Raw genomic sequence first — 144,179 nt, 5'->3', positions numbered from 1 at the left:
AACAACTCTGTCCCAAAATGTACAAATGTGCAATCACAAACATAGTAAAATTCAAAATGGTGTAGAGCAATAGCAACATACCGGTAATGTTGCTCGAACGTTAATGTCACAACACACAACACACAAAATAAACATAGCGCTCACTTTCTGAAGTTATTCTTCATTCGTACCGGTAAATCCTTCGAATTCTTCGTCTTCGGTGTCCGAATTGAAAAGTTGCGCTAGCGTGGCTTCCAAAATGGCGGGCTCCGTCTCTTCGAAATCATCGGATTCAGTGTCGCTGTTGTTGTGCAGCAGTTCTGTGAATCCTGCCTTCCGGAAAGCTCGGACCACAGTTGTGACAGAAATATCTGCCCAGGCATTTACAATCCACTGGCAGATGTTGGCGTATGTTGTCCGGCGTTGTCTGCCCGTCTTAGTGAAGGTGTGTTCGCCTTCGGTCATCCATTTTTCCCACGCAGTTCGCAGTCGTGATTTGAATGCCCTGTTGACACCAATATCCAGCGGTTGGAGTTCTTTGGTTAATCCACCCGGAATGACGGCGAGTGTTGTATTTGTGTGCTTCACTTGTTTTTTGACACCATCTGTGATGTGGGCGCGCATAGAGTCATATATCAACATGGACGGAGCAGCGTGAAAAAAGCCACCCGGCCGCTTCGCGTAAACTTCCCTTAACCACTCGCTCATCTTTTCTTCATCCATCCATCCCTTCGAGTTAGCTTTTATGATGACGCCGGCTGGAAAGGTCTCTTTTGGCAAGGTCTTCCTTTTGAATATCACCATGAGTGGAAGTTAGCATGGCAAGCTAGAACCACAGTGAAGGATGACTTCTCATTCCCTGTGGAGCGAATATTCACCGTACGTGCTCCCGTTCCACAGTGCGGTTCAGTTGCTGTGAAATACGGTAGTAATCCGTGTGCGGATGGAGAGATTGCGTCTTTTTATGACCCGGATCGTTTAGTAGGAGCCATTTTGTGGTCTTTACAGATGTAAACAGGAAATGAAACGTACGGTGATATCCGCGCGTTTTTTCTTCTTCTTCCGGGGGCGGGTGAAGCGCTTCCTGTTCTATGGGGGCGGGTGAAGCGCTTCCTGTTCTATGGGGGCGGGTGCTTTCCTTGGCGGTTGCTTGCGTAGAAGAAGAAGCGCTTCCTGTTCTACCGGGAAAAAAGATGGCGGCTGTTTACCGAAGTTGCGAGACCGAAACTTTATGAAAATTAATCGTAATAAAGCGCACCGGGTTATTAGGCGCACTGTCAGCTTTTGAGAAAAATTGTGGTTTTTAGGTGCGCCTTATAGTGCGGAAAATACGGTATTATATATATATATATATAAATATAAGTGTATACATATATATATATATGTGTGTATATATATATATATATATATATATATACACAGTATATATATATGTGTGTGTATATATATATACAGTGTATATGTGTGTGTGTGTATATATATATATATACACAAAAATATATGCACATACACACATATATACACACACACACACACACATATACCGGTATATATATATATATATATATATATGTGTGTGTGTGTGTGTGTAATGTTAGCTAGTGACTAGTGTTAGCTAGTGACTATGACTAGTGTTAGCTAGTGAGAAGGGTTAGCTAGTGACTAATGTTAACTAGTGAGTACCGTATTTTCCGCACTATTAGCCGCACCTAAAAACCACAAATTTACTCAAAAGCTGACAGTGCGGCTTTTAACCCGGTGCGCTTTATATATGGATTAATATTACGATTCATTTTCATAAAGTTTCGATCTCGCAACTTCGGTAAACAGCCGCCATCTTTTTTCCCGGTAGAACAGGAAGCGCTTCTTCTTCTACGCAAGCAACCGCCAAGGTAAGCACCCGCCCCCATAGAACAGGAAGCGCTTCTTCTTCTACTGTAAGCAACCACCCGCCCGCGTAGAAGGAGAAAAAGCGCGCGGATATCACCGTACGTTTCATTTCCTTTGTGTGTTTACATCTGTAAAGACCACAAAATGGCTCCTACTAAGCGTCAGGGATCCGGTTCATGAAAAGACACAATCTCTCCATCCACACACGGATTACTATTTCACAGCAACTGATATTCCTGTGAAATGCACTGTGGATACAACGGGAGCACGTACGGTGAATATTCGCACCACAGGGAATGAGAAGTCATCCTTCACTGTGGTTCTAGCTTGCCATGCTAATGGCCAGAAACTTCCACCCATGGTGATATTCAAAAGGAAGACCTTGCCAAAAGAGACCTTTCCAGCCGGCGTCATCATAAAAAGCTAACTCGAAGGGATGGATGAAGAAAAGATGAGCGAGTGGTTAAGGTAAGTTTAAGTTTACGCGAAGAGGCCGGGTGGCTTTTTTCACGCAGCTCTGTCCATGTTGATATATGTATGTTTGTGATTGCACATTTGCGTACATTTTGGGAGTGAACAGAGTTGTTAGAACGCTGGTTTTTAATATATTATTAAAGTTTGACTGACCTATCTGACTGTTTTTTTGACATTCCTTTAGCGCAGTTAGATGCGGCTTACAACACCGGGCGGCTTATAGGTGGACAAAGTTTTGAAATATGCCGTTCATTGAAGGCGCGGCTTTTAACCCAGGGCGCCTTATGGTGCGGAAAATACGGTAGTGTTAGCTCTATTAGCTAGATTCCCGGGCGCGGCCACCGCTGCTGCCCACTGCTCCCCTCACCTCCCAGGGGGTGATCAAGGGTGATGGGTCAAATGCAGAGAATAATCTCGCCACACCTAGTGTGTGTGTGACAATCATTGGTACTTTAACTTTAACTTTAGTGAGTAATGTTAGCTAGGGACTAGTGTTAGGTAGTGACTAGAGTTAGCTCATACCTGCCAACTTTTGAAATAAAAAAAACCTAGTAGCCAGGGTCCAGGGGCCGCAGGCCCCGGTAGGTCCAGGACAAAGTCCTGGTGGGGGGTTCAGGCTTCGCCCCCCCGACGCAAAATGATTATTAGCATTCAGACAGGTTAAAATGTTGCTAAAACCATCACTTTTCTATCAGTCACAGTGACTTTTCAAAACAAAAATATTACAGCAAAAATCATATGGGTTGATTGACATGTTTATTCTGTAAGCTAACTTCAATAGTTTGAAATTATTTTGACAGTTAATGCCAGTTATCCTGTCAACCTTTCACAAGACTTCAATTTGTTCATTGAAAGTATAAACAGTATAAACACTTTTTACAGTAAACAAATGGTAAAACAGTACTAAACAATTCCATTAAAAAAAGAATTGGTGTCATTATTAACTTTCTGTCCAAGCTTGTATAATCTACTGCCTTGTTCAATTGTACAAAATATTCTGTGCCTAAAATTCACATTTCTATCACAATTATCATACTGTAAACATGGTAAGCTAACTTCATTAAAATTAATAGTCCTGTCAATAGCATGGAATTACAATTCAAATGTAGTTTTTTTGTAAGCCTTTCAAAAGAATTCAAAATATGAAAAATTAATGAAAATGAATTGAAGCCATCAGACACTTGAAAAGTGGCACATCACATCTCTAATGTAATCATTTGAACTTTTCAACAGAAATAGCACTGCAAAAATATTAAGGACATACTTCTGTATTTTGGTAGTTATGCTGTCAACATTTAACAAGATTTCTTCAACTTGGACTTGAAAGCATAAATAGTATAAACACTTTTAACAGTATAACAGTACTAAACAATTCCAATAGATAACATTGGTGTCATTACCTTTTTGTGGCTAAAATCCAAATTTAGCAACGGCATTAGACTTGTGTTTTTTTGTCCCAACGTGGTCTTTTACATCGCTAATTCCTCCGTGTCCGATCGAAAAATCTTGTCTGCACAAGGTGCAATTCGCGTAGTTTTCACCCTTTTTGGAACGGATAATTATTCCCGGATAGGCTTTTGAATATTCTTCACGGAATGACTGCAGTTTTCTTTTCGGTTTAAGACTCGTTTGCGATTTTTCTCCGGCTGATTCCATGATCGTCCGCTCGTTTGGAAACAATGGCAACTGGTGCCTCGTGCTTGGCAGCGGTGCTATAAATAGCCTCGCGCATTTAAAAAAAAATAAAAAATTTTAATTAATGAAAAAACTTATTTTTTATCACTGCAACCGTAACCCGGAATAGGTTGATGAAAACCGTACTAATTACGGGAAAACCGGAGTAGTTGGCAGGTATGTTAGCTAGTGAGTAATGTTAACTAGTGGCTAATTGTAGCGAGTGACTAATTTTAGCTCGTGAGTAGTGTTAGCTCTATTAGCTAGTGAGTAATGTTAGCTAGTGAGAAGTGTTATATAGTGACTAATGTTAGCTAGTGAGTAGTGTTAGCTATTAGCTAGTGAGTATTGTTAGCTTGAGACAAGTGTTAGCTGGTGACAAGTTAGCTAGTGACCAATGTTAACTAGTGAGTAGTGTTATCTATTAGCTAGTGAGTATTGTTAGCTAGAGACTAGTGTTAGCTAGTACGTAATGTTAACTAGTGAGTGATAGCTATTAGCTAGTGAGTAATGTTAGCTAGTGAGTGTTAGCTATTAGCTAGTGAGTAATGTAAGCTAGAGACTAGAGTTAGCTAGTGAGTAATGTTAACTAGTGAGTGTTAGCTATTGGCTAGTGAGTAATGTTAGCTAGTGAGTAATGTTAATTATTGAGTGTTAGCTATTAGCTAGTGAGTAATGTTAGCTAATGACTAGAGTTAGCTAGTGAGTAATGTTAGCTAGTGAGTGTTAGCTATTAGCTAGTGAGTAATGTAAGCTAGAGACTAGAGTTAGCTAGTGAGTAATGTTAACTAGTGAGTGTTAGCTATTGGCTAGTGAGTAATGTTAGCTAGTGAGTAATGTTAATTATTGAGTGTTAGCTATTAGCTAGTGAGTATTGTTAGCTAGAGACTAGTGTTAGCTAGTGACAAGTTAGCTAGTGACCAATGTTAACTAGTGAGTAGTGTTAGCTATTAGCTAGTGAGTATTGTTAGCTAGAGACTAGCGTTAGCTAGTGACTAGTGTTAGCTAGTAAGTAATGTTAACTAGTGAGTGATAGCTATTAGCTAGTGAGTAATGTTAGCTAGTGAGTAATGTAAGCTAGAGACTAGAGTTAGCTAGTGAGTAATGTTAACTAGTGAGTGTTAGCTATTGGCTAGTGAGTAATGTTAGCTAGTGAGTAATGTTAATTATTGAGTGTTAGCTATTAGCTAGTGAGTAATGTTAGCTAATGACTAGAGTTAGCCAGTGAGTAATGTTAACTAGTGAGTGATAGCTATTAGCTAGTGAGTGTTAGCTATTAGCTAGTGAGTAATGTAAGCTAGATACTAGAGTTAGCTAGTGAGTAATGTTAACTAGTGAGTGTTAGCTATTGGCTAGTGAGTAATGTTAGCTAGTGAGTAATGTTAATTATTGAGTGTTAGCTATTAGCTAGTGAGTAATGTTAGCTAATGACTAGAGTTAGCCAGTGAGTAATGTTAACTAGTGAGTGATAGCTATTAGCTAGTGAGTGTTAGCTATTAGCTAGTGAGTAATGTAAGCTAGATACTAGAGTTAGCTAGTGAGTAATGTTAACTAGTGAGTGTTAGCTATTGGCTAGTGAGTAATGTTAGCTAGTGAGTAATGTTAATTATTGAGTGTTAGCTATTAGCTAGTGAGTAATGTTAGCTAATGACTAGAGTTAGCCAGTGAGTAATGTTAACTAGTGAGTGTTAGCTATTAGCTAGTGAGTAATGTAAGCTAGAGACTAGAGTTAGCTAGTGAGTAATGTTAACCAGTGAGTGCTAGCTATTGGCTAGTGAGTAATGTTAGCTAGTGACTAGAGTTAGCTAGTGAGTAATGTTAATTATTGAGTGTTAGCTATTAGCTAGTGAGTAATGCTAGCTAATGACTAGAGTTAGCCAGTGAGTAATGTTAACTAGTGAGTGTTAGCTATTGGCTAGTGAGTAATGTTAGCTAGTGACTAGAGTTAGCTAGTAAGTAATGTTAATTATTGAGTGTTAGCTATTAGCTAGTGAGTGTTAGCTATTAGCTAGTGAGTAATGTAAGCTAGATACTAGAGTTAGCTAGTGAGTAATGTTAACTAGTGAGTGTTAGCTATTGGCTAGTGAGTAATGTTAGCTAGTGAGTAATGTTAATTATTGAGTGTTAGCTATTAGCTAGTGAGTAATGTTAGCTAATGACTAGAGTTAGCCAGTGAGTAATGTTAACTAGTGAGTGCTAGCTATTGGCTAGTGAGTAATGTTAGCTAGTGACTAGAGTTAGCTAGTGAGTAATGTTAACTAGTGAGTGCTAGCTATTGGCTAGTGAGTAATGTTAGCTAGTGACTAGAGTTAGCTAGTGAGTAATGTTAATTATTGAGTGTTAGCTATTAGCTAGTGAGTAATGTTAGCTAATGACTAGAGTTAGCTGGTGAGTAATGTTAACTAGTGAGTGTTAGCTATTGGCTAGTGAGTAATGTTAGCTAGTGACTAGAGTTAGCTAGTAAGTAATGTTAATTATTGAGTGTTAGCTATTAGCTAGTGAGTAATGTTAGCTAATGACTAGAGTTAGCTAGTGAGTAATGTTAACTAGTGAGTGTTAGCTATTAGCTAGTGAGTAATTTTAGCTAATGACTACAGTTAGCCAGTGAGTAATGTTAACTAGCGAGTGCTAGCTATTAGCTACAGAGTAATGTTAGCTAATGACTATAGTTAGCTAGTGAGTAATGTTAGCTAGTGAGTGTTAGCTATAGGCTAGTGAGTAACGTTAGCTATTAGCTAGTGGCTAATGTCCGCAGACAAAGGCGCGTAGTTGTTGTTGGCAGATTAGCCGACTACGTGGTGAAAGCAGCACAAAGCCAGCGTCGGTTAACTTCTTCAACACGACGGCCGTGGATGTGAAAATGATTTGGGAGTACTCACAGCGCGTATTCGTCGCATCGGAGCCCGGCTGGCGTCAGTCTACGCGGCCCAGCTTGGAGTGCGCTCCGCTCCCCGAGCTTAGCCGATCCGATGCGGTCGCCATTGAGGATGGGCGGAGCTTGGAAAGGCGCAGTGACGTCACTCAGCTGCATTCAGGGACGGTAGAACAACTCACTATCACTCAGCTTCTCTCCTGACACTGACGTTATTATATACTGACTGTAAGTCGGTGACACTTACAGTTATACTCTTAATTCACCTTATCAGTGTAGTCACGAGAGCCGAGTCGAGAGCTGGTGTGGACCTTTATTTACACACACTGAGAACAGAAGTACAAGCCACCTGGGTCTCCCCCTGGTGGTCACTGGGTGTAACACAGTGCAGACAAAACCTAAAGCTCAATACACAACATCCATCCATCCAGGGCCGGCCCGCGGCATAGGCCGTATAGGCAAATGCTAAGGGCGCCGTCCATCAGGGGGCGCCACGCCAGTGCCACAAATGTTGGAGGAAAAAAAAAAAAAAAGTTGGTACTATTATTTCTAAATACAAAAAATAATCCCACGTTAATTAAAATGCAAAGTAAAGCCTATATAATAGAAATATTATTTGTTACAACATTACGCACTGTGTGCCCCCTCCCTTCCCGTATCATGACTCTTTTTGGACGTCACCACATCAAAAAATCAACACAAGATGTCAAAACGGCCAAAACTGTCAGGTGCCCAGGGAAGAAATAAGAGAGAAAAGAAGAGGAGGAGAAACGAGAAAAGACAGAGGTAGCAGGTAGGTAACGTTAGCCTACATGAAATTATTTGTCTGTTACAGAATGTGATAGTAACCTGGCTTTTTAGCATTAAGCTAATGTTACATGAGTCGGCAATTGCTAATCAATAAATAGCTAGTGTAACAAACAGTTCAGGGTGTCCCAAGTTACCGGAGTGTTAGGTAAGGAGAAGGAGTTTTATCCCTCCAGAGTTGCCGTAGGGCTGTGATGTAAGAGGTCTATAAGTGTGGAGTTGACATTAAAGAAGTGGTGGAGAACGGACCTGCTCTCATGACTCCCATTTATTATTTTATTATTATATTGTATCAGTACATGGAATATGCGAACCCAGAACACTCGGTTACATTGGTGGCAGCGGTGGGATTTTAACCGCTGTGTTAAAAAAAAAAAAAAAGATGAAAGTGTTACACGGGACTCGTGAGTTTCCAGTTAGCTGCTAAGCTTCCTGGCTATTTTGCGGACACGTGGTGTGGTGACGAGGACCCTTTTAAGCCCGGCGGGGCGCTGTTTGACGGACACTCACACGGCGTGAGTGTCGGGAATGGACTTGGCCGCTCCCTTCACCGGCGACAGGAGCCAGAGTTTCTCAGCTGGACAGAGACAATTGATAGACCGCTTTGGGGCCAGCCTATCGGCGCGTGTGCGTTCTCCGGGGGAGAACTTGGGGATGTTTGCTATGGACGTTAGCCGGCTGGTTACGGAGGCGTTCTTGGCAATCTTACTACTGGCCCTTCATGCTGAAGGACATCCGATTGTGGTGTGAGCAGTGCGGAGCGTGTCGGGCCCGCCGGTCCCTTGGGGTCCCCGTGGGTGGGTCCCAGATTTGTCGCCCCTCCAGAGGGTGGCCATGGATATTCTGGAGTTGCCCATAAGTCCCCGTGGGCGGGTCCCAGAATTGTTGCCGTCCTTCCAGAGGGTAACCATGGACATTTTGGAGTGGCCCAGAAGTTCCCATGGGGTGGTCCCAGGTTTGTCGGCCCCTCAGGAGGGTGGTCATGGACATTCTGGAGTGGCCCGTAAGTCCCATGGGGGGGGGTCCCAGGGTGGTTGCCCCCTTCCAGAGACTCTGCCGGCACCACTAGATTGTACTTTATTGATTCCTTCACTGCCTATAACCCCAAGTCTGAGGGCATGATGGCGCGTCACAATCGGACTATCTCGCAGGGGTTGACTGGGGCGACCTCCTGCGCACAATTGAACTATCTCGCAGGGGGCGATTGGAGCGACCTCCTTCGCATCTGCAAGTTTTTGCATGTTTTGAGGGGCCAGTGTGCTAGCCTATGTAATACTGTGTGGATCAGTTAAAATATTGTTGATTTGTTGTGTGCATTAAGATTGTGAAGTTTTTTCTTCTTCTCTGCTCTATTTCCCCTTGTTTGTTACCTATTTTGTTTGTGACGAAACGGGGACGTTTCTAATTGAGGGGGGGACGTATGTAACAAACAGTTCAGGGTGTCCCAAGTTACCGGAGTGTTAGGTAAGGAGAAGGAGTTTTATCCCTCCAGAGTTGCCGTAGGGCTGTGACGTAAGAGGTCTATAAGTGTGGAGTTGACATTAAAGAAGTGGTGGAGACCGGACCTGCTCTCATGACTCCCATTTATTATTTTATTATTATATTGTATCAGTACATGGAATATGCGAACCCAGAACGCTCGGTTACACCAGTTCTGTTTTAACGTCGGGTTAATATTGTGGAGGGGGCTAAATTGTTGTGGAAAATAATAATGTAACGTTAGGTAATTACAGTACTCCCACCTTACATTCCTCAGGGACATTTGTATTAGATCTTTTAAGCAGGTGTTTTTTGTTTACATTGTTATTGCCTTCTGGTTAGCTAATGTTTGCCCTGCAGGTAATAGTCACTTTTCCACCCCTTTATATATTAGGTATAGTTGTAAGCCTAGTTGTTAAAGTGCACATCATTAATGTTAATTAAGCAATATGTATGTAAAAAATATTGTATTTCATATATTAATTTTTTATTTTTTGCATTCATTTATGTATTCATATTTTTGTTTATCTTGTTAACTATTCTGATTGTTAATTTGCTTTCTTTAAGTAAAAAAAAAAGTCAAAGACAAAGCTATTCGGTTTCTTGTGAGTATATACACTTCACTGCCGATGTGGGGGGGCACCACCTAAAATCTTGCCTAGGGCGCCAGATTGGTTAGGGCCGGGCCTGCATCCATCCATCCATTTTCTACCGCTTGTCCCCCTTGGGGTTGCGGGGGGTGCTGGAGCCTATCTCAGCTGCCTCAAGCAAGCCCCCCCCCCCCCAGTGAGAAAAACTGTTAAAGTGTGGAATGAAGACACCGAACTAGTGCTTCAGGACTGCTTTGTGAGTACAGACTGGGACATGTTCAAAACTGCTGCTCAGAGGGTTGAAGGTACTCTGGACATAGAGGAATATGCTCTACATCAGCACATGTGTGGAAAACATTGTGCCCACAAAACAATACAAAATATACCCAAACCAAAAAACCTTGGATTAACTGTGATGTTCGGTCCAAGCTACATGCCCGCTCCACTGCATTTGTCTCAGGCCACGCTGAGGACTACAAGAAGGCCAGATATGACCTGCGTAAATCCATCAGCGAGGCCAAGGGACAATACAGACTAAACCTTACCGTCAAGTTCGCCGACGATACCACAGTGGTCGGGCTCATCTCCAGGGGTGACGAGGCTGCCTACAGAGAGGAGGTCCTGAAGCTGACGGCCTGGTCTTCGGAGAACAACCTCGCTCTCAACACCAGCAAGACCAGAGAGATTATCGTCGACTTCAGGAGGAGCAGCACCGACCCTGCCCCCCTCTACATCAACGGCGAGCGTGTAGAGAGGGTCCACACCTTCAGGTACCTTGGAGTCCACATCTCTAATGACTTCTCCTGGACAGTCAACACCACATCAATCATCAAGAAGGCTCAGCAGCGGCTACACTTCCTTAGAGTCCTCGGGAAGTACAACCTGAAGCCTGACCTGCTGCTGACCTTCTACCGCTCGTCCATCGAGAGCCTGCTGACCTACTGTATTACGGTATGGTACGGCAGCTGCACTGCAGCAGACAGGGAGAGGCTGCAAAGAGTGGTCAAGACGGCTCAGAAGATCATCGGCCGCCCTCTCCCCTCTCTGACGGACATCTACACCTCCCGCTGCCTCAACAGAGCCAGTGCCATCATCAAGGACAGCACCCACCCTGGCTCTGACCTGTTCCACCTGCTGCCCTCTGGGAAGCGCTACAGGTGCATTAAAACCAAAACAAACAGGCTAAAGAACAGCTTCTTCCCCAGGGCCATAACCATCCTGAACGGACTGCCCCATTGTCCCTCATAACTGCCTTCTCTTCGGTGCAATAACCCATTCCACCAACCACCCTGTTTTTGTTTTTCTTTTTTTTTTTCATGTATGTATTCATTTCACACCATATTCATTGCACTTCTACATTTTTTATATTTTTATATATTTGCACATTGTTTTTCTAGCATGCACACATCGCACTGTATGGAATGGCCTCAATCTCGTTACCTTGCGTAATGACAATAAAGCTGATTCTGATTCTGATAAAGCTGGAGGGGTTCTACTCCACCACAGATTCCCGGCGCATGTGGCAAGGCCTGCAACACATCACAGACTACAAGCAGGGGAGCAGGGGGGGTCACAAACAGCCAACGCTCACTGCCAGATGAACTGAATGAGTTCTACGCCCGCTTCAAGGTCCTCAACACCAACCAACAGAGAGGGGGTTCTGACCACGGAGCGCACGCAGGACCCACCACTCACTGTGACAACAGCAGAGGTACGTACAGATCTGAGGAGAACAAACCCACGGAAGGCAGCCGGCCCAGACAACATCCCTGGCCAGGCCCTCAGGGTGTGTTCATCAGAGCTGGCTGACGTACTTGCTGACATATACAACTTGTAACTAGCACAATCTGTTGTGCCCACCTGCTTCAAGACCACCACCATCGTGCCCCTGCCAAAGAAAAACACTGTGACCTGTCTGAATGACTATCGCCCTGTTGCACTCACCCCAATAGTGATGAAGTGCTTCGAGAGGATAGTCATGTCACACATCAAGAAGACCATCCCAGACACACTGGACCCTCTACAGTTTGCCTACCGGCAGAAGCGGTCCACTGAGGATGCAGTCAACACCGTCATCCACACCACCCTCACCCACTTAGACGGCAAGGACACCTATGCCAGGCTATTATTCATCGACTACAGCTCTGCTTTCAACCTGATAGTCACCCAGGTCATCTTCTTCTTCTTCTCCTGACACTGACCTGATAGTCACCCAGGTCATCTTCCTCTTCCCCTGACACTGACCTGATAGTCACCCAGGTCATCTTCTTCTTCTTCTCCTGACACTGACCTGGTAGTCACCCAGGTCATCTTCTTCTTCTCCTGACACTGACCTGATAGTCACCCAGGTCATCTTCTTCTTCCCCTGACACTGACCTGATAGTCACCCAGGTCATCTTCTTCTTCCCCTGACACTGACCTGATAGTCACCCAGGTCATCTTCTTCTTCTCCTGACACTGACCTGATAGTCACCCAGGTCATCTTCTTCTTCTCCTGACACTGACCTGATAGTCACCCAGGTCATCTTCTTCTTCTCCTGACACTGACCTGATAGTCACCCAGGTCATCTTCTTCTTCTCCTGACACTGACCTGATAGTCACCCAGGTCATCTTCTTCTTCTCCTGACACTGACCTGATAGTCACCCAGGTCATCTTCTTCTTCTCCTGACACTGACCTGATAGTCACCCAGGTCATCTTCTTCTTCCCCTGACACTGACCTGATAGTCACCCAGGTCATCTTCTTCTTCTCCTGACACTGACCTGATAGTCACCCAGGTCATCTTCTTCTTCTCCTGACACTGACCTGATAGTCACCCAGGTCATCTTCTTCTTCTCCTGACACTGACCTGATAGTCACCCAGGTCATCTTCTTCTTCTTCTCCTGACACTGACCTGATAGTCACCCAGGTCATCTTCTTCTTCTCCTGACACTGACCTGATAGTCACCCAGGTCATCTTCTTCTTCCCCTGACACTGACCTGATAGTCACCCAGGTCATCTTCTTCTTCTCCTGACACTGACCTGATAGTCACCCAGGTCATCTTCTTCTTCTCCTGACACTGACCTGATAGTCACCCAGGTCATCTTCTTCTTCTCCTGACACTGACCTGATAGTCACCCAGGTCATCTTCTTCTTCTCCTGACACTGACCTGATAGTCACCCAGGTCATCTTCTTCTTCCCCTGACACTGACCTGATAGTCACCCAGGTCATCTTCTTCTTCTCCTGACACTGACCTGATAGTCACCCAGGTCATCTTCTTCTTCCCCTGACACTGACCTGATAGTCACCCAGGTCATCTTCTTCTTCTCCTGACACTGACCTGATAGTCACCCAGGTCATCTTCTTCTTCTCCTGACACTGACCTGATAGTCACCCAGGTCATCTTCTTCTTCTCCTGACACTGACCTGATAGTCACCCAGGTCATCTTCTTCTTCTCCTGACACTGACCTGATAGTCACCCAGGTCATCTTCTTCTTCCCCTGGCACTGACCTGATAGTCACCCAGGTCATCTTCTTCTTCTCCTGACACTGACCTGATAGTCACCCATGTGTGCCCATGAAGAGCATGAGTTGTTGGAACAAAGAAGACATGATGTTACTTACTCTCCTGTTGCAACATGATCCTCCAGTCCAAAGGAGACATCCAGCAGTGCTATCAGACAGGTAGACAGGTGTGCAGACAGGTCGACGGGTGTGCAGACAGGGCGACGGGTGTGCAGACAGGTCGACGGGTGTGCAGACAGGTAGAAAGGTGTGCAGCTCTCAAATATAGTCCAGTAAATGTTCTGTATGAAAGTGTTTTGGCGAAGGCTTCTCCTAGTCCATGGTCCAAGTGCCGGGCGGGGCTTGTGAGGTGGAGCTCAGTAGAGACTTCATAGGAGGCGGGCCAGAGAGGGGAGGAGCTACTTTGTGATTGGCTGGCATGGTCTGGCCCACCTACTGCTCCACTCTCATCGTACCTTTGACGTCTGGCCTTGTTCCCATGGTGATAGCACTACTAGTAGTGATAGTACTGTCAGTAGTGATAGTACTGTTAGTACTGATAGTAATGATAGTACTAATGATTACCGGGCGCGGCCACCGCTGCTGCCCACTGCTCCCCTCACTTCCCAGGGGGTGAACAAGGGGCTGGGTCAAATGCAGAGGACACATTTCACCAAACCTAGAGTGTGTGTGTGACTATCATTGGTACTTTAACTTTAAAAGTAATGCTAGTATTGATAGTAGTGATAGTACTGTTAGTTGTGATAGTACTGTTAGTAGTGATAGTACTGTTAGTACTGTTAGTAGTGATACTACTGATAGGTGTGATAGTAGTGATAGTACTGTTAGTAGTGATAGTACTGTTAGTACTGTTAGTAGTGATACTACTGATAGGTGTGATAGTAGTGATAGTACTGTTAGTAGTGATAGTACTGATAGTTGTGATAGTAGTGATAGTACTGTTAGTAGTGATAGTAGTGATAGTACTGTTAGTAGTGATAGTACTGATAGTTGTGATAGTAGTGATAGTACTGTTAGTAGTGATAGTAGTGATAGTACTGTTAGTAGTGATAGTACTGATAGTTGTGATAGTAGTGATAGTACTGTTAGTAGTGATAGTACTGTTAGTAGTGATAGTACTGATAGTTGTGATAGTACTGTTAGTAGTGATAGTAGTGATAGTACTGTTAGTAGTGATAGTACTGATAGTTGTGATAGTACTGTTAGTAGTGATAGTACTGATAGTTGTGATAGTAGTGATAGTACTGTTAGTAGTGATAGTACTGTTAGTAGTGATAGTTGTGATAGTACTGTTAGTAGTGATAGTACTGTTAGTGGTGATAATACTGTTAGTAGTGATAGTACTGATAGTTGTGATAGTAGTGATAGTACTGTTAGTAGTGATAGTAGTGATAGTACTGTTAGTAGTGATAGTACTGATAGTTGTGATAGTACTGTTAGTAGTGATAGTACTGTTAGTACTGATAGTACTGATAGTACTGTTAGTACTGATAGTTGTGATAGTACTGTTAGTACTGTTATTAGTGATAGTAGTGATAGTACTGTTAGTAGTGATAGTTGTGATAGTACTGTTATTAGTGATAGTACTGTTAGTGGTGATAATACTGATTGTAGTGATAGTACTGTTAGTAGTGATAGTACTGATATTAGTGCTAGTACTGTTAGTAGTGATAGTACTGATAGTAGTGCTACTACTGTTAGTAGTGCTAGTACTGTTAGTAGTGATTGTACTGATAGTAGTGATAGTACTGATAGTTGTGATAGTACTGTTAGTAGTGATAGTACTGTTAGTACTGATAGTACTGTTAGTAGTGATAGTTGTGATAGTACTGTTAGTACTGTTATTAGTGATAGTACTGATAGTACTGTTAGTAGTGATAGTACTGTTAGTGGTGATAATACTGATATTAGTGCTAGTACTGTTAGTAGTGATAGTACTGATAGTAGTGCTACTACTGTTAGTAGTGCTAGTAGTGCTAGTACTGTTAGTAGTGATAGTACTGATAGTAGTGATAGTACTGATAGTTGTGATAGTACTGTTAGTAGTGATAGTACTGTTAGTACTGATAGTACTGTTAGTAGTGATAGTTGTGATAGTACTGTTAGTACTGATAGTTGTGATAGTAGTGATAGTACTGTTAGTAGTGATAGTACTGTTAGTAGTGATAGTACTGTTAGTAGTGATAGTACTGTTAGTGGTGATAATACTGATAGTAGTGATAGTACTGTTAGTAGTGATAGTACTGATATTAGTGCTAGTATTGTTAGTAGTGATAGTACTGATAGTAGTGCTACTACTGTTAGTAGTGATAGTAGTGCTAGTACTGTTAGTAGTGATAGTACTGATAGTAGTGCTAGTACTGTTAGTAGTGATATTACTGAAAGTAATGTTAATAGTAATAGTACTGATAGTAGTGATAGTACGGTTAGTAGTGATAGTACTGTTAGTAGTGATAGTATTGATAGTGCTGATAATAATGTTAATAGTAATAGTACTGATAGTAGTGATAGTACTGTTAGTAGTGACAGTACTGTTAGTAGTGATAGTAGTGATAGTACTGATAGTTGTGATAGTACTGTTAGTAGTGATAGTACTGTTAGTACTGATAGTACTGTTAGTAGTGATAGTTGTGATAGTACTGTTAGTACTGATAGTTGTGATAGTAGTGATAGTACTGTTAGTAGTGATAGTACTGTTAGTAGTGATAGTACTGTTAGTAGTGATAGTACTGTTAGTGGTGATAATACTGATAGTAGTGATAGTACTGTTAGTAGTGATAGTACTGATATTAGTGCTAGTATTGTTAGTAGTGATAGTACTGATAGTAGTGCTACTACTGTTAGTAGTGATAGTAGTGCTAGTACTGTTAGTAGTGATAGTACTGATAGTAGTGCTAGTACTGTTAGTAGTGCTAGTACTGTTAGTAGTGATATTACTGAAAGTAATGTTAATAGTAATAGTACTGATAGTAGTGATAGTACGGTTAGTAGTGATAGTACTGTTAGTAGTGATAGTATTGATAGTGCTGATAATAATGTTAATAGTAATAGTACTGATAGTAGTGATAGTACTGTTAGTAGTGACAGTACTGTTAGTAGTGATAGTACTGATAGTTGTGATAGTACTGTTAGTAATGATAGTACTGTTAGTAGTGATAGTTGTGATAGTACTGTTAGTAGTGATAGTACTGTTAGTGGTGATAATACTGATAGTAGTGATAGTACTGTTAGTAGTGATAGTACTGATATTAGTGCTAGTACTGTTAGTAGTGATAGTACTGATAGTAGTGCTACTACTGTTAGTAGTGATAGTAGTGCTAGTACTGTTAGTAGTGATAGTACTGATAGTAGTGCTAGTACTGTTAGTAGTGCTAGTACTGTTAGTAGTGATAGTACTGAAAGTAATGTTAATAGTAATAGTACTGATAGTAGTGATAGTACGGTTAGTAGTGATAGTACTGTTAGTAGTGATAGTACTGAAAGTAATGTTAATAGTAATAGTACTGATAGTAGTGATAGTACGGTTCGTAGTGATAGTACTGTTAGTAGTGATAGTACTGAAAGTAATGTTAATAGTAATAGTACTGATAGTAGTGATAGTACGGTTAGTAGTGATAGTACTGTTAGTAGTGATAGTACTGTTAGTAGTGATAGTATTGATAGTGCTGATAATAATGTTAATAGTAATAGTACTGATAGTAGTGATAGTACTGTTAGTAGTGATAGTATTGATAGTGCTGATAATAATGTTAATAGTAATAGTACTGATAGTAGTGATAGTACTGTTAGTAGTGACAGTACTGTTAGTAGTGATAGTAGTGATAGTAGTATTACTGATAATAGTGATAATAGTGATAGTACTGATAGTAGTGACAGTCATGTACCCAATAGGGGACCATGAGGATGATCTGTCAATGAGCTGGGGACATCCTACAACTAACTACCTCTAAGGGTCCCCATACCCCACTCTATGTATTTATTTAGTTTGCCTTTTCTTTGGCCCACCCCTACAATGTTATTCATGTTCTCTACCGAAAGTAAAACAACAACAACATCTATCTACATGTTGTGTAGGAAAGTGATGTAAGTTGCAGTATCACAGTCAGAAAGTCCCAGGGAGGATGAAGGTATCTGAGAGTACTTCATGAGTACTAGTACTAGTAGTGAGACACACTTATGTAAGTGATCTGGGACAACATGTGACTTACATAAGAGGACCAAAGGTGCAGATCAGAGAAAGTTAGTCAGATATCACAACAGTCAGACATTTAACAGACTTGTGACAAAGTCCTGATCACAACTTCTTGTTCTCAACACCCAGGTCAGGCTTTTGGCCTGCTTGTGCTGTATTCTTCTTACTTAAGTGTGTATCTGAGTAGTATTCGTCTTACTTAAGTGTGTATCTGAGTAGTATTCTTACTTAAGTGTGTATCTGAGTAGTATTCTTACTTAAGTGTGTATCTGAGTAGTATTCTTACTTAAGTGTGTATCTGAGTATTATTCTTACTTAAGTGTGTATCTGAGTAGTATTCTTACTTAAGTGTGTATCGGAGCAGTATTCTTACTAAAGTGTGTATCTGAGTATTATTCTTACTTAAGTGTGTATCTGAGTAGTATTCTTACTTAAGTGTGTATCTGAGTAGTATTCTTACTTAAGTGTGTATCTGAGTATTATTCTTACTTAAGTGTGTATCTGAGTATTATTCTTACTTAAGTGTGTATCTGAGTAGTATTCTTACTTAAGTGTGTATCTGAGTAGTATTCTTACTTAAGTGTGTATCTGAGTATTCTTCTTACTTAAGTGTGTATCTGAGTATTATTCTTACTTAAGTGTGTATCTGAGTATTATTCTTACTTAAGTGTGTATCTGAGTATTATTCTTACTTAAGTGTGTATCTGAGTAGTATTCTTACTTAAGTGTGTATCTGAGTATTATTCTTACTTAAGTGTGTATCTGAGTATTATTCTTACTTAATGTGTATCTGAGTATTATTCTTACTTAAGTGTGTATTTGAGTATTATTCTTACTTAAGTGTGTATCTGAGTAGTATTCTTACTTAAGTGTGTATCTGAGTAGTATTCTTACTTAAGTGTGTATCTGAGTAGTATTCTTACTTAAGTGTGTATCTGAGTATTATTCTTACTTAAGTGTGTATCTGAGTAGTATTCTTACTTAAGTGTGTATCTGAGTAGTATTCTTACTTAAGTGTGTATCTGAGTAGTATTCTTACTTAAGTGTGTATCTGAGTAGTATTCTTACTTAAGTGTGTATCTGAGTAGTATTCTTACTTAAGTGTGTATCTGAGTAGTATTCTTACTTAAGTGTGTATCTGAGTAGTATTCTTACTTAAGTGTGTATCTGAGTAGTATTCTTACTTAATGTGTAGCTGAGTAGTATTCTTACTTAAGTGTGTAGCTGAGTAGTATTCTTACTTAAGTGTGTATCTGAGTAGTATTCTTACTTAAGTGTGTATCTGAGTAGTATTCTTACTTAAGTGTGTATCTGAGTAGTATTCTTACTTAAGTGTGTATCTGAGTAGTATTCTTACTTAAGTGTGTATCTGAGTAGTATTCTTACTTAAGTGTGTATCTGAGTAGTATTCTTACTTAAGTGTGTATCTGAGTAGTATTCTTACTTAAGTGTGTATCTGAGTAGTATTCTTACTTAAGTGTGTATCTGAGTAGTATTCTTACTTAAGTGTGTATCTGAGTATTCTTCTTACTTAAGTGTGTATCTGAGTAGTATTCTTACTTAAGTGTGTATCTGAGTAGTATTCTTACTTAAGTGTGTATCTGAGTAGTATTCTTACTTAAGTGTGTATCTGAGTAGTATTCTTACTTAAGTGTGTATCTGAGTAGTATTCTTACTTAAGTGTGTATCTGAGTAGTATTCTTACTTAAGTGTGTATCTGAGTAGTATTCTTACTTAAGTGTGTATCTGAGTAGTATTCTTACTTAAGTGTGTATCTGAGTAGTATTCTTACTTAAGTGTGTATCTGAGTAGTATTCTTACTTAAGTGTGTATCTGAGTAGTATTCTTACTTAATGTGTAGCTGAGTAGTATTCTTACTTAAGTGTGTAGCTGAGTAGTATTCTTACTTAAGTGTGTATCTGAGTATTCTTCTTACTTAAGTGTGTATCTGAGTAGTATTCTTACTTAAGTGTGTATCTGAGTAGTATTCTTACTTAAGTGTGTATCTGAGTAGTATTCTTACTTAAGTGTGTATCTGAGTAGTATTCTTACTTAAGTGTGTATCTGAGTAGTATTCTTACTTAAGTGTGTATCTGAGTAGTATTCTTACTTAAGTGTGTATCTGAGTAGTATTCTTACTTAAGTGTGTATCTGAGTAGTATTCTTACTTAAGTGTGTATCTGAGTAGTATTCTTACTTAAGTGTGTATCTGAGTAGTATTCTTACTTAAGTGTGTATCTGAGTAGTATTCTTACTTAAGTGTGTATCTGAGTATTATTCTTACTTAAGTGTGTATCTGAGTAGTATTCTTACTTAAGTGTGTATCTGAGTAGTATTCTTACTTAAGTGTGTATCTGAGTAGTATTCTTACTTAAGTGTGTATCTGAGTAGTATTCTTACTTAAGTGTGTATCTGAGTAGTATTCTTACTTAAGTGTGTATCTGAGTAGTATTCTTACTTAAGTGTGTATCTGAGTATTATTCTTACTTAAGTGTGTATCTGAGTAGTATTCTTACTTAAGTGTGTATCTGAGTAGTATTCTTACTTAAGTGTGTATCTGAGTAGTATTCTTACTTAAGTGTGTATCTGAGTAGTATTCTTACTTAAATGTGTAACTGAGTAGTATTCTTACTTAAGTGTGTATCTGAGTATTCTTCTTACTTAAGTGTGTATCTGAGTAGTATTCTTACTTAAGTGTGTATCTGAGTATTATTCTTACTTAAGTGTGTATCTGAGTATTCTTCTTACTTAAGTGTGTATCTGAGTAGTATTCTTACTTAAGTGTGTATCTGAGTAGTATTCTTACTTAAGTGTGTATCTGAGTAGTATTCTTACTTAAGTGTGTATCTGAGTATTATTCTTACTTAATGTGTATCTGAGTAGTATTCTTACTTAAGTGTGTATCTGAGTATTATTCTTACTTAATGTGTATCTGAGTAGTATTCTTACTTAAGTGTGTATCTGAGTAGTATTCTTACTTAAGTGTGTTAAGTGTTTTGTTCCACCATCAGACCAAGGTCATAAAGATGTTCCACCATCAGACCAAGGTCATAAAGATGTTCCACCATCAGACCAAGGTCATAAAGATGTTCCACCATCAGACCAAGGTCATAAAGATGTTCCACCATCAGACCAAGGTCATAAAGATGTTCCACCATCAGACCAAGGTCATAAAGATGTTCCACTATCAGACCAAGGTCATAAAGATGTTCCACCATCAGACCAAGGTCATAAAGATGTTCCACCATCAGACCAAGGTCATAAAGATGTTCCAACATCAGACCAAGGTCATAAAGATGTTCCACCATCAGACCAAGGTCATAAAGATGTTCCACCATCAGACCAAGGTCATAAAGATGTTCCACCATCAGACCAAGGTCATAAAGATGTTCCACCATCAGACCAAGGTCATAAAGATGTTCCACCATCAGACCAAGGTCATAAAGATGTTCCAACATCAGACCAAGGTCATAAAGATGTTCCACCATCAGACCAAGGTCATAAAGATGTTCCACCATCAGACCAAGGTCATAAAGATGTTCCACCATCAGACCAAGGTCATAAAGATGTTCCACCATCAGACCAAGGTCATAAAGATGTTCCACCATCAGACCAAGGTCATAAAGATGTTCCACCATCAGACCAAGGTCATAAAGATGTTCCACCATCAGACCAAGGTCATAAAGATGTTCCACCATCAGACCAAGGTCATAAAGATGTTCCACTATCAGACCAATCTATCTTTATGACCTTGGTCTGATAGTGGAACATCTTTATGACCTTGGTCTGATGGTGGAACATCTTCATGACCTTGGTCTGATGGTGGAACATCTTTATGACCTTGGTCTGATGGTGGAACATCACACTTAACACACTTAAGTAAGAATACTACTCAGATACACACTTAAGTAAGAATACTACTCAGATACACACTTAAGAATAATACTCAGATACACGCTTAAGTAAGAATAATACTCAGATACACATTAAGTAAGAATAATACTCAGATACACACTTAAGTAAGAATACTACTCAGATACACACTTAAGTAAGAATACTACTTAGATACACACTTAAGTAAGAATAATACTCAGATACACACTTAAGTAAGAATAATACTCAGATACACACTTAAGTAAGAATAATACTCAGATACACACTTAAGTAAGAATACTACTCAGATACACACTTAAGTAAGAATAATACTCAGATACACACTTAAGAATAATACTCAGATACACACTTAAGTAAGAATAATACTCAGATACACACTTAAGTAAGAATAATACTCAGATACACACTTAAGTAAGAATAATACTCAGATACACACTTAAGTAAGAATAATACTCAGATACACATTAAGTAAGAATAATACTCAGATACAAACTTAAGTAAGAATAATACTCAGATACACACTTAAGTAAGAATACTACTCAGATACACACTTAAGTAAGAATACTACTCAGATACACACTTAAGTAAGAATAATACTCAGATACACACTTAAGTAAGAATAATACTCAGATACACACTTAAGTAAGAATAATACTCAGATACACATTAAGTAAGAATAATACTCAGATACAAACTTAAGTAAGAATAATACTCAGATACACACTTAAGTAAGAATACTACTCAGATACACAATTAAGTAAGAATAATACTCAGATACACACTTAAGTAAGAATACTACTCAGATACACACTTAAGTAAGAATAATACTCAGATACACACTTAAGAATAATACTCAGATACACACTTAAGTAAGAATAATACTCAGATACACACTTAAGTAAGAATAATACTCAGATACACACTTAAGTAAGAATACTATCTTGAGATGCTACCTCAGTAGAAGCATTTAAGTCCCATCTTAAAACTCATTTGTATACTCTAGCCTTTAAATAGCCCCCCTGTTAGACCAGTTGATCTGCCGTTTCTTTTCTTTTCTCCTCTGCTCCCCTTTTCCTTGAGGGGGGGGGGGGGGCACAGGTCCGGTGGCCATGGATGAAGTGCTGGCTGTCCAGAGTCGGGACCCGGGGTGGACCGCTCGCCTGTGCATCGGCTGGGAACATCTCTACGCTGCTGACCCGTCTCCGCTCGGGATGGTGTCCTGCTGGCCCCACTATGGACTGGACTCTTACTATTATGTTGGATCCACTATGGACTGGACTCTCACAATATTATGTCAGACCCACTCGACATCCATTGCTTTCGGTCTCCCCTAGAGGGGGGGGGTTACCCACATATGCGGTCCTCTCCAAGGTTTCTCATAGTCATTCACATCGACGTCCCACTGGGGTGAGTTTTTCCTTGCCCGTATGTGGGCTTTGTACCGAGGATGTCGTTGTGGCTTGTGCAGCCCTTTGAGACACTTGTGATTTAGGGCTATATAAATAAAGATTGATTGATTGATTGATATATATATATTGTATCTAGCTCCATCCTATCTGATTGCATTGTACCATATGTCCCGGCAAGAAATCTGCCTTCAAAGAACTCCGGCTTATTAGTGAATCCCAGAGCCCAAAAAAAGTCTGCGGGCTATAGAGTGTTTTCTATTGGGGCTCCAGTACTATGGAATGCCCTCCCGGTAACAATTAGAGATGCTACCTCAGTAGAAGCATTTAAGTCCCATCTTAAAACTCATTTGCATACTCTAGCCTTTAAATAGACACCCCTTTTAGACCAGTTGATCTGCCGTTTCTTTTCTGCTCTGTGCCCCCCCTCTCCACGAAGGAGAGGGGGGGCATCTGCGGTCCCCTCCAAAGTTTCTCATTGTGGATGTCGTTGTGGCGTGTGCAGCCCTTTGAGACACTTGTGATTTAGGGCTATATAAGTAAACATTGATTGATGCCTTCACCAAGGGCCACACCGTCCTCATCCCTTCCTGCATGGCTCCAACATCCGGTATGTTCAGGACTGTTGCTCCCTTAAGGGATGAGCCTCCAGATACCTGGTAGCATAAGCCACTGTACCCAGAATGTACTGGTGACCCCTGGAACGTCTTGTGAGTGGACCTACAATATCCATCACCATTCTTTCAAATGGTCTTTGAAAATGGGAAGTAAACGGGTTCTTATAGTGAGGTTTAGGAGCAGTCAGGGCAGTTGCGTTTATTTCTTTTGTACTCCAGGCCAGAAATATCTTTGTAGCACCCTTTCCTTGTTTATTTCTACACCCAATACATGTGCCTGGGCCAACTGTAAGACCTCTGACATACAGTCTCCAACAGTTCTACCTCAGCTCCATCATGCTTGATATAGCAGGGCATTCTTAACAGCAGAATGAGGGTAGGATAGCCTTAGTCTGGATCTCGCTAATCTTCCCTAGAACACTTGGACATTCTTTAAAGCATTTACTCAAGTAGGGTCTTGTAGCTAGGCTGCCCTGCTCTGACTTGTAAGAGCAGCAGGGGTCTACCACTTCAACCTCAGAGTCCTCCAGGGCATGTAGGACCGGCTCTGCGTCCTGCGGGAGAGAGGCTTGGTCACTTACATCATCTGCCTCTGCTTGTGCCACAAAAAAGTCAAGTATGGCCTCCAGCACCAAGGTTCTTGCACTTCCAGAGTCACTTAGTGCCGCAGTGTTTACCTTGTTGACAGCGATGGGACAGGTTGGTCTTAGATAACCACTCTCTCCCCATAGGGCAGCAGAATGACACATGTAGCCACTGGCCGATTTCACTGTGGGCAGGGGCTGCTCGTGGTTCCTGCACTTCATTGGCTGGTCGTGGTTCCTGCACTTCATTGGCTAGTCGTGGTTCCTGCACTTCTTTGGCTTGTCGTGGTTCCTGCACTTCATTGGCTGGTCGCGGTTCCTGCACTTCATTGGCTGGTCGCGGTTCCTGCACTTCATTGGCTGGTCGTGGTACCTGCACTTCATTGGCTGGTCGTGGTTCCTGCACTTCATTGGCTGGTCGTGGTTCCTGCACTTCATTGGCTGGTCGTGGTTCCTGCACTTCATTGGCTGGTCGTGGTTCCTGCACTTCATTGGCTAGTCGTGGTTCCTGCACTTCATTGGCTAGTCGTGGTTCCTGCACTTCATTGGCTGGTCGTGGTTCCTGCACTTCATTGGCTGGTCGTGGTTCCTGCACTTCATTGGCTGGTCGTGGTTCCTGCACTTCATTGGCTCTCAGTTTTCAACCCCCCCCCCCCCTCCGTGCGTCGATTGAGGTGGGCGGGGTTTGGTGGTAGCGGGGGTGTATATTGCAGCCCGGAAGAGTTAGGGCTGCATGGGATTCTGGGTATTTGTTTTGTTGTGTTTATGTTGTGTTACTGTGCGGATGTTCTCCCGAAATGTGTTTGTCATTGTTGTTTGGTGTGGATTCACAGTGTGGCGTATATTTCTAACAATGTTAAAGTTTTTTTATACTGGCACTCTCAGTGTAACCTGTATCGCTGAAGATCAAGTATGCGTTGCATTCACTTCTGGGTGCGTGCCAAAGCCGCACATATTATGTAACTGAGCCACCACTCGTTGGACTGGACGAAAAGGGGACGTTACAATTCTCGGGAAGGGCACTGAAATTTGGGAGTCTCCCGGGAGGTTTGGCAAGTATGAGAATTAGCGGTGTACCGCGGCACCGCCGCTGTATATGATCGGTAGGCCAGCTCTAGTGTTAATTTGATATCACCTCACGGGCCAAGTGAAATTATACGCCGGGCCAAATTTGGCCCGCGGGCCAGAGTTTGACACCCATGATCTACATCAACTATATGATCATCTACATCAACACTATGATCATCTACATCAACTATATGATCATCTACATCAACACTATGATCATCTACATCAACTATATGATCATCTACATCAACTATATGATCATCTACATCAACTACATGATCATCTACATCAACTATATGATCATCTACATCAACTATATGATCATCTACATCAACTATATGATCATCTACATCAACTATATGATCATCTACATCAACTATATGATCATCTACATCAACTATATGATCACCTACATCAACTATATGATCACCTACATCAACTATATGATCATCTACATCAACTATATGATCATCTACATCAACTATATGATCATCTACATCAACTATATGCTCATCTACATCAACACTATGATCATCTACATCAACTATATGATCATCTACATCAACACTATGATCATCTACATCAACACTATGATCATCTACATCAACACTATGATGTGTGAGTGACTGGACAGGACATAAACAAAAGTAGGGTCCATGACATGACTAGGTTATATAGAACATTGCTTCATATCACACCAACTTCACCTGGATATATGTCAATATTTCATTGTTTCTCCAGAGGGACAAGCGGTAGAAAATGGATGGATGAAAGAATTTTCAGTAGTTACAAACAAAGTCATTTAATCACAGAATTTGTGTCGTGTGCCAACTTTTTAGCAAAATATGTCATCCTTGATGGAATGTCAATCAAATCATTGTCTCTTTGATGTAGGATGGTAGTTCAGTAATAATAGTCATGCAGGATGGTAGTTCAGTAATAATAGTCATGTAGGATGGTAGTTCAGTAATAATAGTCACGTAGGATGGTAGTTCAGTAATAATAGTCACGTAGGATGGTAGTTCAGTAATAATAGTCACGTAGGATGGTAGTTCAGTAATAATAGTCACGTAGGATGGTAGTTCAGTAATAATAGTCACGTAGGATGGTAGTTAAGTAATAATAGTCACGTAGGATGGTAGTTCAGTAATAATAGTCACGTAGGATGGTAGTTCAGTAATAATAGTCATGTAGGATGGTAGTTCAGTAATAATAGTCATGTAGGATGGTAGTTCAGTAATAATAGTCATGTAGGATGGTAGTTCAGTAATAATAGTCATGTAGGACTGATAGTTCAGTAAACAAAGGCAATTATTCCACCACATCTTCCTCCTCCTCTTCCTCCTCCTCATCATCACTGATGACATATTTCTTGGCCTTCTTGGTGGACATTTCTTCATCTTCATCATCATCATCATCATCATGCTCTGCCTTTCGCTTGCCTGAGCCCTCACCCTCCTGCACACAACAGCAACCATACTTTCACTTTGTGTAGGGACATGCAGTACTTTCACTTTGTGTAGTACACAGCACTTCAGGTAGAATGTGGTATGGCAGGTTGGCCAGTCACACATGTGTAACCTATACGTGCTACAAATCAATGTGAAGTATATATATATGTTATGGGCTAGGAACAGAAGACTAGAGTTTGGACTCGGAGAGAGAAGGCAGAGCTTGAATTGCAGTTTGGTTGGCACCGTGTATTAAAGAATTGGTGATGGACAGCAAGTACATACACGTGTATTAAAGAATTGGTGATGGACAGCAGGTATATACACGTGTATTAAAGAATTGGTGATGGACAGCAGGTATATACACGTGTATTAAAGAATTGGTGATGGACAGCAGGTATATACACGTGTATTAAAGAATTAGTGATGGACAGCAGGTATATACACGTGTATTAAAGAATTGGTGATGGACAGCAGGTATATACACGTGTATTAAAGAATTAGTGATGGACAGCAGGTATATACACGTGTATTAAAGAATTGGTGATGGACAGCATGTATATACACGTGTATTAAAGAATTGGTGATGGACAGCAGGTATATACACGTGTATTAAAGAATTAGTGATGGACAGCAGGTATATACACGTGTATTAAAGAATTAGTGATGGACAGCAGGTATATACACGTGTATTAAAGAATTAGTAAGAATTAGTGATGGACAGCAGGTATATACACGTGTATTAAAGAATTGGTGATGGACAGCATGTATATACACGTGTATTAAAGAATTGGTGATGGACAGCATGTATATACACGTGTATTAAAGAATTGGTGATGGACAGCATGTATATACACGTGTATTAAAGAATTGGTGATGGACAGCATGTATATACACGTGTATTAAAGAATTAGTGATGGACAGCATGTATATACACGTGTATTAAAGAATTAGTGGTGGACAGCATGTATATACACGTGTATTAAAGAATTGGTGATGGACAGCAGATATATACACGTGTATTAAAGAATTGGTGATGGACAGCAGGTATATACACGTGTATTAAAGAATTGGTGATGGACAGCATGTATATACACATGTATTAAATAATTGGTGATGGACAGCAGATATATACATGTGTATTAAAGAATTGGTGATGGACAGCAGGTATATACACGTGTATTAAAGAATTAGTGATGGACAGCAGGTATATACACGTGTATTAAAGAATTGGTGATGGACAGCATGTATATACACGTGTATTAAAGAATTAGTGATGGACAGCATGTATATACACGTGTATTAAAGAATTAGTGGTGGACAGCATGTATATACACGTGTATTAAAGAATTGGTGATGGACAGCATGTATATACACGTGTATTAAAGAATTAGTGATGGACAGCATGTATATACACGTGTATTAAAGAATTAGTGGTGGACAGCATGTATATACACGTGTATTAAAGAATTGGTGATGGACAGCAGATATATACACGTGTATTAAAGAATTGGTGATGGACAGCAGGTATATACACGTGTATTAAAGAATTGGTGATGGACAGCATGTATATACACATGTATTAAATAATTGGTGATGGACAGCAGATATATACATGTGTATTAAAGAATTGGTGATGGACAGCAGGTATATACACGTGTATTAAAGAATTAGTGATGGACAGCAGGTATATACACGTGTATTAAAGAATTGGTGATGGACAGCAGATATATACACGTGAATTAAAGAATTAGTGATGGACAGCATGTATATACACGTGTATTAAAGAATTAGTGATGGACAGCAGATATACTGTATACACGTGTATTAAAGAAATAGTGATGGACAACATATATACACAACAATGAGTTGAATGGCCATTCAACGTGAAAGCAATTTGAAGAAAAACACAGTTACTACGGTATATACATATATACAATTCCAATTCAATTATTTAGTGTCTCTGGATCTTGTTTAAATCTCAGTTCAGATAATAGAGTTCTTGAAGAAAGGTTTTGGAGAGTAAAGCAGTACAGTCCGTGTGCTGCAGTTAAAGGCCTACTGAAAGCCACTACTACAGTCTGATAGTTTATATATCAATGATGAAATCTTAACATTGCAACACATGCCAATACGGCCGGGTTAACTTATAAAGTGCAATTTTAAATTTCCCGGGAAACTTCCGGTTGAAAACGTCAATGTATGATGACGTATGCGCGTGACGTCAATAGTTGAAATAGACATTTTGGAATAGGTCGGTCGCCAGCTTAAATCGTCTTTTTTCTTCGCTAAATTCCACAGTATTCTGGACATCTGTGTTGGTGAATCTTTTGCAATTTGTTTAATGAACAATGGAGACTGCAAAGAACAAACCCGTAGGTGTGATCGGTGTATTAGCGTCTGGCTACAGCAACATAACCAGGAGGACTTTGACTTGGATAGCAGACGCGCTATCCGACGCTAGCCGCCGACCGCATCGATGATCGGGTGAAGTCCTGCGTCGCTCCGTCGATCGCTGGAACGCAGGTGAGCTTCGGTGTTGATGAGCAGATGACAGCTGGCGTAGGTGGAGAGCTAATGTTTTTAGCATAGCTCTGTCGAGGTCCATAGCTACCGTATTTTCCGCACTATTAGCCGCACCTAAAAACCACAAATTTACTCAAAAGCTGACAGTGCGGCTTATAACCCGGTGCGCTTTATATATGGATTAATATTAAGATTCATTTTCATAAAGTTTAGGTCTCGCAACTACGGTAAACAGCCGCCATTTTTTTTCCCCGTAGAAGAGGAAGTGCTTCTTCTTCTACGCCAAGCAACCGCCAAGGTAAGCACCCGCCCCCATAGAAGAGGAAGCGCTTCTTCTTCTACTGTAAGCAACCACCCGCCCCCGTAGAAGAAGAAGAAGCGCGCGGATATTACGTTTCATTTCCTTTGTGTGTTTACATCTGTAAAGACCACAAAATGGCTCCTACTAAGCGACAGGTTTCCGGTTCATGAAAAGACGCAATCTCTCCATCCGCACACGGACTACTATTTCACAGCAACTGCCTAAAGACTTTCAAGAAAAGCTGGCTACTTTCCGTGCATATTGTAAAAACAAGATAGCTGAAAAAAAGATCCGGCCAGAGAACATTATCAACATGGACGAGGTTCCACTGACTTTTGATATTCCTGTGAACCGCACTGTGGATACAACGGGAGCACGTACGGTGAATATTCGCACCACAGGGAATGAGAAGTTGTCCTTCACTGTGGTTCTAGCTTGCCATGCTAATGGCCAGAAACTTCCACCCATGGTGATATTCAAAGGGAAGACCTTGCCAAAAGAGACCTTGCCAAAAGAGACCTTTCCAGCCGGCGTCATCATAAAAGCTAACTCGAAGGGATGGATGGATGAAGAAAAGATGAGCGAGTGGTTAAGGGAAGTTTACGCGAAGAGGCCGGGTGGCTTTTTTCACGCAGCTCCGTCCATGTTGATATACGACTCCATGCGCGCCCACATCACGCTGGTTTTTAATATATTATTAAAGTTTGACTGACCTATCTGACTGTTTTTTTGACATTCCTTTAGCGCAGTTAGATGCGGCTTATAACACGGGGGGCGGCTTATAGGTGGACAAAGTTTTGAAATATGCCGTTCATTGAAGGCGCGGCTTATAACCCAGGGCGGCTTATGGTGCGGAAAATACGGTAAGTTAGCTTCAATGTTAGCAACAGCATTGTTAAGCTTTGCCAGGCTAGAAAGCATTAACCGTGTAGTTACAGGTCCATGGTTTAATAGTATTGTTGATTTTTTGTCTATTCTTCCAGTCAGGGGTTTATTTCTTTTGTTTCTATCTGCAGTTAAGCCCGATGCTATCACGTTAGCTCCGTAGCTAAAGTGCTTCACCGATGTATTGTCGTGGAGATAAAAGTCACTGTGAATGTCCATTTCGCGTTCTCGACTCTCATTTTCAAGAGGATATAGTATCCCAGGTGGTTTAAAATACAAATCCGTGATCCACAATAGAAAAAGGAGAGAGTGTGGAATCCAATGAGCCCTTGTACCTAAGTTACAGTCAGAGCGAAAAAAGATATGTCCTACACTGCACTCTAGTCCTTCACTCTCACGTTCCTCATCCACAAATCTTTCATCCTCGCTCAAATTAATGGGGTAATCGTCGCTTTCTCGGTCCGAATCGCTCTCGCTGCTGGTGTAAACAATGGGAAAATGTGAGGAGACTTTCAACCTGTGACGTCACGCTACTTCCGGTACAGGCAAGGCTTTTTTTTATCAGCGACCAAAAGTTGCGAACTTTATCTTCGATGTTCTCTACTAAATCCTTTCAGCAAAAATATGGCAATATCGCGAAATGATCAAGAATGACACATAGAATGGATCTGCTATCCCCGTTTAGATAAAAAAATGTCATTTCAGTAGGCCTTTAAGGGTGAAAATGTGTAGAGGGTGGCTGGAGAGCCTCCTACCAGCCCAGACAGAACAGGTGGTGGCTGGAATCTCCCAAGAACGATCCTTGGACGAGATGCTTGTTTTCCTTAGCTCGCCTGGCCAACTCCGCTTCTACAGTCACACACAGCTTAATGACAAACAATCTGGCGCTGGTAGTCGGCTCTCGAGCAGAAATACAATCTGTCTCCCCTCACGTCCTGTCTATTGTCCAAGTTGTATTCATTTGGTGTGAGAGGAGTAGTTTTAGACTGGCTAAGAAGTTATTTAGATCATAGACAAGAGTTTGTGGATTTTGTGGGTAATACATCTGAACAAATGAGGATTGAATGTGGAATTCCACAAGGTTCGGTTTTGGGACCAAAATTGTTTATTTTATATATTAATGATATATGTGATGTATCAAAGTTATTGACATTTGTATTATTTGCGGACGACACCAACTTTTATAGTTCGGGACATGACTTAAAAGCATTATCAAACATTATTGAACAGGAAATGATTAAACTTAAGAGATGGTTTGATGTCAATAAATTATCATTAAATGTAAAAAAAACAAAGTTTATGATTTTTTGTAAGAGGAAAAGGGAGGAAACGATCAAACTGTCAATAGCATACCTGCCAACTTTTGAAATCAGAAAAACCTAGTAGCCAGGGTCCAGGGGCCTCAGGCCCCGGTAGGTCCAGGACAAAGTCCTGGTGGGGGGTTCAGGCTTCGCCCCCCCCCCGACGCAAAATGATTATTAGCATTCAGACAGGTTAAAATGTTGCTAAAACCATCGCTTTTCTATCAGTCACAGTGACTTTTCAAAACAAAAATATTACAGCAAAAATCATATGGGTTGATTGACATGTTTATTCTGTAAGCTAACTTCAATAGTTTGAAATTATTTTGACAGTTAATGCCAGTTATCCTGTCAACCTTTCACAAGACTTCAATTTGTTAATTGAAAGTATAAACAGTATAAACACTTTTTACAGTAAACAAATGGTAAAACAGTACTAAACAATTCCATTAAAAAAAAAAATTGGTGTCATTATTAACTTTCTGTCCAAGCTTGTATAATCTACTGCCTTGTTCAATTGTAAAAAATATTCTGTGCCTAAAATTCACATTTCTATCACAATTATCATACTGTAAACATGGTAAGCTAACTTCATTAAAATTAATAGTCCTGTCAATAGCATGGAATTACAATTCAAATGTAGTTTTTTTGTAAGCCTTTCAAAAGAATTCAAAATATGAAAAATTAATGAAAATTAATTTAAGCCATCAGACACTTGAAAATTGGCACATCACATCTCTAATGTAATCATTTGAACTTTTCAACAGAAATAGCACTGCAAAAATATTAAGGACATACTTCTGTATTTTGGTAGTTATGCTGTCAACATTTAACAAGATTTCTTCAACTTGGACTTGAAAGCATAAATAGTATAAACACTTTTAACAGTATAACAGTACTAAACAATTCCAATAGATAACATTGGTGTCATTACCTTTTTGTGGCTAAAATCCGAAAAACGTTGAAAGTTTTCCACTTGTATCGCTAGCAACGGCATTAGACTTGTGTTCTTTTGTCCCAACGTGGTCTTTTACATCGCTAATTCCTCCGTGTCCGATCGAAAAATCTTGTCTGCACAAGGTGCAATTCGCGTAGTTTTCACCCTTTTTGGAACGGATAATTATTCCCGGATAGGCTTTTGAATATTCTTCACGGAATGACTGCAGTTTTCTTTTCGGTTTAAGACTCGTTTGCGATTTTTCTCCGGCTGATTCCATGATCGTTCGCTCGTTTGGAAACAATGGCAACTGGTGCCTCGTGCTTGGCAGCGGTGCTATAAATAGCCTCGTGCATTTAAAAAAAAATTTTTTTTTTAATTAATGAAAAACCGTATTTTTTATCACTGCAACCGTAACCCGGAATAGGTTGATGAAAACCGTACTAATTACGGGAAAACCGGAGTAGTTGGCAGGTATGCAATAGATGGAATTGATATTGAAAGGGTTTCTGAACTTACATTTTTAGGAGTGATACTGGATGACGGTCTGACATGGAAATCTCATATTGCACATGTACGGAATAAGATGTCTAAGAGTATTTTTATATTAAATAAGGTAAAATATGTGTTAGATTATAGGGCAATGCATATATTGTATTGTGCACTTATATTGCCATATATCAGTTACTGTGTGGAAGTGTGGGGGAACACACATAAGAGTAACATAAAGTGTGGGGGAACACATATAAGAGTAACATAAAGGCATTGTATCAACTACAGAAAAGAGCTATAAGGATTATTCATAAAGTAGATTACTTAGAACACACTAACATATTTATTAATTCGGGTTTATTGAAATTACAGGAGCTAGTAAAGTTACAGACATTATGTGTCATGTTAAGGCTAAAAGTAAAACATTACCAGTAAATTTACAAAAAATGTTTGTCATCACTTCTGAGAATGAAGAGCATAGAAGAAAAGGTCATTTCCAACATCAGTATTCAAGGACAACTTTAAAACAAATGTGCATATCAGTGGTGGGGGTTCAACTATGGAATTATCTTTACAATGAGATAAAAGATTGTAAAAATATATTCCAATTGAAAAAAATAAGATCATATCCCTTTGAGACACTTGTGATTTAGGGCTATATAAATAAACATTGATTGATTGATTGATATGGACAGCCATAAGTGTTTACATTTTGCTTTATATTTATTATTTTACTTACCGTATTTTCCGCACTATTAGCCGCACCTAAAAACCACAAATTTACTCAAAAGCTGACAGTGCGGCTTATAACCCAGTGCGCTTTATATATGGATTAATATTAAGATTCATTTTCATAAAGTTTCGGTCTCGCAACTACGGTAAACAGCCGCCATCTTTTTTCCCCGTAGAAGAGGAAGTGCTTCTTCTTCTACGCAAGCAACCGCCAAGGTAAGCACCCGCCCCCATAGAAGAGGAAGCGCTTCTTCTTCTACTGTAAGCAACCACCCGCCCGCGTAGAAGAAGAAGAAGCGCGCGGATATTACGTTTCATTTCCTTTGTGTGTTTACATCTGTAAAGACCACAAAATGGCTCCTACTAAGCGACAGGTTTCCGGTTCATGAAAAGACGCAATCTCTCCATCCGCACACGGACTACTATTTCACAGCAACTGCCTAAAGACTTTCAAAAAAAGCTGGCTACTTTCTGTGCATATTGTAAAAACAAGATAGCTGAAAAAAAGATCCGGCCAGAGAACATTATCAACATGGACGAGGTTCCACTGACTTTTGATATTCCTGTGAACCGCACTGTGGATACAACGGGAGCACGTACGGTGAATATTCGCACCACAGGGAATGAGAAGTCATCCTTCACTGTGGTTCTAGCTTGCCATGCTAACTTCCACCCATGGTGATATTCAAAAGGAAGACCTTGCCAAAAGAGACCTTTCCAGCCGGCGTCATCATAAAAGCTAACTCGAAGGGATGGATGGATGAAGAAAAGATGAACGAGTGGTTAAGGTAAGTTTACGCGAAGAGGCCGGGTGGCTTTTTTCACGCAGCTCCGTCCATGTTGATATACGACTCCATGCGCGCCCACATCACGCTGGTTTTTAATATATTATTAAAGTTTGACTGACCTATCTGACTGTTTTTTTGACATTCCCTTTAGCGCAGTTAGATGCGGCTTATAACACGGGGCGGCTTATAGGTGGACAAAGTTTTGAAATATGCCGTTCATTGAAGGCGCGGCTTATAACCCAGGGCGCCTTATGGTGCGGAAAATACAGTATATTACTTCTTTTGTTTTTTTTGTTCGGTTTGTACTTCATGAAGTTTTGCACTTGTGTTTTTTTTGTTTGTTTTCGTTATATTTGGATGTAATTGTTGGTTTATATGATATTATTAAGTAAGACTACGTATTATGATAAGATTTTTCTTCATCCTGCTCCTTCTCAGGCATTGGTGTGTAAATGTAAAATTTAATAATTGTGGTATAATTGTCTATCGATCAAAGATGCCCATCAATGAAGGAGATAAATAAAAATGAAATGTCTACTGACCACTTCCTGCTACCGGCTTATAAGCACAGCTGATTGGACCGCGGCGGTCACATGACTAGGGAGAGTGCGCAGCACTCAAAGAGTAATAGAGAGCAAGAGCATACCAGTCACTTCCTGCTACCGGCATATAACCAAAGCTGATTGGACTGCGGCGGTCACGTGACTAGGGAGAGGGCAAAGAGTAATAGAGAGCAAGAGCCTAATAGTCTCCGCAAAGGTATGGATTTGACACCTGCGTTACACATGACACCCACCTCATCTCATGACACCCACCTCATCACATGACACCCACCTCATCACATGACACCCACCTCATCACTGTCCAACTTCTTGGCCTTCATCAGTCTCTGGGTCTTGTCGTCATCAGAACCTTCATCACTGTCTGAAGAGTAGATTCTTGCTCGCTCCTCTGCAGAGAGAAGTTCCTTCAGAACGTTTGGGAAGCACAGATTGTGTTCCAGATGCTGATGAGCGCTCACCTCTCAAGCCGCCGCCTCCTTTGTATTTGCTCTTAATGGCCGCCAAGCTGATGGCCTCCTCGCCCTCCTCCTCGTCGTCATAGCGATCAGGCTCCAAGTAGCTGCTGCTCAAACCTCTCTGGTGCTGCTTCTCCCTCATCCTCCTCTGCTGGGACTCTCTGCGGATGGACGCTCGTAGGCGCTCCTCTTCTTTCTGGGGATCCAGAAGGAACTTTCAACCTAACATGTCAAAGTCCAGAAGGAGCTTTCAACCTAACATGTCTAAGTCCAGAAGGAACTTTCAACCTAACACGTCAAAGTCCAGAAGGAACTTTCAACCTAACATGTCAAAGTCCAGAAGGAACTATCAACCTAACATTTCTAAGTCTAGAAGGAACTTTCAACCTAACATGTCTAAGTCCAGAAGGAACTTTCAACCTAACATGTCTAAGTCCAGAAGGAACTTTCAACCTAACACGTCAAAGTCCAGAAGGAACTATCAACCTAACATGTCTAAGTCCAGAAGGAACTTTCAACCTAACATGTCTAAGTCCAGAAGGAACTTTCAACCTAAGATGTCAAAGTCCTGAAGGAACTTTCAACCTAACATGTCTAAGTCCAGAAGGAACTTTCAACCTAACACGTCAAAGTCCAGAAGGAACTATCAACCTAACATGTCTAAGTCCAGAAGGAACTTTCAACCTAACATGTCTAAGTCCAGAAGGAACTTTCAACCTAAGATGTCAAAGTCCTGAAGGAACTTTCAACCTAACATGTCTAAGTCCAGAAGGAACTTTCAACCTAACATGTCTAAGTCCAGAAGGAACTTTCAACCTAGATGTCTAAGTCCAGAAGGAACTTTCAACCTAACATGTCTAAGTCCAGAAGGAACTTTCAACCTAAGATGTCAAAGTCCTGAAGGAACTTTCAACCTAACATGTCTAAGTCCAGAAGGAACTTTCAACCTAACATGTCTAAGTCCAGAAGGAACTTTCAACCTAACATGTCTAAATCCAGAAGGAACTTTCAACCTAACATGTCTAAGTCCAGAAGGAACTTTCAACCTAACATGTCTAAGTCCAGAAGGAACTATCAACCTAACATTTCTAAGTCTAGAAGGAACTTTCAACCTAACATGTCTAAGTCCAGAAGGAACTTTCAACCTAACATGTCTAAGTCCAGAAGGAACTTTCAACCTAACATGTCTAAGTCCAGAAGGAACTTTCAACCTAACATGTCAAAGTCCAGAAGGAACTATCAACCTAACATTTCTAAGTCTAGAAGGAACTTTCAACCTAACACGTCAAAGTCCAGAAGGAACTATCAACCTAACATGTCTAAGTCCAGAAGGAACTTTCAACCTAACATGTCTAAGTCCAGAAGGAACTTTCAACCTAACACGTCAAAGTCCAGAAGGAACTATCAACCTAACATGTCTAAGTCCAGAAGGAACTTTCAACCTAAGATGTCAAAGTCCTGAAGGAACTTTCAACCTAACATGTCAAAGTCCAGAAGGAACTATCAACCTAACATTTCTAAGTCTAGAAGGAACTTTCAACATAACATGTCTAAGTCCAGAAGGAACTTTCAACCTAACATGGCGACGAGTTTCAGGATTTAGATCAGTTCTCCATGACCAAACACAATGAACTGTTGATCAAACAATCTGACGTGTGCTTGGTTTAGTAACCATGACAGGCCAAAGTTCTTAGTCCTGGTTGTGATGGATCAGCAGCTCAGAGTCTTGTGCAGACCAAGCGTATTTCTTCATGTATTATGTGTGACGCCATGACAACAAGCACGTTCTTGCCTTAATCATCTCATTACGCTGGGACTCAGGGTCCCGTCCAGCCATTGGCAGGATTCGGATCTTCTGGGTCTTTGAACAACGGTCTGCCAAGGACAAGGTCATCTTCCTGTGTGTGGCGCTGTCAGTGGAGTGAGGCCTGGCAGGAAACATGAAGGTTATTTTCATGCTAGACTTGAAAACAACATGGAGAAGTCAACACTTGTTGGTTTTTATCTTCATCTTGTCCTTCTTGAAACATCCAGGGTGCAAGAAGCAGGAACAAACTTCTGTCAACAAACATGTGTTCCTACTTCTGTCAACAAACATGTGTTCCTACTTCTGTCAACAAACATGTGTTCCTACTTCTGTCAACAAACATGTGTTCCTACTTCTGTCAACAAACATGTGTTCCTACTTCTGTCAACAAACATGTGTTCCTACTTCTGTCAACAAACATGTGTTCCTACTTCTGTCAACAAACATGTGTTCCTACTTCTGTCAACAAACATGTGTTCCTACTTCTGTCAACAAACGTGTTCTTACTTTAGTCAACAAACATGTGTTCCTACTTCTGTCAACAAACGTGTTCTTACTTTAGTCAACAAACATGTGTTCCTACTTCTGTCAACAAACATGTGTTCCTACTTCTGTCAACAAACATGTGTTCCTACTTCTGTCAACAAACGTGTTCTTACTTTAGTCAACAAACATGTGTTCCTACTTCTGTCAACAAACATGTGTTCCTACTTCTGTCAACAAACATGTGTTCCTACTTCTGTCAACAAACATGTGTTCCTACTTCTGTCAACAAACGTGTTCTTACTTTAGTCAACAAACATGTGTTCCTACTTCTGTCAACAAACGTGTTCTTACTTTAGTCAACAAACATGTGTTCCTACTTCTGTCAACAAACATGTGTTCCTACTTCTGTCAACAAACATGTGTTCCTACTACAGTCAACAAACATGTGTTCCTACTTCTGTCAACAAACATGTGTTCCTACTTCTGTCAACAAACATGTGTTCCTACTTCTGTCAACAAACATGTGTTCCTACTTCTGTCAACAAACATGTGTTCCTACTTCTGTCAACAAACATGTGTTCCTACTTCTGTCAACAAACATGTGTTCCTACTTCTGTCAACAAACATGTGTTCCTACTTCTGTCAACAAACATGTGTTCCTACTTCTGTCAACAAACATGTGTTCCTACTTCTGTCAACAAACATGTGTTCCTACTTCTGTCAACAAACATGTGTTCTTACTTCTGTCAACAAACATGTGTTCCTACTTCTGTCAACAAACATGTGTTCCTACTTCTGTCAACAAACATGTGTTCCTACTTCTGTCAACAAACATGTGTTCCTACTTCTGTCAACAAACATGTGTTCCTACTTCTGTCAACAAACATGTGTTCCTACTTCTGTCAACAAACATGTGTTCTTACTTCTGTCAACAAACATGTGTTCCTACTTCTGTCAACAAACATGTGTTCCTACTTCTGTCAACAAACATGTGTTCCTACTTCTGTCAACAAACATGTGTTCCTACTTCTGTCAACAAACATGTGTTCTTACTTCTGTCAACAAACATGTGTTCCTACTTCTGTCAACAAACATGTGTTCCTACTTCTGTCAACAAACATGTGATCCTACTTCTGTCAACAAACATGTGTTCCTACTTCTGTCAACAAACATATGTTCCTACTTCTGTCAACAAACATGTGTTCCTACTTCTGTCAACAAACATGTGTTCCTACTTCTGTCAACAAACATGTGATCCTACTTCTGTCAACAAACATGTGTTCCTACTTCTGTCAACAAACATGTGTTCCTACTTCTGTCAACAAACATGTGTTCCTACTTCTGTCAACAAACATGTGTTCCTACTTCTGTCAACAAACATGTGTTCCTACTTCTGTCAACAAACATGTGTTCTTACTTCTGTCAACAAACATGTGTTCTTACTTCTGTCAACAAACATGTGATCCTACTTCTGTCAACAAACATGTGTTCCTACTTCTGTCAACAAACATGTGTTCCTACTTCTGTCAACAAACATGTGTTCCTACTTCTGTCAACAAACATGTGTTCCTACTTCTGTCAACAAACGTGTTCTTACTTCTGTCAACAAACATGTGTTCCTACTTCTGTCAACAAACATGTGTTCCTACTTCTGTCAACAAACATGTGTTCCTACTTCTGTCAACAAACATGTGTTCTTACTTCTGTCAACAAACATGTGTTCCTACTTCTGTCAACAAACATGTGTTCCTACTTCTGTCAACAAACATGTGTTCCTACTTCTGTCAACAAACATGTGTTCCTACTTCTGTCAACAAACAAGTGTTCCTACTTCTGTCAACAAACATGTGTTCCTACTTCTGTCAACAAACATGTGTTCCTACTTCTGTCAACAAACATGTGTTCCTACTTCTGTCAACAAACATGTGTTCCTACTCCTGTCAACAAACATGTGTTCCTACTTCTGTCAACAAACATGTGTTCCTACTTCTGTCAACAAACATGTGTTCCTACTAGTCAACAAACATGTGTTCCTACTTCTGTCAACAAACATGTGTTCCTACTAGTCAACAAACATGTGTTCCTACTTCTGTCAAAAAACATGTGTTCTTACTTCTGTCAACAAACATGTGTTCTTACTTCTGTCAACAAACATGTGTTCCTACTTCTGTCAACAAACATGTGTTCCTACTTCTGTCAACAAACATGTGTTCCTACTTCTGTCAACAAACATGTGTTCCTACTATAGTCAACAAACGTGTTCTTACTTCTGTCAACAAACATGTGTTCCTACTTCTGTCAACAAACATGTGTTCCTACTTCTGTCAACAAACATGTGTTCCTACTTCTGTCAACAAACATGTGTTCCTACTTCTGTCAACAAACATGTGTTCCTACTTCTGTCAACAAACATGTGTTCCTACTTCTGTCAACAAACATGTGTTCCTACTTCTGTCAACAAACATGTGTTCCTACTTCTGTCAACAAACATGTGTTCCTACTTCTGTCAACAAACATGTGTTCTTACTTCTGTCAACAAACATGTGTTCTTACTTCTGTCAACAAACATGTGTTCCTACTTCTGTCAACAAACATGTGTTCCTACTTCTGTCAACAAACATGTGTTCTTACTTCTGTCAACAAACATGTGTTCCTACTTCTGTCAACAAACATGTGTTCCTACTTCTGTCAACAAACATGTGTTCCTACTTCTGTCAACAAACATGTGTTCCTACTTCTGTCAACAAACATGTGTTCCTACTTCTGTCAACAAACATGTGTTCCTACTTCTGTCAACAAACATGTGTTCCTACTTCTGTCAACAAACATGTGTTCCTACTTCTGTCAACAAACATGTGTTCTTACTTCTGTCAACAAACATGTGGTCCTACTTCTGTCAACAAACATGTGTTCCTACTTCTGTCAACAAACATGTGTTCCTACTTCTGTCAACAAACATGTGTTCCTACTTCTGTCAACAAACATGTGTTCCTACTTCTGTCAACAAACATATGTTCCTACTACAGTCAACAAACATGTGTTCCTACTTCTGTCAACAAACATGTGTTCTTACTTCTGTCAACAAACATGTGTTCCTACTTCTGTCAACAAACATGTGTTCTTACTTCTGTCAACAAACATGTGTTCCTACTTCAGTCAACAAACATGTGTTCTTACTTCTGTCAACAAACATGTGTTCCTACTTCTGTCAAAAAACATGTGTTCCTACTTCTGTCAACAAACATGTGTTCCTACTTCTGTCAACAAACATGTGTTCTTACTTCTGTCAACAAACATGTGTTCCTACTTCTGTCAACAAACATGTGTTCTTACTTCTGTCAACAAACATGTGTTCTTACTTCTGTCAACAAACATGTGTTCCTACTTCTGTCAACAAACATGTGTTCCTACTTCTGTCAACAAACATGTGTTCCTACTTCTGTCAACAAACGTGTTTTTACTTCAGTCAACAAACATGTGTTCCTACTTCTGTCAACAAACATGTGATCCTACTTCTGTCAACAAACATGTGTTCCTACTTCTGTCAACAAACATGTGTTCCTACTTCTGTCAACAAACATGTGTTCCTACTTCTGTCAACAAACATGTGTTCCTACTTCTGTCAACAAACATGTGTTCCTACTTCTGTCAACAAACATGTGTTCCTACTTCTGTCAACAAACATGTGTTCCTACTTCTGTCAACAAACATGTGTTTCTACTTCTGTCAACAAACGTGTGTTCCTACTTCTGTCAACAAACGTGTGTTTCTACTTCTGTCAACAAACGTGTGTTCTTACTTCTGTCAACAAACGTGTGTTCCTACTTCTGTCAACAAACATGTGTTCTTACTTCTGTCAACAAACATGTGTTCCTACTTCTGTCAACAAACATGTGTTCCTACTTCTGTCAACAAACATGTGTTCTTACTTCTGTCAACAAACATGTGTTTCTACTTCTGTCGACAAACGTGTGTTCCTACTTCTGTCAACAAACGTGTGTTCCTACTTCTGTCAACAAACATGTGTTCCTACTTCTGTCAACAAACATGTGTTCCTACTTCTGTCAACAAACATGTGTTCCTACTACAGTCAACAAACATGTGTTCCTACTTCTGTCAACAAACATGTGTTCCTACTTCTGTCAACAAACATGTGTTCCTACTTCTGTCAACAAACATGTGTTCCTACTTCTGTCAACAAACATGTGTTCCTACTACAGTCAACAAACATGTGTTCCTACTTCTGTCAACAAACATGTGTTCCTACTTCTGTCAACAAACATGTGTTCCTACTTCTGTCAACAAACATGTGTTCCTACTTCTGTCAACAAACATGTGTTCCTACTACAGTCAACAAACATGTGTTCTTACTTCTGTCAACAAACATGTGTTCCTACTTCTGTCAACAAACATGTGTTCTTACTTCTGTCAACAAACATGTGTTCCTACTTCTGTCAACAAACATGTGTTCCTACTACAGTCAACAAACATGTGTTCCTACTTCTGTCAACAAACATGTGTTCCTACTACAGTCAACAAACATGTGTTCCTACTTCTGTCAACAAACATGTGTTCCTACTTCTGTCAACAAACATGTGTTCCTACTTCTGTCAACAAACATGTGTTCCTACTACAGTCAACAAACATGTGTTCTTACTTCTGTCAACAAACATGTGTTCCTACTTCTGTCAACAAACATGTGTTCTTACTTCTGTCAACAAACATGTGTTCCTACTTCTGTCAACAAACATGTGTTCCTACTTCTGTCAACAAACATGTGTTCTTACTTCTGTCAACAAACATGTGTTCCTATTTCTGTCAACAAACATGTGTTCCTACTTCTGTCAACAAACGTGTGTTCCTACTTCTGTCAACAAACATGTGTTCCTACTTCTGTCAACAAACGTGTTCTTACTTTAGTCAACAAACATGTGTTCCTACTTCTGTCAACAAACATGTGTTCCTACTACAGTCAACAAACATGTGTTCCTACTTCTGTCAACAAACATGTGTTCTACTTCTGTCAACAAACATGTGTTCCTACTTCTGTCAACAAACATGTGATCCTACTTCTGTCAACAAACATGTGTTCTACTTCTGTCAACAAACATGTGTTCTTACTTCTGTCAACAAACATGTGTTCCTACTTCTGTCAACAAACATGTGATCCTACTTCTGTCAACAAACATGTGTTCTACTTCTGTCAACAAACATGTGTTCTTACTTCTGTCAACAAACATGTGTTCCTACTTCTGTCAACAAACATGTGTTCTACTTCTGTCAACAAACATGTGTTCTTACTTCTGTCAACAAACATGTGTTCCTACTTCTGTCAACAAACATGTGTTCCTACTTCTGTCAACAAACATGTGTTCCTACTTCTGTCAACAAACATGTGTTCCTACTTCTGTCAACAAACATGTGTTCTACTTCTGTCAACAAACATGTGTTCTTACTTCTGTCAACAAACATGTGTTCCTACTTCTGTCAACAAACATGTGTTCCTACTTCTGTCAACAAACATGTGTTCCTACTTCTGTCAACAAACATGTGTTCCTACTTCTGTCAACAAACATGTGTTCCTACTTCTGTCAACAAACATGTGTTCCTACTACAGTCAACAAACATGTGTTCCTACTTCTGTCAACAAACATGTGTTCCTACTTCTGTCAACAAACATGTGTTCCTACTTCTGTCAACAAACATGTGTTCTACTTCTGTCAACAAACATGTGTTCCTACTTCTGTCAACAAACGTGTTCCTACTTCTGTCAACAAACATGTGTTCCTACTTCTGTCAACAAACATGTGTTCCTACTTCTGTCAACAAACATGTGTTCCTACTTCTGTCAACAAACATGTGTTCCTACTTCTGTCAACAAACATGTGTTCCTACTTCTGTCAACAAACATGTGTTCCTACTTCTGTCAACAAACATGTGTTCCTACTTCTGTCAACAAACATGTGTTCCTACTTCTGTCAACAAACATGTGTTCCTACTTCTGTCAACAAACATGTGTTCCTACTTCTGTCAACAAACATGTGTTCCTACTTCTGTCAACAAACATGTGTTCCTACTTCTGTCAACAAACATGTGTTCCTACTTCTGTCAACAAACATGTGTTCCTACTTCTGTCAACAAACATGTGTTCCTACTTCTGTCAACAAACGTGTGTTCCTACTAGTTTTTCACGAGGTGTTACTGTGTGCAAGAAGCTGCACTATATACTTTCTTCTTGTAGGATGAATACAAATCTATCTAAGGAACATGCAAGGTACCTGAAGGTGAGCTTGGTTTTGAACACAGCTTGTCCTTGTAGTCCAGTTCCCTGACGGATGAACAAGTGGTTGTGGTCTCCCTGCAGAGGTGCTTTGTAGACGTCAAACACTTCATTTCCTAGGTGGAGGGACATGCTGCACACAACAAACACCACACTTTAAGGAACTATTCAATAAACAACATGGCTGACATTAACACCAACCTTCCATCTGACCATTTGACGATACGTGCGTTACTCTCACGTGCTTCGTTTCCCTCTTCGTCTCGCTTGACTCTCCACCTGATGGTGTTTTCCACCTGGACATGAACAATGACCCACTCACTGACACTCACTTCAACAACGTCCGCAACTGACATTAACCACACAACAATCACCCCATCATAGGGTTACATACATGTACATATATGTACATAAACGTACGTTTGATTGATTGATTGAGACTTTTATTAGTCGGTTGCACAGTGAAGTACATATTCCGTACAATTGACCACTAAATGGTAACACCCCAATAAGTTTTTACACTTGTTTAAGTCGGGGTCCACTTAAATTGATTCATGATACAGATATATAATATCATATACAGGTAAAAGCCAGTAAATTAGAATATTTTGAAAAACTTGATTTATTTCAGTAATTGCATTCAAAAGGTGTAACTTGTACATTATATTTATTCATTGCACACAGACTGATGCATTCAAATGTTTATTTCATTTAATTTTGATGATTTGAAGTGGCAACAAATGAAAATCCAAAATTCCGTGTGTCACAAAATTAGAATATTACTTAAGGCTAATACAAAAAAGGGATTTTTAGAAATGTTGTCCAACTGAAAAGTATGAAAATGAAAAATATGAGCATGTACAATACTCAATACTTGGTTGGAGCTCCTTTTGCCTCAATTACTGCGTTAATGCGGCGTGGCATGGAGTCGATGAGTTTCTGGCACTGCTCAGGTGTTATGAGAGCCCAGGTTGCTCTGATAGTGGCCTTCAACTCTTCTGCGTTATTGGGTCTGGCATTCTGCATCTTCCTTTTCACAATACCCCACAGATTTTCTATGGGGCTAAGGTCAGGGGAGTTGGCGGGCCAATTTAGAACAGAAATACCATGGTCCGTAAACCAGGCACGGGTAGATTTTGCGCTGTGTGCAGGCGCCAAGTCCTGTTGGAACTTGAAATCTCCATCTCCATAGAGCAGGTCAGCAGCAGGAAGCATGAAGTGCTCTAAAACTTGCTGGTAGACGGCTGCGTTGACCCTGGATCTCAGGAAACAGAGTGGACCGACACCAGCAGATGACATGGCACCCCAAACCATCACCCAACCATGCAAATTTTGCATTTCCTTTGGAAATCGAGGTCCCAGAGTCTGGAGGAAGACAGGAGAGGCACAGGATCCACGTTGCCTGAAGTCTAGTGTAAAGTTTCCACCATCAGTGATGGTTTGGGGTGCCATGTCATCTGCTGGTGTCGGTCCACTCTGTTTCCTGAGATCCAGGGTCAACGCAGCAGTCTACCAGCAAGTTTTAGAGCACTTCATGCTTCCTGCTGCTGACCTGCTCTATGGAGATGGAGATTTCAAGTTCCAACAGGACTTGGCGCCTGCACACAGCGCAAAATCTACCCGTGCCTGGTTTACGGACCATGGTATTTCTGTTCTAAATTGGCCCGCCAACTCCCCTGACCTTAGCCCCATAGAAAATCTGTGGGGTATTGTGAAAAGGAAGATGCAGAATGCCAGACCCAAAAACGCAGAAGAGTTGAAGGCCACTATCAGAGCAACCTGGGCTCTCATAACACCTGAGCAGTGCCAGAAACTCATCGACTCCATGCCACGCCGCATTAACGCAGTAATTGAGGCAAAAGGAGCTCCAACCAAGTATTGAGTATTGTACATGCTCATATTTTTCATTTTCATACTTTTCAGTTGGACAACATTTCTAAAAATCCCTTTTTTTGTATTAGCCTTAAGTAATATTCTAATTTTGTGACACACGGAATTTTGGATTTTCATTTGTTGCCACTTCAAATCATCAAAATTAAATGAAATAAACATTTGAATGCATCAGTCTGTGTGCAATGAATAAATATAATGTACAAGTTACACCTTTTGAATGCAATTACTGAAATAAATCAAGTTTTTCAAAATATTCTAATTTACTGGCTTTCACCTGTATACTATCATCATAATACAGTCATCACACAAGATAATCATCAGGGTGTATACATTGAATTATTTACATTATTTACAATTCGGGGTGTGGGTGGGGGGGGGTTAGGTTTGGTTGTTATCATCAGTCATCAACAATTGAGAACAGAGAAATGGATATTGAAACAGTGTAGGACTGACTTGGTAGGATATGTACAGCAAGTAGTGGACAGAGAGAGAGAGAGAGAGAGAGAGAGAGAGAGAGAGAGAGAGAGAGAGAGAGAGAGAGAGAGAGAGAGAGAGAGAGAGAGAAAGAGAGAGAGAGAGAGAGATCAGAAGGCATAAGAAAAGTATCTACATTTGATTGTTTACATTTGATTATTAACAATCCGGGGAGGGTGTTAGTTTAGGGTTGAAGTTGCCTGGAGGTGTACTTTTATTGCGGTACATGTACATGTACATAAACGTACAAACCCCGTTTCCATATGAGTTGGGAAATTGTGTTAGATGTAAATGTAAACGGAATACAATGATTTGCAAATCCTTTTCAAGCCATATTCAGTTGAATATGCTACAAAGACAACATATTTGATGTTCAAACTCATAAACTTTTTTTTTTTTTGCAAATAATAATTAACTTAGAATTTCATGGCTGCAACACGTGCCAAAGTAGTTGGGAAAGGGCATGTTCACCACTGTGTTACATGGCCTTTCCTTTTAACAACACTCAGTAAAGGTTTGGGAACTGAGGAGACACTTTTTTGAAGCTTCTCAGGTGGAATTCTTTCCCATTCTTGCTTGATGTACAGCTTAAGTTGTTCAACAGTCCGGGGGTCTCCGTCGTGCTATTTTAGGCTTTATAATGCGCCACACATTTTCAATGGGAGACAGGTCTGGACTACAGGCAGGCCAGTCTAGTACCCGCACTCTTTTACTATGAAGTCACGTTGATGTAACACGTGGCTTGGCATTGTCTTGCTGAAATAAGCAGGGGCGTCCATGGTAACGTTGCTTGAATGGCAACATATGTTGCTCCAAAACCTGTATGTACCTTTCAGCATTAATGGCGCCTTCACAGATGTGTAAGTTACCCATGTCTTGGGCACTAATACACCCCCATACCATCACACATGCTCAACTTTGCGCCTATAACAATCCGGATGGTTCTTTTCCTCTTTGGTCCGGAGGACACAACGTCCACAGATTCCAAAAACAATTTGAAATGTGGACTCGTCAGACCACAGAACACTTTTCCACTTTGCATCAGTCCATCTTAGATGAGCTCAGGCCCAGCGAAGCCGACGGCGTTTCTGGGTGTTGTTGATAAATGTGTAAATGTAAAATTTGCTCACGCATTTGTTGACAAAGTGGTGACCCTCGCCCCATCCTTGTTTGTGAATGACTGAGCATTTCATGGAATCTACTTTTATACCCAATCATGGCACCCACCTGTTCCCAATTTGCCTGTTCACCTGTGGGATGTTCCAAATAAGTGTTTGATGAGCATTCCTCAACTTTATCAGTATTTATTGCCACCTTTCCCAACTTCTTTGTCACGTGTTGCTGGCATCAAATTCTAAAGTTAATGATTATTTGCAAAAAAAACCCATCAAATTTGTTGTCTTTGTAGCATATTCAACTGAATATGGGTTGAAAATGATTTGCAAATCATTGTATTCCGTTAATATTTACATCTAACACAATTTCCCAACTCATATGGAAACGGGGTTTGTACGTAAACGTACTTATATGTATATACACGTACATACACGTACGTACACGCATGTACACACTGCCTTCTCACTACAAGAGTTAACTCCTTTTGTCTTACTCAGTGGCCTAGTGGTTAGAGTGTCCGCCCTGAGATGGGTAGGTTGTGAGTTCAAACCCCGGCCGAGTCATACCAAAGACTGTAAAAATGGGACTCATTACCTCCCTGCTTGGCACTCAGCATTAGAGGTTGGAATTGGGGGTTAAATCAACAAAAATGATTCCCGGGCGCGGCCAGCGCTGCTGCCCACTGCTCCCCTCACCTCCCAGGTGGTGATCAAGGGTGATGGGTCAAATGCAGAGAATCATTTTGCCACACCTAGTGTGTGTGTGACTATCAGTGGTACTTTACTTTACTTTACTTTACTTTTAGACCTCTTCTTGGCGATGCTGTGGTTGCTTTAGTAAAACTTGGCCAAGTACTATTCTGTCTTGGTGGTCCTTTTTACTCAACATATATGTCATCCAAAAGAACTTGGGAGTGACCAATGACTTGTATTCCCTGGGAGGAAGACTGGTCACATAGAATGATTACTTTTGACTGTCAACTTGTGTTAGACATAATCATCATACTTCTACTACCGTAAGTCTTATTTTGCAGCCAGAGTTGAATAGCAGCATTGTTTTACTGGTCTGCAGGTGTTTTTACTGGTCTGCAGGTGTTTATACTGGTCTGCAGGTGTTTTTACTGGTCTACAGTTGTTTTTACTGGTCTACAGTTGTTTTTACTGGTCTGCAGTTGTATTTACTGGTCTACAGTTGTATTTACTGGTCTACAGTTGTATTTACTGGTCTACAGTTGTATGTACTGGTCTACAGTTGTATGTACTGGTCTACAGTTGTTTTTACTGGTCTGCAGTTGTTTTTACTGGTCTACAGTTGTTTTTACTGGTCTGCAGTTGTTTTTACTGGTCTGCAGTTGTTTTTACTGGTCTGCAGTTGTTTTTACTGGTCTTCAGTTGTTTTTACTGGTCTTCAGTTGTTTTTACTGGTCTACAGTTGTATTTACTGGTCTACAGTAGTATTTACTGGTCTACAGTTGTTTTTACTGGTGTGCAGTCGTTTTTACTGGTCTGCAGTCGTTTTTACTGGTCTACAGTCGTTTTTACTGGTCTACAGTCGTTTTTACTGGTCTACAGTCGTTTTACTGGTCTACAGTTGTTTTACTGGTCTACAGTTGTTTTACTGGTCTACAGTTGTATTTACTGGTCTACAGTTGTATGTACTGGTCTACAGTTGTTTTTACTGGTCTGCAGTTGTTTTTACTGGTCTGCAGTCGTTTTACTGGTCTACAGTTGTTTTTACTGGTCTGCAGGTGTTTTTACTGGTCTGCAGTTGTATTTACTGGTCTACAGTTGTTTTTACTGGTCTGCAGTTGTTTTTACTGGTCTGCAGTTGTTTTTACTGGTCTGCAGTCGTTTTACTGGTCTACAGTTGTTTTTACTGGTCTGCAGGTGTTTTTACTGGTCTGCAGTTGTATTTACTGGTCTACAGTTGTTTTTACTGGTCTACAGTTGTTTTTACTGGTGTGCAGTCGTTTTTACTGGTCTGCAGTCGTTTTTACTGGTCTGCAGTCGTTTTTACTGGTCTGCAGTCGTTTTTACTGGTCTGCAGTCGTTTTTACTGGTCTGCAGTCGTTTTACTGGTCTGCAGTCGTTTTACTGGTCTACAGTCGTTTTACTGGTCTACAGTCGTTTTACTGGTCTACAGTCGTTTTACTGGTCTACAGTTGTTTTACTGGTCTACAGTGTACCGGTACTTATTGCTACTTTAATATTAATATCACTTGTAATACATAAGGTGTGTAACTATGAATGATATTTAATGAAATAATGGAGTTTGACACTTCAGTAGAAAGTGTGGCAACTAAGCCCAACGTGCGCCACACAAAAAGGTGAAGTCCACACACCTTCAGTTTGAGTCTGGTGCGTCCTTCTTCATCCAGCATTTCCTCATCCTCAAATTCATCCTCGTAGTACTGCGGGTCAAAAGGTCTACAAAGAAGGACATCGTTAAAGTCCACGTCCTTTAACTGGCAGCGTCAACTGAGCTCTGACCTGGGCTCCACAGACAGGAAGTTGGGCAGCTTAACAAAATAAAGGTCTGATCCAAGATCAGTGCTGACTTTGGGAATCTCTACTTCGATACGAGTCTCAGGCACAGGCTCCTCCTCAGCCTGCTCACCCTCCACGCCATCCTCTGCATCCTACACACGCACATGCACCACACAGACACACACCACACACAGACACACATGCGCGCGCACACAGACACACATTCGTGCACACAGACGTGCACAAAGACACGCACACAGAGGGAAGATGGTGTGGTGAAAGTAAAGCCATGTTGTATGACAGAAAAGGGAGGTGTGTACCCCAGGCTGTCCAGGGGTGGGGGGTTTGTCAGCATCACTGTCAGAAGAAATGTCATCTGCCTCTCCAAACAGATCATCTGCCACACTTTTCTTGTCTGAAATATGACAGAGCAACAAAAGTCACATGACACATGAAAGAGTAAGAAAAGTCACATGACAGAGTAAGAAAAGTCACATGACACATGAAAGAGTAAGAAAAGTCACATGACAGAGTAAGAAAAGTCACATGACACATGAAAGAGTAAGAAAAGTCACATGACACATGATGGTCAGGTGACTTTTTACTTACTGTCATTGGTGTTGACATCACTGTCAGAATCAGAGTCTGAAGCAAGTTTTGGTTTGCTTTTCCTTTGAAGGAAATCTTCTTCACTGTCGCTCCCTTTTACAGATTCTGGAAAACAATTCATGCTCAATACTTTCACTTTTGCCTAAGGAAGTCTTGATCACTTCATTTTGCACACTGGACTTAGTGGACCACCTTCAACTGACTGATTGTTGTTGGTGTTACAGTAGGAGAACAAATCTTCTTATTAGAGATAAGGAAGTAAGAGTTATGTTCCACATGTACAGGTAAAAGCCAGTAAATTAGAATATTTTGAAAAACTTGATTTATTTCAGTAATTGCATTCAAAAGGTGTAACTTGTACATTATATTTATTCATTGCACACAGACTGATGCATTCAAATGTTTATTTCATTTAATTTTGATGATTTGAAGTGGCAACAAATGAAAATCCAAAATTCCGTGTGTCACAAAATTAGAATATTACTTAAGGCTAATACAAAAAAGGGATTTTTAGAAATGTTGGCCAACTGAAAAGTATGAAAATGAAAAATATGAGCATGTACAATACTCAATACTTGGTTGGAGCTCCTTTTGCCTCAATTACTGCGTTAATGCGGCGTGGCATGGAGTCGATGAGTTTCTGGCACTGCTCAGGTGTTATGAGAGCCCAGGTTGCTCTGATAGTGGCCTTCAACTCTTCTGCGCTTTTGGGTCTGGCATTCTGCATCTTCCTTTTCACAATACCCCACAGATTTTCTATGGGGCTAAGGTCAGGGGAGTTGGCGGGCCAATTTAGAACAGAAATACCATGGTCCGTAAACCAGGCACGGGTAGATTTTGCGCTGTGTGCAGGCGCCAAGTCCTGTTGGAACTTGAAATCTCCATCTCCATAGAGCAGGTCAGCAGCAGGAAGCATGAAGTGCTCTAAAACTTGCTGGTAGACGGCTGCGTTGACCCTGGATCTCAGGAAACAGAGTGGACCGACACCAGCAGATGACAGCGGAAAATCTACCCGTGCCTGGTTTACGGACCATGGTATTTCTGTTCTAAATTGGCCCGCCAACTCCCCTGACCTTAGCCCCATAGAAAATCTGTGGGGTATTGTGAAAAGGAAGATGCAGAATGCCAGACCCAAAAGCGCAGAAGAGTTGAAGGCCACTATCAGAGCAACCTGGGCTCTCATAACACCTGAGCAGTGCCAGAAACTCATCGACTCCATGCCACGCCGCATTAACGCAGTAATTGAGGCAAAAGGAGCTCCAACCAAGTATTGAGTATTGTACATGCTCATATTTTTCATTTTCATACTTTTCAGTTGGCCAACATTTCTAAAAATCCCTTTTTTGTATTAGCCTTAAGTAATATTCTAATTTTGTGACACACGGAATTTTGGATTTTCATTTGTTGCCACTTCAAATCATCAAAATTAAATGAAATAAACATTTGAATGCATCAGTCTGTGTGCAATGAATAAATATAATGTACAAGTTACACCTTTTGAATGCAATTACTGAAATTAATCAAGTTTTTCAAAATATTCTAATTTACTGGCTTTTACCTGTATACTAGTGACTGACCGTTAGGAGTAGCTGACTTCCTGCTGGCAGGACGCTGGTGGTCAGAGTGCTCCCTCTCGTCATCCGAGTAACGTTGCTTCTCCCCTTCCTCGTCCGATTGGTCGCTCTTAGCAAGGCCCTCCCACTTGTCCTGGTCTGAATGATTGTCTTCTCCATCAGAAGGCGGCGTAGCTGCAGCCGACTGAGGAGTTCCCAGGTCACTGATGCAAAGCAACAAACAAAGACTTTAGTCCAGTATTCCTGCAGCTGGAACAACTATGGAGGTTCTGCTGTGCCTGCTTCCAACTTCTTCTTCTACATTATGTCAACCACACCATCAACTCAATTATCTTCCTCTGTCACTTTCACAGCAGGAGGGTTCACTCAGTGCATGGCTCTCAGCACACGTTTGTTCAATAGCAGAAAAGATATGGATCATATACAGTTTGTATCGCAGTATTTGTTCCTGATATGGATCATATACAATAGTACAACAACAAGTACAATGTAAATGTACATTTAATTGAGTCATAAATAATGCTGACTAGTACAATGTAAATGTAAATAATGCTGACTAGTACAATGTAAATGTGTCACTAAGCTGAGCATTAAGACAATTACTGACCTTCTATCAGAGCGGACACTGCCCCTGTCAGAACGAGGACTTCCTGCTGCAGACATCCCACTTCCTGCTGCAGACATCCCACTTCCTGCTGCAGACATCCCACTTCCTGCTGCAGACATCCCACTTCCTGCTGGGCTTCCACCGTCTGAGTGCCGCGCCCCAACGTCCTCGTCGTCGTCGTCTACACGCCCGCGCTCTGAGCCGCTGTGTTGTAGTTCCACATCAGAGTGTTGGTGGTCAGAGTGCATGCTGCCATCTGACTGATGATCACTGTGGGCCTCCTCCTCCTCACTGTCATCTCCAAACAACTCCTGCACACACACTCACATGTCACTTCCTGCACACACACTCTCACTAACATGTCACTTCCTGCACACACACTCTCACTAACATGTCACTTCCTGTACACACACACTCTCACTAACATGTCACTTCCTGTACACACTCACTAACATGTCACTTCTTGTACACACTCACTAACATGTCACTTCCTGCACACACACTCACTAACATGTCACTTCCTGTACACACTCACTAACATGTCACTTCCTGCACACACACTCTCACTAACATGTCACTTCCTGTACACACTCACTCACTAACATGTCACTTCCTGTACACACTCACTAACATGTCACTTCCTGTACACACACTCTCACTAACATGTCACTTCCTGTACACACTCACTCACTAACATGTCACTTCCTGTACACACTAACATGTCACTTCCTGCACACACACTCACTAACATGTCACTTCCTGTACACACTCACTAACATGTCACTTCCTGTACACACACTCTCACTAACATGTCACTTCCTACACACACACACTCTCACTAACATGTCACTTCCTGTACACACTCACTTACTAACATGTCACTTCCTGTACACACTCACTAACATGTCACTTCCTGTACACACACTCTCACTAACATGTCACTTCCTGTACACACACTCCCCACTAACATGTCACTTCCTGCACACACACACTCTCACTAACATGTCACTTCCTGTACACACTCACTCACTAACATGTCACTTCCTGTACACACTCACTAACGTGTCACTTCCTGTATACACACACACACACACACACACACACACTCACTAACATGTCTCTTCCTGTACACACACTCTCACTAACATGTCACTTCCTGTACACACTCACTAACATGTCACTTCCTGTACACACACACTAACATGTCACTTCCTGTACACACTCACTAACATGTCACTTCCTGTACACACACTCTCACTAACATGTCACTTCCTGTACACACACTTTCACTACATGTCACTTCCTGTACACACAAACTCACTAACATGTCACTTCCTGTACACACACTCTTACTAACATGTCACTTCCTGTACACACTCACTAACATGTCACTTCCTGCACACACACTCACTAACATATCACTTCCTGTACACACACTCAAAACATGTCACTTCCTGTACACACACACACTCACTAACATGTCACTTCCTGTACACACACACTCACTAACAAGTCACTTCCTGTACACACACACACCACACACACACACACACACACACACACACACACACACACACACACACACACACACACACACACACACACACACACACACACACACACACACACACACACACACACACACACACACACACACTAACATGTCACTTCCTGTACACACACACTCACTGACTAACATGTCACTTCCTGTACACACACTCACTAACATGTCACTTCCTGTACAAACACACTCACTAACATGTCACTTCCTGTACACACACACACACACACACACACACACACACACACACACACACACACACACACACACACACACACACACACACACACACACACACTCACTCACTAACATGTCACTTCCTGTACACAAAGTAAGTAAGACAAACACTTCCTGTACACAAAGTAAGTAAGACAAACACTTCCTGTACACAAAGTAAGTAAGACAAACACTTCCTGTACACAAAGTAAGTAAGACAAACACTTCCTGTACACAAAGTAAGTAAGACAAACACTTTCCTGTACCGTATTTTCCGCACTATTAGCCGCACCTAAAAACCACAAATTTACTCAAAAGCTGACAGTGCGCCTTATAACCCGGTGCGCTTTATATATGGATTAATATTAAGATTCATTTTCATAAAGTTTCGGTCTCGCAACTACAGTAAACAGCCGCCATCTTTTTTCCCCGTAGAAGAGGAAGTGCTTCTTCTTCTACGCAAGCAACCGCCAAGGTAAGCACCCGCCCCCATAGAACAGGAAGCGCTTCTTCTTCTACTGTAAGCAACCACCCGCCCGCGTAGAAGAAGAAGAAGCGCGCGGATATTACGTTTCATTTCCTTTGTGTGTTTACATCTGTAAAGACCACAAAATGGCTCCTACTAAGCGACAGGTTTCCGGTTCATGAAAAGACGCAATCTCTCCATCCGCACACGGACTACTATTTCACAGCAACTGCCTAAAGACTTTCAAGAAAAGCTGGCTACTTTCCGTGCATATTGTAAAAACAAGATAGCTGAAAAAAAGATCCGGCCAGAGAACATTATCAACATGGACGAGGTTCCACTGACTTTTGATATTCCTGTGAACCGCACTGTGGATACAACGGGAGCACGTACGGTGAATATTCGCACCACAGGGAATGAGAAGTCATCCTTCACTGTGGTTCTAGCTTGCCATGCTAATGGCCAGAAACTTCCACCCATGGTGATATTCAAAAGGAAGACCTTGCCAAAAGAGACCTTTCCAGCCGGCGTCATCATAAAAGCTAACTCGAAGGGATGGATGGATGAAGAAAAGATGAGCGAGTGGTTAAGGTAAGTTTACGCGAAGAGGCCGGGTGGCTTTTTTCACGCAGCTCCGTCCATGTTGATATACGACTCCATGCGCGCCCACATCACGCTGGTTTTTAATATATTATTAAAGTTTGACTGACCTATCTGACTGTTTTTTTGACATTCCTTTAGCGCAGTTAGATGCGGCTTATAACACGGGGCGGCTTATAGGTGGACAAAGTTTTGAAATATGCCGTTCATTGAAGGCGCGGCTTATAACCCAGGGCGCCTTATGGTGCGGAAAATACGGTACACAAAGTAAGTAAGACAAACACTTTGTGTACACAAAGTAAGTAAGACAAACACTTCCTGTACACAAAGTAAGTAAGACAAACACTTCCTGTACACAAAGTAAGTAAGATGTCAGAGGAAGTAGAAGACGGACCTTATTCATACTGGCTTTGCCGTCCTCGTGGTCCTCTTGTCCTCGCTCGCTGTCACTGCCGCTGCCAGAAGGGTTGCTGGCGGTACCCACTCGCTCCTGCTCCGAGTCGGAACCCGAGCCGGTGCCAGACTCTGAGAAAGATCAGTCACAACATTAGGAACACTGGAAACGCAATGCAGTTACAAAATCTACACAAATAAAGTGTTTAGTATTTAAAGAAACAGTGACAAGTAGAGCCTGGGCCATTCCATTTTGGCCACTTTTTATCCTTCTTCCCTGGCGTTCTTTCCTTCCTTCTTCAGTTCTTCCCACTGTTATGGCTACTGCAGCGATGGAGTGGCACGACAACACTCGCAGCAATGGAGTGGTAATTCATGTTAGGACCACATAAATAAATGTATTTAATACAACTATCTAGTAATTCATGTTAGGACCACATAAATAAATGTATTTAAATGACTTTCAAACAGGATTGCGTTACTTTTCGTTAACTTGGATGGGTCTGGCTAAAGCTAAGACAATGATGAATGCTACACACTTGGATCCTCGCTAACGTCATTAATAAAGTCCATTTAAGGCTGAAAAGGACCTCCGTACCTCGCTGCTCATTGTCGCTGTCGCCATCGCTCCCGAACAACTCGTCCATGTCCGCCATTTTTCTCTCCCTGTCAACTCTCACCTACCGGAAGTGATAGAGTCCGCTTAAAGAGGAAACTTTTCACTTCCGGAATGAAGCTAAAAGGACATGCTGATGATAAAAGGACAGTAGGTGGCGCTAGAGAGCAGAATATTGCTAGTAATGAACTAATTAATGGCCTTGTTGTCCATTCCTTTGAAAATGTAATTGAATAATTTATAATCTGAAAAAATATTTTTTTTTAATTTAAAATATACATTCATAATATAACAATATATGTGTTTTACATTAATTAGTGGCATTGTTGTCAAACATTCACATATACTTTCTTAGGAGGTTCAAGTTTATTCTTTAATACAGTTATTTAATAGAATGATGAAATTGTTATTTTTACCTAATTCAATTAATTATTTTTTTTATTATATTTATTTCAATTATTTTTTTTTTAATATAATTAACTTCTTAGTGATCTTATAAAACAGTACACACATGCATGTACTCAGTTTAATTTAAATAGACAAAATGCATCATTTATAATGTAAAAATATATTTATTATATTAATAAGTCCATTCGTCCATCCATGGATGGATGGAATATTAATAAGTGTCATAGTTCTCCTTTCTATACTTTATCATCCCAACATTCACATGGAGTTTCAATTGTATTTTTTTATACAATTATTTAAGTATTAATTACATTTAATGTAATGTATTTGTATTTAATTTATTTCAGTTATTAATTGCTTAATACAATGAATTTATGTAATCACCTACAAAAACAACTCATATATGCACACGTGTATGTACTCAGTTTAATTTAAATATGTATATTCTGAAAATAGATTATTATATTAATAAGTGTCATCGTTCTCCATTCCTGTACTTTATCATCTCAACATTTACATGTTCCTTTTTAAGAGGTTTGAGTGTATTTTTATTATTTAATTGTGTTTAGTTATATGTATTGGATTTATTTAAATCATTATTTCAAATTATGTATTTATTTTACGCCCTGCGATGAGGTGGCGACTTGTCCAGGGTGTACCCCGCCTTCTGCCCGATTGTAGCTGAGATAGGCTCCAGCGCCCCCCGCGACCCCAAAGGGAATAAGCGGTAGAAAATGGATGGATGGATGGATGGATGGATTTATTTTACAGTTATTTATTTTTATTTAATTGTATTTAGTTATTTTTATTACATTTATTTCAATCATTCCAAATAATTTATTTATTTTTATTTAATTGTGTTAAGTTATTTTTATTACATTTATTTCAATCATTATTTGAAAGTATGTATTTATTTTACAGTTATTTATTTGCATTTAATTGTGTTTAGTTATATGTATTGGATTCATTTAAATCATCATTTTAAATTATGTATTTATTTTACGCCCTGCGATGAGGTGGCGACTTGTCCAGGGTGTACGCCGCCTTCCGCCCGATTGTAGCTGAGATAGGCTCCAGCGCCCCCCGCGACCCCAAAGGGAATAAGCGGTAGAAAATGGATGGATGGATGGATGAACCAAACTAGTCCATTCTGTTTTACAGTATCAATGTTGACATGCTTTTTGAAAGATGAACACCATTTTGTGTGAAACTGACAGCAAAATATATGTTTACGTTTGGTAAATATATACATTTCATTTTCTAAATGATACTTTTGTGAGTGAAAACTCGCTGACATTTCTCAACATAGCAAGAGTTTCTCCGGGATCATTTCCATCCATTTCCTACCGCTTTTTTCCATTTTATTTGCTGTGTTTGTCTGTGATAATGCAGCGATGGTTTAGGTTGAAATTGAAAAAGGAATATTTCAAATACATATATTCATTGGAATGTGCATGTCTATAATGTAACAAAGTATAAAACATTGTGCCTTACAGACATGCATAAACATGAGTTACACACATGAATAAACATGAGTTACAGACATGAATAAACATGAGTTACAGACATGAATAAACATGAGTTACAGACATGAATAAATATGAGTTACAGACATGAATAAATATGAGTTACACACATGAATAAACATGAATTACAGACATGAATAAACATGAGTTACACACATGAATAAACATGAGTTACAGACATGAATACACATGAGTTACAGACATGAATAAACATGAGTTACACACATGAATAAATATGAGTTACAGACATGAATAAACATGAGTTACAGAAGTGGATAAACATGAGTTACAGATGTGAATAAACATGAGTTACACACATGAATAAACATGAGTTACAGACATGAATAAACATGAGTTACAGACGTGAATAAACATGAGTTACACACATGAATAAACAAGAGTTACAGACATGAATAAACATGAGTTACAGACATGAATAAACATGAGTTACAGACGTGGATAAACATGAGTTACAGACGTGAATAAACATGAGTTACAGACGTGGATAAACATGAGTTACACACATGAATAAATATGAGTTACAGACATGAATAAACATGAGTTACACACATGAATAAACATGAGTTACAGACGTGAATAAACATGAGTTACAGACATGAATAAACATGAGTTACATACATGAATAAACATGAGTTACACACATGAATACACATGAGTTACAGACATGAATACACATGAGTTACATACATGAATAACATGAGTTACACACATGAATAAACATGAGTTACACACATGAATAAACATGAGTTACAGACATGAATAAACATGAGTTACACACACACGAATAAACATGAGTTACACACATGAATAAATATGAGTTACAGACATGAATAAACATGAGTTACAGACATGAATAAATATGAGTTACACACATGAATAAACATGAGTTACACACATGAATAAACATGAGTTACACACATGAATACATATGTGTTACAGACATGAATAAACATGAGTTACAGACATGAATAAACATGAGTTACACACATGAATAAACATGAGTTACAGACATGAATAAACATGAGTTACAGACGTGAATAAACACGAGTTACACACATGAATAAACATGAGTTACAGACATGAATAAACATGAGTTACAGACATGAATAAAGATGAATTACAGACATGAATAAACATGAGTTACAGACATGAATAAACATGAGTTACACACATGAATAAACATGAGTTACAGACATGAATAAACATGAGTTACAGACGTGAATAAACACGAGTTACACACATGAATAAACATGAGTTACACACATGAATAAACATGAGTTACAGACGTGAATAAACATGAGTTACACACATGAATAAACATGAGTTACAGACATGAATAAACATGAGTTACAGACATGAATAAACATGAGTTACAGACATAAATCAACATGAGTTACACACATGAATACACATGAATTACACACATGAATAAACATGAATTACAGACATGAATAAACATGAGTTACAGACATGAATAAACATGAGTTACAGACGTGGATAAACATGAGTTACAGACGTGGATAAACATGAGTTACAGACGTGAATAAACATGAGTTACACACATGAATAAACATGAATTACAGACACGAATAAACATGAGTTACACACATGAATAAACATGAGTTACAGACGTGAATAAACATGAGTTACAGACATGAATAAACATGAATTACAGATATGAATAAACATGAGTTACACACATGAATAAACATGAGTTACAGACATGAATAAACATGAGTTACAGACATGAATAAACATGAGTTACAGACATGAATAAACATGAGTTACACACATTAATAAACATGAGTTACACACGTGAATAAATATGAGTTACAGACATGAATAAACATGAGTTAAAGACATGAATAAATATGAGTTACACACATGGATAAACATGAGTTACACACATGAATACATATGAGTTACAGACATGAATAAACATGAGTTACAGACATAAATCAACATGAGTTACACACATGAATACACATGAGTTACAGACGTGAATAAACATGAGTTACAGACATGAATAAACACGAGTTACACACATGAATACACATGAGTTACAGACATGAATAAACATGAGTTACAGACGTGGATAAACATGAGTTACACACATGAATAAACATGAGTTACACACATGAATAAACATGAGTTACAGACGTGAATAAACATGAATTACAGACATGAATAAACATGAGTTACAGACATGAATAAACATGAGTTACAGACATGAATAAACATGAGTTACACACATGAATAAACATGAGTTACAGACGTGAATAAACATGAATTACAGACATGAATAAACATGAGTTACATACATGAATAAACATGAATTACAGACATGAATAAACATGAGTTACAGACATGAATAAACATGAGTTACAGACATGAATAAATATGAGTTACAGACATGAATAAACATGAGTTACACACATGAATAAACATGAGTTACAGACGTGAATAAACATGAATTACAGACATGAATAAACATGAGTTACACACATGAATAAACATGAGTTACAGACATGAATAAACATGAGTTACACACATGAATAAACATGAATTACAGACATGAATAAACATGAGTTACACACATGAATAAACATGAGTTACAGACATGAATACACATGAGTTACACACACGAATAAACATGAATTACAGACATGAATAAACATGAGTTACAGACATGAATAAACATGAATTACAGACATGAATAAACATGAGTTACAGACGTGAATAAACATGAGTTACAGACATGAATAAACAGGAGTTACAGACGTGAATAAACATGAGTTACACACATGAATAAACATGAATTACAGACATGAATAAACATGAGTTACACACATGAATAAACATGAGTTACAGACGTGAATAAACATGAGTTACACACATGAATAAACATGAGTTACAGACGTGAATAAACATGAGTTACACACATGAATAAACATGAGTTACAGACGTGAATAAACATGAGTTACACACATGAATAAACATGAGTTACACACATGAATACATATGAGTTACACACATGAATAAACATGAGTTACACCCATGAATACACATGAGTTACAGACATGAATAAACATGAGTTACACACATGAATAAACATGAGTTACACACATGAATAAACATGAGTTACAGACATGAATAAACATGAGTTACACACATGAATAAATATGAGTTATAGACATGAATAAACATGAGTTACACACATGAATAAACATGAGTTACACACATGAATACATGAGTTACAGACATGAATAAACATGAATTACAGATATGAATAAACATGAGTTACACACATGAATAAACATGAGTTACACACATGAATAAACATGAATTACACACATGAATAAACATGAATTATAGACATGAATAAACATGAATCCAGCAACAACACAGTCATATTACTCTAACTAATCTAGTATATGTTATTATGGTATAGTTTCTTAATAACATGTATGATATATTTGAATTGGTTTCCATGAAATATAAATGTTTAGTTTTCTGTCAAAAGTCAAAAGGTCATGGATGTTTAATTCTAAAACCATCGTCATGATTGATGGAATTTGTTATTTTGTAGTTTTTTGTCCTCAGCTCACTTCCGCCCTGCTTGCACAACATTGATTTTGCCCTAAGTGGGCGGGCCCTTCTACGCTATTGGCTAACACTCGTGCGAGCTCGATGCTTATTGGCTGCAAGCGCACGTCAGTCAGTCAATATGCGGCACTGGGCGTCACCGCCCGTCTTAGTTCCGAACCAAGCAGTGAAAACATCGTCTTCTTCTCCTCACGGAAGTCCGGCCAACATTGACTTTATTCCACATCCTCGGGTAAGTTATTCACAAAGATGTGCGTGGCTTGAAAAGTTCATACTTTTTCTTGTACCCTCGTTCTATATTTCTATCCAATGCCATTTGTATGTGAGCCTCCAGCTGGACGAGCTAGCTTTAGCATCAGTCTTAGCCTGCTAGCTTTAGCATCAATCTTAGCCTGCTAGCTAGCTGCAGATTCTCCTGCAAATGTTCTCATTGATGACTTTTATCTCCATCTTTGCCTTAATGGATCATCATAAAGGAGGAGATAGATGGCCTAACCCTACACAGCACAAGCATTGACTTGCATGTAGAAGACAATCAAACAATATTTCATCTACAACATAAAGGTTAACTTGCATGTAGAATAGAAAATACATCATTTCATTTACAACCAGAGGTGGGTAGAGTAGCCAGAAATTGTACTCAAGTAAGAGTACTGTTACTTTAGAGATTTATTACTCAAGTAAAAGTAAGGAGTAGTCACCCAAATATTTACTTGAGTAAAAGTAAAAAGTATGTTGTGAAAAAACTACTCAAGTACTGAGTAACTGATGAGTAACATACACACACATATCATATATATATATATATATATATATATATATATATATATATATATATATATATATATATATATATATATATATATATATACATGTATGTGTGGGAAAAAATCACAAGACTATTTCATCTCTACAGGCCTGTTTCATGAGGGGGGGGTACCCTCAATCGTCAGGAGATTTTAATGGGAGCATTCGCATACCATGGTTTATATAGGGCACAGAGTGGGTGGGTACAGGCTGGCCTAGGGGCGTGGTGATTGGCTCATGTGTTACCTAGGAGGTGTTTCCGTCTATGGCGGCATGCTGTTACAATTTCGCTGCGCTTGTTGAGGGATGACAGGTCTGGACGGTAAATAATAAACAGTTTCTCTTTCAAGCATAGGTTGCATCTTTTATTACCACTATTGTAAGGTGTGCTGGATGCAAGAATTTGCCATGTTATTGAATATTCAACATTATTGTCTTTGAGGTCCCAAATGTGTTTGCTGAGTTCTGTGGTATTTCGCAGGTTTTTGTTCCTGAAAGTAGCCTTGTGATTGTTCCATCTGGTTTTGAATTCTCCCTCGGTTAATCCTACATATGTGTCGGATGTGTTAATGTCCTTGCGTATTACCTTAGATTGGTAGACAACTGATGTTTGTAAGCACCCCCCGTTGAGAGGGCAATCAGGTTTCTTTCGACAATTACATCCTTTGTTGGTTTTGGAGTCGTTCTGTCTGAGGGCCGACGGCTCATTTGCAATTGTTTTGTTGTGGTTTGAGATGATTTGTCGTATATTGTTCATGCAGCTGTAGCTCAATTTGATGTTGTTCTTGTTGAATACTTTTCTTAGGATGTTGTCTTTGGGAAAGTGTTTGTCAATCAGATTGAGGAATTTGTGTCCAATGTTCGTTGAGACGTTTTTGCTGTATGGGGGGTTGTACCAGATGATGTCGTTCCGTTTTCTGTTCTTTTTTGGCTGGTTTCCTGGCGTGGGTTCATAGGTGAGGGTGAAATTGTGTCCGCTTTCATCAAGGGCTTTTTGGTACGGGGGGGTTGCTTGGTCAAATTCAGCTTTGCTAGATGACAGCATCGATAGCCTTTTATTGATTCCGGTAGGTATTCTTTTCGTGGTGGTGGGTGGATGGTTGCTGTCATGGTGCACGTATTGGAGTGTTGTGTTGGGTTTCGTGAATGGTTGGTAGCTGTTATTTCTCAGGTTGAAAGTGTGTGTATATATATATATACACACACTTATATATATACACACAGACATTTATATATATATATATACATATACATATATATATATACACACACATATATACAGTATATAATTTATATTTATTTATTTTGCCGTTTTTGTTTACATGTTAAAGGTGTTTTAATGAATATACATGCATGTTTAACACATATAGATTCCTTTCTTTCATGAAGACAAGAATATAAGTTGGTGTATTACCTGATTCTGATGACTTGCATTGATTGTAATCAGACAGTAGTGCTGATAGCGTCCACGTTTTCAAATGGAGGAGAAAAAAAGTTCCTCCTTTCTGTCTAATACCACATGAAAGTGGTTGGGTTTTGGCAAAGTGGTTGGGTTTTGGCATCTTATTTGTCCAGCTTCCATATTCGTTTTTATACACTTTACAAGAAATACATTGGCGGCAAACTCCGTAGCTTGCTAGCTTGTTTGTGCTGGCTTTCGGAGACTCTTGTTTTGAAAGCGCAGGCGCGATGGAGCGGCACTTTTATTGTGAAAACAGGAACTGTGCAGTCAGTCTTTAGGCTTTTGACGGGATGTACGGTTGAAATAAAAAAAAGGGTCTTTTTTCCTTCACACTTTTGATTGATTGATTGAAACTTGTATTAGTAGATTGCACAGTACAGTACATATTCCGTACGATTGACCACTAAATGGTAACACCCCAATAAGTTTTTCAACTTGTTTAAGTCAGGTCATGTGACCGCCTGGCTCTGTTTGATTGGTCCAACGTCACCAGTGACTGCATCTGATTGGTGGAACGGAGTGAACGTCACCAGTGACTGTATTTGTTGAAACGCAGGCACTATGAAGGTCTGTCTGACAGACCAAAACAAACAAAGCGTGCATTAACAGATCGATAAAAATTAGTAGCGAGTAGCGAGCTGAATGTAGATAAAAGTAGCGGAGTAAAAGTAGCGTTTCTTCTCTATAAATATACTCAAGTAAAAGTAAAAGTATGTTGCATTAAAACTACTCTTAGAAGTACAATTTATCCCAAAAGTTACTCAAGTAGATGTAACGGAGTAAATGTAGCGCGTTATTACCCACCTCTGTTTACAACATAATGGTTCATTTGCATGTAGAATAAATCAACACAACTAGCATGTAGAATAAATCAACACAACTAGCATGTAGAATAAATCAACACAACTGGCTTGTAGAATAAATCAACACAACTGGCTTGTAGAATAAATCAACACAACTTGCATGTAGAATAAATCAACACAACTGGCTTGTAGAATAAATCAACACAACTTGCATGTAGAATAAATCAACACAACTGGCTTGTAGAATAAATCAACACGACTTGCATGTAGAATAAATCAACACAACTGGCTTGTAGAATAAATCAACACAACTTGCATGTAGAATAAATCAACACAACTGGCTTGTAGAATAAATCAACACAACTGGCTTGTAGAATAAATCAACACAACTAGCATGTAGAATAAATCAACACAACTTGCATGTAGAATAAATCAACACGACTTGCATGTAGAATAAATCAACACAACTGGCTTGTAGAATAAATCAACACAACTTGCATGTAGAATAAATCAACACAACTGGCTTGTAGAATAAATCAACGCAACTAGCATGTAGACTAAATCAACACAACTGGCTTGTAGAATAAATCAACACAACTAGCATGTAGAATAAATCAACACAACTAGCATGTAGAATAAATCAACACAACTGGCTTGTAGAATAAATCAACACAACTTGCATGTAGAATAAATCAACACAACTGGCTTGTAGAATAAATCAACACAACTGGCTTGTAGAATAAATCAACACAACTAGCATGTAGAATAAATCAACACAACTTGCATGTAGAATAAATCAACACGACTTGCATGTAGAATAAATCAACACAACTTGCATGTAGAATAAATCAACACAACTGGCATGTAGAATTAATCAACACAACTAGCATGTAGAATAAATCAACACAACTTGCATGTAGAATAAATCAACACAACTTGCATGTAGACTAAATCAACACAACTGGCTTGTAGAATAAATCAACACAACTTGCATGTAGAATACAGTTTAGCATCATGTTAACAATGCACCCAGCTATTCTGCTATTTGACGGTAAATAGGGTGTATCCACGTATCTGATTGAATTTCAGGTAGTGTGTTTTGTAAACACGGTTGTTTTGTAAATACACCAGTTTTGTAAACACAGCAGTTTTGTAAACACATACGCACAAGTTTTGTACACACACACACACACACACAAGTTTTGTAAACACACCAGTTTTGTGAACATACCAATTTTGTAAACATACCAGTTTTGTGAACACAGCAGTTTTGTGAACACAGCAGTTTTGTGAACACAGCAGTTTTGTAAACATACCAGTTTTGTAAACACAGCAGTTTGGTGAACACAGCAGTTTTGTAAATACAGCAGTTTTGTAAACACAGCAGTTTTGTGAACACACCAGTTTGGTGAACACACCAGTTTGGTGAACACAGCAGTTTTGTAAACACAGCAGTTTTGTAAACACAGCAGTTTTGTGAACACACCAGTTTGGTGAACACACCAGTTTGGTGAACACACCAGTTTGGTAAACACACCAGTTTTGTGAACACAGTTGTTTTGTAAATACACCAGTTTTGTAAACACAGCAGTTTTGTAAACACATACGCACAAGTTTTGTAAACACACACACACACACACACACACACACACACACACACACACACACACACACACACACACACACACACACACACACACACACACACACAAGTTTTGTAAACACACCAGTTTTGTGAACATACCAATTTTGTAAACATACCAGTTTTGTGAACACAGCAGTTTTGTGAACACACCAGTTTGGTGAACATACCAGTTTTGTAAACACAGCAGTTTTGTTAACACAGCAGTTTTGTGAACACACCAGTTTGGTGAACACACCAGTTTGGTGAACACACCAGTTTGGTGAACACACCAGTTTTGTGAACACACCAGTTTTGTAAACACATACGCACAAGTTTTGTAAACACACACACACACACACACACACACACACACACACACACACACACACACACACACACACACACACACACACACACACACAAGTTTTGTAAACACACCAGTTTTGTGAACATACCAATTTTGTAAACATACCAGTTTTGTGAACACAGCAGTTTTGTGAACACACCAGTTTTGTAAACACAGCAGTTTTGTTAACACAGCAGTTTTGTGAACATACCAATTTTGTGAACACACCAGTTTTGTAAACACAGCAGTTTTGTAAGCACACCAGTTTTGTGAACATACCAATTTTGTAAACATACCAGTTTTGTGAACACAGCAGTTTTGTGAACACACCAGTTTTGTAAACACAGCAGTTTTGTTAACACAGCAGTTTTGTGAACACACCAGTTTGGTAAACACACCAGTTTGGTAAACACACCAGTTTTGTGAACATACCAATTTTGTAAACATACCAGTTTTGTGAACACAGCAGTTTTGTGAACACACCAGTTTTGTGAACACAGCAGTTTTGTTAACACAGCAGTTTTGTGAACACACCAGTTTGGTAAACACACCAGTTTGGTAAACACACCAGTTTTGTAAACACACCAGTTTTGTGTGCTGTAATGTTTTGGCAATTTAAAGGTGCACTGTGGCCCTTCCATCAACACATATCTGGAATAAATGGTGTGTGTTAGCACACAAATACACTTTATTGAGTAATAATAATAATAAAAATAAAAGGTGTATATTACACGTCATCTTAGCAGTGTTATTGAGTATAATAATAATAATACAAATTAAAAGGTGTGTATTACACGTCATCTTAGCAGTGTTATTGAGTAATAATAATAAAAGATGTGTATTACACATCATCTTAGCAGTGTTATTGAGTAATAATAATAAAAGATGTGTATTACACGTCATCTTAGCAGTGTTATTGAGTAATAATAATATTAAAAAAATATTACACATCATCTTAGCAGTGTTATTGAGTAATAATAATAATAATAATAATAAAAGGTGTGTATTACACATCATCTTAGCAGTGTTATTGAGTAATAATAATAATAAAAAGTGTTCTTGGACATGGACACAGTTGCAGCGTAGATGTTGTGTGTTGGCAGTGATGACTTTAGGGCAGGGGTCCCCAAACCTTTTGACTCGGGGGCCGCATTGGGTTAAAAAAATTTGGCCGGGGGCCGGGCTGTGTATATATATATATATATATATATTAGAGATGCGCGGTTTGCGGGCACAACCGCGGAGTCCGCGGATCGGGCGGATGAAATTAAAAAAAATTAGATTTTATCCGCGGGTCAGGTCGGGTCGGGTCGGGTCGGGTCGGGTCGGGCGGTTGAAATAAAAAAAATTAGATTTTAAATAGATTCAGGCGGGTGGCAGTTAAACCAATTGGTAAATATATATACATAGTTAAATGTTGTTACCCACATACGAAAAACGAGCAGGCACCTGCAGCATATGCCACAACAGAAGAAAGAAAAAAAAAAGAGATGGACACTTTTACGGAGCGGAGAAGGGACGCCTCGCCGGGGTCCGGGACCGAGGCCCCTTCCCCCGAGAGGGCCCCACCGGGAGCCGTAGCTGAGGTGATCCGCGAGAAGGGCCCGACGCACGTCCAGGGTCACCACCGCGCCCACCGCACCGACACCCCACCTCGTCCGCCTTCGCCGCGGCCGGCGTCACGCGCAGCAGGTAAGCAGCTTACCTGCCCGCCACCCCCGTGGCCGGGGGCTCGTAACAGGGGTCACTACGCGCGCTCCGCCCGCGCAGCTTACCTGCCCGCCACCCCTGTTGCCGGGGGAGCGTAACAGGGGTCACTCCGCGCGTAGTGCGCTCACGAAAGGGGTGGGGCTCACCCTGGTGAGCCGAGTGGGCCACTTTTGGTAAGCAGAACTGGCGCTGCGGGATGAACCGAACGCCGGGTCAAGGCGCCCGATGCCGACGCTCATCAGACCCCAGAAAAGGTGTTGGTTGATATAGACAGCAGGACGGTGGCCATGGAAGTCGGAACCCGCTAAGGAGTGTGTAACAACCCACCTGCCGAATCAACTAGCCCTGAAAATGGATGGCGCTGGAGCGTCGGGCCCATACCCGGCCGTCGCCGGCAGCGAGACGCGCTTGGAGGTGCGCTCAGCGCGGCTCCCATATGATTGCGCACTGGTGAGCGTCTGGGTCGTGACAGCGTGGCACGCGAATGTCTGTGCTGCATTGGATCAGTCTCCTTTCTTTAACAGGCAAAAGCTTTATAACCTCACTAATGCCTTGCATCGTCTATATTAGATATATAACAACGGGCGGGTGCGGTTCTGATCAAATGTTACATCGGGTGGATGGCGGATGGTTGACGACTTTCTGATGCGGTTGCGGATGAAATAATTGCCTATCCGCGCATCTCTATTAGTTATTATGATGTACACAATGTGTGTAACATGAAGTAGATGTTAGTTATTATGATGTACACAATGTGTGTAACATGAAGTAGATGTTAGTTATTATGATGTACACAATGTGTGTAACATGAAGTAGATGTTAGTTATTATGATGTACACAATTCACAGATGTTTTACCAATATTCACAGGAAATTTGCAATATTTTGAAAAAACATCTGCTAATTTAAACACAACACCAAACATTATGTCACTGCTGGTCCCACCTTTCCTAAAACATCATGTTCAAAAAACAACCTAAAGCCTTGTCCAGATGTTTACAGATATAAAATATTGATGTTGATGAACATCAATTAACATTGATGTTCATCAACATTTAACATTGTCATGTTATTGATGGGAAAATTCATTTTTAGACAATATAATTTGCCTGAGCTGCTAGGAGACACCGAGAGTAACAAGCAGTATAAAATGGATTAGAAAGGAAAAATAAAATTACTAAAAAATAAAAAATATTAAAACCCTTTTTTTTTTTTAACTTGGGACTTCCCGTGGTCCGGATTTTGGAAGCTGGGGGGCCGGATCCGCCCCGCGGGCCGTAGTTTGGGGACCCTGCTTTAGGGTGTGGCTGCTAGCGTAGAAACGCTGTGAGATGGCAATTGTCCCCTGAAGAAAGAAATATGCATGCTGACATCACACCTGCTGCAGTGTTGTGACAACTGTTGTGTAGTCAATGTGACAACTGCTGTGTAGTCAATGTGACAACTGCTGTGTAGTCAATGTGACAACTGCTGTGTAGTCAATGTGACAACTGCTGTGTAGTCAATGTGACAACTGCTGTGTAGTCAATGTGACAACTGCTGTGTAGTCAATGTGACAACTGCCGATCAGTCCCACAAACATGCGGCCCGTGGACCCGATCAGTCCCACAAACATGTGGCCCGTGGACCCGATCAGTCCCACAAACATGCGGCCCGTGGACCCGATCAGTCCCACAAACATGTGGCCCGTGGACCCGATCAGTCCCACAAACATGTGGCCCGTGGACCCGATCAGTCCCACAAACATGTGGCCCGTGGACCCGATCAGTCCCACAAACATGTGGCCCGTGGACCCGATCAGTCCCACAAACATGTGGCCCGTGGACCCGATCAGTCCCACAAACATGTGGCCCGTGGACCCGATCAGTCCCACAAACATGTGGCCCGTGGACCCGATCAGTCCCACAAACATGTGGCCCGTGGACCCGATCAGTCCCACAAACATGTGGCCCGTGGACCCGATCAGTCCCACAAACATGTGGCCCGTGGACCCGATCAGTCCCACAAACATGTGGCCCGTGGACCCGATCAGTCCCACAAACATGTGGCCCGTGGACCCGATGAGTCCCACAAACATGTGGCCCCTGGACCCGATCAGTCCCACAAACATGTGGCCCGTGGACGGGATCAGTCCCACAAACATGCGGCCCGTGGACCCGATCAGTCCCACAAACATGTGGCCCGTGGACCCGATCAGTCCCACAAACATGTGGCCCGTGGACCTGATCAGTCCCACAAACATGTGGCCCGTGGACCCGATTAGTCCCACAAACATATGGCCCGTGGACCCGATCAGTCCCACAAACATGCGGCCCGTGGACCCGATGAGTCCCACAAACACGTGGCCCCTGGAGCCGATGAGTCCCACAAACATGTGGCCCGTGGACCCGATCAGTCCCACAAACATGTGGCCCGTGGACCCGATCAGTCCCACAAACATGTGGCCCGTGGACCCGATCAGTCCCACAAACGGGGTGGATCCGGTCCCTGAGGTGAGTTTGCAAAGTGTAAACTTGAGCTGCATGTTGTTCTAAATGTGTCCACTGGATGTCACCATAGCAATTCTGTTAGGCAAGCAAATAGTTTCTACCAAGCAAGGTAAAGGGGGGCTGCCACTCCTCCTCCTCGACCCAAAGGGGAGTAAAATAAAGACTTAAAATGCTGCATGAGACAAATTGATACAGTTGTGTGTAGTGGTGTGTGTTTCCATTAAGTAGTGGTGTGTGTCTCCAGTGTGTAGTGGTGTTTGTCACTAGTGTGCATCTTGGACACACAATCATGTGAGTTATTTGAAGAAACACCCCACTCACTTCCTGCCATTTCTTCTGCAAGAACATTACTGATGTAGTTCTAACACATAGTTGTATTACTCTTACAGTGTCAAATATATCAGTACTGATGTAGTTCTAACACATAGCTGTATTACTCCTAAAGTGTCAAATATATCAGTACTGATGTAGTTCTACAACATAGTTGTATTACTCTTACAGTGTCAAATATATCAGTACTGATGTAGTTCTAACACATAGCTGTATTACTCCTAAAGTGTCAAAGATATCAGTACTGATGTAGTTCTACCACATAGCTGTATTACTCCTAAAGTGTCAAATATATCAGTACCGATGTAGTTCTACAACATAGTTGTATTACTCTTAAAGTGTCAAATATATCAGTACTGATGTAGTTCTACCACATAGCTGTATTACTCCTAAAGTGTCAAATATATCAGTACCGATGTAGTTCTACAACATAGTTGTATTACTCTTACAGTGTCAAATATATCAGTACTGATGTAGTTCTAACACATAGTTGTATTACTCTTACAGTGTCAAATATATCAGTACTGATGTAGTTCTAACACATAGTTGTATTACTCTTACAGTGTCAAATATATCAGTACTGATGTAGTTCTAACACATAGTTGTATTACACTTACAGTGTCAAAGATATCAGTACTGATGTAGTTCTACAACATAGTTGTATTACTCTTACAGTGTCAAATATATCAGTAGTGATGTAGTTCTACAACATAGATGTAATTCTACAACATAGATGTATTACTCCCACTGTGTCAAAGATAGCAGTACTGATGTAGTTCTACAACATTTATTATTATTAGCCTTTATTTAACCAGGTAAAATCCTATTGAGATCAAAGATCTCTTTTCCAAGGGAGACCTGGCCAAGAGGGCAGCAGCAAGGTTACATTAAAAACAGTAAACAAATACATAAAACATCACATTTACAACATTAAAACTTGCTCACATGACACATGTGCATACAGACAAGGTAGACTGCAGTCCTTTCACAGAAGCTTTAAACTCATTCAACGTAACTAGGGTTTGAAGTTTAATATTCGATTGTAGCATATTCCAAGCCTTCGCTGCTGAAAACCTAAATGCTTTCTTGCCCAGTTCAGTTCTTACTTTGGGGACGACAAATTGCAGAACATTCATTGAACGAAGATTGTGACTTCCTTGTTTCTTTGTTAAAAGACAAGACAGATAGGATGGAGTGATACCCAGAATGCTTTTGAAGATGAAAACATACCAATGATTGAGGCGTCGAGCACATAAAGATGTCCAGTTAACCATTGAGTATAATACTCTTGATCTTAGCGCTGCTTTCGATACTGTCGATCATAATATTTTATTAGAGCGTATCAAAACACGTATTGGTATGTCAGACTTAGCTTTGTCGTGGTTTAACTCTTATCTTACTGACAGGATGCAGTGCGTCTCCCATAATAATGTGACCTCGGACTATGTTAAGGTAACGTGCGGAGTTCCTCAGGGTTCGGTTCTTGGCCCTGCACTCTTTAGTATTTACATGCTGCCGCTAGGCGACATCATACGCAAATACGGTGTTAGCTTTCATTGTTATGCTGATGACAGCCAACTCTACATGCCCCTAAAGCTGACCAACACGCCGGATTGTAGTCAGCTGGAGGCGTGTCTTAATGAAATTAAACAATGGATGTCCGCTAACTTCTTGCAACTCAACGCCAAGAAAACGGAAATGCTGATTATCGGTCCTGCTAAACACCGACATTTATTTAATAATACCACCTTAACATTTGACAACCAAACAATTACACAAGGCGAATCAGTAAAGAATCTGGGTATTATCTTCCACCCAACTCTCTCGTTTGAGTCACACATTAAGAGTGTTACTAAAACGGCCTTCTTTCATCTCCGTAATATCGCTAAAATTCGTTCTATTTTATCCACTAGCGACGCTGAGATCATTATTCATGCGTTCGTTACGTCTCGTCTCGACTACTGTAACGTATTATTTTCGGGTCTCCCTATGTCTAGCATTAAAAGATTACAGTTGGTACAAAATGCGGCTGCTAGACTTTTGACAAGAACAAGAAAGTTTGATCATATTACGCCTATACTGTATATACACCTTTATATACATATATACTTATATATATATATACCTATACTGGCTCACCTGCACTGGCTTCCTGTGCACTTAAGATGTGACTTTAAGGTTTTACTACTTACGTATAAAATACTACACGGTCTAGCTCCGTCCTATCTTGTCGATTGCATTGTACCATATGTCCCGGCAAGAAATCTGCGTTCATAGAACTCCGGCTTATTAGTGATTCCCAGAGCCCAAAAAAAGTCTGCGGGCTATAGAGCGTTTTCTATTGGGGCTCCAGTACTATGGAATGCCCTCCCGGTAACAATTAGAGATGCTACCTCAGTAGAAGCATTTAAGTCCCATCTTAAAACTCATTTGTATACTCTAGCCTTTAAATAGCCCCCCTGTTAGACCAGTTGATCTGCCGTTTCTTTTCTTCTCTCCTCTGCTCCCCTCTATCCCTTGTGGAGGGGGGGTGGGCACAGGTCCGGTGGCCATGGATGAAGTGCTGGCTGTCCAGAGTCGGGACCCGGGGTGGACCGCTCGCCTGTGCATTGGCTGGGAACATCTCTGCGCTGCTGACCCGTCTCCGCTCGGGATGGTGTCCTGCTGGCCCCACTATGGACTGGACTCTTACTATTATGTTGGATCCACTATGGACTGGACTCTCACAATATTATGTCAGACCCACTCGACATCCATTGCTTTCGGTCTCCACTAGAGGGGGGGGGGATTACCCACATATGCGGTCCTCTCCAAGGTTTCTCATAGTCATTCACATCGACGTCCCACTGGGGTGAGTTTTTCCTTGCCCTTATGTGGGCTTTGTACCGAGGATGTCGTTGTGGCTTGTGCAGCCCTTTGAGACACTTGTGATTTAGGGCTATATAAATAAACATTGATTGATTGATGATTGAACACACAATGGTGAGTAAGTTGGTGATGAATGTCAGTGCCCCGTGGTACACACTATCCAGCTTGTGGAGACAACCAGCAGTAACATTCATGTACAACACATCTCCATAGTCAATAACAGGTCAAAAGGTTGTTTCCACCAATTTCTGTTTCACAGTAAAAGAAAAGCAAGACTTGTTTCTATAATAAAATCCCAGTAAAAGTTTCAGTTTTTTTTTTACAACATACTGAATGTGCTCCTTAAAACTCAAGTGGTCATCAATTAAAAATTCTAAATATTTAAAAGCAGATACTAACATAATTTGTTGCCCATTTCTTGTTAAAATACAGTTTTTGATGTGGTAAAGAGCATACACTTTGTTTTCTCTGCATTTAAAAGCAGTTGAAGATAGCAAAGTTGTTCTTGTACTCTGTCAAATGCATGTTGTAGATATTTAAAAGCCTCAGCAGGAGTGGGTGCTGTGCAGTATATGACAGTATCATCAGCATAGAAATGGAAAGTTCGGAATATTCTGTCCAAGATTATTTATGTAAATATTGAATAATAAGGGGCCCAACACAGAACCTTGAGGGACACCCTAGTTGTATTACTCTTAAAGTGTCATTAGTACTGATGTACTTCTACAACATAGATGTATTACTCCCACAGTGTCAAAGATATCAGTATATATATAGATATAGTTCTACAACATAGATGTATTACTCTAAAAGTGTCATCAGTACTGATATAGTTCTACAACATAGATGCAATCTCTTACAGTAAGTACTGGTTGAAGACATTGACATTTGAGTTGAAGTCAATGGCAACTTTTCCAGCTAATATTACTCAATCAATCAATCAATCAATGTTTATTTATATAGCCCTAAATCACAAGTGTCTCAAAGGGCTGCACAAGCCACGACGACATCCTCGGTACAGAGCCCACATAAGGGCAAGGAAAAACTAACCCCAGTGGGACGTCGATGTGAATGACTATGAGAAACCTTGGAGAGGACCGCATATGTGGGTAACCCCCCCCCCCCCCCTCTAGGGAGACCGAATGCAATGGATGTCGAGTGGGTCTAACATAATATTGTGAGAGTCCAGTCCGTAGTGGATCCAGCATAACAGTAAGAGTCCAGTCCACAGTGAGGTCAGCAGGAAACCATCCTGAGCGGAGACGGGTCAGCAGCGCAGAGATGTTCCCAACCGATACACAGGCGAGCGGTCCACCCCGGGTCCCGACCCCGGACAGCCAGCACCCCATCCATGGCCACCGGACCTGTGCGTCTCCCCCTCCACAAGGGATAGGGGGGAGCAGAGGAGAAAATGAATGAATGAATCAATCAATCTTTATTTATATAGCCCTAAATCACAAGTGTCTCAAAGGGCTGCACAAGCCACAACGACATCCTCGGTACAAAGCCCACATACGGGCAAGGAAAAACTCACCCCAGTGGGACGTCGATGTGGATGACTATGAGAAACCTTGGAGAGGACCGCATATGTGGGTAACCCCCCCACCCCCTCTAGGGAGACCGAAAGCAATGGATGTCGAGTGGGTCTGACATAATAGTGTGAGAGTCCAGTCCATAGTGGATCCAACATAATAGTAAGAGTCCAGTCCATAGTGGGGCCAGCAGGACACCATCCCGAGCGGAGACGGGTCAGCAGCGCAGAGATGTTCCCAGCCGATGCACAGGCGAGCGGTCCACCCCGGGTCCCGACTCTGGACAGCCAGCACTTCATCCATGGCCACCGGACCTGTGCCCCCCCCCCCCCCCCCCCCCCCCCCTCAAGGAAAAGGGGAGCAGAGGAGAAAAGAAAAGAAACGGCAGATCAACTGGTCTAACAGGGGGTCTATTTAAAGGCTAGAGTATACAAATGAGTTTTAAGATGGGACTTAAATGCTTCTACTGAGGTAGCATCTCTAATTGTTACCGGGAGGGCATTCCATAGTACTGGAGCCCCAATAGAAAACGCTCTATAGCCCGCAGACTGTTTTTGGGCTCTGGGAATCACTAATAAGCCGGAGTTCTTTGAACGCAGATTTCTTGCCGGGACATATGGTACAATGCAATCGACAAGATAGGACGGAGCTAGACCGTGTAGTATTTTATACGTAAGTAGTAAAACCTTAAAGTCACATCTTAAGTGCACAGGAAGCCAGTGCAGGTGAGCCAGTATAGGTATATATATATGTATATATGTATATAAAGGTATATACAGTATAGGCGTAATATGATCAAACTTTCTTGTTCTTGTCAAAAGTCTAGCAGCCGCATTTTGTACCAACTGTAATTTTTTAATGCTAGACATAGGGAGACCCGAAAATAATACGTTACAGTAGTCGAGACGAGACGTAACGAACGCATGAATAATGATCTCAGCGTCGCTAGTGGATAAAATAGAACGAATTTTAGCGATATTACGGAGATGAAAGAAGGCCGTTTTAGTAACACTCTTAATGTGTGATTCAAACGAGAGAGTTGGGTCGAAGATAATACCCAGATTCTTTACTGATTCGCCTTGTGTAATTGTTTGGTTGTCAAATGTTAAGGTGGTATTATTAAAAGAAAAGAAAAGGCAGATCAACTGGTCTAAAAAAAGGGGGGCTATTCAAAGGCTAGAGTATACAAATGAGTTTTAAGATGGGACTTAAATGCTTCTACTGAGGTAGCATCTCTAACTGTTACCGGGAGGGCATTCCATAGTACTGGAGCCCCAATAGAAAACGCTCTATAGCCCGCAGACTTTTTTTGGGCTCTGGGAATCACTAATAAGCCGGAGTTCTTTGAACGCAGATTTCTTGCCGGGACATATGGCACAATACAATCGACAAGATAGGATGGAGCTAGAGCTAGAAATATTACTCTTGTTTCTCTAATTCCGCAGCCATACACCTTAGTCATCTACCTTGGAATGTGACACTTGTTAACTATTAGAGTGCTAACTTTAGCATGCGAGCACGCTAACATTAAATTGGTAGCTTTTTTGTGTGCAAATTGTACACTTTTTTTCTCTATTTCCGCAGCCATACAACTTAGTCATATAACTTGGTATATGAAGCATGCTAACTGTTAGCATGTTTGCGTTAGCATGCTATCATTAAAGTGCCAACTTTTTGAGCTAATTTTGCAGCCGTTTACCCGAGACTCATATGACTTGGTATGTGACAATTAACTGCTAGCATGCTAGCATTTACATGCTAACTTAGTTATTTTCTCTAATTAGACAGACTCCTATAAGTTGGTATGTGACACATGCTAACAAAAGGGATAAAGAGTAGAAAATGAATGGCTGGATAACGGTTGTTTCAGGAGGGGAGCGTTGGACCTGGCAGGAAGTGAAGCTCTCACCAGTGGAGAAATCATTCAGGCAGCTCTGGAAAACTGACAGAAAAGTTTGCTTCAGTTTTTCCTGTGGTTTACAGCAGTTCTGCGTGAGCACGTTAGCATGAACTACTGTATGTTCTAGGATCTACAGCTAGCAAGTCTGCGTTCTCCTCTCTAGAAAAGAGTTGGATGTGCTTCTAGTGAGTGGAATGTGGAAGTGATCCAGAGAGTCCTTCACATCGTGGTCCAGATCTGGAGAGTCCTTCACAGCGTGGTCCAGATCTGGAGAGTTTTTCACAGTGTGGTCCAGATCAGTGGATCAGATGAAATGACAACATGGACGACTGATTAGTTCCAGCTGGCTGTGTTGCATCATCACTTTGCTTTTACAAGGATGATCATGACATCAACTTTGGCCTGGTTTCCACATGGAAAAAAGTGGAGGCATAAAGCTCCATATTGTACTAGGACTAGAACTATACTTACATACCGTACTGTACTTGCAACCTACTGGTTTTCTCACACACATATTAGCAGTGTTGGGTTAGTTACTGAAAACCAGTAACTAGTTACAGTTACTAGTTACTTTATTTCAAAAGTAACTCAGTTACTAACTCAGTTACTTACACCAAAAAGTAATGCGTTACTGTGAAAAGTAACTATTTAGTTACTTCTTTTTTTCTTCTTTTTTTTTTAAAGCTCCCATTAATGCCCTTTTTGCCTTCATTTCAGTCCTGTTATTGCACTGGAGAATAATACAATCTGTTGATCAACTTGACATGCATTTTTATTTTCCTTTTAACATAATTAATGAAAAACAGTGCAACATAAAAAGGCATTCCTCCTTTCTTTAAACTTGGACCAATGACCATTAATAAAAAACAAGTTTAAGTGCAACATAAGAAGAAACATCATCTTCCTTGAAACATAGGTAGTGAAATAAAGCCTGACATCTGGAGTGATGCTGCTGTCTTCCACACTTGGAGCCATGGATTGTACAATCCTTGTTTTCAGTGGCAGGATCATTGACACAGATGGTGAAGTTTCAGTGCTCAGTAGAGATGGAACACTTTTGAGGGGTTTAAGCACCTGGATGACCTCATCTGCCACTCTCACATCGTCATCAGACAGGGTGACATTTGTCTTCAGGGTGTTGTGGGTCAATGCAGAGTATATAGCTGCCTGCTGCTCCAACATATCATAAGTGGAGTTCCACCTCGTTGGGACATCATGTATGAGCAGGCAGCTTTAGCATTTCTTGCTTTGTCTTAAGCACATGAGCAGCTGTTGTGCTTGGGTGGAAGTAGGAAACCTTCCTGATCCTCCCAAAGAGGCGCTCCATCCTATTGACTGAGATTCCCTTCTGTGATGCCAAATTCACTACATGTGCAAAGCACCTATCTTTGGTCCCAGTCCTGCCTCATTCTCTGTAATTATTTGATTTTTGGCATTATCACGTGTGACTGGGATATCTTTATCTTCCATTCCTCCACTGCTTGTATCAGTACCTGCGCAAGGTGACTCTCGTAGAGGGGGCGTGTCTTCTCATCTCCCAGTCTGCTGTGATGAAGTGAGCGCTTATAGTTCCGCTGGACGTCCACCAGTCTGTCATGAGCGCAACAGATGATGCTCGGGATAGTTCATCCACAACTTTTTTCTTCTCCTGCTCATAAAGATCTGGCACAATCTTATTGCTGAAGTGGATGCGCGACGGGATGTCGTAACGTGGTTCAAGCACGTTCATTATGTGTTTAAAACCCTCGTTTTGCACAACCGAGTCTGCACTTATAAACACACCGATTCAATGGCAGGGGCGTTCAAGCTCCTCCGTTACTCCGCTCGCCATGACCACGCTGTGTGTGGACTGAACGTGCCAACAACTTTTTTTTTTGTTTCATATATCAAACCGCGGATCACTTGTGTGCGTCATCCCCTCCACACACCCACACCCACACACACATAGACCGCGCCTCTTTTCTTCTCTCCGGCTTGTGACAGAGGAAGATTCAGAAGAACGACACCGCAGCGCTTCTGTTTCTAGCCGATACTACATCAAAAGTAACGTAAAATAACGCAGTAACGCATCATGTAGTAACGGTAACTAAATTACTGAATAAAAAAAATAACGCGTTAGATTACTAGTTACCGCCGAAACTAACGGCGTTACAGTAACGCGTTACTTTGTAACGCGTTAGTCCCAACACTGCATATTAGCAAACCTCAGAAGGATGGATTCACAACACAAATATCAAGAAATACATTTCTGGCTATGTTGCTCAGCAACGTGTTGCTAGGTAGAATCCAGGGATGAATGCCTCCTCAGATAGCTCTCCGAATGCTATTTGAAGCACATATCAACTATTGTGTGTTCCAGTTCTCTTCAAAAACTGCAGATTCTTCAGAAGAAAGTATCCTCTTTTTTATGGCTCCAATCTTCTGAAGCACAGGATGACATTCTAGACCTACTTCTCATAGACAGAACACCAGAAGTAAACCTTTATTAAATGGTCATCAAAAGTGTACAAGCTATAGTATAGTCTGTAGATGATCTGGAATGATATTGATAGCTCTATAAAAGAATCACATCATTTTCAAAAAGCGTTTTAAGCAAACGTTACTGCGACGTTATGCTTAGTATATTTAACACAGCTGACCATCTTGACCTCAGTACAGGTAAAAGCCAGTAAATTAGAATATTTTGAAAAACTTGATTTATTTCAGTAATTGCATTCAAAAGGTGTAACTTGTACATTATATTTATTCATTGCACACAGACTGATGCATTCAAATGTTTATTTCATTTAATTTTGATGATTTGAAGTGGCAACAAATGAAAATCCAAAATTCCATGTGTCACAAAATTAGAATATTACTTAAGGCTAATACAAAAAAGAGATTTTTAGAAATGTTGGCCAACTGAAAAGTATGAAAATGAAAAATATGAGCATGTACAATACTCAATACTTGGTTGGAGCTCCTTTTGCCTCAATTACTGCGTTAATGCGGCGTGGCATGGAGTCGATGAGTTTCTGGCACTGCTCAGGTGTTATGAGAGCCCAGGTTGCTCTGATAGTGGCCTTCAACTCTTCTGCGTTTTTGGGTCTGGCATTCTGCATCTTCCTTTTCACAATACCCCACAGATTTTCTATGGGGCTAAGGTCAGGGGAGTTGGCGGGCCAATTTAGAACAGAAATACCATGGTCCGTAAACCAGGCACGGGTAGATTTTGCGCTGTGTGCAGGCGCCAAGTCCTGTTGGAACTTGAAATCTCCATCTCCATAGAGCAGGTCAGCAGCAGGAAGCATGAAGTGCTCTAAAACTTGCTGGTAGACGGCTGCGTTGACCCTGGATCTCAGGAAACAGAGTGGACCGACACCAGCAGATGACATGGCACCCCAAACCATCACCCAACCATGCAAATTTTGCATTTCCTTTGGAAATCGAGGTCCCAGAGTCTGGAGGAAGACAGGAGAGGCACAGGATCCACGTTGCCTGAAGTCTAGTGTAAAGTTTCCACCATCAGTGATGGTTTGGGGTGCCATGTCATCTGCAGGTGTCGGTCCACTCTGTTTCCTGAGATCCAGGGTCAACGCAGCCGTCTACCAGCAAGTTTTAGAGCACTTCATGCTTCCTGCTGCTGACCTGCTCTATGGAGATGGAGATTTCAAGTTCCAACAGGACTTGGCGCCTGCACACAGCGCAAAATCTACCCGTGCCTGGTTTACGGACCATGGTATTTCTGTTCTAAATTGGCCCGCCAACTCCCCTGACCTTAGCCCCATAGAAAATCTGTGGGGTATTGTGAAAAGGAAGATGCAGAATGCCAGACCCAAAAACGCAGAAGAGTTGAAGGCCACTATCAGAGCAACCTGGGCTCTCATAACACCTGAGCAGTGCCAGAAACTCATCGACTCCATGCCACGCCGCATTAACGCAGTAATTGAGGCAAAAGGAGCTCCAACCAAGTATTGAGTATTGTACATGCTCATATTTTTCATTTTCATACTTTTCAGTTGGCCAACATTTCTAAAAATCCCTTTTTTGTATTAGCCTTAAGTAATACTCTAATTTTGTGACACACGGAATTTTGGATTTTCATTTGTTGCCACTTCAAATCATCAAAATTAAATGAAATAAACATTTGAATGCATCAGTCTGTGTGCAATGAATAAATATAATGTACAAGTTACACCTTTTGAATGCAATTACTGAAATAAATCAAGTTTTTCAAAATATTCTAATTTACTGGCTTTTACCTGTATGTATGATGATGACCTTCATCACATTTGAACTATAGCATATTGAGACTGATCTGCTGGATTTAGAGATTCCTTCTTTAGAAATGTCAACCTGTTGGTATGAAACTGTAAATGGCTATTTGGAAGGTAGATTTTGAAAGTATTGTACTGTACTTTGTATATTATATGATGATGTATGTTTGAAGTGTCCATAAGCTGTGTGCTTCTAGGGATGACCTTTTTGCAGAACAGACTCTGATATTAACAAAAGAAACAATAATGTCATACAAAATGATGTCTGTGTGTAAATAAATAAACATTGGCATACAGCAGTCATGCCCACAAACAGCTCCATGACAAGATGAAGGATATGAAAGAACTATAATGTGTGTCCATTGAACAAATAGCCGGATTGTAGTGTCTCTCTAGTTCATCAGGAATGTTTGTTTTCCGCTAGCCTTTCCCCTTGGTCTGGAGCAACGAGGCCACCACTTTGGAAGATTGACTGCAGTCCTACAGCCAGCATCATGACCTTGTCATTCAAGAAGGACCTGGACAAGTACAAGGACCTGGATGAAGATGAGCTGCTTAACAATCTGTCGGCAGATGAGCTCAAACAGCTGGAGTCGGCCCTGGAGGAGATGGACCCAGAGGTCAGTACAATAAAACATTCATGGATGTAGGGCTGGGGAACCATGCCTTCACTTCTGAGCTCATGGATCATGGATGATCCAAGTATCAAGTCCTACAGACGCTTGTAAAATAGGAACTAGCGCAGCAGAAGGAGTCAAGAAGCCATGCTAACCGCTAAGCTAGCTTAAAGGTGAAGAAGCCAAAGAAGAAAAAACTAGCTTTGTTCACTTCAACAGACGTCTTTAGAACCGTGTTAACAAAGAGTAACCAGCTAAGAAAAGGACGTGGGCAATAATAAAGACATCTGTTGAATCGAACAAATCACTTATTTTCTTCTTAATATTGCCACGTCCTTTTCTTAGCTGGTTAGTCTTTGTTAACTCGGTTCTAAAGACGTCCGTTGAAGTGAACAAAGCAATAATAAGAAGAAAATAAGTGCTTTGTTCACTTCAACAGACGTCTTTAGAACCGAGTTAACAAAGAGTAACCAGCTAAGAAAAGGACGTGGCAAGTCGATGAATAATAATATCCACTGATATGAGCCAAAGATGTGAATAAGTACCGTATTTTCCGCACCATAAGGCGCCCTGGGTTATAAGCCGCGCCTTCAATGAACGGCATATTTCAAAACTTTGTCCACCTATAAGCCGCCCCGTGTTGTAAGCCGCATCTAACTGCGCTAAAGGAATGTCAAAAAAACAGTCAGATAGGTCAGTCAAACTTTAATAATATATTAAAAACCAGCGTGATGTGGGCGCGCATGGAGTCGTATATCAACATGGACGGAGCTGCGTGAAAAAAGCCACCCGGCCTCTTCGCGTAAACTTACCTTAACCACTCGCTCATCTTTTCTTCATCCATCCATCCCTTCGAGTTAGCTTTTATGATGACGCCGGCTGGAAAGGTCTCTTTTGGCAAGGTCTTCCTTTTGAATATCACCATGGGTGGAAGTTTCTGGCCATTAGCATGGCAAGCTAGAACCACAGTGAAGGATGACTTCTCATTCCCTGTGGTGCGAATATTCACCGTACGTGCTCCCGTTGTATCCACAGTGCGGTTCACAGGAATATCAAAAGTCAGTGGAACCTCGTCCATGTTGATAATGTTCTCTGGCCGGATCTTTTTTTCAGCTATCTTGTTTTTACAATATGCACGGAAAGTAGCCAGCTTTTCTTGAAAGTCTTTAGGCAGTTGCTGTGAAATAGTAGTCCGTGTGCGGATGGAGAGATTGCGTCTTTTCATGAACCGGAAACCTTCGCTTAGTAGGAGCCATTTTGTGGTCTTTACAGATGTAAACACACAAAGGAAATGAAACGTAATATCCGCGCGCTTCTTCTTCTTCTACGCGGGCGGGTGGTTGCTTACAGTAGAAGAAGAAGCGCTTCCTGTTCTATGGGGGCGGGTGCTTACCTTGGCGGTTGCTTGCGTAGAAGAAGAAGCACTTCCTCTTCTACGGGGAAAAAAGATGGCGGCTGTTTACCGTAGTTGCGAGACCGAAACTTTATGAAAATGAATCTTAATATTAATCCATATATAAAGCGCACCGGGTTATAAGCCGCACTGTCAGCTTTTGAGTAAATTTGTGGTTTTTAGGTGCGGCTAATAGTGCGGAAAATACGGTAGATACGTTATGGTAGGACTACAGATATTGATTATTTTAGTAATCCAACAACCTTTTGACAAGTTTTTGATTAATCGAGTAATCGGATACAAAAATCACTTTATAGCCTCAATGTGTGATTTAGGGAAAATAGTTGAAATAACAATTTTTCGGTTTGCCATAAACTTCATCCTTTTTTCTAATAAATGCACATGAAGGTTTCCTCTGACTGCCAAGATACCGTACCTGTAGTGGTGGGGGCGTGGTCAGCATGACAAGTCATTTGCTATGATATTTTTTTTCTTCGAAAAGTCTAAAAAAAAATGTGTAAATACCAAATGTGTTATTATGAATTAGGATTACCATATATAGTTCTGGTTTTGACAAGTTTACAACAAATAAATGAAAATATTCTGACAAAAAGAAATGTGAGTTTTTGAAGGTTACCGTATTTTCCGCACTATAAGGCGCACCGGATTATTAGCCGCACCTTCTATGAATTACATATTTCATAATTTTGTCCACCAATAAGCCGCCCCGGACTATAAGCCGCGCCTACGCTGCGCTAAAGGGAATGTCAAAAAAACAGTCAGATAGGTCAGTCAAACTTTAATAATATATTAAAAACCAGCGTTCTAACAACTCTGTTCACTCCCAAAATGTACGCAAATGTGCAATCACAAACATAGTAAAATTCAAAATAGTGCAGCGCAATAGCAACATAATGTTGCTCGAACGTTAATGTCACAACACACAAAATAAACATAGCGCTTACTTTCTGAAGTTATTCTTCATTCGTAAATCCTTCGTCTTCGGTGTCCGAAGTGAAAAGTTGGGCAAATTTACGATCCACTGGCAGATGTTGGCGTCGTCTGGCGCTGCCTACTCGTCTTAGTGAAGGTGTGTTCGCCTTCTGTCTTCCATTGTTCCCACGCAGTTAGCAGTCTAGCTTCGAATGCCCTGTTGACACCAATATCTAGCGGCTGGAGGTCTTTTGTCAATCCACCCGGAATGACGGCGAGTATTGAATTACCCGGTAAGCGTGTCAGCGTGTCTCTCAATGTGCTGTTATGAGCTAGCAAATATAACAACTACACTACCCAGCATGCAACGATAGTTACGAGCATGCGCGGTAGCCCTGAGAAGTTCCCACGCAGTTAGCAGTCTAGCTTCGAATGCCCTGTTGACACCAATATCTAGCGGCTGGAGGTCTTTTGTCAATCCACCCGGAATGACGGCGAGTATTGAATTAAGCGTGTCAGCGTGTCTCTCAATGTGCTGTTATGAGCTAGCAAATATAACAACTACACTACCCAGCATGCAACGATAGTTACAAGCATGCGCGGTAGCCCTGAGAAGTTCCCACGCAGTTAGCAGTCTAGCTTCGAATGCCCTGTTGACACCAATATCTAGCGGCTGGAGGTCTTTTGTCAATCCACCCGGAATGACGGCGAGTATTGAATTAAGCGCGTCTCTCAATGTGCTGTTATGAGCTAGCAAATATAACAACTACACTACCCAGCATGCAACGATAGTTACGAGCATGCGCAGTAGCCCTGAGAAGCGTTGTTGTATGCTGGGAGTTCGAATGTGGTTATGAGCACGCTGTGAGAAAACGTTGAGAACTCAGTTAACACGCCTCGTCTGCATTATTTATAATTAGACAGACAACACACTTAATAGGAGCCATTTGGGGTCTTTACATAAACACACAAATGGAAATGAAACGTCACATATCCCAGCATGCACCGCGCGCTTCTTCTACGGGGAAAAAAGATGGCGGCTGTTTACCGTAGTTGCGAGACCTAAACTTTATGAAAATGAATCGTAATAAAGCGCACCGGGTTATAAGGCGCACTGTTAGCTTTTGAGAAAATTTGTGGTTTTTAGGTGCGCCTTATAGTGCGGAAAATACGGTAATTGGAACGACGACGTAAGGAAGTAATTTCCTGTGATGAATCATGCAAATTGAAAAGTGTGATCCAAAGTCCTGGTGTCCAAAGATGTTTGTTGTCCTTCTCAGAATGCTCTCCTTCCTGCCGGTATGCGTCAGAAGGACCAGACCACTAAAATGGCCACAGGAGCGTTTGACAAGGATCGACTCCTGAAGTATCTGGAGAAGGAAGCCATGGACTACAAGGACCGAGATGATGTTGTCCCCTTCACTGGAGAGAGGAAAGGTATGGATCATCTTACTCTTCAACATCCAGCCATGTTGCCTAGCAACTGCTGTCTTTGCCAGTCTTACTAAAGTGGTCAATCAGTTGTCATAGCAACACTTCAATAGTCACAGCTTTGGTCAATCATTTGTCATAGCAACACTTCAAAAGTCACAGCTGTGGTCAATCAATTGTCATAACAACACTTCAATAGTCCGTGCTGTGGTCAATCAATTGTCATAGCAACACTTCAATAGTCACAGCTGTGGTCAATCAATTGTCATAGCAACACTTCAATAGTCACAGCTGTGGTCAATCAATTGTCATAGCAACACTTCAATAGTCACAGCTGTGGTCAATCAGTTGTCATAACAACACTTCAATAGTCACAGCTGTGGTCAATCAATTGTCATAGCAACACTTCAATAGTCACAGCTGTGGTCAATCAATTGTCATAGCAACACTTCAATAGTCACAGCTGTGGTCAATCAATTGTCATAACAACACTTCAATAGTCACTATTGTGGTCAATCAATTGTCATAGCAACACTTCAATAGTCACAGATGTGGTCAATCAATTGTCATAACAATCAATAGTCACAGCTGTGGTCAATCAATTGTCATAGCAACACTTCAATAGTCACAGCTGTGGTCAATCAATTGTCATAACAACACTTCAATAGTCACAGCTGTGGTCAATCAATTGTCATAACAACACTTCAATAGTCACAGCTGTGGTCAATCAATTGTCATAGCAACACTTCAATAGTCACAGCTTTGGTCAATCAATTGTCATAACAACACTTCAATAGTCACAGCTGTGGTCAATCAGTTGTCATAGCAACACTTCAATAGTCACAGCTGTGGTCAATCAATTGTCATAGCAACACTTCAATAGTCACAGATGTGGTCAATCAATTGTCATAACAATCAATAGTCACAGCTGTGGTCAATCAATTGTCATAGCAACACTTCAATAGTCACAGCTGTGGTCAATCAATTGTCATAGCAACACTTCAATAGTCACAATTGTGGTCAATCAATTGTCATAGCAACACTTCAATAGTCACAGATGTGGTCAATCAATTGTCATAACAATCAATAGTCACAGCTGTGGTCAATCAATTGTCATAGCAACACTTCAATAGTCACAGCTGTGGTCAATCAATTGTCATAGCAATACTTCAATAGTCACAGCTGTGGTCAATCAATTGTCATAGCAACACTTCAAAAGTCACAGCTTTGGTCAATCACTTGTCATAACAACACTTCAATAGTCACAGCTGTGGTCAATCAATTGTCATAGCAACACTTCAATAGTCACAGCTTTGGTCAATCAATTGTCATAACAACACTTCAATAGTCACAGCTGTGGTCAATCAGTTGTCATAGCAACACTTCAATAGTCACAGCTTTGGTCAATCATTTGTCATAACAACACTTCAATGGTCACAGCTGTGGTCAATCAATTGTCATAACAACACTTCAATAGTCACAGCTGTGGTCAATCAGTTGTCATAACAACACTTCAATAGTCACAGCTGTGGTCAATCAGTTGTCATAGCAACACTTCAATAGTCACAGATGTGGTCAATCAATTGTCATAGCAACACTTCAATAGTCACAGCTGTGGTCAATCAATTGTCATAACAACACTTCAATAGTCACAGCTGTGGTCAATCAATTGTCACAGCAACACTTCAAAAGTCACAGCTTTGGTCAATCAATTGTCATAACAACACTTCAATAGTCACAGCTGTGGTCAATCAATTGTCATAGCAACACTTCAAAAGTCACAGCTGTGGTCAATCAATTGTCATAGCAACACTTCAATAGTCACAGATGTGGTCAATCAGTTGTCATAACAACACTTCAATAGTCACAGCTGTGGTCAATCAGTTGTCATAACAACACTTCAATGGTCACAGCTGTGGTCAATCAATTGTCATAGCAACACTTCAATAGTCACAGCTGTGGTCAATCAATTGTCATAGCAACACTTCAATAGTCACAGCTGTGGTCAATCAATTGTCATAGCAACACTTCAATAGTCACAGCTGTGGTTAATCAATTGTCATAGCAACACTTCAAAAGTCACAGCTTTGGTCAATCACTTGTCATAACAACACTTCAATAGTCACAGCTGTGGTCAATCAGTTGTCATAGCAACACTTCAATAGTCACAGCTTTGGTCAATCAATTGTCATAACAACACTTCAATAGTCACAGCTGTGGTCAATCAGTTGTCATAGCAACACTTCAATAGTCACAGCTTTGGTCAATCAGTTGTCATAACAACACTTCAATAGTCACAGCTGTGGTCAATCAGTTGTCATAGCAACACTTCAATAGTCACAGATGTGGTCAATCAATTGTCATAGCAACACTTCAATAGTCACAGCTGTGGTCAACCAATTGTCATAGCAACACTTCAATAGTCACATAGCTCTGAGAATCGTAGCTCGGGGCGGTATAGCTCGGTTGGTAGAGTGGCCGTGCCAGCAACTTGAGGGTTCCAGGTTCGATCCCCGCTTCCGCCATCCTAGTCTCTGCCGTTGTGTCCTTGGGCAAGACACTTTACCCACCTGCTCCCAGTGCCAGTCACACTGCTTTGAATGGAACTTACATATTGGCTTTCACTATGCAAAAGCGCTTTGAGTCACTAGAGAAAAGCGCTATATAAATATAATTCACTTCACTTCACAATCAATAGTCACAGCTGTGGTCAATCAATTGTCATAACAATCAATCAACAATGAAAGTGCACGAGAATTGTACAAAATAAATCAAGACTGGTATTACAGGAAAATAAATAAAGCAGTACAAAAATGTGTGGACAACTATTATAATAAAAGTATATATAAACACAATTAATATAATAAAATATATTTGTATTGCTTTATACATTTATTTGCTTTATTGATTGATTGTTATGACAATTGACTGACCACAGCTGTGACTATTGATTGATTGTTATGACAATTGACTGACCACAGCTGTGACTATTGATTGATTGTTATGAATATTGATTGTGACTAGAAGGACACGATCTTGAAGTGCATCTCTTTCTTTTTGTTGCATGAAGTATTTTGGAGAGTGTGTTTTTCCTGCACTTTGTGCTGAAATATATTGAAATGTCAGCCAATGGAAGATTGACACTCACCCTAACCCCTTTTCTTCCACTGCTTAGTGATCAGGCTGCTTGGCATCAAGAGTGAAGTCAAACTAGGCTTGGTGTCAATGAAACAATGTGGCCTGACTTGAAAGACCAAATCTCTCTACAGGTGTGTTGATGATTCCTAGTGCAGCACAGTAACAGTCACACAGGTGTGTTGATGATTCCTAGTGCAGCACAGTAACAGTCACACAGGTGTGTTGATGATTCCTAGTGCAGCACAGTAACAGTCACACAGGTGTGTTGATGATTCCTAGTGCAGCACAGTAACAGTCACACAGGTGTGTTGATGATTCCTAGTGCAGCACAGTAACAGTCACACAGGTGTGTTGATGATTCCTAGTGCAGCACAGTAACAGTCACACAGGTGTGTTGATGATTCCTAGTGCAGCACAGTAACAGTCACACAGGTGTGTTGATGATTCCTAGTGCAGCACAGTAACAGTCACACAGGTGTGTTGATGATTCCTAGTGCAGCACAGTAACAGGGACACAGGTGTGTTGATGATTCCTAGTGCAGCACAGTAACAGGGACACAGGTGTGTTGATTATTCCTAGTGCAGCACAGTAACAGTCACACAGGTGTGTTGATGATTCCTAGTGCAGCACAGTAACAGGGACACAGGTGTGTTGATTATTCCTAGTGCAGCACAGTAACAGTCACACAGGTGTGTTGATGATTCCTAGTGCAGCACAGTAACAGGGACACAGGTGTGTTGATTATTCCTAGTGCAGCACAGTAACAGTCACACAGGTGTGTTGATGATTCCTAGTGCAGCACAGTAACAGTCACACAGGTGTGTTGATGATTCCTAGTGCAGCACAGTAACAGTCACACAGGTGTTGATGATTCCTAGTGCAGCACAGTAACAGTCACACAGGTGTGTTGATGATTCCTAGTGCAGCACAGTAACAGTCACACAGGTGTGTTGATGATTCCTAGTGCAGCACAGTAACAGGGACACAGGTGTGTTGATGATTCCTAGTGCAGCACAGTAACAGGGACACAGGTGTGTTGATGATTCCTAGTGCAGCACAGTAACAGTCACACAGGTGTTGATGATTCCTAGTGCAGCACAGTAACAGGGACACAGGTGTGTTGAGAAGATAGGTGTACACACTTGTATATTCCAACTAAAGCACATAGACTTGATTGAACCATTGAGCTTGGTGTCCCTCATCATTATTCATCCTCTTCCTCAATAATCCTCTTTGTGTTCAAACATTCACTCCACAGCATTCCCCAGGAAGTGACTTGAGTGTGCTTCTCCTTTTAGTGACTAGAATGTTTGTCCAGGATGGAGCCTGATGACTGTATTTACCCTTTGTTGGCTTCAGGAAGTGCCAGAACTCCCACCAGGGACCGCTTGCAGTACTTCGACTGCCATTGCTGATTTCAAAAGGAGGAATCAGTGTGTTTCATATACATGTGTATATATATATATATATATATATATATATATATAAGTATATACATAGGATATGTGCTTCAAATAGCATTAGGAGAGCTATCTGAGGAGGCATTCATCCCTGGATTCTACCTAGCAACACGTTGCTGAGCAACATAGCCAAATGTCTGTTTTATGTGTGGTGAACATATGTGTGTTTTGTGTGTGGTGAACAAATGTGTGTTTTGTGTGTGGTGAACAAATGTGTGTTTTGTGTGTGGTGAACAAATGTGTGTTTTATGTGTGGTGAACAAATGTGTGTTTTATGTGTGGTGAACATATGTGTGTTTTGTGTGTGGTGAACATTTGTGTGTTTTGTGTGCGGTGAACAAATGTGTGTTTTGTGTGTGGTGAACATTTGTGTGTTTTGTGTGCGGTGAACAAATGTGTGTTTTGTGTGTGGTGAACATTTGTGTGTGGTGAACAAATGTGTGTTTTGTGTGTGGTGAACAAATGTGTGTTTTGTGTGTGGTGAACAAATGTGTGTTTTGTGTGTGGTGAACAAATGTGTGTTTTATGTGTGGTGAACAAATGTGTGTTTTATGTGTGGTGAACATATGTGTGTTTTGTGTGTGGTGAACATTTGTGTGTTTTGTGTGCGGTGAACAAATGTGTGTTTTGTGTGTGGTGAACATTTGTGTGTTTTGTGTGCGGTGAACAAATGTGTGTTTTGTGTGTGGTGAACATTTGTGTGTGGTGAACAAATGTGTGTTTTGTGTGTGGTGAACATGTGTGTTTTGTGTGTGGTGAACATGTGTGTTTTGTGTGTGGTGAACATGTGTGTTTTGTGTGTGGTGAATAAATGCGTGTTTTGTGTGTGGTGAACAAATGTCTGTTTTATGTGTGGTGAACATATGTGTGTTTTGTGTGTGCTGAACAGTATGTGTGTTTTGTGTGTGCTGAACATACAGTATGTGTGTTTTGTGTGTGGTCAACATACAGTATGTGTGTTTTGTGTGTGCTGAACATACAGTATGTGTGTTTTGTGTGTGCTGAACATGTGTGTTTTGTGTGTGGTGAACATTTGTGTGTTTTGTGTGTGGTAAACAAATGTGTGTTTTGTGTGTGGTGAACATGTGTGTGTTTTGTGTGTGGTGAACATTTGTGTGTTTTGTGTGTGGTGAACAAATGTGTGTTTTGTGTGTGGTGAACATGTGTGTTTTGTGTGTGGTGAACATGTGTGTTTTGTGTGTGGTGAACAAATGTGTGTTTTGTGTGTGGTGAACATGTGTGTTTTGTGTGTGGTGAACAAATGCGTGTTTTGTGTGTGGTGAACAAATGCGTGTTTTGTGTGTGGTGAACAAATGTCTGTTTTATGTGTGGTGAACAAATGTCTGTTGTATGTGTGGTGAACATATGTGTGTTTTGTGTGTGGTGAACAAATGTGTGTTTTGTGTGTGGTGAACATATGTGTGTTTTGTGTGTGGTGAACATTTGTGTGTTTTGTGTGTGGTGAACAAATGTGTGTTTTGTGTGTGGTGAACATGTGTGTTTTGTGTGTGGTGAACATTTGTGTGTGGTGAACAAATGCGTGTTTTGTGTGTGGTGAACAAATGTCTGTTTTATGTGTGGTGAACATATGTGTGTTTTGTGTGTGGTGAACAAATGTTTGTTTTGTGTGTGGTGAACATATGTGTGTTTTGTGTGTGGTGAACATTTGTGTGTTTTGTGTGTGGTGAACAAATGTGTGTTTTGTGTGTGGTGAACATATGTGTGTTTTGTGTGTGTCTACAGAAAGACAAATGAGTCTTATGCAAGTGAATGAATTGAGTCTTCAAGATGGTGAGAAGCATTGAAAACAAAAGTCATTTGACTCATTTTTGTGGCCACATTCCAATGAAAGGGAAACAGCACTTTAAAGGCGCATGTCTCAAGGTCACTTTTAAAACTGCTTTGTAGTACTGGAACATTATCAAGAACCTGATGGACCAGTTATTGTAGTTTGTCATGTTTTTCTCTCCTAGGTAAAGTCTTTATTCTTATTATAGTGTGTCATGTTTTTCTCTCCTAGGTAAAGTCTTTATTCTTATTATAGTGTGTCATGTTTTTCTCTCCTAGGTAAAGTCTTTATTCTTATTATAGTGTGTCATGTTTTTCTCTCCTAGGTGAAGTCTTTATTCTTATTATAGTGTGTCATGTTTTTCTCTCCTAGGTGAAGTCTTTATTAGGGCCCGCATGGCCCATTGCATAAGGACTCCCTTTGGGAGTCCTTATGCAATGGGACATAAGGACCTATTGAATTTGTAAGGTTTTATTCTTTATTCTTCCGCCGCCACATTAAACTGTAATTTGACCCACTTAACATGCTTCAAAACTCACCATATTTGACCCACACATCAGGACCTGCGAAAATTGCCTTTTTTTTTTAAAAACCGAACCACAAAACTCAAAATTGCGCTCTAGCGCCCCCTAGGAAAAAAACAAACTAGACTGCCTGTAACTCCCACTAGGAAGGTCGGAGAGACATGAAACAAAAACCTCTATGTAGGTCTGACTTAGACCAACATTTCATAATAGTACATTCTCGGGCTAAAATCAACAGGAAGTTGGCAATTCCCCCTTCAAGACAAAAAAGTACTAAAAACAGTCACTTTTGCCTCTGAGCTGTAATTTGACCCCCTTAACATGCTTCAAAACTCACCAAACTGAACGCACACATCAGGACTGGCAAAAATTGTGATCTAATAAAAAAACCTAACCCCAAATCTCAAAATTGTGCTCTAGCGCAATTTTTTAATAAAACGCACAAAAAAAACTGCTCCTCGGATGAAAAAACTGACAAAACTGCCTGTAACTCCCACTGGGAAGGTCGGAGAGACATGAAACAAAAACCTCTATGTAGGTCTCACTTAGACCTACATTTCATAAATTGACAACCCCCAGCAAAAATCAACAGGAAGTTTGCTATTCCCCCTTCAAAACAACATTTTTGTAAAAACCGGTCACCTTCCTTCAAAATCTATCTCCTCTGAGCGCGTTTGTCGTTTCGGCTTCAAACTAACACAGGAGAGAGATTGAACCCTTGTGTATAAAATAACAGAACAGCGTTTTAATACCTGCTCCGGTTTTGATTTTATGACCCTTCAAAGACCTGCTGCGCTGCTGTTTTTTTAAGATGGCTGCTTAAAAGCAGGAAGCACCAGTGTGCCTACACAATGCAGACAAGGTAGGTACACTAGACAAAAGTATTGGGACACTTATGACTACCACCGGACAAAAGTATTGGGACACTTAGGCCGAAAACTGGACAAAAGTATTGGGACACTTGGGACTACAACTTGACAAAAGTATTGGGACACTTAGGACTACAACTTGCCAAAAGTATTGGGACACTTGGGACTAAAACTGGACAAAGGTATTGGGACACTTAGGACTAGCACCTGCCAAATACGCGGGCCCGACCAACACTGCTTGCAGCTTTAATTCTTATTATAGTTTGTCATGTTTTTCTCTCCTAGGTGAAGTCTTTATTCTTATTATAGTGTGTCATGTTTTTCTCTCCTAGGTGAAGTCTTTATTCTTATTATAGTGTGTCATGTTTTTCTCTCCTAGGTGAAGTCTTTATTCTTATTATAGTGTGTCATGTGTTTCTCTCCTAGATGAAGTCTTTATTAGGGCCCGCATGGCCCATTGTATAAGGACTCCCAAAGGGAGTCCTTATGCAATGGGACATAAGGACCTATTGAATTTGTAAGGTTTTATTCTTTATTCTTCCGCCGCCACATTAAACTGTAATTTGACCCACTTAACAGGCTTCAAAACTCACCATATTTGACCCACACATCAGGACCTGCAAAAATTGCCTTTTTAAAAAAAAAAAACGAACCACAAAACTCAAAATTGCGCTCTAGCGCCCCCAAGGAAAAAAACAAACTAGACTGCCTGTAACTCCCACTAGGAAGGTCGGAGAGACATGAAACAAAAACCTCTATGTAGGTCTGACTTAGACCTACATTTCATAATAGTACATTCTCGGGCTAAAATCAACAGGAAGTTGGCAATTCCCCCTTCAAGACAAAAAAGTACTAAAAACAGTCACTTTTGCCTCTTTGAGCTGTAATTTGACCCCCTTAACATGCTTCAAAACTCACCAAACTGAACGCACACATCAGGACTGGCAAAAATTGTGATCTAATAAAAAAACCTAACCCCAAATCTTAAAATTGTGCTCTAGCGCAATTTTTTAATAAAACGCACAAAAAAAACTGCTCCTCGGATGAAAAAACTGACAAAACTGCCTGTAACTCCCAATGGGAAGGTCGGAGAGACATGAAACAAAAACCTCTATGTAGGTCTCACTTAGACCTACATTTCATAAATTGACAACCCCCAGCAAAAATCAACAGGAAGTTTGCTATTCCCCCTTCAAAACAACATTTTTGTAAAAACCGGTCACCTTCCTTCAAAATCTATCTCCTCTGAGCGCGTTTGTCGTTTCGGCTTCAAACTAACACAGGAGAGAGATTGAACCCTTGTGTATAAAATAACAGAACAGCGTTTTAATACCTGCTCCGGTTTTGATTTTATGACCCTTCAAAGACCCGCTGCGCTGCTGTTTTTTTAAGATGGCTGCTTAAAAGCAGGAAGCACCAACGTGCCCACACAATTCAGACAAGGTAGGTACACTAGACAAAAGTATTGGGACACTTATGACTACCACCGGACAAAAGTATTGGGACACTTGGGCTGAAAACTGGACAAAAGTATTGGGACACTTAGGCCGAAAACTGGACAAAAGTATTGGGACACTTGGGACTACAACTTGACAAAAGTATTGGGACACTTAGGACTACAACTTGCCAAAAGTATTGGGACACTTGGGACTAAAACTGGACAAAGGTATTGGGACACTTAGGACTAGCACCTGCCAAATACGCGGGCCCGACCAACACTGCTTGCAGCTTTAATTCTTATTATAGTTTGTCATGTTTTTCTCTCCTAGGTAAAGTCTTTATTCTTATTATAGTGTGTCATGTTTTTCTCTCCTAGGTGAAGTCTTTATTCTTATTATAGTGTGTCATGTTTTTCTCTCCTAGGTGAAGTCTTTATTCTTATTATAGTGTGTCATGTGTTTCTCTCCTAGGTGAAGTCTTTATTAGGGCCCGCATGGCCCATTGTATAAGGACTCCCAAAGGGAGTCCTTATGCAATGGGACATAAGGACCTATTGAATTTGTAAGGTTTTATTCTTTATTCTTCCGCCGCCACATTAAACTGTAATTTGACCCACTTAACAGGCTTCAAAACTCACCATATTTGACCCACACATCAGGACCTGCAAAAATTGCCTTTTTTAAAAAAAAAACGAACCACAAAACTCAAAATTGCGCTCTAGCGCCCCCTAGGAAAAAAACAAACTAGACTGCCTGTAACTCCCACTAGGAAGGTCGGAGAGACATGAAACAAAAACCTCTATGTAGGTCTGACTTAGACCTACATTTCATAATAGTACATTCTCGGGCTAAAATCAACAGGAAGTTGGCAATTCCCCCTTCAAGACAAAAAAGTACTAAAAACAGTCACTTTTGCCTCTTTGAGCTGTAATTTGACCCCCTTAACATGCTTCAAAACTCACCAAACTGAACGCACACATCAGGACTGGCAAAAATTGTGATCTAATAAAAAAACCTAACCCCAAATCTCAAAATTGTGCTCTAGTGCAATTTTTTAATAAAAACGCACAAAAAACTGCTCCTCGGATGAAAAAACTGACAAAACTGCCTGTAACTCCCACTGGGAAGGTCGGAGAGACATGAAACCTCTATGTAGGTCTCACTTAGACCTACATTTCATAAATTGACAACCCCCAGCAAAAATCAACAGGAAGTTTGCTATTCCCCCTTCAAAACAAATTTTTTGTAAAAACCGGTCACCTTCCTTCAAAATCTATCTCCTCTGAGCGCGTTTGTCGTTTCGGCTTCAAACTAACACAGGAGAGAGATTAAACCCTTGTGTATAAAATAACAGAACAGCGTTTTAATACCTGCTCCGGTTTTGATTTTATGACCCTTCAAAGACCCGCTGCGCTGCTGTTTTTTTAAGATGGCTGCTTAAAAGCAGGAAGCACCAGTGTGCCTACACAATGCAGACAAGGTAGGTACACTAGACAAAAGTATTGGGACACTTATGACTACCACCGGACAAAAGTATTGGGACACTTAGGCTGAAAACTGGACAAAAGTATTGGGACACTTAGGCCGAAAACTGGACAAAAGTATTGGGACACTTGGGACTACAACTTGACAAAAGTATTGGGACACTTAGGACTACAACTTGCCAAAAGTATTGGGACACTTGGGACTAAAACTGGACAAAAGTATTGGGACACTTAGGACTAGCACCTGCCAAATACGCGGGCCTGACCAACACTGCTTGCAGCTTTAATTCTTATTATAGTTTGTCATGTTTTTCTCTCCTAGGTGAAGTCTTTATTCTTATTATAGTGTGTCATGTTTTTCTCTCCTAGGTAAAGTCTTTATTCTTATTGTAGTTTGTCATGTTTTTCTCTCCTAGGTGAAGTCTTTATTCTTATTATAGTGTGTCATGTTTTTCTCTCCTAGGTGAAGTCTTTATTCTTATTATAGTGTGTCATGTTTTTCTCTCCTAGGTGAAGTCTTTATTCTTATTATAGTGTGTCATGTTTTTCTCTCCTAGGTGAAGTCTTTATTCTTATTATAGTGTGTCATGTTTTTCTCTCCTAGGTGAAGTCTTTATTCTTATTATAGTGTGTCATGTTTTTCTCTCCTAGGTGAAGTCTTTATTCTTATTGTAGTTTGTCATGTTTTTCTCTCCTAGGTGAAGTCTTTATTCTTATTATAGTGTGTCATGTGTTTCTCTCCTAGGTAAAGTCTTTATTAGGGCCCGCAAGGCCCATTGCATAAGGACTCCCACAGGGAGTCCTTATGCAATGGGACATAAGGACCTATTGAATTTGTAAGGTTTTATTCTTTATTCTTTATTCTTCCGCCGCCACATTAAACTGTAATTTGACCCACTTAACATGCTTCAAAACTCACCATATTTGACCCACACATCAGGACCTGCGAAAATTGCCTTTTAAAAAAAAAAAAACGAACCACAAAACTCAAAATTGCGCTCTAGCGCCCCCTAGGAAAAGAAAAACTAGACTGCCTGTAACTCCCACTAGGAAGGTCGGAGAGACATGAAACACCTCTATGTAGGTCTGACTTAGACCTACATTTCATAATTGTACATTCTCGGGCTAAAATCAACAGGAAGTTGGCAATTCCCCCTTCAAGACAAAAAAGTACTAGAAACAGTCACTTTTGCCTCTTTGAGCTGTAATTTGACCCCCTTAACATGCTTCAAAACTCACCAAACTGAACGCACACATCAGGACTGGCAAAAATTGTGATCTAATAAAAAAACCTAACCCCAAATCTCAAAATTGTTCTCTAGCGCAATTTTTTAATAAAACGCACAAAAAACTGCTCCTCGGATGAAAAAACTGACAAAACTGCCTGTAACTCCCACTGGGAAGGTCGGAGAGACATGAAACAAAAAACCTCTATGTAGGTCTCACTTAGACCTACATTTCATAAATTGACAACCCCCAGCAAAAATCAACAGGAAGTTTGCTATTCCCCCTTCAAAACAAAATCTTTGTAAAAACCGGTCACCTTCCTTCAAAATCTATCTCCTCTGAGCGCGTTTGTCGTTTCGGCTTCAAACTAACACAGGAGAGAGATTAAACCCTTGTGTATAAAATAACAGAACCGCGTTTTAATACCTGCTCCGGTTTTGATTTTATGACCCTTCAAAGACCCGCTGCGCTGCTGTTTTTTTAAGATGGCTGCTTAAAAGCAGGAAGCACCAACGTGCCCACACAATGCAGACAAGGTAGGTACACTAGACAAAAGTATTGGGACACTTCAGACTAAAAGTAGACAAAAGTATTGGGACACTTAGGCTGAAAACTGGACAAAAGTATTGGGACACTTAGGCCGAAAACTGGACAAAAGTATTGGGACACTTGGGACTACAACTTGACAAAAGTATTGGGACACTTAGGACTACAACTTGCCAAAAGTATTGGGACACTTGGGACTAAAACTGGACAAAAGTATTGGGACACTTAGGACTAGCACCTGCCAAATACGCGGGCCCGACCAACACTGCTTGCAGCTTGAATTCTTATTATAGTTTGTCATGTGTTTCTCTCCTAGGTGAAGTCTTTATTCTTATTATAGTGTGTCATGTGTTTCTCTCCTAGGTAAAGTCTTCATTCCCAAGCAGAAGCCGGTAGAAAGCCGGCAGGAGGACGTCACCACCATCGACCCAGAGTTAGAGGAGGCCCTGTCCAGCGCCACAGATACAGAACTGTGTGACCTTGCAGGTAATGAAGACAAACTGTGCAATAGACTGCAACAGAGGCTATATTTTTTGCGAAGATTAAGATTGTACGGCGTAAGCAGCCATATCATGATGATTTTCTACCGTGCCATTGTAGAGAGCATCATTAGATACGGGATCACCTCATGGTTTGGCAACCTAACCATTAAGCTAAAAAGCAAACTGGCCGGCATGCATAAAACGGCAATGAAAATCGTAGGGAGGAAAGAATATGAGCCTAACCAGAGCATCTATGAGCAGGCAGTTAGGAAAAAAGCTAAGAAAATTATTTCCAACTCACAACACCCACTCTTTCCTGAATATGGAACCCTGCCATCAGGGAGAAGACTCCGGGTCCCACTATGCAAATCTAACCGCCTTAAATTATCATTTGTTCCAGCCTCCATTAAGCTGACCAACAATGTGCAATAGAATTTTAATACATAGGTTAGCACTTTTTTAGCACATAGCACTTTAGCACACAGCACTGTATCCATGAGCTCCAGTGCAATGCACATTGGTACTTTATCTTTATCTCCATACTGTAGATTTTATGCCTACATCAAAGTGCCACCTATGTCTATCAAGCTCCATGTTCTGATGTTTAAATGTTAGTTGTATGGTTGTGGTTGTGTCTGTGCTTGTGTTTTTGTTCTGTTGTTTTTGGGTATGTTAAGAAAGCAATGATGCACTGTGCCCAAGACAAATTTCCCCGCGGGGACAATAAAGTTGAACCTTGACCTTGACCTTGACCTTGCTTGGTTGTGACCTTGAGAGGCTGACAGGTGTGTGTGTGTGTGTGTGTGTGTGTGTGTGTGTGTGTGTGTGTGCGTGCAGCCATCCTGGGGGTCCACACCCTGGTCACCAGCACTCAGACCTACGATGGCACAGGAGGTTACAACAGTGAGTAGAAGAATGAAGAACACCATTCTGCTCCATTCTGGCTTCATGCTAACCTTGTTCTTCTGAAGATGTGGTGAAAGGGGAGAAAATGAACCCCGTCTTTGACGAGCCCCCCAACCCCACAAACGTAGAAGAAACCCTGAGCAGGATTAAAGGCAATGACCCCTCCCTAGTGGAGGTAAACTTGAACAACATAAAGGTAGGTGTGTGTCATCATCATTCCGCTGTCTGCTGGACCTAACTCTGGCGCTGCTGCTCCAGAACATTCCTATCCCCACACTCAAAGACCTGGCCAAAGCCATGGAGAAGAACACGCATGTGAGCAAGTTCAGCATGGCGGCCACGCGGAGTAACGACCCCGTCGCAGTGGTGAGCAGCCATGGTCCTCCCAACACCTGAGGAACTTCACCTTCCCAGTCTTGTCTCTGCAGGCCTTGGCTGACATGCTGAGGGAGAACAAGACGCTGCGCAGTTTGAACTTGGAGTCCAACTTCATCACCGGTGCTGGCATTCAGACGCTGATCCACGCGCTGCGAGACAACGACACGCTGACGGAGATCAAGATAGACAACCAGGTCAGTTTGAGAAGATACTGTAGGATCAATATAGACAACCAGGTCAGTTTGAGAAGATACTGTAGGATCAACATAGACAACCAGGTCAGTTTGAGAAGATATTGTAGGATCAACATAGACAACCAGGTCAGTTAGAGAAGATACTGTAGGATCAACATAGACAACCATGTCCGTTTGAGAAGATATTGTAGGATCAACATAGACAACCAGGTCAGTTTGAGAAGATACTGTAGGATCAACATAGACAACCAGGTCAGTTTGAGAAGATATTGTAGGATCAACATAGACAACCAGGTCAGTTTGAGAAGATATTGTAGGATCAACATAGACAACCAGGTCAGTTAGAGAAGATACTGTAGGATCAACATAGACAACCAGGTCCGTTTGAGAAGATATTGTAGGATCAACATAGACAACCAGGTCAGTTTGAGAAGATATTGTAGGATCAACATAGACAACAAGGTCAGTTAGAGAAGATATTGTAGGATCAACATAGACAACCAGGTCCGTTTGAGAAGATATTGTAGGATCAACATAGACAACCAGGTAAGTTAGAGAAGATACTGTAGGATCAACTCAACATAGACAACCAGGTCAGTTAGAGAAGATACTGTAGGATCAACATAGACAACCAGGTCAGTTAGAGAAGATATTGTAGGATCAACATAGACAACCATGTCCGTTTGAGAAGATATTGTAGGATCAACATAGACAACCAGGTCAGTTTGAGAAGATACTGTAGGATCAACATAGACAACCAGGTCAGTTTGAGAAGATATTGTAGGATCAACATAGACAACCAGGTCAGTTTGAGAAGATATTGTAGGATCAACATAGACAACCAAGTCAGTTTGAGAAGATACTGTAGGATCAACATAGACAACCAGGTCAGTTTGAGAAGATACTGTAGGATCAACATAGAAAACCAGGTCAGTTTGAGAAGATATTGTAGGATCAACATAGACAACCAGGTCAGTTTGAGAAGATACTGTAGGATCAACATAGACAACCAGGTCAGTTAGAGAAGATATTGTAGGATCAACATAGACAACCAGGTCAGTTTGAGAAGATATTGTAGGATCAACATAGACAACCAGGTCAGTTAGAGAAGATACTGTAGGATCAACATAGACAACCAGGTAAGTTAGAGAAGATACTGTAGGATCAACATAGACAACCAGGTCAGTTTGAGAAGATACTGTAGGATCAACATAGACAACCAGGTCAGTTTGAGAAGATACTGTAGGATCAACATAGACAACCAGGTCAGTTTGAGAAGATACTGTAGGATCAACATAGACAACCAGGCCCGTTTGAGAAAATACTGTAGGATCAACATAGACAACCAGGTCAGTTTGAGAAGATACTGTAGGATCAACATAGACAACCAGGTCAGTTTGAGAAGATACTGTAGGATCAACATAGACAACCAGGTCAGTTTGAGAAGATATTGTAGGATCAACATAGACAACCAGGTCAGTTTGAGAAGATATTGTAGGATCGACATAGACAACCAGGTCAGTTTGAGAAGATACTGTAGGATCAACATAGAAAACCAGGTCAGTTTGAGAAGATATTGTAGGATCAACATAGACAACCAGGTCAGTTTGAGAAGATATTGTAGGATCAACATAGACAACCAGGTCAGTTAGAGAAGATACCGTAGGATCAACATAGACAACCAGGTCAGTTAGAGAAGATACTGTAGGATCAACATAGACAACCAGGTCAGTTTGAGAAGATACTGTAGGATCAACATAGACAACCATGTCAGTTTGAGAAGATACTGTAGGATCAACATAGACAACCAGGTCCGTTTGAGAAGATACTGTAGGATCAACATAGACAACCAGGTCAGTTAGAGAAGATACTGTAGGATCAACATAGACAACCAGGTCAGTTAGAGAAGATACTGTAGGATCAACATAGACAACAAGGTCAGTTAGAGAAGATATTGTAGGATCAACATAGACAACCAGGTCAGTTTGAGAAGATACTGTAGGATCAACATAGACAACCAGGTCAGTTAGAGAAGATACCGTAGGATCAACATAGACAACCAGGTAAGTTAGAGAAGATACTGTAGGATCAACTCAACATAGACAACCAGGTCAGTTAGAGAAGATACTGTAGGATCAACATAGACAACCAGGTCAGTTAGAGAAGATATTGTAGGATCAACATAGACAACCATGTCCGTTTGAGAAGATACTGTAGGATCAACATAGACAACCAGGTCAGTTTGAGAAGATACTGTAGGATCAACATAGACAACCAGGTCAGTTTGAGAAGATATTGTAGGATCAACATAGACAACCAGGTCAGTTTGAGAAGATACTGTAGGATCAACATAGACAACCAGGTCAGTTTGAGAAGATATTGTAGGATCAACATAGACAACCAGGTCAGTTAGAGAAGATATTGTAGGATCAACATAGACAACCAGGTCAGTTTGAGAAGATACTGTAGGATCAACATAGAAAACCAGGTCAGTTTGAGAAGATATTGTAGGATCAACATAGACAACCAGGTCAGTTTGAGAAGATACTGTAGGATCAACATAGACAACCAGGTCAGTTAGAGAAGATATTGTAGGATCAACATAGACAACCAGGTCAGTTTGAGAAGATATTGTAGGATCAACATAGACAACCAGGTCAGTTAGAGAAGATACTGTAGGATCAACATAGACAACCAGGTAAGTTAGAGAAGATACTGTAGGATCAACATAGACAACCAGGTCAGTTTGAGAAGATACTGTAGGATCAACATAGACAACCAGGTCAGTTTGAGAAGATACTGTAGGATCAACATAGACAACCAAGTCAGTTTGAGAAGATACTGTAGGATCAACATAGACAACCAGGCCCGTTTGAGAAAATACTGTAGGATCAACATAGACAACCAGGTCAGTTTGAGAAGATACTGTAGGATCAACATAGACAACCAGGTCAGTTAGAGAAGATACTGTAGGATCAACATAGACAACCAGGTCAGTTTGAGAAGATACTGTAGGATCAACATAGACAACCAGGTCAGTTTGAGAAGATATTGTAGGATCAACATAGACAACCAGGTCCGTTTGAGAAGATATTGTAGGATCAACATAGAAAACCAGGTCAGTTTGAGAAGATACTGTAGGATCAACATAGACAACCAGGTCAGTTTGAGAAGATATTGTAGGATCTAACCAATGATTGGTATGTGTTTGTTTGGCATTAAAGGAAACTAACAACTATGAACTAGGTTTACAGCATATGAAATACATTTGGCAACAACATCCACTTTGAGAGTGCAGACAGCCCAATTTTCATCAATTAATATATTCTGTAGACATACCCTCATCCGCGCTCTTTTCCTGAAAGCTGATCTGTCCAGTTTTGGAGTTGATGTCAGCAGGCCAGGGTCGATATTCTTCTCTTGATCATCTTTGGTGGCATAAGGGACGGTGTGAGCCAAGACATCCAGGGTGTTTAGCTCGCTCGTCTGCGGGAACAAACTGCCGCCATTGCTTGCCGTGCTACCGAGGTCCTTTGTCCCTGAATTGCTCACACACTCCGGCAGATTCAATGGGGGTCTGGCGGCAGATTTCTTTGACTTTATGGTTGGAAATGCATCTGCTTTGAGTGTCGCAGGATATCCACACATTCTTGCCATCTCTGTCGTAGCATAGCTTTCGTCGGTAAAGTGTGCGGAACAAACGTCCAATTTCTTGCCACTTTGGCATCTTTGGGCCACTGGTGCAACTTGAATCCGTCCCTGTTCGTGTTGTTACACCCTCCGACAACACACAGTCGAAAAAACGGAAAATAACAGAGCTGATTTGACTCGGTGTTTGAGAAAATGGCGGATTGCTTCCGAGAGCGAATAATAGAAAGGCGTTTAATTCGCCAAAATTCACCCATTTAGAGTTCGGAAATCGGTTAAAAAAATATATGGTCTTTTTTCTGCAACATCAAGGTATATATTGACGCTTACATAGGTCTGGTGATAATGTTCCCCTTTAACCCTCTGAGACAGAGTACTGCAGCAGGTCAATTTAAAGACCCTTATCTCTATATTTGAACCAGACCCCATGTTTGTATAATAGTTTAAATCCATTAATAGTTTGGCATTGCTTGCGTTGTAAGTCCAGTTTGTTCCATAGTTTTACTCCGCATACAGACACACAAAAACGTTTAGGAGTGGTTTGAGCTCTCGGCAATAAGAAATATCCAAAGCCTCTCAAGTTATGAGCCTGCACTCGTCTTATAAAAATACGTTGTAGATTAGGCGGCAATAATTTGTTAAATTGGTGGACACCGGCGGTGAGGGATGCCGTCAAGCTGAAGAAGGAGTCCTATCGGGTTCTTTTGGCTCATAGGACTCCTGAGGCAGCGGACAGGTACCGACAGGCCAAGCGGTGTGCGGCTTCAGCGGTTGCGGAGGCAAAAACTCGGACATGGGAGGAGTTCGGGGAAGCCATGGAAAACGACTTCCGGACGGCTTCGAAGCAATTTTGGACCACCATCCGCCGCCTCAGGAAGGGGAAGCAGTGCACTATCAACACCGTGTATGGTGAGGATGGTGTTCTGCTGACCTCGACTGCGGATGTTGTGGATCGGTGGAGGGAATACTTCGAAGACCTCCTCAATCCCACCAACACGTTTTCCTATGAGGAAGCAGCGCCTGGGGAGTCTGTGGTGGGCTCTTCTATTTCTGGGGCTGAGGTTGCCGAGGTAGTTAAAAAGCTCCTCGGTGGCAAGGCCCCGGGGGTGGATGAGATCCGCCCGGAGTTCCTTAAGGCTCTGGATGCTGTGGGGCTGTCTTGGTTGACAAGACTCTGCAGCATCGCGTGGACATCGGGGGCGGTACCTCTGGATTGGCAGACCGGGGTGGTGGTTCCTCTCTTTAAGAAGGGGAACCGGAGGGTGTGTTCTAACTATCGTGGGATCACACTCCTCAGCCTTCCCGGTAAGGTCTATTCAGGTGTACTGGAGAGGAGGCTACGCCGGATAGTCGAACCTCGGATTCAGGAGGAACAGTGTGGTTTTCGTCCTGGTCGTGGAACTGTGGACCAGCTCTATACTCTCGGCAGGGTCCTTGAGGGTGCATGGGAGTTTGCCCAACCAGTCTACATGTGTTTTGTGGACTTGGAGAAGGCATTCGACCGTGTCCCTCGGGAAGTCCTGTGGAGAGTGCTCAGAGAGTATGGGGTATCGGACTGTCTGATTTTGGCGGTCCGCTCCCTGTATGATCAGTGTCAGAGCTTGGTCCGCATTGCCGGCAGTAAGTCAAACACGTTTCCAGTGAGGGTTGGACTCCGCCAAGGCTGCCCTTTGTCACCGATTCTGTTCATAACTTTTATGGACAGAATTTCTAGGCGCAGTCAAGGTGTTGAGGGGATCTGGTTTGGTGGCTACAGGATTAGGTCTCTGCTTTTTGCAGATGATGTGGTCCTGATGGCTTCATCTGGCCAGGATCTCCAGCTCTCGCTGGATCGGTTCGCAGCCGAGTGTGAAGCGACTGGGATGAAAATCAGCACCTCCAAGTCCGAGTCCATGGTTCTCGCCCGGAAAAGGGTGGAATGCCATCTTCGGGTTGGGGAGGAGACCCTGCCCCAAGTGGAGGAGTTCAAGTACCTCAGAGTCTTGTTCACGAGTGAGGGAAGAGTGGATCGTGAGATCGACAGGCGGATCGGTGCGGCGTCTTCAGTAATGCGGACGCTGTATCGATCCGTTGTGGTGAAGAAGGAGCTGAGCCGGAAGGCAAAGCTCTCGATTTACCGGTCTATCTAAGTTCCCATCCTCACCTATGGTCATGAGCTTTGGGTCATGACCGAAAGGACAAGATCACGGGTACAAGCGGCCGAAATGAGTTTCCTCCGCCAAGTGGCGGGGATCTCCCTTAGAGATAGGGTGAGAAGCTCTGTCATTCGGGGGGAGCTCAAAGTAAAGCCGCTGCTCCTCCACATCGAGAGGAGCCAGATGAAGTGGTTTGGGCATCTGGTCAGGATGCCACCCGAACGCCTCCCTAGGAAGGTGTTTCGGGCACGTCCGACCGGTAGGAGGCCACGGGGAAGACCCAGGACACGCTGGGAAGACTATCTCTCCCGGCTGGCCCCCGGGAGGAGCTGGATGAAGTGGCTGGGGAGAGGGAAGTCTGGGCTTCCCTGCTTAAGCTGCTGCCCCCGCGACCCGACCTCGGATAAGCGGAAGAAGATGGATGGATGGATGGATGGATGGATTGAGACGATGGAGGTGTCGTGGTTACTGGGGTTGCTGTGGGCTTAGACCAAGGATCACTGATAATGCAGGCTGAGGACCAGTCATTGGTGTATTGGGTCAGGGCAGACTTTTCAGAGTGAAATGAGTTGCTGAAGGAGCGATGCCATGCCAGGAGTGAATTGTATCACCATTACTATCATCCCAGCTTCTCCATTTTAGTCTTGAGCCATCCCTGGAGATGTCAAGGACCCTTGGGCCATTTAGGGCTACGGTCTCTTCTGCAGCCCCAAGTTGTTGGGACGGGGATGAGGATTTTAGGCTAGGAGTAAACATGTTTGGGGGGAAGTAGGGTTAGAGGCCATGGAACATCAAGGGTATGAACATGGTCTACCACTAGTGGGCTGGGCCAGCACGGCCAGAGACAGGAACAGTCTTAAGCTTCACACTAGCTCTTGGTCACTGTCCACTCCACACAGCTGGAGTCTGTCTCAGGAGACCCAAGTGTCCAACACATTCAACTCTGTGAAGCTCCTCCATCCTTTGCAGCTCGTTTCTTCCTCCGCTTGTCCTGCGGTCTCTCCACTTGTACTCTGGTGTGGCAGAGAGCCAGTAGCGGGTCTCTGGTGCAAACATGGCCACAGCCAAAAGGCTCCCCCCCGGCTGATCCAAAAAGTAGTGCAGAAGTCCCAAAAGTGCCTCCCGTTGTTGTGCAGTCCCTAGAGGCCCTGATCCAAAAGGCAAAAAAGTCATGCGATGCCATCTTGGTGAAACAAAAGTAAATAGATCAAGAAGTTATAACCATAGTAACAGACGGATGTATTGCAATTCTACTTCCTGTTTGCAACCTGAATTCATAGTCATGGAACTGAATGTGAACTTGGGAGACTTTACCAATTGAATTTAGCGCCAGCCTGATGTGGAGACCTCTTGATGCCAAGCTTGGACACATGATGATGAAAAAGTGTGTTCCTGTACATACTGTATGTGACAAGTCCTGGACTGAATGACATGTCTGTGGTCCAGAGGCAGCAGCTGGGCACCAATGTGGAGATGGAGATAGCCAAAATGTTGGAGGAGAACAACAGCATCGTGAAGTTTGGCTACCACTTCACCAAGCAGGGACCACGCTCCAGAGCTGCTTCTGCCATCACCAAGAACAATGACCTGAGTGAGTCTCACACACACACACACACACACACACACACACACACACACACACACACACACACACACACACACACACACACACACACACACACACGATCAGCTCATTACATGGAGTCAAGGGAGTTCCAGCTCTGCTTCTTGTCTCACATTTCCAACAAGACAGTCAGAGAAGGAAAGAGCATTCTGGATCTCCTCCTCTACTTTTCTTTTTCTACTTGATGACGGGATCTTAAAGGACCTACTTTCCTTACCTGATGTTGTGTATTTGGGATCTGCACAAGTCCCAAAACTACACATTAATCACACTATGGAGGTATTTAGACTTCAAAACTACACATAAAGTACAATGTGGAGGTATGTACACTTCAAAACTACACTTAAAGTACACATAAAGTACAATGTGCAGGTATGTACACTTCAAAACTACACATAAAGTACAATGTGGAGGTATGTACACTTCAAAACTACACTTAAAGTACACATAAAGTACAATGTGCAGGTATGTACACTTCAAAACTACACTTAAAGTACACATAAAGTACAATGTGCAGGTATGTACACTTCAAAACTACACATAAAGTACAATGTGGAGGTATGTACACTTCAAAACTACACTTAAAGTACACAAAGTACAATGTGCAGGTATGTACACTTCAAAAAAAGTACAATGTGGAGGTATTTAGACTTCAAAACTACACAAAGTACAATATGGAGGTATTTAGACTTCAAAACTACACAAAGTACAATATGGAGGTATTTAGACTTCAAAACCACACATAAAGTACATTGTGGAGGTATGTACACTTCAAAACTACACTTAAAGTACAATGTGGAGGTATTTAGACTTCAAAACCACACATAAAGTACAATATGGAGGTATTTAGACTTCAAAACTACACAAAGTACAATATGGAGGTATTTAGACTTCAAAACTACACATGAAGTACAATATGGAGGTATTTAGACTTAAAAACCACACAAAGTACAATATGGAGGTATTTAGACTTCAAAACTACACATAAAGTACAATATGGAGGTATTTAGACTTCAAAACTACACAAAGTACAATATGGAGGTATTTAGACTTCAAAACTACACTAAGTACAATATGGAGGTATTTAGACTTCAAAACTACACAAAGTACAATATGGAGGTATTTAGACTTCAAAACCACACAAAGTACAATATGGAGGTATTTAGACTTCAAAACCACACATAAAGTACAATATGAAGGTATTTAGACTTCCAAACTACACATAAAGTACAAAATGGAGGTATTTAGACTTCAAACCTACACATAAAGTACAATATGGAGGTATTTAGACTTCAAAACCACACAAAGTACATTATGGAGGTATTTAGACTTCAAAACTACACATAAAGTACAATATGGAGGTATTTAGACTTCAAAACTACACAAAGTACAATATGGAGGTATTTAGACTTCAAAACCACACATAAAGTACAATATGAAGGTATTTAGACTTCAAAACCACACAAAGTATAATATGGAGGTATTTAGACTTCAAAACCCCACATAAAGTACAATATGACGGTATTTAGACTTCCAAACTACACATAAAGTACAAAATGGAGGTATTTAGACTTCAAACCTACACATAAAGTACAAGTGTGACAATCATTGGTACTTTAACTTAATATGGAGGTATTTAGACTTCAAAACTGCACATAAAGTACAATATGGAGGTATTTAGACTTCAAAACTACACATAAAGTAAAATATGGAGGTATTTAGACTTCAAAACTACACATAAAGTACAATATGGAGGTATTTAGACTTCAAAACTACACATAAAGTACAATATGGAGGTATTTAGACTTCAAAACTACACATAAAGTGCAATATGGAGGTATGTAGATACGTGGACACGCACACAGCTGTTTTGCTTGTTGCCAATTAGTAGCGCCGTCAAAAGCGCCCACGTAGCGCCAACTAATGCAAGGGAAATGACTGAATTTTGCAACAAATTGCTTCAGTTTGGGTTTTGTTTGACCAATGTGTGTTTATCTGCTACATGTGTACTTTTAGTTTTGTTTGAACAATGTGTGTTTATCTGCTACATGTGTACTTTTAGTTTTGTTTGAACAATGTGTGTTTATCTGCTACATGTGTACTTTTAGTTTTGTTTGGACAATGTGTGTTTATCTGCTACATGTGTACTTTTAGTTTAGTTTGAACAATGTGTGTTTATCTGCTACATGTGTACTTTTAGTTTAGTTTGGACAATGTGTGTTTATCGGCTACATGTGTACTTTTAGTTTTGTTTGAACAATGTGTGTTTATCTGCTACATGTGTACTTTTAGTTTAGTTTGAACAATTTGTGTTTATGTGCTACATATGTACTTTTAGTTTTGTTTGAACAATGTGTGTTTATCTGCTACATGTGTACTTTTAGTTTAGTTTGGACATTGTGTGTTTATCTGCTACATGTGTACTTTTAGTTTTGTTTGAACAATGTGTGTTTATCTGCTACATGTGTACTTTTAGTTTTGTTTGAACAATGTGTGTTTATCTGCTACATGTGTACTTTTAGTTTTGTTTGAACAATGTGTGTTTATCTGCTACATGTGTAGTTTTAGTTTAGTTTGAACAATGTGTGTTTATCTGCTACATGTGTACTTTTAGTTTAGTTTGAACAATTTGTGTTTATGTGCTACATGTGTACTTTTAGTTTAGTTTGAACAATTTGTGTTTATCTGCTACATGTGTACTTTTAGTTTTGTTTGGACAATGTGTGTTTATCGGCTACATGTGTACTTTTAGTTTTGTTTGAACAATGTGTGTTTATCTGCTACATGTGTACTTTTAGTTTAGTTTGAACAATTTGTGTTTATCTGCTACATGTGTACTTTTAGTTTTGTTTGGACAATGTGTGTTTATCGGCTACATGTGTACTTTTAGTTTTGTTTGAACAATGTGTGTTTATCTGCTACATGTGTACCGTATTTTCCGCACCATAAGCCGCCCTGGGTTATAAGCCGCGCCTTCAATGAACGGCATATTTCAAAACTTTGTCCACCTATAAGCCGCCCCGTGTTATAAGCCGCATCTAACTGCGCTAAAGGAATGTCAAAAAAACAGTCAGATAGGTCAGTCAAACTTTAATAATATATTAAAACCAGCGTGATGTGGGCGCGCATGGAGTCGTATATCAACATGGACGGAGCTGCGTGAAAAAAGCCACCCGGCCTCTTCGCGTAAACTTCCCTTAACCACTCGCTCATCTTTTCTTCATCCATCCATCCCTTCGAGTTAGCTTTTATGATGACGCCGGCTGGAAAGGTCTCTTTTGGCAAGGTCTTCCTTTTGAATATCACCATGGGTGGAAGTTTCTGGCCATTAGCATGGCAAGCTAGAACCACAGTGAAGGATGACTTCTCATTCCCTGTGGTGCGAATATTCACCGTACGTGCTCCCGTTGTATCCACAGTGCGGTTCACAGGAATATCAAAAGTCAGTGGAACCTCGTCCATGTTGATAATGTTCTCTGGCCGGATCTTTTTTTCAGCTATCTTGTTTTTACAATATGCACGGAAAGTAGCCAGCTTTTCTTGAAAGTCTTTAGGCAGTTGCTGTGAAATAGTAGTCCGTGTGCGGATGGAGAGATTGCGTCTTTTCATGAACCGGAAACCTGTCGCTTAGTAGGAGCCATTTTGTGGTCTTTACAGATGTAAACACACAAAGGAAATGAAACGTAATATCCGTGCGCTTCTTCTTCTTCTACGGGGGCGGGTGGTTGCTTACAGTAGAAGAAGAAGCGCTTCCTGTTCTATGGGGGCGGGTGCTTACCTTGGCGGTTGCTTGCGTAGAAGAAGAAGCGCTTCCTCTTCTACGGGGAAAAAAGATGGCGGCTGTTTACCGTAGTTGCGAGACCGAAACTTTATGAAAATGAATCTTAATATTAATCCATATATAAAGCGCACCGGGTTATAAGCCGCACTGTCAGCTTTTGAGTAAATTTGTGGTTTTTAGGTGCGGCTAATAGTGCGGAAAATACGGTACTTTTAGTTTAGTTTGAACAATTTGTGTTTATCTGCTACATGTGTACTTTTAGTTTTGTTTGAACAATTTGTGTTTATCTGCTACATGTGTACTTTTAGTTTTGTTTGAACAATGTGTGTTTATCGGCTACATGTGTACCGTATTTTCCGCACCATAAGGCGCCCTGGGTTATAAGCCGCGCCTTCAATGAACGGCATATTTCAAAACTTTGTCCACCTATAAGCCGCCCCGTGTTATAAGCCGCATCTAACTGCGCTAAAGGAATGTCAAAAAAACAGTCAGATAGGTCAGTCAAACTTTAATAATATATTAAAAACCAGCGTTCTAACAACTCTGTTCACTCCCAAAATGTACGCAAATGTGCAATCACAAACATAGTAAAATTCAAAATAGTGCAGAGCAATACCAACATAATGTTGCTCGAACGTTAATGTCACAACACACAAAATAAACATAACGCTCACTTTCTGAAGTTATTCTTCATTCATAAATCCCTCGAATTATTCTCCTTCGTGTCCGAATTGAAAAGTTGGGCGAATGTGGGATCCAAAATGTCGTCTGGCGTTGTCTCCCTGCCTCCCTGTCTTGGTGAACGTCACGTGTGTTCGCCTTCTGTCATCCACTGTTCCCACGCAGTTAGCAGTCTAGCTTCGAATGCCCTGTTGACACCAATATCTAGCGGCTGGAGGTCTTTTGTCAACCCACCCGGAATGACGGCGAGTATTGAATTAAGCGCGTAAGCGTGTCTCTTAATGTGATGTTATGAGCTAGCAAATATAACAACTACACTACCCAGCATGCAACGATAGTGACGAGCATGCGCGGTACCCCTGAGAAGCGTTGTTGTATGCTGGCAGTTAGAATGTGGTTATGAGCACGCTGTGAGTAAATGTTGAGAACTCAGTTAACACGCCTCGTCTGCATTATTTATAATTAGACAGACAACACACTTAATAGGAGCCATTTTGGGGTCTTTACATAAACACACAAATGGAAATGAAACGTCACATATCCCAGCATGCACCGCGCGCTTCTTCTACGGGGAAAAAAGATGGCGGCTGTTTACCGAAGTTGCGAGACCGAAACTTTATGAAAATGAATCTTAATATTTATCCATATATAAAGCGCACCGGGTTATAAGGCGCACTGTCAGCTTTTGAGAACATTTGTGGTTTTTAGGTGCGCCTTATAGTGCGGAAAATACGGTACTTTTAGTAGGGCTGCACAATGAATCACATTTGAATCGTCATCACCATTTTGGCAGCTACGATTAAATGAGGCTGATTGTCTGCGATATTACCATTTAATATAGTAGTTTTGGTGTGTATAAAATATTGTAGTTTGGTGTGTATAAAATATTGTAGTTTGTTGTTTATGAAATATTTTTGTTTGGTGATTATAAAATATTGACATTTGGTGTATATCAAATATTGTAGTTTGGTTTGTATAAAATACTGTAGTTTGGTGTGTATAAAATATTGTAGTGTGGCAGTCGAAACAATGAGGCAGTAATTCTGAGCTGGTGAGTTTATTTTCAAATAAATAAATTCTTCTTCTTTCCACAACAACAACACCTTTTTCCTGGAAGTGTGTCCCCTTATAACTGGTCACATCCCACCTATCCACCAATCCCCAATCTGGTGATGAGAACAATTAGTGCCACGCTACACAGCCCCTTGCCCCTTGCAGTGTTTCCCACAGGACAGGCATCTATTTGTGGTGGTGTGGTCGGGAGGCAGGGGGTGGCGGCGGCGGCAGCGGCGATGACCAAGAAGAACGCGGAGTTGGAATATAATTACAACATTTTATGTACATATTTATATACAGATTTGAACAATTAGTGATTCACTGAAATATATTTATTAATTGTGGTTCTTACAAAAAATATATCTTATAAAATATAAAAGCTAAAATGTCTCTTAAAGCTCTGCCCCTTTAATTAGTGAATACTAAATAATTTAACTTTAGCCTACTACTACAACCATATTATTTACCAGCAACATGAAGTGAAACAGAGGCAGAGGTGTCCTGCCACAGTCAGTCAACCTCCTCCTCCTCCTCCTCCTCCTCCTCCTGCTGCTGAACAGGTCGCACCTGTGGTCCGGACTGTAGGCCTACCTTCTCTCCAAGTCGAGCCCTTTTCGGCCGTTGAAAATATTTTTCTATACATCATCTGTGTGAAGGAGTGAACATCCAACATTAGAATTTATTACTAACGAGCAGAATCGCTCTATGTACAGTGCCGTCTAACCTTAAGCGGCAGCAGCTCAACACATGCAGGGTTCAACGTTAAGGTTTTTTTCTACTTGCCCGACTTCTCAAATCTACTTGCCCCAATATTTTTACTTGTCCTGCCTAGGTTTTTTTCTGGCTGTGTAGTGCTCATGGCTTATATCTTACTAAAATTCTTCCCGTTGACTATTTACAACACTACACAGTATTTATTATTATTATTATTATCTATAATTACATTTAAATGGCATTGCATACATGTAAAATTAAATGCTATTTCACATTAATTGACCAGTAGCAGTTACACTCATCTGAACAGGTCAGCCACCTGTTTAAAGCCCGATCACAGTTGAAATCTTGAAATGAAGGGCCTTTAATGGCCAAAACATTAACCTGGACAACATTTTAACAGCTGGTTGGCTCAGATTTTATTCTTTTCATTGCATTCACGTGCTGCAGTGGACAGTGGACAATTTAGCTTCAGTCCATGTGTGTTTCATGACAACAGGGTTATAACCTGGACACGTTAGCTCGTCGGTATGAAAACAGCTGACTGTTACTACGTGCGTCTGCCCCGGCCCACGAGTCAAACAGCAGCGGTGTTAATGAAGCAGCGGATTAACGTTAAATATATGACGAGCCGCGAGCGATGCAGCTATAACATATCTACCTAGAACCTATATTACCCTCGTATTTTGATCCCGTTTCGTCCGTCCGTCCGTCACTCTTCTTCTTCTTCTTCTTCTGGCCCACCAGGTGAATTAAGTGCTATTGGCAGAGTTACCGCCACCTACTGCACCGGAGTTGTAACTACAAGCAACATTCACAGACAGTCCCATTGCTTTTATGAGCGGTCGAGCGAGTCAAAAGCCGAAAAATCCATTTGTGGCGGACGTAAATCTTTCGTGGCGGGCCGCCACAAATAAATGAATGTGTGGGAAACACTGCCTTGATCTTTGCTCTGATCCGCGGCCATCTCTGCAAAGTGGAGACCCAGCACTGACAAGCACCCGTGAAAGACAGTCCGCTACTCCATTGTGCTCTCCGGCCACATGCCTAATTTTCGTACTGAACTCTGAGATGGATGCAAGCTGCCGTTGCTGGCGGGCAGACCAGGGGTCTGAAGTTTTAGCCATTGCAAAAATCAGAGGTGTGTGGTCCACAAAAGCTGTGAAATCGCGACTCTACAACAGGAACCTGAAATGGTGGGTCGCCAGGAACAAGACCAGGAGCTCCCTGTCAAAAGTGCTGTATTTCCTTTCAGCTGCCCTGAGTTGCCTGCTGAAGAAGGCGAGGGGCTGCCATGTCCCCGCCACCCACTGCTCGCAAACCGTGCCCACGGCTACATTTGAGGCATCAGTGGTGTAGAGCCAAAGGAGCAGTAGGGGAGGTATGTGCTAGCAAAGTTGCGCTGGCCAGAGAAGACCTTGTCTTCAAACGTTTGCAGCTTGTCAGGAGACCAGTTCACCTCCTGTGAACCTTTCCTCCCCTTTAATGCCTCATACAGGGGGTGCATGAGATAAAAATTGACCTTTCCGAGAAACTCCTGAAGCAGCTTGACAGTTAGTGGGCGTGGTAACTTGGAAATTGCCTCCACCCGTGTAGGCAGGGGAACAGCACCTTGCGAGGACACCTGGTGGCCAAGAAAGTCAATGTCTGTTACTCCAAATTGGCACTTGGTCTGGTTCACAATCGGCCCATGTTCGTTCAACCAGCTAAACAGCAGCCGTAAATGTATTAAATGTTCCCCGGCTGATCGACTGGCCACTAGAATATCGTCCAAATAAACGAACAAAAATGGTAAATCCCATAGAACAGAGTCCATGAGCCGCTGAACAGTCTGTGCTGCTCCCTGCAGGCCAAATGGCATCCTCAAAAGCTCAAATAATTTAAACAGAGTTATTATGGCAGTCTTCTGTATGTCCAACTCATGTATAGTTACCTGATGGTAGTCACGCACCAAATCTACCTTTGAGAAAATAGACACCCCAGCCAGCCATGAACAAAAGTCCTGAATGTGCGGGATGGGGGTAACGGTCTGGCGTGGTGACATTATTCAGTCGGCAAAAGTCACCACAAGGCCGCCACAACCCCCAGGCTTCGGTACCATATGTAGAGGCAAAGCCCAAGGACTGTTGGAACCCCAGTCTCTCCATAGTGGCAAATTCCTGCCGTGCCAGGGCCAGTTTAGCAGAGTCAAGCCGCTGTGCCCGGGCAAAAACAGGCAGGCCCACTGTAGGGATTATGTGCTCCACCCCATGCTTTGCTACCGCTGCCGAAAACGTCGGTACAGTCAGTTCTGGAAACCCTGCAAAAAGCCGTTGATATACATCCCCCACCGCGAGCATGTTGGCGAGGGCCACAGACTTCGGCTCTCCCAGTGTGCGTGGAATAGTGGAGAAAGCAACCGAGTCAATTAAACGGCCATTCGAGACGTCCACCAACAGTCTATTTGCACACAAAAAATCTACCCCCAGAATAGGTACGACCACAGAGGCAATAACAAAGTCCCAGGTGAACGTGCGGTCAGAAAATGAAACGGTCACTGACCTGGTGCCGAAAGTGCGGATGTTGGTTCCATTGGCGGCACTCACATGTGCATCCACAGCTGATGCAGGCAGGATACTCAACTGGGCGCCCGAGTCCACCAGCCAGCGGCGGCCTGACAAGCCGTCTGTGACAAACAGCAGCTTATCTGCTCTGCCCGTGCTCACTGCTGCCACTGAGCACCAGCCCTCGCGTTTCCCTGGCCCGGAAAAGCGCAAGGCGGCCCGCAGTGCTTTGCGGTGGTAATAGCATAACTCTGCCTCCCTGCAGCGACGGTCCGACACTGCAGCCATAGCGCTAGCATCAAGCTCCTCAGGTTCATTCCAGGTCGGTGCAGGCAGCAGGGCTTGAACGCTGAACTGGCGAGCAGCTAGAAGAATCCTGTCCGCCTCCTCAGCCAAACCTCGGTAATCTTTTGTGGTGACTAACGGCAGGTTGGCGAGCGCCATGCGTACCGGGGCGGTAGTTGACGGAGAAACAACTGTAGAAAAAGGAACGATGCACCCCGGAGCAGAATCGATTCTGTTCATAACTTTTATGGACAGAATTCCTAGACGCAGTCAAGGCGTTGAGGGGATCTGGTTTGGTGGCTGCAGGATTAGGTCTCTGCTTTTTGCAGAGGATGTGGTCCTGATGGCTTCATCTGGCCAGGATCTTCAGCTCTCCCTGGATCGGTTCGCAGCCGAGTGTGAAGCGACTGGGATGAGAATCAGCACCTCCAAGTCCGAGTCCATGGTTCTCGCCCGGAAAAGGGTGGAGTGCCATCTCCGGGTTGGGGAGGAGATCTTGCCCCAAGTGGAGGAGTTCAAGTACCTCGGAGTCTTGTTCACGAGTGAGGGAAGAGTGGATCGTGAGATCGACAGGCGGATTGGTGCGGCGTCTTCAGTAATGCGGACGCTGTATCGATCCGTTGTGGTGAAGAAGGAGCTGAGCCGGAAGGCAAAGCTCTCAATTTACCGGTCGATCTACGTTCCCATCCTCACCTATGGTCATGAGCTTTGGGTTATGACCGAAAGGACAAGATCACGGGTAGAAGCGGCCGAAATAAGTTTCCTCCGCCGGGTGGCGGGGCTCTCCCTTAGAGATAGGGTGAGAAGCTCTGCCATCCGGGAGGAGCTCAAAGTAAAGCCGCTGCTCCTCCACATCGAGAGGAGCCAGATGAGGTGGTTCGGGCATCTGGTCAGGATGCCACCCGAACGCCTCCCTAGGGAGGTGTTTAGGGCACGTCCGACCGGTAGGAGGCCGCGGGGAAGACCCAGGACACGTTGGGAAGACCATGTCTCCCGGCTGGCCTGGGAACGCCTCGGGGTCCCACAGGAAGAGCTGGTCGAAGTGGCTGGGGAGAGGGAAGTCTGGGCTTCCCTGCTTAGGCTGCTGCCCCCGCGACCCGACCTCGGATAAGCGGAAGAAGATGGATGGATGGATGGATGGCATCCCCGGAGCCGAGCAATGCGAGAATATTCTCCATTGGCTCGGTAGCCTTGCTGTCTCCCAGGCCGTTGAGAGACAAGAGGCGGTGAGCTTGCTCGGCTTCGGACAGCTGATACAGCCGCGACAGTAAAGTCTTTGACGCACCGTACTTGTCTGCCGCCGGAGGATCCCTCAGCACGCCCATAACTCTCTGCGTCGTTTGAGTGTCCAAAATCGCGACAACATGGTAGTACCGTGTCTCATCTGCTGTAATCCCCCGTAATCGAAACTGGGCTTCCACAACCTGGAACCAGGGCTCAGGATTGTGCTGCCAGAACTCCGGGAGTTTCACTGTTGCTGCAAAGACGGCGGAACCCGCGACTGGCTGTTGTAAAGGCGCCGAGCCCTCAGGCATGACGAGACCAGCAGCGTGAAACATGCTCCAGATCAGAAGGCTGCATGTTCAGATCATGTCCAGTTCACCAATGTGGCAGTCCAGACATTGAGGCCAGAGAGCAGTAGTTCTGAGCCGGTGAGTTTATTCTCAAACTAGTTTGGTGTGTACAAAATATTGTAGTTTGGTGTATATAGAATATTGTAGTTTGGTGTATACTGTATATAATATTGTAGTTTGGTGTATATAGAATATTGTAGTTTGGTGTATACTGTATATAATATTGTAGTTTGGTGTATATACAGGTAAAAGCCAGTAAATTAGAATATTTTGAAAAACTTGATTAATTTCAGTAATTGCATTCAAAAGGTGTAACTTGTACATTATATTTATTCATTGCACACAGACTGATGCATTCAAATGTTTATTTCATTTAATTTTGATGATTTGAAGTGGCAACAAATGAAAATCCAAAATTCCGTGTGTCACAAAATTAGAATATTACTTAAGGCTAATACAAAAAAGGGATTTTTAGAAATGTTGGCCAACTGAAAAGTATGAAAATGAAAAATATGAGCATGTACAATACTCAATACTTGGTTGGAGCTCCTTTTGCCTCAATTACTGCGTTAATGCGGCGTGGCATGGAGTCGATGAGTTTCTGGCACTGCTCAGGTGTTATGAGAGCCCAGGTTGCTCTGATAGTGGCCTTCAACTCTTCTGCGTTTTTGGGTCTGGCATTCTGCATCTTCCTTTTCACAATACCCCACAGATTTTCTATGGGGCTAAGGTCAGGGGAGTTGGCTGGCCAATTTAGAACAGAAATACCATGGTCCGTAAACCAGGCACGGGTAGATTTTGCGCTGTGTGCAGGCGCCAAGTCCTGTTGGAACTTGAAATCTCCATCTCCATAGAGCAGGTCAGCAGCAGGAAGCATGAAGTGCTCTAAAACTTGCTGGTAGACGGCTGCGTTGACCCTGGATCTCAGGAAACAGAGTGGACCGACACCAGCAGATGACATGGCACCCCAAACCATCACTGATGGTGGAAACTTTACACTAGACTTCAGGCAACGTGGATCCTGTGCCTCTCCTGTCTTCCTCCAGACTCTGGGACCTCGATTTCCAAAGGAAATGCAAAATTTGCATGGTTGGGTGATGGTTTGGGGTGCCATGTCATCTGCTGGTGTCGGTCCACTCTTGTTTCCTGAGATCCAGGGTCAACGCAGCCGTCTACCAGCAAGTTTTAGAGCACTTCATGCTTCCTGCTGCTGACCTGCTCTATGGAGATGGAGATTTCAAGTTCCAACAGGACTTGGCGCCTGCACACAGCGCAAAATCTACCCGTGCCTGGTTTACGGACCATGGTATTTCTGTTCTAAATTGGCCTGCCAACTCCCCTGACCTTAGCCCCATAGAAAATCTGTGGGGTATTGTGAAAAGGAAGATGCAGAATGCCAGACCCAAAAACGCAGAAGAGTTGAAGGCCACTATCAGAGCAACCTGGGCTCTCATAACACCTGAGCAGTGCCAGAAACTCATCGACTCCATGCCACGCCGCATTAACGCAGTAATTGAGGCAAAAGGAGCTCCAACCAAGTATTGAGTATTGTACATGCTCATATTATTCATTTTCATACTTTTCAGTTGGCCAACATTTCTAAAAATCCCTTTTTTGTATTAGCCTTAAGTAATATTCTAATTTTGTGACACACGGAATTTTGGATTTTCATTTGTTGCCACTTCAAATCATCAAAATTAAATGAAATAAACATTTGAATGCATCAGTCTGTGTGCAATGAATAAATATAATGTACAAGTTACACCTTTTGAATGCAATTACTGAAATAAATCAAGTTTTTCAAAATATTCTAATTTACTGGCTTTTACCTGTATAATATTGTAGTTTGGTGTATATAAAATATTGTAGTTTGGTGTATATAAAATATTGTAGTTTGGTGTATATAAAATATTGTAGTTTGGTGTATATATAATATTGTAGTTTGGTGTATGTAAAATATTGTAGTTTGGTGTATGTAAAATATTGTATTTTTGCCCAAATCTTGAAAGGTGTTTGATCAACAATCATATTATTCCAACAAAACATCTCCAACTATCTCACCTGAAGTGTTTACTTCTGTCTGCTCTCGTCCAATCAGCAGTCAGGAAACCTTCAATGACTCTCACAGTGTGGGAAAATACGATGAAAGGCAACCGGGTTATTGAACATATTTCCTACAGAATGTAATGTGGACGACATCATCTGCTCTTTTGTTTTTAGCTCCGCCTCCTGTTAGAGCTGCGCTAGTACAGGTCTGAAGCATGGCTGTGTGTGTGTGTGTGTGTGTGTGTGTGTGTGTGTGTGTGTGTGTGTGTGTGTGTGTGTGTGTGTGTGTGTGTGTGTGTGTGTGTGTGTGTGTGTGTGTGTGTGTGTGTGTGTGTGTGTGTGTGTGTGTGTGTGTGTGTGTGTGTGCGACCGACGCCATCTTACCTTCCGCACTGGTGCACTTAAATGGATGTCACCTTTGACCTGATGTGGTTTTGCTGACTCACTGTTTGTTGTGCAGACTAACCAGTTTGTGTTTGAGACCAAAGTCCTGATGTTTGTGTTCAGTCATTAGAAGAACAAAGTTCTGATGTTTGCGTTCAGTCATTAGAAGACTAAAGTCCTGATGTTTGTGTTCAGTCATTAGAAGACCAAAGTCCTGATGTTTGTGTTCAGTCATTAGAAGACCAAAGTCCTGATGTTTGTGTTCAGTCATTAGAAGACCAAAGTCCTGATGTTTGTGTTCAGTCATTAGAAGACCAAAGTCCTGATGTTTGCGTTCAGTCATTAGAATACCAAAGTCCTGATGTTTGTGTTCAGTCATTAGAAGACCAAAGTCCTGATGTTTGCGTTCAGTCATTAGAATACCAAAGTCCTGATGTTTGTGTTCAGTCATTAGAATACCATAGTCCTGAGGTTTGTGTTCAGTCATTAGAATACCAAAGTCCTGATGTTTGTGTTCAGTCATTAGAATACCAAAGTCATGATGTTTGTGTTCAGTCATTAGAAGACCAAAGTCCTGATGTTTGTGTTCAGTCATTAGAAGACCAAAGTTCTGGTGTTTGTGTTCAGTCATTAGAAGACCAAAGTCCTGATGTTTGTGTTCAGTCATTAGAAGAACAAAAGTTCTGATGTTTGCGTTCAGTCATTAGAATACCAAAGTCCTGATGTTTGTGTTCAGTCATTAGAAGGCCATAGTTCTGATGTTTGTGTTCAGTCATTAGAAGACCATAGTCCTGTGTTCAGTCATTAGAAGACCAAAGTTCTGATGTTTGTGTTCAGTCATTAGAAGACCAAAGTTCTGATGTTTGTGTTCAGTCATTAGAAGACCACAGTCCTGATGTTTGTGTTCAGTCATTAGAAGACCAAAGTCCTGATGTTTGTGTTCAGTCATTAGAAGGCCATAGTTCTGATGTTTGTGTTCAGTCACTGAGAGACTAAAGTCCTGATGTCTGTGTTCAGTCCGCAGGAGGCGAGTGGAACAGGAAGTGTAGGCCTTCATCTCACCTGTGGAATCCTAAGTCCTACCTGTCTCATCTCAGCGTGTGGAAGAAGTCTTGTGCCAAACTGCTGACTCCACAAGAAGGTAGAAGAGGAATAACTGGAATCATTTAGTTTTTAGTCTTTTTTCAGCCTTGACTCTGTCCAGACTTTTTACTTTTTTACCATACCGTCATTGTGCTAACTCACCTGCCCAAAGCTGGGACCTCCCCCACTTACCCTTGTTACACCTTTAGCAGTTACAAAAGATGCTGACTCAGCAGTCAATAAATGTTTGCTATTTCTAAATGTTGACTATCACCTGTATCACAACTGTCATTCAGTAATGACATGATTAGTCAGAGGTGACTAACCCTAACCCAGAATGGTGGTGACCCAGATGATGTTCAACATGCCAAAGACCAACACATTTTGGACCTCCTATTATTCATGCTGCAGGTCTTCACAAATACTTAATAAAAACTGTTCCAATTCTCTGTCCAGGTGACTAGTTTATGAAAGATTTCTATCGCCTACTTTTTCTTAGTCAACTTCACTCCAAGATCAGCAGCTACTTGTAAATATTTCATCATTTCATTTCTTGCTGTTTTTCAATGTGTTGTTGTTGACTGCTGACATGGCAGATATAATATGTACAACACATACTACTTTGTGTACAGTAACAAATACAAGTCAACATAAGAATATACAATCAATATTTTACACTCAGATATTGCTTGTTTATACTTTGAACCATCCTAAATATACAACATCCCATCCTAAATACACAGTACTCATCCTAAATATACAATATCCATCCTAGATATACAATTCTCATCCTAAATACATAATATCCATCCTAGATATACAATACTCATCCTAAATATTTAATACTCATCTTAAATATACAATACGCATCCTAGATATACAACAACCACCCTAAATATACGATAACCCATCCTAAATATACAATAACCCATGCTAAATATACAATGTTCATCCTAAATATACAATATCCATCCTAAATATACAATAACCCATCCTAAATGTACAGTAACTCAACCTAAATATACAATTACCCATCTTAAATATACAATAACCCACCTTAAATATACAATATTCATCCTAAATATACAATATCCATCCTAGATATACAGTACTCATCCTAAATATACAATATCCATCCTAAATATACAATACTCATCCTAAATATACAATATCCATCCTAGATATACAATACTCATCCTAAATATACAATATCCATCCTAAATATACAATACTCATCCTAAATATACAATATCCATCCTAGATATACAATACTCATCCTAAATATATAATATCCTAGATATACAACAACCACCGTAAATAGACAATGTCCATCCTAAATATATAATGTCCATCCTAAATATACAATACTCATCCTAAATGATATACAATATCCATCCTAGATATACAATACTCATCCTAAGTATATAATACTTATCCTAGATATACAACAACCACCGTATAGACAATGTCCATCCTAAATATACAATTTCCATCTTAGATATACAATACTCATCCTAAATATACAATATCCATCCTAAATATACAATACTCATCCTAAATATATAATACTTATCCTAGATATACAACAACCACCGTATAGACAATGTCCATCCTAAATATACAATTTCCATCTTAGATATACAATACTCATCCTAAATATACAATATCCATCCTAAATATACAATACTCATCCTAAATATACAATATCCATCCTAGATATACAATACTCATCCTAAATATACAATATCCATCCTAAATATACAATACTCATCCTAAATATATAATACTTATCCTAGATATACAACAACCACCGTAAATAGACAATGTCCATCCTAAATATATAATGTCCATCCTAAATATACAATATCCATCCTAGATATACAATACTCATCCTAAATATACAATATCCATCCTAAATGTACAATAACCCATCCTAAATGTACAGTAACTCAACCTAAATATACAATAACCCATCTTAAATATACAATAACCCACCTTAAATATACAATATTCATCCTAAATATACAATATCCATCCTAGATATACAATACTCATCCTAAATATACAATATCCATCCTAAATATACAATACTCATCCTAAATATACAATATCCATCCTAGATATACAATACTCATCCTAAATATACAATATCCATCCTAAATATACAATACTCATCCTAAATATATAATACTTATCCTAGATATACAACAACCACCGTAAATAGACCATGTCCATCCTAAATATATAACGTCCATCCTAAATATACAATACTCATCCTAAATATACAATATCCATCCTAGATATACAATACTCATCCTAAATATACAATATCCATCCTAAATATACAATAACCCATCCTAAATGTACAGTAACGCAACCTAAATATACAATAACCCATCTTAAATATACAATAACCCACCTTAAATATACAATATTCATCCTAAATGTACAATATCCATCCTAGATATACAATACTCATCCTAAATATACAATATCCATCCTAAATATACAATACTCATCCTAAATATACAATATCCATCCTAGATATACAATACCCATCCTAAATATACAATATCCATCCTAAATATACAATACTCATCCTAAATATATAATACTTATCCTAGATATACAACAACCACCGTAAATAGACAATGTCCATCCTAAATATATAATGTCCATCCTAAATATACAATTCTCATCCTAAATATACAATATCCATCCTAGATATACAATACTCATCCTAAATATACAATATCCATCCTAAATATACAATACTCATCCTAAATATATAATACTTATCCTAGATATACAACAACCACCGTAAATAGACAATGTCCATCCTAAATATACAATTTCCATCCTAAATATACAAAAGTCAAAAGCAGTGAAGTTGTCACATTGTCTAAATGGTAAATAAAAAGAGAATACAACAAATCTTTTTCAACTTATATTCAATTGAATAGACTGCAAAGACAAGATATTTCATGTTCACACTAAGAAACTTTCTTCTTTTTTGCAAATATTAGCTCATTTGGAATTTGATGCCTGTAACATGTTTCAAAAAAGCTGGCACAAGTGGCAAAAAAGAGTGAGAAAGTTGAGGAATGCTCATCAAAGACTTATTTGGAACATCCCACAGGTGAACTGGCTAATTGGGAACAGGTGGGTGCCATGATTGGGTATGAAAGCAGCTTCCATGAAATGCTCAGTCATTCACAAACAAGGACGGGGCGAGGGTCACCACTTTGTCAACAAATGCCTGAGCAAATTGTTTAAGAACAACATTTCTCAAGCAGCTATTGCAAGGAATTGAGGGATTTCACCATCTACACTCTGTAATATCATCAAAAGGTTCTGAGAATCTGGAGAAATTACTGCAGGTAAGCCATGATATTACGCACCTTGGATCCCTCAGGCGGTACTGCATCAAAAAGCGACATCGGTGTGTAAAGTAAGTAAGTGCAAGTTAAAACTGTGACGACTCGTTCTCCCAGGAAGGCAGATGGGCGTCAGACACAGCGTGCAGGTAGGAAAAATGATTTATTAAGAATTAAATCAAAAGGGAACAAAACAAAAACGTGTTCATAGCACGTAAGGCAAAAAACTAAATGGGCTAGCGTGGGAGCTAGCAAGTAACAAGAGCAGGAAACAAAAGTCGTCATCTGTTGTATGAAAACAAACTAGGAAGCCAGACCGAGCCACTGGCAAGGCAGGCTTAAATAATGTCATTGATGGCTAACAAGTGCGTGTCCGGAAACACACGCGGCAGGTGAAAACAATAAGCAGCCATGGCAACAAACTCAGGTGCACAAAACTAACAGAAAACACAAGTGCCTCGAAAACGTAAACAGAAATATGATCCGAGCAGCGGATCATAACAGTACCCCCCCTCTTAAGGGACAAATTCCAGATGTCCCCTGGAAAAACTAAAACCCACCAACTACAAGACAGTTCAAGAGTCAAGGGAAGGCGGAGGGAGGACTTGGCGGAGGGTCGCCAGGCCACATGTCCCCGAATCCACCGGGGAAGAGTCAGGTGGCGGCGGCGAATGGAACGCCGCTGCCGCAGGCGAGGCGGGCGACCACGAAACGGCCACATTCGTGGCCGCCAAGAAGGTGGGCGTGAGTGGCGCCAGAAGTTCAGCAGCCGGAGAGTTTTATGACAACGTCCTGGGCGTCGCTGCTTTTTGCGCCACTGGCGGCCATTCACTGACCTCTGAGGGAGCTGCTTGCGCAGCCAGACCACTCGAGGTCGCTGAGACGACGATGAGGGCGAGGAAGATGGCGGTGCCCTGGGAAGGCCCACCGGAGACGAGGAGAGAGCAGACGTCGCCGTGGAAGCGGTAGGCGTCGTCGTCGCCGTGGAAGCAGGAGGAGTCGACGTCGCCGTGGAAGCAGGAGGAGGCGCCGGCGTGGGTGGAGCAGGTGGATCGTCTGCCGGCGTGGGCGGAGCAGGCGGCTCGTCTGCCGGCGTGGACGGAGCAGGCGGATCGTCTGCCGGCGTGGGCGGAGCAGGCGGCTCGTCTGCCGGCGTGGGCGGAGCAGGCGGCTGGGCTGTCGTTGTCGTGGAAGCAGGTGCTGGTGCGGAAACCAGCCTTGGAGTCGGTGCTGGTGCGGGAACCAGTCTTGGAGTCGGTACTGGTGCGGGAACCAGACTTGGAGTCGGTGCTGGTGCAACGAGGACGGTTCTCACTGGAGTCCCCCAAAATCCCGGGTCGTGTGTTCGGATCACTTCGTTTCTGGTAAATATAAGGAACAAAAATCCACCTTCTTAACCACAACTTGGCTATACCGTCCATGCTAATGTTGAACCCGTTGAATTTTTACTGAATAACGTTCGACAGCTGAAGTTGTTGTTGTTGCACAACAATAACATACGGTATAAAGGCTATTTCCAGTAATTCAGTAAATAATAAATCATAATACTGAACTGAATTTGAATGAGCTCTCTACAGATATAATAAATATACAGATACTGGTAGCCACCGTGTCATCCTTATTATCATTTATCAACATACCTTGGGTGATTTAACAATTTTTATGTGATTTATTCGTTATATAACAACCGACCTGGTGCGCTTGTGAGGTAGACATAAAGATTTCCAAATTCCATGTCCGGCCATTGTGTAGGATTATCAGTCCACGCATCTGCTGGAAGGCGGTAAGGGCAGTCGTTTAATCCAACTACAGAACATTTTAACTCGTATCTTAACCTAGCCTCACTGGAAAGACTATTTACATAATCATACGCCATTTAGAACAGTTTAAAATGCCGTGAAACCTCGTTAAATGCCTTTTCTGTCAATGCTGTGTTCGCTGTGAGCTGGTTTGTTTTCATCGAATTCAATATGGCGACCGCGTTGCTAGGGGATTGGCAGGCGGAAGTGACGTAGGTCCGCCCTCGCCTATATCAAAAATAATTTGAGCAAAATTGAATTGAAATATTGTCGGTGTGGCTCTCCAGCAGTGCTCGGGTTGCTCATGCGGCCCCCGGTAAAAATGAATTGGCCACCCCTGACTTAAGCTGTACATCAAGCAAGAATGGGAAAGAATTCCACTTCAAAAATGTGTCCCCTCAGTTCCCAAAAGGAAAGGCCATGTAACACACTGGTAAAAATGCCTTTTTTGCAATGTGTTGCTGCCATTACATTCTAACTTCATGATTATTTGCAAAAAATGACAAAGTTTCTTAGTATGAACATGAAATATCTTGTCTTTGCAGTCTATTCAATTGAATATAAGTTGAAAATGATTTGTTGTATTCTCTTTTTATTTACCATTTACACAACTTCACTGCTTTTGTACATCAATTTAATGCTATGATATAATATGTACATTATTACAAGTTGACGTAATTTCGAGGGTTTGAAATATAAGTCATATAAATGTATATATCAATATACAGGTAAAAGCCAGTAAATTAGAATATTTTGAAAAACTTGATTTATTTCAGTAATTGCATTCAAAAGGTGTAACTTGTACATTATATTTATTCATTGCACACAGACTGATGCATTCAAATGTTTATTTCATTTAATTTTTGATGATTTGAAGTGGCAACAAATGAAAATCCAAAATTCCGTGTGTCACAAAATTAGAATATTACTTAAGGCTAATACAAAAAAGGGATTTTTAGAAATGTTGGCCAACTGAAAAGTATGAAAATGAAAAATATGAGCATGTACAATACTCAATACTTGGTTGGAGCTCCTTTTGCCTTAATTACTGCGTTAATGCGGCGTGGCATGGAGTCGATGAGTTTCTGGCACTGCTCAGGTGTTATGAGAGCCCAGGTTGCTCTGATAGTGGCCTTCAACTCTTCTGCGTTTTTGGGTCTGGCATTCTGCATCTTCCTTTTCACAATACCCCACAGATTTTCTATGGGGCTAAGGTCAGGGGAGTTGGCGGGCCAATTTAGAACAGAAATACCATGGTCCGTAAACCAGGCACGGGTAGATTTTGCGCTGTGTGCAGGCGCCAAGTCCTGTTGGAACTTGAAATCTCCATCTCCATAGAGCAGGTCAGCAGCAGGAAGCATGAAGTGCTCTAAAACTTGCTGGTAGACGGCTGCGTTGACCCTGGATCTCAGGAAACAGAGTGGACCGACACCAGCAGATGACATGGCACCCCAAACCATCACTGATGGTGGAAACTTTACACTAGACTTCAGGCAACGTGGATCCTGTGCCTCTCCTGTCTTCCTCCAGACTCTGGGACCTCGATTTCCAAAGGAAATGCAAAATTTGCTTTCGTCAGAAAACATGACTTTGGACCACTCAGCAGCAGTCCAGCTCTTTTTTTCCTTAGCCCAGGTGAGACGCTTTTCGCGCTGTTCCTTGGTCAACAGTGGCTTGACACGAGGTATGCGGCAGTTGAAACCCATGTTTTTCAAGCGTCTCTTGGTGGTGGATCTTGAAGCAGTGACTCCAGCAGCTGTCCACTCCTTCTGAATCTCCCCCACATTTTTGAATGGGTTTTTTTTCACAATCTTGACCAGGGCGCGGTGATCCCTATCGCTTGTACACTTTTTCTGACCACAGTTTTTCCTTCCCTTTGCCTCTCCATTAATGTGTTTGGACACAGAGCTCTGAGAACAGCCAGCCTCTTCAGCAATAACCTTTTGTGTCTTTCCCTCCTTGTGCAATGTGTCGATGGTTGCCTTTTGGACAGCTGTCAAATCTGAAGTCTTCCCCATGTTTGTGTAGGCTTCAGAACTGGACTGAGAGACCATTTAAAGCCCTTTGCAGGTGTTTTGAGTTAATCAGCTGATTAGTTTGTGGCACCAGGTGTCTTCAAAATTCAACCCTTACACAATATTCTAATTTTGTGACACACGGAATTTTGGATTTTCATTTGTTGCCACTTCAAATCATCAAAATTAAATGAAATAAACATTTGAATGCATCAGTCTGTGTGCAATGAATAAATATAATGTACAAGTTACACCTTTTGAATGCAATTACTGAAATAAATCAAGTTTTTCAAAATATTCTAATTTACTGGCTTTTACCTGTATGAATATGAATTCAGTGTGAAGAAGCAAGTGGGCAAATGAAGGCTCAGCTATGATGTATATTATTTTGAAAGCGTACCGGAAGCATATTATTGACCTTGTTCCTGATTGGACGCGCCGACGTTGCCGACGTGATGACGTCACTCAGCGGGGGCAGAGACGTAGGCAAAGCGGCGTATTCTTGCTGACGGCAACATGGCTGTGGTGTCGGGCTAACAGACTGCATGCGGCCATGGAAGTATTCCTAAAGCCTAAAAGCGTCTTTTATTCGGCCGCTTGTGCTCCGTCTGCACGCTAACATCCAGCCAGCTCACTTCCTATCCACAGAAGATGGCGGACTTCCCGCCAGTGTTAGCGAGGCGGGAAGAAGAAGAAGGAGGAGGAGGAGGACGACTCGGCCAGCACATCTTCGCTCGCTCCAGGTCGGGTTCCGAGTCAGAAAGCGAACTGTCCCAAAGCTTGGCTCGCACTAAAATACGATCTTACGGAAGCACAGCCAGCGTCTCGGCCTCTCTGGGCGAAAAATACATCGAACATCGCCTCTCTGACGGCGACACTCTGCAGGGGATCGCCCTGAAATATAATGTGACGGTAAGTTCATCTCATGACGTCATATCTTCAATGTACAAGTCTTTATACCATAACTTTATATCTGAAATATCATGTCAAGGTCAGTCTATATATATCATAACTTTACTTCTTAAACATAATGTGACGGTAAGTTCATCTCATGACGTCATATCTTCAATATACAAGTCTTTATACCATAACTTTATATCTGAAATATCATGTCAAGGTCAGTCTATATATATCATAACTTTGCATCTTAAACATAATGTGACGGTAAGTTCATCTCATGACGTCATATCTTCAATATACAAGTCTTTATACCATAACTTTATATCTGAAATATCATGTCAAGGTCAGTCTATATATATCATAACTTTGCATCTTAAACATAATGTGACGGTAAGTTCATCTCATGACGTCATATCTTCAATATACAAGTCTTTATACCATAACTTTATATCTGAAATATCATGTCAAGGTCAGTCTATATATATCATAACTTTGCATCTTAAACATAATGTGACGGTAAGTTGATATCTTAAACATAATAACGTCATATCTTAAATATAATGTGACGGTAAGTCTATATATTATTTACAATAACGTCATATCTTAAACATAATAACGTCATATCTTAAACATAATAACGTCATATCTTAAACATAATAACGTCATATCTTAAATATAATGTGACGGTGTTGTACCGAAATCTGTTACCCATCAGAATTTGTAACTCCAGGGGGCGATGTTCCCGTGGCGTTTGTTTGATGGTTAAACGGCAAGCCCAAAGAGGAGGAGAAGAAGAACGCTTGCGTAAATGGCGTAAACTATCCTTAATGCTGAAACGTCAGTTGTCAGAATTTCAGCATTAATAAATTACACATATTCTGGAAATCAATGACTTATTTTCATTATAGTATGAGTCCATTGTATCAGCTGTTGATTCTCTCTCACACACATACATTTTCCAATATAGATAAGGCTATACATGCACATGCGGTTGTTCTGTTTGTTATGGCTGTATGTTCCATATTCTTAAACCAGTCACCTAAATTACAATTTCCTGCCCTTTTTACACCCCCCCTCCCTTCATCTCCATTCACTTTTTCTCATTTGGACCCCCAGAATCAGGACGCACTAGGGTTACATTTTCTGATAAGCTGTGATTTGGCCTTCAGATTTCGAGACCTTACTGTATGTTCCCTATTCTTAAACCAGTTGTTTTTATATTGGTTTTATATGTATTTATTTTTATTTTTTTATTCAGTCATTGGTGGAGCTCAAGATAGTATTTGAATGTTGTTTTTAATATTGTTGTGCAGCACTTAGGAAATATTTTGTTGTTTAAATGTGCTATATACCGTATTTTCCGCACCATAAGGCGCCCTGGGTTATAAGCCGCGCCTTCAATGAACGGCATATTTCAAAACTTTGTCCACCTATAAGCCGCCCCGTGTTGTAAGCCGCATCTAACTGCGCTAAAGGAATGTCAAAAAAACAGTCAGATAGGTCAGTCAAACTTTAATAATATATTAAAAACCAGCGTTCTAACAACTCTGTTCACTCCCAAAATGTACGCAAATGTGCAATCACAAACATACGTATATCAACATGGACAGAGCTGCGTGAAAAAAGCCACCCGGCCTCTTCGCGTAAACTTAAACTTACCTTAACCACTCGCTCATCTTTTCTTCATCCATCCCTTCGAGTTAGCTTTTATGATGACGCCGGCTGGAAAGGTCTCTTTTGGCAAGGTCTTCCTTTTGAATATCACCATGGGTGGAAGTTTCTGGCCATTAGCATGGCAAGCTAGAACCACAGTGAAGGATGACTTCTCATTCCCTGTGGTGCGAATATTCACCGTACGTGCTCCCGTTGTATCCACAGTGCGGTTCACAGGAATATCAGTTGCTGTGAAATAGTAATCCGTGTGCGGATGGAGAGATTGCGTCTTTTCATGAACCGGATCCTTGTCGCTTAGTAGGAGCCATTTTGTGGTCTTTACAGATGTAAACAGGAAATGAAACGTACGGTGATATCCGCGCGTTTTTTCTTCTTCTTCCGGGGGCGGGTGGTTGCTTACAATAGAAGAAGAAGCGCTTCCTGTTCTATGGGGGCGGGTGCTTACCTTGGCGGTTGCTTGCGTAGAAGAAGAAGCGCTTCCTGTTCTACCGGGAAAAAAGATGGCGGCTGTTTACCTAAGTTGCGAGATCGAAACTTTATGAAAATGAATCTTAATATTAATCCATATATAAAGCGCACCGGGTTAAAAGCCGCACTGTCAGCTTTTGAGTAAATTTGTGGTTTTTAGGTGCGGCTAATAGTGCGGAAAATACGGTAAATAAAGTGGATTGGATTGGATTGAATTATGCTGTAGTTAGTATAATGTAAAACTGTAAATTTAGAAAGGGAATGCTCTGTTTTTCTTTAAATATATTAACACCATCACATTTTGTTCTAATAATACTAAGTCGTTGAACCTCTTGAGACAATTTGGCATTTGTTGGGGTGGTCATCAAGTGCGATGCTAGGTACCATAACTTGCCTTCCACAATGTAGTTTGCCGCTTTTCTTTTCAGGTTGAAGCGCTCGTATTTTTTGGAATTTGGTGGTACTTTCCCTTCGGTAAGGTATTCCAACAATTCTCTATAGGTGCTTGATTCCATGATTTAGATTGGAGTCAAAATCCGCTAATAAATTAGAAGGTGGGCTTCAAACTAGATAAAGCCAAATGTTTCAAGTACCTTGGTAAGGCGCCACCTCCTGTTAATAGTGTGAAATGCCATAAATTTACGCCTAATTGGCTGGGCAAAACGCCGACGGGCTTATCGGAAAATGTAACCCTAGTGCGTCCTGATTCTGGGGGTCCAAATGAGAAAAAGTGAATGGAGATGAAGGGAGGGGGGTGTAAAAAGGGCAGGAAATTGTAATTTAGGTGACTGGTTTAAGAACATACAGCCATAACAAACAGAACAACCGCATGTGCATGTATAGCCTTATCTATATTGGAAAATGTATGTGTGTGAGAGAGAATCAACAGCTGATAAAATGGACTCATACTATAATGAAAATAAGTCATTGATTTCCAGAATATGTGTAATTTATTAATGCTGAAATTCTGACAACTGACGTTTCATTCCATGATAGCTTTTAATCCGGAAAATGTATGTGTGTGAGAGAGAATCAACAGCTGATACAATGGACTCATACTATAATGAAAATAAATCATTGATTTCCAGAATATGTGTAATTTATTAATGCTGAAATTCTGACAACGATAGTTTACGCCATTTACGCAAGCGTTCTTCTTCGCCTCCTCTTTGGGCTTGCCGTTTAACCATCAAACAAACGCCATGAGAACATCGCCCCCTGGAGTCACAAATTCTGATGGGTAACAGATTTCGGTACAACAACGGTAAGTCTATATATTATTTACAATAACGTCATATCTTAAACATAATGTGACGGTAAGTTGATATCTTAAACATAATAACGTCATATCTTAAATATAATGTGACGGTAAGTCTATATATTATTTACAATAACGTCATATCTTAAACATAATGTGACGGTAAGTTGATATCTTGAACATAATACGTCATATCTTAAATATAATGTGACGGTAAGTTTATATTTTAAATATAATAACTTTATATTTTATATCTTAAATATAATAGAACTATATCTGGAATATAATGTGACGGTAAGTTTATATCTTAAATATAATAACTTTACATCTGAAATATAATGTGACGATAAGTTTTTAAATGTAATATGTTCATATCCTAATTCTAATGTAGTGACGTTATTTATTATGTGCTGCCATGAAAGATAGTTTAATGTGACATCTTTTTAATAAGAATAATGTTTCAAGCCTTCCAATCAAATACACATTTCAAGTAACTCCTCATGTTTGTGTTTAGGACTGCAACATTTAATTCAATCATTAAACCGATTAGAAAATATAGAAATATTTTGTTACTTTGTTTCATTATTGTAAGGGATAAAAATGGGCCAAATCCGTCCTGCACAGACCTGGAACTTGAAATGGCTACCAAAAGCGCCTTATTGCAGGTAAACTTGCCAAGGGACATGTAAGCAAATATTAACATTGCTGTATGTATACTTTTCACCCTCACATTTTCAGTAGAGCCATAATAAATTCATAAAAGAAGCAAACTTCATGAATGTTTTTTGTGAGCAACAAGTATGTGCTCCAATCACATCACAAAAAAATAGAAATGATTGTAAAGTCAAGACAGCCATGACATCATGTTCTTTACACGTGTACGTACACTTTTGACCACCACTGTATATGAGACATAAATGAGGCATATATGAGACATAAATGAGGCATAGATGAGACATAAATGGGACATATATGTAGGGCTGCAGCTAACGATTATTTTTCTATCGATTAATCTATAGATTATTTTTTCGATTAATCGGTTAATCTATAGATTATTTTTTTCGATTAATCTATAGATTATTTTTCCTTTTACCGATTTTTTTTTTTTATTTAAAATGAAGAGGAAAAAATAAATGTAGGCCAGTTTTTTCAAAAGGCATGGCTTTTATTTACAAAAAAAAAAGTATGGCCACTCAGTCAACATTGACAACAACATGACAAAATATTCTGTAACAATGTAAACATTTAAAACTTTTAACATTTAACAAAATTAAAAGTAGCTTATTTGCTTTTTAATGTGCAAATATAAAAGTAAACATCCAGTGCAAATCTTAATATTCTGGAATAGTATAAGCATTTAAAAAGTAAAAGTATTGCTTATTTTTGCTTTAAAATGTGCAAAAATAAAGATAAACATCCAATACAAAAAAGTGCAAAACGGAAATATTCTGTAACAAGTGTAAACATTTCAACAAAAGTAAAAGTATTGCTTATTTGCTAAAATGTGCAAAAATAAAGCTAAACATCCAATACAAAAAAGTGTACAGTGTAAACATTTCAACAAAAGTAAAAGTATTGCTTATTTTGCTTAATAACACAACAATGATAGTATGATTAAAGTGAAAGTAAATTGTTGGTTTGTACATAGTATATGTAACTGTTAATGTTGTAAAAGGTATTTGCACAACTAATTAACGTTAGCGTTTGTGACACGTCTTGTGCCGTGGGGTTCTTTCAGGACCGACAGACTGAACGCCAGACGGCTTTGCCAGGTTTACAATCTTTTAATTTTACACAAAGTCTTTTCTCTTCCAACTCTTTTCTCTTTCTTTCCTCGCTTTTCAGCTCCTCTTCCTCGCTCACTCGTCGTCCCCTGTCTCTTGCGGCGTCGCTCCCGGCGCGCCCCGCCTCGCCGCTCGCTCGCCGCCGCCGCCTTTTCCACAGCGTTAAAGAGGAGCGCGTCTTTGTAAACACTGAACAGGCATGCCAAACGCGCCTCTCAGAGCAAACGGTGCTTTAGTTTATGAATTTACAACGCAGATACAAATGACACATTCATGTTTTTGTGTAATAATGACAACGTATACGCACGCGGACGATTGACTTGTTGATGGTGATGGCAAGAACGCTGTCGGGGGTTTTCTTTTCAAATGTTCGTTCATAGCCGTTGTGCTGCTATGATAGGCCATTTCCGCTCGACACAGTGTGCATACAACAACATTATTAGGTCGTTTATTGAAATACTCCGACACTTTTGACGACTTTTGGCGTGCTTTTTTCCCCTCGCTCACATCGTCTGCTTTGCGCTCCGCCATGACAGTAGTGTGACGTAAATATGCGACGCGCCGACGCACAAAAACGGCGTCGACATATTTACGTACCGTATTTTCCGCACTATAAGGCGCACCGGATTATTAGCCGCACCTTCTATGAATTACATATTTCATAATTTTGTCCACCAATAAGCCGCCCCGGACTATAAGCCGCGCCTACGCTGCGCTAAAGTGAATGTCAAAAAAACGCTGCGCTAAAGTGAATGTCAAAAAAACAGTCAGATAGTTCAGTCAAACTTTAATAATATATTGAAAACCAGCGTTCTAACAACTCTGTCCCAAAATGTACAAATGTGCAATCACAAACATAGTAAAATTCAAAATGGTGTAGAGCAATAGCAACATAATGTTGCTCGAACGTTAATGTCACAACACACAAAATAAACATAGCGCTCACTTTCTGAAGTTATTCTTCATTCGTACCGGTAAATCCTTCGAATTCTTCGTCTTCGGTGTCCGAATTGAAAAGTTGCGCAAGCGTGGGTTCCAAAATGGCCGGCTCCGTCTCTTCGAAGTCATCGGAGTCAGTGTCGCTGTTGTTGTCCAGTAGTTCTGTGAATCCTGCCTTCCGGAAAGCTCGGACCACAGTTGTGACCGAAATATCTGCCCAGGCATTTACGATCCACTGGCAAATGTTGGCGTATGTCGTCCGAGGCTGTCTGCCCGTCTTAGTGAAGGTGTGTTCGCCTTCGGTCATCCATTGTTCCCACGCCGTTCGCAGTCGTGATTTGAATGCCCTGTTGACACCAATATCCAGCGGTTGGAGTTCTTTGGTTAATCCACCCGGAATGACGGCGAGTGTTGTATTTGTGTGCTTCACTTGTTTTTTGACACCATCTGTGATGTGGGCGCGCATAGAGTCGTATATCAACATGGACGGAGCTGCGTGAAAAAAGCCACCCGGCCTCTTCGCGTAAACTTCCCTTAACCACTCGCTCATCTTTTCTTCATCCATCCATCCCTTCGAGTTAGCTTTTATGATGACGCCGGCTGGAAAGGTCTCTTTTGGCAAGGTCTTCCTTTTGAATATCACCATGGGAGGAAGTTTCTGGCCATTAGCATGGCAAGCTAGAACCACAGTGAAGGACGACTTCTCATTCCCTGTGGTGCGAATATTCACCGTACGTGCTCCCGTTGTATCAACAGTGCGGTTCACAGGAATATCAAAAGTCAGTGGAACCTCGTCCATGTTGATAATGTTCTCTGGCTGGATCTTTTTTTCCGCTATCTTCTTTTTACAATATGCACGGAAAGTAGCCAGCTTTTCTTTAAAGTCGTTAGGCAGTTGCTGTGAAATAGTGGTCCGTGTGCGGATGGAGAGATTGCGTCTTTTCATAAACCGGAAACACCAAGAAGCACCACCTTTAAAATCATCCAGGTGAAGTTCGCTTGCTAGCGTTGTTGCCTTCATTCGAATAGTGATGGTGCTGACACTTCTGCTTGCTGCTCTCTGCTCAACAACCCACTGTTCGAGTTCGTCCTCCAACTGTTGCCATCGTGCTTTGTTCCCTCGGAAACTCTGTTTTGTCTTCTTTACCTGGCGCAGGTCATCTTCTTGCTTCCTCCACCTACGCACCATTGATTCATTTATGTTATATTCTCTTGCTGCTGCTCTATTTCCGTGTTCTTCGGCATGACTTATTGCCTTAAGTTTAAATTCTGCGTTATAAGCGTGTCGCTTAGTAGGAGCCATTTTGTAGTCTGGTCTTTACAGATGTAAACACACAAAGGAAATGAAACGAAATATCCGCGCGCTTCTTTTTCTTCCGGGGGCGGGAGGTAGCGCTTCCTGTTCTATGGGGGCGGGTGCTTACCTTGGCGGTTGCTTGCGTAGAAGAAGAAGCGCTTCCTGTTCTACCGGGAAAAAAGATGGCGGCTGTTTACCGAAGTTGCGAGATCGAAACTTTATGAAAATGAATCGTAATAAAGCGCACCGGGTTATAAGGCGCACTGTTAGCTTTTGAGAAAATTTGTGGTTTTTAGGTGCGCCTTATAGTGCGGAAAATACGGTAACCGATGACGTCGACTACGTCGACGCGTCGTTTCAGCCTTACATATATGAGACATAAAATAGACATTGAGACAGAATGAGACATAAATGGGGCATACATGAGACATAAATGAGGCATACATGAGACATAAATGAGGCATATATGAGACATAAATGAGGCATATGTGAGACATAAATGAGACATACTGCAAATGACTTTGCTATGACATTTTCCCAGATGGAGCAAATCAAGAGAGCCAACAAACTTTTCAGCAACGACTGCATTTTCCTGAAGAGCAGCCTCAACATCCCCGTAGCTACGCAGAAGCGCTACATTTTTAACGGACTGTCTCTAGAGTCTCCTGATGGGGACGGCCAAGCAGCGCAGCAGCAGGAAGACCAGGGACCTTGGCCTGAAGACTCCAAAGGTTCTGGACCCCCAGCAGAGGAGCTCTCAGCCCAAGACTTCTTGACCAGACTGGACTTACAAATAAAAAGATCCAAGCAGGCGGCAGCAAGACTGAAAGAAGAGGAAGTCAGGTGAGACTAATTATAGAATAGAATAGAAAGTACTTTATTGATCCCTGGGGTAAATTCAGCACCACAGTTCCCTCACAATAAACACTTAGGTATTTTTTTTTACATGTGAATAATATAAATAGTCTATTATACAGCATTATTCACATGTGTATAATATAAATACAGTCTATTATACAGCATTATTCACATGTGAATAATATAAATACAGTCTATTATACAGCATTATTCACATGTGAATAATATAAATGCAGTCTATTATACAGCATTATTCACATGTGAATAATATAAATACAGTCTATTATACAACATTATTCACATGTGAATAATATAAATACAGTCTATTATACAGCATTATTCACATGTGAATAATATAAATACTGTCTATTATACAGCATTATTCACATGTGAATAATATAAATAGTCTATTATACAACATTATTCACATGTGTATAATATAAATACAGTCTATTATACAGCATTATTCACATGTGAATAATATAAATACAGTCTATTATGCAGCATTATTCACATGTGAATAATATAAATACAGTCTATTATACAGCATTATTCACATGTGAATAATATAAATACAGTCTATCATACAACATTATTCACATGTGAATAATATAAATACAGTCTATTATACAGCATTATTCACATGTGAATAATATAAATACAGTCTATCATACAACATTATTCACATGTGAATAATATAAATACAGTCTATTATACAGCATTATTCACATGTGTATAATATAAATACAGTCTATTATACAGCATTATTCACATGTGAATAATATAAATACAGTCTATTATACAGCATTATTCACATTTGTATAATATAAATACAGTCTATTATGCAGCATTATTCACATGTGAATAATATAAATACAGTCTATTATACAGCATTATTCACATGTGAATAATATAAATACAGTCTATTATACAACATTATTCACATGTGAATAATATAAATACAGTCTATTATACAACATTATTCACATGTGAATAATATAAATACAGTCTATTATACAGCATTATTCACATGTGAATAATATAAATACAGTCTATTATGCAGCATTATTCACATGTGAATAATATAAATACTGTCTATTATACAGCATTATTCACATGTGAATAATATAAATACAGTCTATTATACAACATTATTCACATGTGAATAATATAAATACAGTCTATTATACAGCATTATTCACATGTGAATAATATAAATGCAGTCTATTATACAACATTATTCACATGTGTATAATATAAATACAGTCTATTATACAGCATTATTCACATGTGAATAATATAAATACAGTCTATTATACAGCATTATTCACATGTGAATAATATAAATACAGTCTATTATACAGCATTATTCACATGTGAATAACATAAATACAGTCTATTATACAGCATTATTCACATGTGAATAATATAAATACAGTCTATTATACAACATTATTCACATGTGTATAATATAAATACAGTGCTGGGCGGTCCTGCGGCGGCCGACTTGGGTGGGGTGGCCTGGTTCGGGCCCCGCCGTGCTCTCCAGGGGGGTGGGCTCGTGGGGGCCCGGTTGCCCGTGGGGCAGGGGCGGTCTTCCCGTCCGGTTTTAGGGAGTCTCGCCTTTCTGTACGTGTGGGGTGTTGTCTCTCGCTGGCTTGGGGGATGGCTGTCCCCTGCTTTGTCCTCTGCCGGGCGCGTCTGTCTACGGCTTGCTGCTGGCTCTTCCGGGCGGCACGGTGGGCCGGGCTCTGGGGTTCCTGTCGCGGGGCCGGTAGTCCCTTGTTACCTGGGCGCCACGCCACACCTGATTTTTTGGGTTGGGCTCTCTGGGTGGCTGGGGCCGTACTCTGGCTCCCACACATACTGGAGTCAAATATATTGTACATACAAATACACATATATACTCACATACACACAGTTATTCATACAAATATACGTACATACGCGCACACATAGGTACCTACGCTCCCACATACACACACAAATATAGTACATACAGTCGCAGTCAAAAGTGTACGTATTAGAGATGCGCGGTTTGCGGGCACAACCGCGGAGTCCGCGGATTATCCGCGGATCGGGCGGATGAAATTAAAAAAAATTAGATTTTATCCGCGGGTCGGGTCGGGCGGTTGAAATAAAAAAAATTAGATTTTAAATAGATTCAGGCGGGTGGCAGTTAAACCAATTGGTAAATATATATACATAGTTAAATGTTGTTACCCACATACGAAAAACGAGCAGGCACCTGCAGCATATGCCACAACAGAAGAAAGAAAAAAAAGAGATGGACACTTTTACGGAGCGGAGAAGGGACGCCTCGCCGGGGTCCGGGACCGAGGCCCCTTCCCCCGAGAGGGCCCCACCGGGAGCAGTAGCTGAGGCGATCCGCGAGAAGGGCCCGACGCACGTCCAGGGTCACCACCGCGCCCACCGCACCGACACCCCGCCTCGTCCGCCTTCGCCGCGGCCGGCGTCACGCGCAGCAGGTAAGCAGCTTACCTGCCCGCCACGCCCGTGGCCGGGGGCTCGTAACAGGGGTCACTCCGCGCGCTCCGCCCGCGCAGCTTACCTGCCCGCCACCCCTGTTGCCGGGGGCGCGTAACAGGGTTCACTCCGCGCGCAGTGCGCTCACGAAAGGGGTGGGGCTCACCCTGGTTGATATAGACAGCAGGACGGTGGCCATGGAAGTCGGAACCCGCTAAGGAGTGTGTAACAACCCACCTGCCGAATCAACTAGCCCTGAAAATGGATGGCGCTGGAGCGTCGGGCCCATACCCGGCCGTCGCCGGCAGCGAGACGCGCTTGGAGGTGCGCTCAGCGCGGCTCCCATATGATTGCGCACTGGTGTGCGTCTGGGCCGTGACAGCGTGGCACGCGAATGTCTGTGCTGCATTGGATCAGTCTCCTTTCTTTAACAGGCAAAAGCTTTATAACCTCACTAATGCCTTGCATCGTCTATACTAGATATATAACAACGGGCGGGTGCGGTTCTGATCAAATTTTACATCGGGTGGATGGCGGATGGTTGACGACTTTCTGATGCGGTTGCGGATGAAATAATTGCCTATCCGCGCATCTCTAGTACGTATACTTGTAAAGAACATCATGTCATGGCTGTCTTGAGTTTCCAATCATTTCTTGGAGCACATACTTGTTGGTCACAAAAAACATTCATGAAGTTTGCTTCTTTTATGAATTTATTATGGCTCTACTGAAAATGTGAGGGTCAAAAGTATACATACAGCAATGTTAATATTTGCTTACATGTCCCTTGGCAAGTTTACCTGCAATAAGGCGCTTTTGGTAGCCATCCACAAGCTTATGCTTGACCACTAAATTGCTGCAGTTCAGCTAAATGTGTTGCTTTTCTGACATGGACTTGTTTCTTCAGCATTGTCCACACCTTTAAGTCAGGACTTTGGGAAGGCCATTCTAAAACCTTCATTCTAGCCTGATTTAGCCATTCCTTGACCACTTTTGAGGTCATTGTCCTGTTGGAACACCCAACTGCGCCCAAGACCCAACCTCCGGGCTGATGATTTTAGCTTGTCCTGAACAATTTGGAGCTAATCCTCCTTTGTCATTGTCCCATTTAAAGCAGCAGTTCCATTGGCAGCAAAACAGGCCCAGAGCATAATACTACCACCACCATGCTTGACGGTAGGACTGGTGTTCCTGGGTATTAAAGGCCTCACCTTTTCTCCTCCAAACATATTGCTGGGTATTGTGGCCAAACAGCTCCATTTTTGTTTCATCTGACCACAGAACTTTCCTCCAGAAGGTCTTATCTTTGTCCATGTGATGTCACATGAAACAAAAATGGAGCTGTTTGGCCACAATACCCAGCAATATGTTAATGTTGTTGCCCTAGGGTAAACTGGGTAACACATGGCACACTGACAAAGCCTAACCTATTGTTACTATAACAATCTACAAGGTTAATACAGTTGGCTTCTTTCTTCCCCTCCATTTATCTGCTTTCTTTTGTATCTGTAGTTATCATCACGTATATTTATTGTTGCATTTGAACAACTGTATTGTTGATAATAGAAGTAATTATTGTTATTATTCATTATCAATAGTGATATATTATTGGTATTTGTATTGATCTGTAGTGTAATAATGCTCATTGTCATTTCTGTATTATTATTTATTTCACTAACTGCTTCTTTGATATCACTTTTACTATCATATTTGTACATATCCTATTTGTTGTTGTTTTGTTTGCTGTTGTTGTTGTTACATCAGTTAGTGTTAGCGACGCCTTTTCCTGCTTACACCAGTCCGCTGTTGGGTCAGCTTCATTCACACGCACACACACACACACACACACACACACACACACACACACACACACACACACACACACACACACACCAGTTGAGTTGCTGGTTTGTTTCTTTCCAGAGTGTAACATTTCTATTGAACATTTGTTTGTCTTTCGCAGGAGCGATGAGGTGAACTTCACTGCTGCCACCACATCCTACCAGGAAATATAAACCTGGAAAAGTAAGCTGTAAATATGAGCAGGAATTATAATGTAAGGAAATATAACTCGGCACCTTGCTTGTTTACCTTCTTGTTTTTGTGTCTTGTTGACCTTTTCTTTATTCTGGATATGTAAAAGTGTCTCATTTATTTATGTGTCCAACATTATTTATGTCTATTTTTATTGTGCTTATTCATAAACATTTTTGGAGTGTCCAACATTATTTATGTCTGTTTTTATTGTGCTTCTTAATAAACATTTATGGAGTGTCCAACATGATTTATGTCTATTTTTATTGTCCTTCTTAATAAACATTTTTGGAGTGTCCAACATGATTTATGTCTATTTTTATTGTGCTTCTTAATAAACATTTTTGGAGTGTTCAACATGATTTATGTCTATTTTTATTGTGCTTCTTAATAAACATTTTTGGAGTGTCCAACATGATTTATGTCTATTTTTATTGTGCTTATTCATAAACATTTTTGGAGTGTCCAACATTATTTATGTCTGTTTTTATTGTGCTTCTTAATAAACATTTTTGGAGTGTTCAACATGATTTATGTCTATTTTTATTGTGCTTATTCATAAACATTTTTGGAGTGTCCAACATT

General features: G+C 40.9%; 5 protein-coding genes across 6 annotated transcripts in view; 2 read left to right on the top strand and 3 right to left on the bottom strand.

The window, feature by feature from the left end:
- Positions 1 to 7,061, bottom strand: part of mapk6 (mitogen-activated protein kinase 6) — a 35,755-nt gene extending 28,694 nt beyond the window's left edge. For both annotated transcript variants that reach the window (XM_061974677.1, XM_061974678.1), the window contains exon 1: positions 6,897 to 7,061. The gene's annotated coding sequence lies outside the window, so the exon portion shown is untranslated. The remainder of the gene's footprint in view (positions 1 to 6,896) is intronic.
- An 18,752-nt stretch (positions 7,062 to 25,813) lies between these two features.
- On the bottom strand, positions 25,814 to 56,757 carry leo1 (LEO1 homolog, Paf1/RNA polymerase II complex component). The gene is made up of 14 exons (XM_061974679.1): positions 56,635 to 56,757; positions 56,038 to 56,168; positions 52,801 to 53,111; positions 52,197 to 52,396; positions 50,620 to 50,724; positions 50,331 to 50,425; positions 50,014 to 50,162; positions 49,866 to 49,950; positions 44,243 to 44,337; positions 44,040 to 44,174; positions 37,261 to 37,396; positions 35,472 to 35,664; positions 35,304 to 35,401; positions 25,814 to 26,495 (listed from the first exon to the last, which is right to left on the bottom strand). The coding sequence occupies exons 1-14, from the start codon at positions 56,690 to 56,692 to the stop codon at positions 26,349 to 26,351; spliced, it is 1,938 nt and encodes a 645-aa protein (XP_061830663.1). The 5' UTR covers positions 56,693 to 56,757; the 3' UTR covers positions 25,814 to 26,348.
- Positions 56,758 to 62,340: 5,583 nt separating this feature from the next.
- On the top strand, positions 62,341 to 123,157 carry tmod2 (tropomodulin 2). The gene is made up of 10 exons (XM_061974680.2): positions 62,341 to 62,445; positions 82,764 to 82,959; positions 86,563 to 86,719; positions 99,554 to 99,676; positions 100,510 to 100,575; positions 100,644 to 100,774; positions 100,837 to 100,944; positions 101,007 to 101,150; positions 108,380 to 108,524; positions 122,639 to 123,157. The coding sequence occupies exons 2-10, from the start codon at positions 82,834 to 82,836 to the stop codon at positions 122,668 to 122,670; spliced, it is 1,032 nt and encodes a 343-aa protein (XP_061830664.1). The 5' UTR covers positions 62,341 to 62,445; positions 82,764 to 82,833; the 3' UTR covers positions 122,671 to 123,157.
- LOC133615768 (uncharacterized) lies at positions 122,710 to 130,442 on the bottom strand. Its single transcript, XM_072914749.1, has 3 exons — positions 130,296 to 130,442; positions 127,010 to 127,442; positions 122,710 to 122,777 (listed from the first exon to the last, which is right to left on the bottom strand). The coding sequence occupies exons 1-3, from the start codon at positions 130,440 to 130,442 to the stop codon at positions 122,710 to 122,712; spliced, it is 648 nt and encodes a 215-aa protein (XP_072770850.1).
- A 104-nt stretch (positions 130,443 to 130,546) lies between these two features.
- lysmd2 (LysM, putative peptidoglycan-binding, domain containing 2) lies at positions 130,547 to 143,839 on the top strand. Its single transcript, XM_072914812.1, has 3 exons — positions 130,547 to 130,807; positions 138,757 to 139,058; positions 143,524 to 143,839. The coding sequence occupies exons 1-3, from the start codon at positions 130,547 to 130,549 to the stop codon at positions 143,573 to 143,575; spliced, it is 615 nt and encodes a 204-aa protein (XP_072770913.1). The 3' UTR covers positions 143,576 to 143,839.
- The last annotated feature ends 340 nt before the right edge of the window (positions 143,840 to 144,179 follow it).

Source organism: Nerophis lumbriciformis, linkage group LG15 (genome assembly GCF_033978685.3).
Source record: "Nerophis lumbriciformis linkage group LG15, RoL_Nlum_v2.1, whole genome shotgun sequence".
Classification (NCBI taxonomy): domain Eukaryota; kingdom Metazoa; phylum Chordata; class Actinopteri; order Syngnathiformes; family Syngnathidae; genus Nerophis; species Nerophis lumbriciformis.
This window is presented reverse-complemented; position numbering and strand designations above follow the sequence as displayed.

Coding starts and splice junctions, on each gene's coding strand:
- leo1 (XM_061974679.1), bottom strand. CDS start 56,692: ATGGCGGACATGGACGAGTTGTTCGGGAGCGATGGCGACAGCGACAAT. Junction 56,169..56,634: donor CAGCGACAATGAGCAGCGAG/GTACGGAGGTCC, acceptor GATCTTTCTCAG/AGTCTGGCACCGGCTCGGGT. Junction 52,397..52,800: donor AGTGTCCGCTCTGATAGAAG/GTCAGTAATTGT, acceptor GCTTTGCATCAG/TGACCTGGGAACTCCTCAGT.
- tmod2 (XM_061974680.2), top strand. CDS start 82,834: ATGACCTTGTCATTCAAGAAGGACCTGGACAAGTACAAGGACCTGGAT. Junction 100,775..100,836: donor TAAACTTGAACAACATAAAG/GTAGGTGTGTGT, acceptor CTGCTGCTCCAG/AACATTCCTATCCCCACACT. Junction 108,525..122,638: donor CACCAAGAACAATGACCTGA/GTGAGTCTCACA, acceptor GTCTGTGTTCAG/TCCGCAGGAGGCGAGTGGAA.
- LOC133615768 (XM_072914749.1), bottom strand. CDS start 130,442: ATGCAGTCTGTTAGCCCGACACCACAGCCATGTTGCCGTCAGCAAGAA. Junction 127,443..130,295: donor AGGTCAATAATATGCTTCCG/GTACGCTTTCAA, acceptor TATATTTACCAG/AAACGAAGTGATCCGAACAC. Junction 122,778..127,009: donor CTGCTCTCTCCTCGTCTCCG/GTGGGCCTTCCC, acceptor AAATGATTCCAG/TTATTCCTCTTCTACCTTCT.
- lysmd2 (XM_072914812.1), top strand. CDS start 130,547: ATGGCGGACTTCCCGCCAGTGTTAGCGAGGCGGGAAGAAGAAGAAGGA. Junction 130,808..138,756: donor CCCTGAAATATAATGTGACG/GTAAGTTCATCT, acceptor ACATTTTCCCAG/ATGGAGCAAATCAAGAGAGC. Junction 139,059..143,523: donor CTGAAAGAAGAGGAAGTCAG/GTGAGACTAATT, acceptor TGTCTTTCGCAG/GAGCGATGAGGTGAACTTCA.